The 117,984-nt window shown below is 60.2% G+C and overlaps 1 protein-coding gene across 19 annotated transcripts; it reads right to left on the bottom strand.

Annotated features, from left to right (window-relative positions):
* Positions 1-12,245: 12,245 nt before the first annotated feature.
* MEF2D (myocyte enhancer factor 2D) lies at positions 12,246-97,765 on the bottom strand. Of its 19 annotated transcripts, none has more exons than XM_063357464.1 (13): positions 97,141-97,291; positions 72,424-72,493; positions 51,737-52,146; positions 44,777-44,980; positions 36,456-36,593; positions 31,282-31,492; positions 27,368-27,424; positions 22,529-22,719; positions 22,160-22,180; positions 18,648-18,777; positions 14,637-14,764; positions 14,521-14,576; positions 12,249-12,680 (listed from the first exon to the last, which is right to left on the bottom strand). In XM_063357464.1, the coding sequence occupies exons 3-13, from the start codon at positions 51,788-51,790 to the stop codon at positions 12,350-12,352; spliced, it is 1,521 nt and encodes a 506-aa protein (XP_063213534.1). In that variant the 5' UTR covers positions 51,791-52,146; positions 72,424-72,493; positions 97,141-97,291; the 3' UTR covers positions 12,249-12,349. The 19 variants fall into 19 exon arrangements, with proteins under 19 accessions (XP_063213540.1, XP_063213539.1, XP_063213529.1 ...); XM_063357465.1 differs by having other exon boundaries at positions 14,521-14,561; XM_063357457.1 differs by lacking the exon at positions 97,141-97,291 and adding exons at positions 68,221-68,439; positions 97,627-97,765 and having other exon boundaries at positions 12,250-12,680; positions 14,521-14,764.
* Between the last annotated feature and the right edge of the window lie 20,219 nt (positions 97,766-117,984).

Here is a 117,984-nt window from a genome sequence, read left to right as displayed (position 1 = left end):
CTTGCGGACACCCTTCGGGGGGGGGGTGGTGGTGGTGGGGGGGGAATGTGCGCGCCCGCACACACCAGTGCAAAGGCACCAAGTGTCAACGGGCGCCGACTTTGCACGGGCTTGCCGGAAAAGGTGCCACCCCGGACGCCCTTCTACCGTCAAATACAGCCAAAATCGGGGTCTAAATACCCCCCGTCACCTCTCCTGCCCCCCCGGTTCCCTCTCCTGAGCTGAGGCCTCACCTCAAAAATCGAGAAATAACAGATAAGCCGGTGCCTTATTCTTCTACTATTATTTTGCTGCTTTTTTGACGGTACAAAGAACAGTTTCTGGCTGCAGGGAATGATTACGTGGGGAAACAGAGCGGAGGCCATGCCTCAAACATCAAGAAATGACAGATAAACCCGTGCTTTATTCTTTCACTGTTCTTTTTACTAATCCTTTATTATTCTTTTACTATTCTTTGACTATTTTTTTGGCTGTACAAAGATACGGGGAGCGATTATGTGGGGAAACTGCGACCTGGAGCTGGGAGATGCTTTAACCAAGGCTCCCCCGCTACGCCGGGAGGAACCAAACTTCGGCTTCCAGCCTCCGCTTTCACTGAAATTTAGAAATACGGGAGAGAAAAACTCCGCGTCCTTCCCCATCCGCCAACCGAATGATTCCCGGCGAAGGATTTTCTCTTTCTTTCCTCTCTTTTCCTCCGGCTGCCTCGTCCCCGGAGCGCAGAGACGCTTCCCAGCGCCTTCCGCGCGGAAAACACCTCCCGCACCGTCAATGCGATCCTCGCCCGAGTCCGGAACGTGCTTTTTGATATTTTTTGAGATATTTATGAAAGATTTTTGATAAATCCTGGGTATTTACAACCCCGGCTCCCGTGGGCTCTGGGAGGAGCGAGAGCCTTGCTGCGGTGGGGACCGGCTTCTACTGCAGGCGGCGTGGTCCTGCGAAAAGAAAAAAACAAAAAAACAAACGGAAATTTGATCAAAAATGGGGTTTTCCATTTTGTTGTCGATTTCGGGGCCGGCTGCCTGCGTTCAGCCCTGGGCGACGGTGTCGGTGCGAGGCCCGAGGAGCCTCCGAAGGGCGCAGAGCTTTGACCCCACTCTGCAAAGCACCTTCCCGGGATGGGGAAACTCCCGGGAGCAACGGGATCCCCTTGGCACCCCCAAATCCGGCTTGGCGAGCCCGGAGGGGCTGGAAAAGGGGCGATGCGGCAGGTCTTTGCCTCACGCATGGAGGGGGGGGTGATAAGTCTCCCAGCCACCCTTGGTAGCTCCTGCCGGGGTGGCCAAGGCGCGTTCCTGGATTTTGATTCCCCCCCCCCCAGGAATTGGGGAGGAATTTCCAAGGACTTGGGGAGCGCCCCGGGGGCCAGGCGGCGCGGGGGACACACGGCGGGACGTGGCAGTAGCCAGGCTGGGGGCCACAAACCGCCCCGAAGCGGTAGCCCCCGGGCTGACCCGGGGCCACGCACCCCCCGCAAACCCCCCCCTCGACCTCCGCGTCCCCCCCCCCCGTGAGTGACAGCTGTCAATCAGCGCCCGCTCTGGCGCCACCTGGCGGCCGCACCGGCGAACACCACCCCCCCCCCCGCGCACCCCCTTTAATTCGTAAAAACTTCATAAATTCGCATTTTGCGCATTAAAGGCAATAAGCCCTTAATGACACACACCCCCCCCCCCCGCCCCCGCCGGGGCGGCTGCAGGTGAAGGGGGTTTTGGGGTAGAAAGGGGATTTCTCCCTCCCCCCCATTATTTTGGGGTGGAAAAGTGATTTTTCGCTAGGAAGCAGCTCTTGACCCCGTTTGGTTGAAATCAGCGGTGAATCAGGTGAAATCAGCGGTGATCCAGCCCGGGGGGGGGTGGGTTGCACCGTGGGGGCCAAATCCTGCCCCGGGTCGACCCCATCGCCCCGACCCCCCGAAGCAGAGCCCCCCCACCCTGGAGCGGGGGGAGGGACGCGATGGGGTGCAGGCTCTGTCCCCCCCCCCCGCCCCGATCTGCCGCTGGAACCAGCTCCCACCAGTTCCCCCACCCAAGGAACGGCAGGGAGCATCCCCCGGGATATCCTGACCACGGCAGGCAGCCGGAGTGCGCCATGGGGACCCCAAACCCCGGGGTGGTCACGCTTCCCCGGCGTCCTGGCTGGAAGCCCGAGGGAAACCCCGTCTCCGGGCGGAGGGAGGCCCCGCTCCAATCTCAAGCCCACGTGGGGCTCGTCGGGGGATCAGGAGACGGGCCGAGACCCAGCGGGAAAAGCTTCAGGTGGGGAAGTTTGGTGAAAACACCAGGCTGTGCGGAGCGGTGACAGGCCGCAGGGACGGGATGCCATCCCGAGGGACCCGGACAGGCTGGAGACGTGGGTCCGTGTGAACCTCATGGGATTCAACCCAGGCCCCGGCGTGGGGGCAGCCCCAAACCCAAATCCCAAATCCGGGCTGGGTGGAAAATGGCTGGAGAGGAGCCCTGAAGAGAAGGGCTGCATCCCCAGCAGCGTGGGCAGGGGGGCGAGGGGGGGGATTCTGCCCCTCTGCTCCCCTCGGGGGAGACCCCCCTGCAGTGCTGCCTCCAGCTCCGGGGCCTCGGCACAGGAGAGACACGGAGCTGTGGGAGCGGGGCCGGAGGAGGCCCCGGAGCTGCTGGGAGGGCTGGAGCCCCTCTGCTGGGAGGACAGGCTGAGAGAGCTGGGGGGGGTCAGCCTGGAGAAGAGAAGGCTCCGCGGAGACCTTGGAGCCCCTTCCAGTCCCTCAAGGGGCTCCGGGAAAGCTGGGGAGGGACTCTGGAGCAGGGAGGGGAGCCACGGGACGTTGGGAATGGGTTGAAACCAAAAGAGGGGAGATTGAGATGAGATGTGGGAAGAAATTCCTTCTTCCGAGGGCGGTGAGCCCCTGGCGCAGGTTGCCCAGAGAAGCTGTGGCTGCCCCATCCCTGGAGGGGTTCAAGGCCGGGTTGGACGGGGCTTGGAGCCACCTGGGCTGGTGGGAGGTGTCCCTGCCCAGGGCAGGGGGTGGCACTGGGTGACCTTTAAGCTCCCTTCCCACCCAAACCATTCCATGATTCTGTGATTCCATGAACTGCGGTGCCTGACCTGTGAGGGTCGGTGGGACCCACAGCACGGGGTCTCTTGGGGTGTCCATCCCGGCCAAGGCAGCGAGCACCCCAGGGTCTGCAGGGAGCCACCTGAAACTATGGTGGGACCACCGTCTTCCGCAAGAGCATCCCAGGGCGGCCATCCCCCCGCATCAGGGCTGCCTCTGCCAAGCAAGGGGTGTCCACTGGTCCTCAGAGTGGTGGGACCCCTCGGGGACACGGGACAGGGATGGGAGACTGGGGACAACCAGGGGTAACCCCCTGCTCCGGTCTCCGTAGGGATGCCCCAGTCGTGTCCCACCATCCCGCCATGGTCGTGCATGTGGGTGACCTCGTGCCGATGCTGGGACGGCAGCGTCACCTCCAGGCACCGGGACCGGGTGACACCGGGAACATCCCCCACCTCACCGGGGCGGCTTCTGGCCGGAGCTTGAACCCTGGCCCCGGAGCGACTCCCCACAGCACCACGGGAAACAAAAAGCCAGAGGCGCAGAAAATTTCCAGAAACGTGGTTTTTTTGTTTTTTTTTTTCTTTTTAATAGTAAACCTCTTTACAACAAATATAGTGAAAGAGTTTCCAAACAAAACTCATAAGAATTTTTCATGGTAATTATTATTCTTATCATCATCATCATCATTTTTTTTTAATATCTTTTTTTTTTTCCTTTTTTTCTTACTGTGGAATATACAATAACGCGTCACCGTACGCCACACACACACGCGCGCACACAAAAAAAAAAAAAAAAAAAAGGAATATTGAAAAAAAACCAAACAAACCAAAACAACCCCAAAACCGCAACGGACGTCTCAACCACGTGCCGCAGTCCCTGGGAAGGAGCCACTGATTGTCGAGGGTGCAGGTGGGGAGCGGGGACGGGAGGGGACGGTGAGGACGACGGCGTCCCCGAGGCTTGGGGGGGTGGGGGGGGAGTCTCGGCCAGGCCAGGCCCAGCCCCGGGGGGGGGAAATATTCCAGAGAAAGATGGAATCAGTCAAAGGCGCCGGTGAAAACTCGGCGCCGATCCCAATCCCCCTTTTCCCCTCCCGAGGCCGCTGCGGTGGAGCCGGGGGTACAGCGGACGCCCCCGGCCCCCCCGGCGGGACCGACGTCACCGTCCCACCGCTTGGCCCCAACCTGCCACCCGCGGGCGCGGAGTCCCTTGAGGCGCACACGCGCGCACACGCGCGCACACAGACACACACACACGCGCGCGCGTGTGGAGGAGCATCAGGAAAAAAAAAAAAAAAGAGGTTAAAAATATATATATATATATATTTATAGATACACGGGTTTATCTTTTTTATTTTTTTTTTCTTTTTTTCCTTTTAAATTGCTTCTCAAAACAATAAATAAAACTACTCGGGGGGGGGGAGGCAGGGGGGGGAGTGCACGCTCTGTTTTCTTTCTACCTGTGCAGCATCCTCGGGGCGGTGGGGGCGGGGGAACGACGGTACTGGGGCTGGGGGGGGGGAAGAGCTGCGGAGGAACCCGACTAACCGGGGGGGGGGTGGTGGTGGTGGGGTGTTTTTTATATTTATATTTTTATTTTTTTTCTTTTAGTGCATCATTTAAAGGGTCTATTCGATTTTACACCGATTGTTGCGGACACCCCGGCGTACGCTAACACCCACCCAGCCACGGGGAGCCGGGGGGGGGAGTGAAGGGGATGGGGGACGAAGGAGGACCCAGAGACCATCGCGGGGGGGGGGGACAGGCACACACACACACCCACACACACCCACACAACACCTGCTTGCCAAGGGGGTGGCCAGCGGCACAGCCGCGATGGTCCCCGTCCCTTTAGGCCTCCCGTTTGCCCGCGAACCGCTTGGAAAAAGCCGCCGGGAGGAAGGGAGTCGGGGCCGGAGCTGGGTGACGGAGTCGGGGGGGGGGGGGGTCTCGAAGGGAGATGCTGGGATTCCCCCCCCACCACCACCACCAAGGATGTCCCAGCGCGTCCCCACCGGGGAAAAGATGCTCCGCTCCGCGTTAAAGCCCGGAGAGCGAGGAACCGCGTCGGCCTCTTGGTGGTGGGGGGAAAATCCCAGCTGAAGGGAAGAAATCCCTCATTTCGTTACCCCGGGGGGTAAAAGGCGGGGGGGTGAGTGGGGGGCAGCAGCCTCCCTCCGCCTCTCCCCACCTCCGCCTCTCCCCACGCCATGGGGTTGGGGACGCTCTAAAATTCCCAGGTTCCCAGTAAAACCATCCAAGACGACGCGGGGGGGGGTGCGAGGCGCGGCTCCCTCAGCCACACCACCCTCTTCTGGCTTAAAGAAAGCATCTTCCCCCCCAAAAAAACCCCCAAAAAAAGCAGGCATGGCGCTTAGCTGGAGCTCAAGAGGCATCAACTGGAAAATAAAAGGGGTTTTCCATCGGCTGGGGAGCGGGGACGACGCCGTCCCCCTCTTCCCGAGGTCGCCGATTCCCAGCGGGAGCGTAGCGGAGAGCCACGGCATCCCTGCCCGGCAGGTCCTTCCCTGTTTTCCAGGCTCAAAGATGTTGTTTTTTGTGGGTTTTTTTTTTTTTTGGGGGGGGGGTTGTTGCTGAGCCACGGGCTCCAGGGACCCTCCGCGGGGCTCAGAGCCATCGGGAAGCGGCTGCTCCCGGGGGCGGCAGGTCGCGGGAGATGGAAAAATTGGGGAGCGGGGAAGGACGGGGAGAAGGAAGAGGCAAGAGGGTGACACAAGAAATAGCTGTACAATTCGGCCGTGTCCGAAGTCAGGATTATTACAATATACTCTGACAAAAATATAATCTCATTTCATATCAATACAACCGGGGGGGGGGGGGAAGAGGGGAAAAAAAACCCCAAACAAACCAAAAAAACCCCCAAACCCCAGTTTTCTGTACTGTTACCATTGCGAACACACTGAAACTCGCTATTTACAGGTACAGTAGGCAGGTAAAATACTAAAAAGTGAAAGATCAGAGCGAGAGGAGGCGGAGAAGGGGGGGAAGGGGGGGGAGAGAAAATTTCCGGAGAAAAGGAAAAAAATAAAGGGGGAAAGGCCCTCTTACATCCCGAGCATGGCTTCTGGCTTCGGACGGGGAAAGGGGGACGGAGGTAGCGAAAACATAATCCACGGTTTGTGGGTCTGGGTGAGTTTTGTTCATGGGGGGGGGGGGGGGAATAAAAATAAAAAAAAATTAAAAAGAAGTGGGGAGGGGAAGAAGGAACGGCGGAGGAAAACGATGGGAAAATGGGAAAACGAAGAGCAAACCTCCGGCTGAAGGCCACGGCTACGACTCGCCCGCGGCCACGGGGGGGGGGGACACGAGTTTTCACCCCTTTGGGCGTTCAAAAAAACCCGAAACAACCCCAAACGGGGCCTTCAGCCGCAGGGACGGGAGGGGAAGGCAGGACACGGCCCCCGGGATGGCACGGACAAGGCAGAGCCGGGAAGATGCCGCCAACGGGGATGCTCGGCCCTGTCGGAAAACCGGCAGCGCGGCCTGGGGGGGGGACGGGACGGGACACACACAGCACCCCGAATCCCGGGCTGACAGCGGCCATTTGTGGCGTTTTCCCCAAAGCCGGTGACAAACTTTCCAATTCCCAACAAAAATGCTGGGGGGGAGCGAGGCGAGACGGAGGAAAAATGCAGGCGGTGGAATTTTCAAGGAAAATAAGGGAGTTTTTGTAAATTTTTTTTTTTTTTCGCCCTGGTTTTTTGCTGAGTTTTTTTTTTTTTCTTTTTGGGGGGGTGGGGGGGTGGGGGCGGGAAGTGGAAAAAGATGGGGGGAGAAAAAGAAACCTTTTTCTTTCTCCTCACCCCGCTCTCCCCCCCCCCGCGCGGCCCTTTGCCACCAGCTCTGCCTCTACCGCCTCCATCAGTCCCCAACGGGGGGGACGAGGGGACGAATTTCCCCCCCGCCACGACCCCAACCCCTTGCTGGGCTCAGGGGTGGCCCCCTTTCCCCCCCCCCCCCCCCCCCCCAACGCCGGCACCAAGACCCTCATCCAACCTTCCGACGCAGCCGGGCTCGTCGTCATCCCCCAAAATGGGGGTCACCGCGTCCCCTCGCACCCGAGCCGGTGTCCCCCGAGGAAGGGGGGTGCGGTGGGGGGGTGGGGGGCAAGACCATCCCCATCCATCCATCCATCCATCCATCATCATCCTCAACGCCCGCCTGATACACCCCCCCCCAGCCCCCCCCCATGATATTTTAGGGTCAAAGCATCATTTAGGGTCCTGCTCTGGTCCCCAAATTTCCTCCCGGGGTGGGCAAGTGACTTCTCGCCCCCCCCCCCCCTTGCCCGAGCCAGACCACCCCCCCCCGCCCCCGCCAGCCTTCATCCATCCTCATCCTCGCTGCGCCAGCCAGGGGGAAAACCCCCGTTATCCCAGCGGATTATCCTCACGCCCCCCACCCCAGCGCATGGATATACCCTTTATTCTGCATTTTCACCCACCCCCCCAACACAACGCCGCTCCCCCCGACAACACGGACCGAACCAACAACCCCCCCCCACCCCCCCCAAAAAAAAAAAAAAAAAAATCCAGCCAAATCCAGGGAAAGACCAGCCTTCCCGGCACGGGGTTGGGGGGGGCCCAGCCCCCCTCCCACCCCCCCCCCCCCAAACCAACCAACCAACCGAAAAAAGCGGCTGCCCCAGCGCTGGGGTCCCCCATGTCCTGGAAGGGGGGGGGGGGGAGGGGGAGAGAGAGGAGGGGGCTGATGGATAAGGGGGGGGTGGGGGGGGTGAGGGGGGGGGGGGGTCCACCCCCCCTGGCCTTTTTTTCCCCCCCCCCCCCCTCACCCCCTCCCCAGGGCTTACCTCAGGGTCCGGCCCGCGGCGGGGAGCCCCGGCCTGCGCCGTGTTCGGAGGGAGGATCCGCGAAAAGAGATTTCAAGGAGGTGTAAAAAAGATCAAAAGATCAGAAACAGGCTTTGGTTCAGCAACCACACTTTTAGAAAGGAATATCATCGTTTGCGAAACATCGTCAGTGCATACTTCTTATAGGAAAATATACACAATTGTATTTTCATTCTCCAAAAAAAGGAACAATTAAAAACAAAAGCAAACTAGCCCAAACACAATATATTAGCTGTTTTTTTTTTGTTGTTGTTGTTGTTTTTTTTTTCTTTTTTTTTTTTTTTTTTCCCCCCTTCTTCTTCTTGTCATCATCGTCCTTTCAAAATTCTTAACGCTACGCTTTGTTCAGGTTACACTTTTTTTGGCTTTTTTTTTTTTTTTTGTAAATTTTTTTTTTTTTCTTCTTCATGCATTTTACACCTTTATAGCCTTTGAGAATAAATAAGCTCCATTTTGCTTCCACATCTCTAAAAACTGCAGCATTTTAACTATTTGTCATTTAAATCGTGCAACTTTTTTTTTTTTTTTTTTTTTTTTTGCAACACCCCTTTTTAAAAAATGGAAAATAGAGAGAGATATATATATATATTTTAAAACTAAAACCCTATACAACGCAAGGATTCTGAATTTTTTTTTTAAAAAAAAAAAAAACAACAAAAAAAAAAGAAATTATACACAATTGTAACTGTCAACAGTACAGATGAGCACGAGAAATAAAATTAGATCAGAAACATATTTATAGAAGCACGAAGGAGGGTGTTGGTTTCTTAGATTGTCGTTCTTCTTGTTGTCTTTTGAAAATTAGGAGGAGTTTAGTGGATTATTACAGTCTGGGGGGGGGGCGGGAATAAAGAATAACGACCCGGACCAAGAAAAAAAAAAAAAAATAAAAAAATTAATAATAAAATAACCCCCAGCCCCCAGCAAAATAAAGACACACACACACACACCCCCCAACCCGCCCCCCCCCAAATCGCCCCCGACAAACCAACCCCCCCGAACGGTTTCCAGGCGTCGGTGAAGCCAATGCCGCGGCCCAACCGGGGCACGGGCGCGTTGCCCAACGAGCCCTACTTGCCCGTGGCACGAGCCCAGGGGATGCGTCGAGTCCCGTTGTCACCACGGATCCGCTCCGGCCCGGCCCGGTGCCAAACCCCCGGCGCTCTCCCCTCCAGGTGGATCTAACACCCGCATCTCTCCGTCACCCAAAGCAGTTTTGGGTTTTGTTGTTGTTGTTGTCGTTTTGCTGTTTTTTTGTTGTTGTCGTTCTGTTTTTGTTTGGTTTTTTTTTTTGGTTTTTGAACGTCTTGGTTTGTATTCGTGGGGTTTGGTTTTGTTGTTGGTTTTTGTTTTGTTTTTTTTTTTCCAGCTTCGAGGTCGAAGTGTCAGCGCGGGAGTCGGGGCGTGAAGTCCAGGAGCCAAATTAAAAAAAATCCAAAAAAACCCAAAAAAACAAAAAAAAAAACCAAAAAAACCCAAAAAACGGGGTTTCGGTGGTTGGGTTGGGGTTTTGGTTGGGTTTTTTTTTCCGCCCCCCTCGGGGTTGCTCTGTGCCGATGCTCCGGCCTCGAGTGCCGGGGCCGGGGGGGTGGGATGTCTTCACCGCCTGCTCCCCACCGGTGGCAGGGGGGGGTCTCCGGAGCAAGGCGCTCCCGCTCCCCAGCGGGGCAGAAACCGTTTGGTTGGGTTTATTTTCTTTCTTTCTTTCTTTCTTTCTTTCCTTCTTTTTCCCCCCCCCCCGCCTTTCCTGAAGAAAACCCCCTCGAAAAAATAATAAAAATAGAAAACGAGACCGATGAGACGTCGTTAATCCCGCCTAATTTCCAAAGCAAGGCCGTGCAAAGAGCTCAGGTGCGTGTCCCGTACGTCGGGGTGTGACGGGGCCGGGGGGGGGTGTGTGGGGGGGTGGTTCAGCGTGGATGAGGAGGTGTCCGCGGCGTCTCTCCCGCTTCCCGGCTGGACAAACGGAGGCGGAGGGAGGACGATCCGCTTCTGCCGATGATGCCGCAGCGGCGTTTGGGAGGTGAGATCCGAGCATCGCCCCCGCAGGCCGCGGGACCCGCCGGGTACGGCTCGGGGAAGGGGATATTTTTAAGGGGGGGGGGTGGGGGGTTTAACCGCACAAAACCTGCCAGGAGCCCTCCCCGGCGCCACGGGGCTCCCATCGCCCGGCCGAGGCCCTCGGGAGCGTGGGAAGAGGAGAAGGAATTACAAATTCATCAGTAAAAAAAATAAAATTTGGAAAAAGAAAAAAAAAATAATAAAAAATTTAAAAAATTTGATATTGGGAAGATTTCCACGGGGAAATTTTAACCCGTCCCGTCTCTCCCGGGGCATCCTTCCCGCAGGCAGGGATTTCGGGGTGAGGTGGGATGCCGGTACCCAGGTCAGGCCCAGGCTGAGCATCGCCCACCCGGCTCCCCCTGCCCGAGGGGGTCCCCGCATCCCTTTACGTCGCTGGGGAGAGGAGGAAAAGTCAGGATCGACGCCGGCTCGGAGGGGACGCGCCGGGCGACTCAACCACAACACTCTTTTTTAGCATCGCGGTGCCCGACCCGGCAGGATGCGGCCACATTGTCCCTCTTGGGACGTCGTTTCTCCCAGCTTTCACCCAATTTTTGGAGGGTGTCCTCTTCCTCCTCCAACCGCTCACTGCAAGTTGCCACTCCCCCCCCCGCCGCGTTTCATAATAATCATCAATTCGTTGACGATTCCCAATGGGAAAGGTTGGGGAAAACGTTTTTCCAATGAGAAACTTTGGGAAAAAATGCTTGGTTGGGTGAAGCTTATAAAAAAAAAACAAAACAAAAAACCACAAATTTGGATAACTTTTTATGCAATCCGCCCCGTTTCAGCAGGCTGAGCCGGGCACGGGATGCTCGGTGGAGGGCTCCGGGAGGGCGATAAATAGAAAACACCGCGACTTTTTGCTCCTCTTTCTCGGCATCCGGGCAGGTTTTGTGCCGGTTCGGGACCGCGACCCCAGGGGTGAGCGGGGGCCGGGGCTGTCCCCGGCGCGTGACAAGGGTGACGAGGCGGCAGGGTGGGCCGGGGACAGGGGACCGGCATCCCGGAGAAGAGCGCCTGCAGTGGGAAAGCCCATCCGTAAAACCTACGCCAGCCGGAAACGGTCCTTTCTTCCCCCAAAACCCTCAAGCCCTGAGCTGGCGGCTGCACTTCGGGGTCAGGTGCCTGGGAAACCGCCGGAGAAGCAGCAAAACAAGGAAAACCCTTGGTTTTCCCTTTTTCTTTCCACTAAAACACTCCATCGAGAACTTCGGCAGATTTTTTCCCCCCGCAGCTCACCCTCGCCTTTTCGAAACCTCCCGGCAAAATCCCGAAGGATAATGATTTCAGTTGCACCCTTCGGAAAAAAAAATAAATAATCACCTCTTCCTAATTTGTTCTCATGGAAAGCTCTGGCCCAGGCGGAACGGGGATGCATCCTGAAGATGCCCTTCCAAATTTCGTTCGGGAAAAGCCGCGTGTTTTTGGGGATTTTTTTTGGTTTGTTTTTTTTTTTTCCTTTAAAAGCAGCGATAAAGCGGCCTTTCCTCTTCAGCCAACCCTCCGCATTCGGGCGAGTTTGAACAGCGGCTTTAAAACGAAATAGCGAGAAACAGCCGAAGCTCCTTCCCCGGCCGCAAAGGATGCCGCCCGCATCGCCTGAACGCAAACAAGGATGAAGCCTTAAAAATCTGCCTCTCGTTCCCCCCGACACACCTCGACGGGCAGCACGAGCTGCCGACGGGCCGGCAATCACGTTTAATATCGATTAATATCCCCGCGCCGCCCCGGCGTGTTTTAGGAAAACCGGCTTAGTTAAAACCGTTGGTTTTTTTTTTTTTAGGAAAACCGGCGCCTGCCAAAGCCCTTCAACCTCTCCGAGAGCTGGCTCGTGCCCGAGCCGCCCCCCACCTGCCCCCCTGCAGACGGAGAGCCTATTTCGGGGTGCTCCGCGCCCCGTCTCCCCTGGGAGCCCGTCCTGCCGCAGACGCTCTTCTCTTGGGATACGCTCCAACCTGCCCGGGGGGGCAGAGGGGGGGGCACTGACTGCCGCCTGGTCCGCCCGCCCGCGGGGGTGAGAGCATCGCCAGGGACTGCTCTTTTTTGGGCGAAAACGCAGGTATCTAATATTTCTGTGCCCCCCACCCCCCCCCCCCCTCGCCTCATTCCCCCCCCCAGCCGAGGAGCGCCGTAAGTACTGCGTGCATCACCTGCTGCGCTAGAATGAATGCCTACAAAATCCTAAAGCTATTTCTCAGGCAGTTTATGATAATTCCCAACCCCCACCCCACCCCCCGCCCCTCCCCATATCCCATGCCCAAAACCCATTTTGCCTCCCCCCCCCCACCCCAGCCCTTCCCCCGGCCCTCCTCCCCCCCTTCCCGTCCCCTTCCCCGCTGCGAGCCGGCGGCGCTGCCCGGGACGGCGGGGACCCCGTTATGTCACCCAGGTATCCAACCGCATGCGCTTTACGGAGGGGCTCTCCCCCTCGGGCTCGCTGGTGGGTCGCAGGAGCCCCAGGGATGAGCCGAAATCGGGGCGGGCGGGATCGTCCCGCTCGCTGCTGCCTTCGTAGGAGCTGGTGTTGCTGCTGAGGCTGTCGACGGGCGAGCGGCCGGTGGGCTCGTGGCGGGGCTGGTGGGGGAAGGTGCTGAGCGGGGTGGCAGTGTTTCTTTCCCGGTTGGGCGAGACGGGCTCCGACTTGATGCTGATGTTGGGGTTGGTGTTGACAGTCAAAGTGGTGGTGTGGGACAAGTGGCTCCCTTGTCTGGGCGTGCAGAAGGGAGGAGGTTGGGAGGGGAGGAGGAGGAGGAGGAGGAGAGCAGGAGGGGAGGAAGGGGGGAGAAACAGATGGAGGAGGAGATAACGGGAAGGCTCTCGTTATTCATCTTTTTGGTGGTCTTTTACCCTCCAATCCACAGCACTCATAACCCGCGCACCCCATGGCTGAATGAATCCAGAATGCTGAATCTGGATCAGGCTGCGAATCTGGATTCGCAATTAGAATTACAAATTATTACGACTCCAGAATTCACAACCCGCGTGCTCCCCCACTGCCGAGCCAGGAGGAGACCCCCGCGCAGCCCTGCGGGCACCCCCAGCACCCCGACATCCAGCCCCGATCCCGCAGCAGTGACCCCAACGTGCAGAGCGGAGGGACACGGTGACACCCCCGTCCCATGGGCACCCCCAGGGCTCTGCCCCAGCGTCCCCCGTGGGCTGAGCAAACCCGGCGGGAGGGCTGGGATGGGCGGTTTTGCTCCAAGCCAAGAACCTCTTCAGCCTCTTTACTACAACCCAAAATTCACAGAATCATGGAATGGTTTGGGTGGGAAGGGAGCTTGACGACCATCCCGTCCCACCCCCTGCCCGGGGCAGGGACACCTCCCACCAGCCCAGGTGGCTCCAAGCCCCGGCCAACCTGGCCTTGAACCCCTCCAGGGATGGGGCAGCCACAGCTTCTCTGGGCAACCTGGGCCAGGGGCTCACCGCCCTCGGAAGAAGGAATTTCTTCCCCACATCTCATCTCAATCTCCCCTCTTTTGGTTTCAACCCATTCCCAACGTCCCGTGGCTCCCCTCCCTGCTCCAGAGTCCCTCCCCAGCTTTCCCGGAGCCCCTTTAGGTCCAGGTCTGTTCTCTGCACGCCCTGCAGAGAAACGCACTGAACACGCTGCTCAAAAGCCTGGTGCATCCATCCATCCCTCCATCCCTCCATCCCTCCATCCATCCATCCATCCATCCATCCATCCATCCCTCCTTCCCTCCCTCCCTCCATCCATCCATCCCTCCATCTATCCCTCCATCTATCCCTCCATCTATCCCTCCATCCACTCACCCAGCACTTCAGCCCGGGGATGCGGGAGTCTCACTCCTAACCTGGCTTTGGGGTAAAGTCACCGGATCCCCCTCTTCGATTCCTGCCTCTTTTTGTCCCCTGGTCTTAGTGTGATTGTGGGCAAGGTGCTTAAACCTTTATTTTGACTAAGATACTCTAAAAAAGCTCTGCGTGTGGACGCTTTATTCCAGACTAAAAGCAGATCCACCTCGGAAAACCTCTTCCAACGTGCAAGCGCGGATTTTTTTTTTTTTTCCCCTGGAATAAAGCAATCCATTTTCAATTTTAAAAGCTATCCTCTTCCTGCACTGGCGGGACCACTATTTCCAGAGGCTTCATTCTGCACTGACTGTCCCCTTTAATTCTGGTTCTTGCTTGGGTCTCGGCTCCCCCCACGCGAGGTGACGAGAGCGATCCTCCTGCTGCGGTCAGACAGCAAGAAGCAGCTCTCGGAGAGCATCACCTAACACCCCGCCGCCCTCAGCTCCTCTGGGGACTCCGGGGTCACTCCTACCACAGCGGTGGGGGCCAGGATTCCCCAAACCTCACGAGCTGGCTGGTCCGGCTCCTCCCGCAGCCGCCGGCAAGTCTGCCTCCTGAAGCGCGGCGTTAAACCCGCTGTGAGTGCGGTGGGAGGCTGCCCATAACCCAGCGGAGGAGTCACAAGCTCGGGTTCGGCAGGTTGGGCACCTTGGAGGAACTCCTCGTTTCCCTCTTTCCTTTTACAACATCATCCGAGCGGCCCGTGGCGGGGCGCCCCTTTCACTCACATTAAATTTCCTAGCGATACAGGAACCAGGTGCTGCTGCTGCTGCTGCTGCTGCTGCTGCTGCTGTTGCTGTTGCTGCTGCTGCTGCTGTTGCTGCTGTTGCTGTTGCTGCTGCTGTTGCTGCTGCTGCTGCTGCTGCTGCTGCTGCTGCTGCTGCTGCCAGGCGGAGATGTTGCCGAGGGACAGCCCCCCAGGTGAGCTGAAAGCCGGCAGCGAAGACAACTCAGCGCTCGTCAGCTGATAATCTGGAAAGGAAAGGAGCCCTTCGGTCATTTCAAGGTCAAACCCACTCCGCCAGAGCCCTGGGCACCTCGAGAAGATGGAGCCTCGCTCAAGAGACGCAAAACAGCCACAACTTCTAGAATTTCAGCCGCTGCTGCGAGCTGCGGGGGGAGCATCTGTCGTTCATTCAGAGGCCAGTCCAGCCCCAACCACGACAAGCTGGTCAGAGGACACGTCTCTCAGAATCACAGAATAGTCTGGGTTGGGAAGGACCTTTAAAGGTCATCTAGGCCGATCCCCCCATCATGGATCTTCCACCAGACCAGGGTGCTCAGAGCCCTGTCCAGCCTGACCCGGAGTGTTCCCAGGGATGGGGCATCTCCCACCTCTCTGGGCGACCTGGGCCAGTGTCTCCTCACCCTCAGTGTAACACATTTTTTCCTTAGATCTAGTCGTCTTCTAGCTTCAAAGCACGAGCGCCCACCTCCACACTATCCAACACCCACTGATGACCACTGCCCCCCCCCAAAAGCGAACAGACACACCCTTCCTTCATCCCCCAGGGTTAGGAAACCCCTGTGAGCTCCTGAAACCCACCCATGAGTGGTCCATCCCCACCCCTGCATGCGCCATCATCCTCACCTGGGCGTGGTCCGTCCCCTCCATCCCCACCCCTGCGTGGTCCATCCCCTCCCCTACATGGTCCATCCCCCCCACCCCTGCATGGTCCATCCCCTCCATCCCTACCCCTACATGGCCCATCCCCTCCATCCCCTCCCCTGCATGGTCCATCATCGCCATCCCTGCGTGGTCCATCCACCCCACCGCCGTGTGGTCCATCCCCTCCATTCCTACCCCTGCATGGTCCATCCCCTCCATCCCCATCCCTACATGGTCCATCCCCCCCACCCCTGCGTGGTCTCCGCCCCCCCCGCCTGTCCCGCCCCCACAGGCCAGCAGGGGGCGCTCTTCGCCCGCTACCGGGTTCGCGCAGGAGCCGCCGCTCCCGCTCCCACGGCCCGGTACCGGCCCCCCCCGTCCACGCTCCAGGACCCCCCCCAAGCCCCGGTACCTCCCCCTCCCTTTCCCCCTCGGTTGTGGAGGAGAGGGAGATGCTCTTCCCACCCACAACCCCGGGAGCATCCCAAAAATAGAATCACAGAACCATGGGATGGTTTGGGTGGGAAGGGACCTGGAAGACCATCCCGTCCCACCCCCTGCCCTGGGCAGGGACACCTCCCACCAGCCCAGGTGGCTCCAAGCCCCGTCCAACCCGGCCTTGAACCCCTCCAGGGATGGGGCAGCCACAGCTTCTCTGGGCAACCTGGGCCAGGGGCTCACCGCCCTCGGAAGAAGGAATTTCTTCCCCACATCTCATCTCAATCTCCCCTCTTTTGGTTTCAACCCATTCCCAACGTCCCGTGGCTCCCCTCCCTGCTCCAGAGTCCCTCCCCAGCTTTCCTGTAGGAAAACCCAGCCGAGCGTCCCAAAAACCAGGGGGGAAATTGTACAAATCCTGCGGCGACGCAGGACGGAGTGGGGGGAAAGCAGCTGCTCTTCCAGGAGATGGTCAAACCCTGGCTCAGCTGCTTCCCCAGCACCGCGTCTGCATCTGATACAGATTCCTACAGACCCTGCGCGGTTCTCCAAAACGCTCGCCCTCCCTCCCCGAGTCCCCTCCCTCCCTCCCCCCCCCCTTTTTTTTCTCGTTTTTGGGTGTCTTGTGGTTTTCAGCCTTCCCCACCCCGGCGGGGCCAAACTTGCCTGCAGCAGCAGCAGCAGCAGAACACAAAGAGGTGGCTGCGAAGGCGCTGAACCGCTGCCAAAGCCGCCGGGCTGATGGGAGGCACACCCTACCGAAAGTCCCAGGACCGGGGGTTCTTTGCTCTACGCAGCTCTTTACCCCCAGCACCAGCCATTCTGGTTTAGGAGCTCCCGACACCCCCTGGTTACGACAGCCGCCTCCGCAGCTCACGCCAAAGAGCTTGAACTGGAGCCATCCCATCTCTCGGAGCTGCAAACGGTCGGGTTTTTGATTTTAGGGGGCTGCGGAGCCGGCACGGGAAAGGGCACACAACCCTGGCCAGCGGGAAGAGCTCACCGCAGCCTCACGGGGTCCGAAATCGAGAGAATTCCCACCCAATTTATAGCTTAGCCCTGGAAAGAAGAAGCGGCAAGGCTTGGAGTTTGCGCCCTACAGCGATCTCCGCCGCGATAACCCCGGCAGTATCTTAGCAAACGCCCCAGCCACAGACACCGAAGGCGCCCGAGTGGGAACGCTTCTCTGCCTGCGGTCATCTGCAAGAGAAAAATAAATACAGAAAGCTGAAATTCAGCCCTCCCACCCCCCCCCGCCCCCCGCCACCTTCTCCGCCCTGAGCGGCGGCAGCACAGGGCTCAATTAAAACCTATTTTGGGGACTTTGGGCCGTGCACAGACTGGCTGGTGGACCACACGGCCGACGACTTCCACGCAGGGAGAGGAGCCTGCTCGTCACGCACAAACAAGCATCTCCGGGGCTACACCTACTAATTAGCAGAGGGAGTTCCCAACACGCCTATTCTGGGTCCTTCCAGACAAGCAGCTTTTGACATTTTCGCAAACTTTTCTCTGAGCAAATGCCAGAGCGAGTTACGCAGGAAACCAGCGAGTCCTTAAAGCCTCCGTGGAGGTTTGACAGGTCGCGGGTGAACAACCCCTTCGCTCAGGAAAGTTGCCTGGGGTGGGTCGAACGCCACCAGCCCGACTCCGATGTGCCTACGAGCAGGCTGGTTTGCATTCTTCCCCGACTTTTGGGGGCCTGACGCTCAATTTTCGTTAAGCCCCTATTACAACATCACCCGGAGCTCTCAAGAACCTGGAGATGGGTGTAGCTGTAATTAGCATCCACTTAAAAGCACCTTCATGCTGCCAGCCCCGTGCAATGCGCAAGAGCACGGCAGAATCAGGCCCTCACAGACCTTCTGGATGTGACAGTGACTTCTCGCTATTTAAGTTTCCCCACGATTTTAATCCTGGGAAACTCTTGGACACGACCATGTCTTGCGGCAGCGAGTTCCACAAGTGAGGCCGGAGCTGCTCAGGAGAGCCAGGCGCGAGCTCATAGAACCATGGAATGGCTTGGGGACCTGGAAGACCACCCAGTGCCACCCCCTGCCCTGGGCAGGGCCACCTCCCGCCAGCCCAGGTGGCTCCAAGCCCCGTCCAACCTGGCCTTGAACCCCTCCAGGGATGGGGCAGCCACAGCTTCTCTGGGCAACCTGGGCCAGGGGCTCACCGCCCTCGGAAGAAGGAATTTCTTCCCCACATCTCATCTCAATCTCCCCTCTTTTGGTTTCAACCCATTCCCAACGTCCCGTGGCTCCCCTCCCTGCTCCAGAGTCCCTCCCCAGCTTTCCCGGAGCCCCTTGAGGGACTGGAAGGGGCTCCAAGGTCTCCGCGGAGCCTTCTCTTCTCCAGGCTGACCCCCCCCAGCTCTCTCAGCCTGTCCCCACAGCAGAGGGGCTCCAGCCCTCCCAGCAGCTCCGGGGCCTCCTCCGGCCCCGCTCCCACAGCTCCGTGTCTCTCCCGTGCTGAGGACTCCAGAGCTGGACGCAGTGCTCCAGGTGGCGTCCCACCAGAGTGGAGTTGAGGGCTAGAGTCACCTCCCTCGCCCTGCTGGCCACGCTTCTTTTGAGATGGTTGGCTTTCTGGGCTGCCAGCGCGCGTTGCCTGCTCGTGTTGAGCTTCTCACCCCCCAGCGCCCCCAAGCCCTTCTCCTCAGGGCTGCTCTCCAGCCATTTTCTGCCCAGCCCGGATTTGTGCTTGGGGCCGCCCCCACTCCCGTGCAGGCCCCTGCATTTGGTTGAAGTCTCTCTCGCATTAAATCACCCCAGGGAAGCCCTGGCCCGGGCCGGGCGCTCTCACCTGTGTTGTAGGCCGTGGGCATGGCAGAGAAAGGCAGCCCCTGCGTCAGCAAACTGGGAGTAGCCACAGAAACGACCGGGGTGGTCAAAGAGTGAGTCGCTTGGGAGACACCTAACCGCTGCGTGTTCTGCTGGGGAAGCAAAGGGAGAGGGAGTTACAACCCAGACGCGTTTTACTCTGTCATCCTCGTGGGTTTTTGCCCCCAAAACCTCAGTCTGCGCCCCCCTGCCCCCCCACCCCGGCCATGCACCAGCCGAGGCTGCTCAAGGAGCCCGTGGGACTAAGCAGGACGGATCCTCCGGCCATTCCTCATTGCAACACAGCAAATGTGCAAACCACAGCGGTCACAGGCACGGAGGACCCTGGTGACGCTCATCTGCAGGTCACTTGGCCTTGGGTCGCCTTTCTGGGCTTCACCCACAAGAACCAGGAAAACCCCTGCGAGCACGGAGCGGGGATAACACAGGGGGACGCCTCGCTCGGTATTCCTTCTGACGTAAAAAAGAAGAGTCGCTGTTTTCCAGAGGACGCTCGTGAGGTTTGATGTGCTGCTCGTGGAGGGGGAAAGGTACCAAACCAAAGCAGCACCGACACCCTCCTCCTCCTCCTCCTCCTCCCCACAGCACCCACGGCCGAGAACGAGCCCCTCCGCCTCCAAGGCGAGCGGAAGATGCTGAGCATCGGCCTCGGGATTTTTAAAGGTCCTCTGGGCATGCTTAAACTGAAAATCCAGTGCTCAGCAACCTGCCGGCTCGGTGCCCTCATGAGGTTTGGGTGACTCAGGCGTTAGCAAGGTCCACTGTGGAAAAATCCTGCCCTTGGCCCGGTGCACGCCAGCCTCCCCCCGTGGTTTTCCAGGCGGTTACGTGGGCGGATCTACGGGTCAGATTCAGCCCTGTTTACAAGGCAGATAATCTGGGCTGTCTCTGCTGATCTGATTTAAATCAGACTCAAGAGGCTTCACTCTAATCTGAAGCGCCCCGGCACACGTCACCCCGTGAAGACTGGGGCAGCGCCCAGCTTAAAATCACGCCTGGCACGACGCTGGCTGCGTCCCCGGGGAGACGGCGGGAGCCTTCCCGGGGCTCCCAGCACCTTTTAGGGCCGGGCACGGGACCCCGCAACAGTTCCCGGCCGCGCAGGACCCTCCTGGGGTAATGCTGGAGGCTAAACCCCCTGCCCTCGCCGCCCCCGGAGGGTGACGGCACCCGGGCGCGCTGGATTTGCAGCGCCCTGCGCCCACATGTGCCACCCAGCCCGCAGGTCCCTCCCCGCCACCCAGGGAAGGCGATTACCGGGGCTCTTAATTGCTAAAGCCCCGGAGCTGCAGGAGCAGGTTTTCCTGGCATGCATCCTGCTGGCAGCCGCTCCTCGGCCGTGCCCAGCGCTAAGGACACGGCGGAGAAATGCCTCCGGGGTGGGCAGGATGGAGCCCCGTCCCCTTCCTCCGCACCCTGAGCCAGCCCAGCGGGATGAGAATCGCAACCGCGTCCCCTCCTGTAGCCCCGCACCGGGGCTCTGCGGCTTTCCCGGGATGAATCCGGCCGCGATGGAGGGCTGGGGGGGGGGGGGATGTTGGCCAAGCAGGGGTGTATCAGCCCCGGGAACAGGGCAGCATCCCACCCCCGTTACACCCCGCGGCGAGTGCGGGGACGTCAGCCCTGGCTGCGCCATAGGAAGCCCCCCCTGATTTCCACCCCCCGCCCCGATTCATGCAGGCAGGAGGTGCTGAGGTGCGCAAGCTGCTCCCCTCCGCCCCGTGCACCTTGCAAAAAACCCCTCCCGCTCGCAAACTGCCATGCCGGCCCCGTTACAAACACCATGCAGGCATGCTCCCGGGTGAGCCCGCTTGTCGCCGGAGGCTTGGTGACCACCTCCTGCTCTGCCCTTCGGGTCAGGGGCACGGAGAAAAATGCGGGGCCGCCTCCCTGAACCCACTAAAAGAGCAGCTCGGAGGCTGACGGTGCCAGGAGCGGGGGCCGGGGGTGGGGGGGGGCCGGGGCAGGGCTGAGCTGACTCACGCCACCGCCACCGCTGCCGCCGCCGCCCGGGGCTGTTTGGGGAGAGGTGGGAGTTGCCATTTCGCTCCGAAGGAGCTGGTGTGTCACTTGAGCAATACGGAGGGAGCGAATCCCGGGGGGCTGAAGGTCAGCGGGGCAGGGGGGGACGGATCCGCAGAGCAGCACCCCCCCCCGGCCCCATGCCCCGTGGGCCTTTGCCCACCCAGCTGTGCTGGCGTCCCTGTCTCGTGTGTGCGTCCCGTCCCCCCAACCCCGACTCCATCCTGGATGTTGTCACCTTCCGCCCCCCCCCTGCTGCCAGCCGGGCTCGGGCGAGGACTGCACTTCACTTCAGGCGAAAATCAGCCGGGTTGGCGTTAACAGGTTTAATTGTTAGTCTGAGCTAACCCGGCTGATTTTCGCCTAGAGCAAGCTGCTCCTCCAGCTCGGAGGCAGGCAATGCCCTGCGGCAGCGGGAACGGTGAGGAGCAGATGGGGAGGCGGGTGGTGACTGTTTTCACCCTGCCGACGGGGAAACTGAGGCACGGAGCTGCTGGGGAGGGGGGGGGCGGTGTGCCGTTAAGCAAAGGCGGCTTTTGGGGCAGGGAGAGCGGCGGAATTCAAGTCCGCCGAAGCCCCGGCCAATCCTTCCCCTGGCCAAAAGCGCCTCCTCGCAGGCTGCGAGAGGGATTGGCTTACTCCCGGGTTTTTGGAGAGCTTTTCCCTGGCTGCGTTAGCTGCATCCTACAGCGGCTCTCGCCCTTTCCTCGCTGCGCTGACCTGTCGCCCATCTGCCCTGCACCAGAATAGCAACAGAACGGGGTGAATCATTGCCACAAACAAGGTGGTGTTCACTTTGCTGGCGGGGGGAGGCGGGGGGGGAAGAGAAGGGAGAGAGAGAGAGGAAAAAAAAACAAAACAAAAAACAACAACGCCCCCAAAAAAGCGCCATAAAAATAAAACGGAAAACTGCTCCCGTGCACAAAGGAGGTTTAGGGAGTGCTCTGGCCAGCCAGTGGATTTACACAGGCTTTAAATAATATCCTTAATATGGGAAGAGCCTGATTTACTCCCCGTCTCTCAGGCGGTGGCGGTGGGCCAGCGCTCCCCGTGCTGCGAACTGCGGCTCCGGAGAAGCCCACGGCTCGCGGCGGTGCCCAGGCCGGCTCTGCGCGGCGCCGGCCCCCAAAGGGGCTGAGCCCCCCCGTCCCCGGGGAAACCAGCACCGCTTTTACGGCCTTAGTGGAGAAACAGGCCCTTTACAGCTCGTGTCAGCTCCTTCTTTTCCGTCGGGAACCCGATTTTCCTAAAAAGTGGGTTTTTCTCGGGATTGATTTTCGGTGGCAGGATGGGATATGACACCCGCGCTGGCAGCCGTCTTCCCAAGAGAGGGCAAAGGGGATGCCCCCGACGTGCCCCCCTACGCCTAGGCTGAGGGCAGGGTGCGGGGACCAAGGGGACAAGCGGCCCACGTCCCACCCCGCCGCGCCACACGCTCAGCAGGGCACTCACCAGAGCCAAGTGGTCCTCCGTCTGCCCGCCGGAGAACAGAGAGAAAACCGAGAGGCACCGTTAACTCCACCGCCCCGCCAACCGCCGCGCCGCCGCGCTCACCGGCACCGCGCCCTCGCCGACCGCCGGGCACGTACTGGGTTATACTGGTGCCCGGCGCGGGGCTTTGCACCGTGCTGTTTGCATCCAGCGCGGTGCAAAACGGGAAGCCAAGCCTTCCTCCTCGGGTCTCCCCCGCTGGCACGGCACCGCTGCCCGCACCGCCTCCGCTCCAGCGCAACGTCCACCCTGCAGCCAGGGGACGCGCCACCGCGACGTGCCACGTCCCCACCACCCCCGTCTCCTCGCAGACCTCGGCCGGGCACTCACCAAATGGTGCATGAGCCCCTTCCCACTCTGCGAGGTGATCACGCGTAAATCCGGCTTGCGGCTGTTGGTGGCGAGCTGCGTGCCGTGGGAGGGCGGCGGCGGGGACTTGGCCGGGATGATCTTGCCCAGGCTGCTGCCGTTGGAGACGGGCAGGAGACCCGGAGAGGCTCTGGCACTCACGTAGCCGTTTCCTGCAGGAAAATGGGTGACAGAGAGGAAGGTGAATGCACAGCGGTGAATGCATGGCCATGGTGAATGTGTGGCGATGGTGAACGCATGGTGATAGTGAACGCATGGAGACTGCATGGAGATGGTGAACACATGGAGAGGAGATGGTGAATGCATGGAGATAGTGAACGCATGGAGATGGTGAACGCATGGAGATGGTGAATGCATGGAGACAGTGAACGCATGGTGATGGTGAACACATGGAGATGGTGAACGCATGGAGATGGTGAACGCATGGAGATGGTGAACGCATGGAGATGGTGAATGCATGGAGACGGTGAACGCATGGTGATGGTGAACGCATGGAGATGGTGAACGCATGGAGATGGTGAACGCATGGAGATGGTGAATGCATGGTGATGGTGAACGCATGGAGATGGTGAACGCATGGAGATGGTGAATGCATGGAGATGGTGAATGCATGGTGATGGTGAACGCATGGTGATGGTGAATGCATGGTGATGGTGAAGGCATGGTGACGGTGAAGGCATGGTGATGGTGAATGCATGGTGATGGTGAACGCATGGAGATGGTGAATGCATGGAGATGGTGAACGCATGGAGATGGTGAACGCATGGTGATGGTGAATGCATGGCAACGGTGAACGCATGGAGATGGTGAACGCATGGAGATGGTGAATGCATGGTGATGGTGAATGCATGGTGATGGTGAAGGCATGGTGACGGTGAAGGCATGGCGATGGTGAATGCATGGTGACGGTGAAGGCATGGTGATGGTGAATGCATGGTGATGGTGAACGCATGGCGATGGTGAATGCATGGTGACGGTGAAGGCATGCATGGCAAGCAGTGCCGCAGCAGGGCTCCCCGGGTGCTCCTCCCCGGGAGAGCAGCACCGCATCCCCCCAGGCTCCCCCAAACCCACACCGGGCTCACCCGCAGCCCCGGGGTAGGTTCCTGCCCGCCGGCAGCGCGGTGCAGCCCCGAGCGTGCTCGGCAGCGCCGACAGCCGCAGGGACACCTGCAGCGGGTGCATCGTCCCCACCAACCCCGGCAAAGCCGCCCCGGGGCAGGCAGGGCAGAGGCAGGGCAGCGGCAAGGGACAGGCAGGGGACAGGCAGGGCAGGCAGCCGTCCCCAAGCTGCCAGTGCCGGGGGCAGCTCCGCAACCTGCAGGAACCCACCACCGTTACCGCAATAACAACCGATAAATATTACAGGCTTGATTTGCGGCAAGGCCTCTTTATGCCGCTCTGGCAGGGTACCGGGGCCCCGGCGAAGGGGGATAATTACTGTTATGTTCACTTTTAAGGTCTCTTTATGGTACCGGAGCAGCGAAAAGGGGCTGTGGCAGAGCAAGGACTCAGTTCACTGATCCCACTGCCCCTTTGAAGATCTGAGGTTCCCTCCTCCTCCTCCTCCTCCTCCTGCTGCCCCACTTAAGGATTTTATGTGCAAAGAGAAGGGGGGGGGGGAAGAAGAAAGGAAAGGAAGAAAAAAAATCTAAAAAGGAAAAGATTTGATGAACATCAGGAAAGGAATAAATTGGATCAGATTACTGTTCTGATGAGGGTGGGTTTTTTTTGCCTTTTTTTTTTTTTTTTGTTATGAATAGGCCCCAAAGATAGAAAGGCGTTTAGCAATCACCAGGATTCAGCCCTCATATTCATTGCACGTTAGACCGGGAAAAATAGGTCGCTGATTGCATTATTAATCACATCTACCATTGCGCTACATCTGCATTTCAGCAGGCGGCTGGTGGCAGTGACGCCGCAGCCGTGGCGCGTGCTCACCGGGGCCGAGCGCCAGCCGCTGCCTCTCCCAGAGCCATCCCAGGGCCGGACACGGCGGTGATGGGGCAAACCGGGCACGGGGGACGGCCACGCGCCCCCGGAGCCGCGGGTCTGATCCCACTGATGCTGAGGGAGATCCCCCACCGGGTCCCGGGAGCTCCCGTCAGCGATGCCCGTGGTGGCCGGGCTGCTGCAGGCTGGGCAGCCCCGTCCCACAACCCCTGTATCCGTGTCCCTGCCCGAGGGAGGGGACCGGCTTTCCTGTCCCCAGCGAGGTGTCTCCCAGTCCCGAATCACCCTTGAGCACCCGTGCACAAGGCACGTGGCCGGTGCATCAGGCCCCGGCTATCTCCGTGCACCCGGAATACTTGAAAGGCCACTGGCTTTTACATTTATGAAGGTGCGTAAAATTCCTCGGAGTGCGAAGAGAGGCAAAGCCAAATGGAATGTGAAACCCCTTGACGTCCTCCTTCCCAAGGTGGCACCGGCAGGGATGCAGACGTGGCTGTCACGGCAACTGGGGTGCACGTCGGGGTGGCCCTGGCGCTGGAGGGGAGCGGGTTTGGGGCCCAGCACCGTCACCCACCCCCGAAGAGGGTCCCCTGGCAGGGGACTTAGGGCGCTGCCAGCAGAGGGTCCCCCCAGCCTGGAGCTGGAGAGGGAAGGGCTGCCCTCCCATTAGGATTTTGGGATAACCCTCACCCCAAAAAAAGGGGGCCAAAAGCGGAGCGCTCCGGGCTTCCTCTGCACCACCCCGGTGGGAATTTGAGCCTGGCAGCGCCCCGTGGCCTCGCAAAGCCGGGGATGGCCAGAGCACGGCATCCCCCAGAGGGACCAAGGATGGTGAACGCCATGGCGGGGATGCAGGCAGGACGTGGGGATGCAGGCAGGAATCAGGGATGCAGGCAGGATGCGGGGATGCAGGTAGGATGGAGGGACACAGGCAGGATGCGGGGACGCAGGCAGGATGCAGGGATGCAGGCAGGATGCGGGGACGCGGGGATGCAGGCAGGACGTGGGGATGCAGGCAGGAATCGGGATGCAGGCAGGACGCGGGAATGCAGGCAGGATGCAGGGACGAGGGCAGGACGCGGGGATGCAGGCAGGACGCGGGAATGCAGGCAGGATGCGGGGATGCAGGCAGGATGGAGGGACATAGGCAGGACATGGGGATGCAGGCAGGACACAGGAATGCAGGCAGGATGCAGGGACGCGGGCAGGACGCGGGGATGCAGGCAGGATGTGGGAATGCAGGTAGGATGGAGGGGTGCAGGCAGGACTCGGGGACGCAGGCAGGATGTGGGGACGCAGCCCGCATCGCTGCAGGATGCAGCCAGAGGCAGCCGGTGGCTGATGACTCAGAGGCAGCAGGTGATCGCTCGGTGCTGCAGATTGCAAGGGGGGAGAAGGAGGAGGAGGAGGAGGAGGAGGAGGAGGAGGAGGAGGAGGAGGGAGAGATGTCCCAGGTATCCAAAAAACGCAGAGCCACGCTCCCTTCCCACAGCCGCGCAGGGAGCCCCGGGGACGGCGGGGGTCCAGGGACAGCGGGGGTCCGGGGCTGGCCGCGGCCGGGCTGTCCCTGCTCCTCGCTCCCGTTTCCTGGAGCGGCAGCAGGAACGCGGGGAATGCTCCGGTGACGTCAATGCTGACATTCACGGGCCCTGCCAAGCTCCTCGCCGCCGCGGCTGCTCCCAACAGCTGACGTGGGGGCGGCCTTGGGGAGAAAAGGGGCCGCGAAGGTGGTTGGGGCACGATGGCCCTTTCCCTCTGCCTTCGAAGGAGCAGTGAAGCTCCATGTGGGGGGCTCCGGGGAGACGCCGGCGCCCCAACTGCCCTGGCAGGGTTTGCTCCGGAGGCGCAGCCAGGGAGAAAGGCCCCTGGCACAGGGAAAAAGTTATTCCCGGGAGCGTCCATGGTGCAGGGGATGGGGACGGGCGGCCGCGGTGATGCCAAACCGCGCCTGGACCAGCCCCGTCCGCAAAACCATCGGGACCTGGCCTCCGATTTGGTTTTAACTGGGGGAACGCCGAATTCCACCCTCTTCCTCTGCGCTGTGGGCTGGAACCCCCGCCAGGCAAAAAGCCCCCGAGGCGGGTGACGAGCCGGGGGTCCCCGCTGCAAGGCTGCCTTCCCTGCTCCCCCTCGCCGGGGGGCATCCATCCCGCTCCGCCCCACGCCGCAGCCCGCAGCAGCGGGGCCGGTAGCAGCAGCTGCGTCCCAGCGGGACCCGGGGGGCCGCGGCTGGGTTTTGGGTTGTACCTACGCAAGCGCCGGCCCCGAAGCCCCCACCCTGCAGCCAGCGGAGGCCGACCGCGGGGAAGGAGGTATTATTAGCACATTTTATAGCCGGGAGCTAAGCCACAAGGCCTGAGCCTCGTTAGCACCGAGGCTCTCGCAGCGGAAAAAGACCTTAATGAGCTTTTTTCCTCGCAGTAAAGTTCCTTTACGGGGTCCGAGCGCAAGGAGGGAGCAGGTGTGAAGGGACTCACCCGAGGTCGGGGCGAGGAACTGGTTGTGGCGCGGGGAGTTAAACCCAGAGCCGCCCGAACCGTGGCCGCCTCAGTCATCCCAAAGATTTACAGCTCTCCCAAAGACCCCGGGGAGATGCTCTACCCCAGGACACGCAACCCCCCCGCCCGCCTCAGTCTCTGGGGTCTCCGCTGAAACCAGCAGCCCCCAGTAAAGGCGCTGGCCTGGAGCGAAATCTTCCCTAGAGCTTCTCCAGCCACTGACGGCACTGAACGGCAAAGCAAAATCCTGCCGAAAAGGGGAAACTGAGGCAAGGGGTGGCAAAAGGGGCCAAGGGCGGGGGTCGCGGCGCCCACACCACGTGCTGAAAGGCGGCAGCTCCTCACTTACCCACGGGGCTCGGGCAGGCTCCGTTCGTGTTGTTCAGGTCTCCCCCCAGCATCGCCCCTGCAAAGCAATTGGAAACACGGGGTCACCCTCCGCTCGGAAACAGGGCGGGCATCCCACCGTTCGGAGGGGAGGAAGAGGGGGAGCGGGAGGGAGGAAGGCAGAGGAAAACGAGCGGCGTCGCCTTCCCCGGGAGAAAATCCTGGGCAAAACGAGCAGCATTCCTGGTGATCAGGTTGGGGAACATTATCCAGGCAGATCCGTTTCCTTTGGGCGGGAGCCAGCCGGCACAGGAGCCCGCTCCAAAGGAGGCGGCTTGGAAAACACTGAGGCTATTTTCTTCCAAGCCCCTCTTTGGGGGGACACGGGGCCGGCGCTGCCGGGGAAGAGAGCCCCCAGCAGCACGACGTGAAACACTATCTCCCCTGTAATGTTCGCACCGAATGGAAACCATCCCCGCGCGCTGCCAGGACGCTGCTACGATTCGGCCTCCCGCGGTCCCAGCGCTTGGAAAGCGCCGCCGCTCCCCGCCGCGCCGGGAAAAACCATACCAGAGGCCTTTTTATCCCCAATAAACTGAACGTTTTTGCCTCGCCTGCAAAAAGATTTTCTTCTTTTTTTTTTTTTTTTTTTTTTTCCCCTGCCTTGTTATTATTTCTGAAAGCCACCTATTCACAGCCCCGGGCCGCCTGGCCACGCCGCGGGCGGCGATTTCGGCCAACAGCCGGCACGGAGGCTCCGGAGCCGTGACCGCAGTCATCCCGGAGCCCTGGGCAGGGGAATCAGGAGCCTCCGAGCCCAAACCCCACCTCTAACCACCGCCCAGCCCTTCGCACCCCAGATGGGGAAACCTGAGACAAAAACCTTTTTTTCCAGCCCCTGGCTCCCACATCCAGGCTCGCAGCGAGCCCCTGAAAGCGGGAGAAGTGCCGAGGCGCAGGGAAGAGCGTTTGCAGGATCGGGGGTGCGGGATCGGGGATGGCTGTGGTCCCCAAAAATAGTTTCCAGCTTGAAAAAGGGCAAGGTGACACCCCGTCCGTCCCCGTCCCCCCCCAAAACGTGGCAGCCACGGCACCACGGCATCCTCCCTTCAAGGGATGGGGATGCCAAGTGCCGGAGCAGGATTTGGGGGTTGTGCCCTGTGGCGGGACCCCACCTGCACCCCAGACCCCAGCAGCCACGCTGCCGAAGCGGGTTTACCCCCCTGGGTGAGTGATGCCCGCCCCGCTCCCGTAAATCCCCTTGGCCGCCCTTCTCCCGAGCCGACGGCATCGGCCGGAGCCGAGATACCGACCCAACGCTGCCGCGCGTCGGCTTTGGAAGCAGCGCGGCAGCCCTCTTGCTCTCAGCTCGAGCGCACTGCTAAACAAGAAAAATAAAATTTAAGGGGGGGAAAAAAAAAAGAAAAAAAAGGCAAAAAAAAAAAAAAAGCTCTTCTAACACGCAAGGGCCTGGCTCCCATAAACAGGATTTCTTCCGTGTCCCAGGCAGCGAGGGAATGAGACGCAGATGGCCGGACTTGGAACACCTCCGCGCTCGCAACCGCGAAATTATCCCCCTTCAAATGGAAGGGCGAGCGAGCTGGAGACGGGGAGCCTCCAGCCATCCTGCGTTACAGCGAAACCTCTTTTTTTTTCCTTTGTCGGCCGAGGGGCCGGCGAGAGGGCAGGGGAGAGCCCCGCAGCCGGAGCCACGGCTGCCCGTGCCCGAGGAAGGCTCTGCCGCCCAGCCGGGGTGAGACGGGACCAGTCCCAGAGCAGCGAGACCCCTTTCCCTCAGGCCTGGGGGGGGGTCTCGTCCTGCTATCCCAGTGCTTCCAGCCGTCCCTGAGACCGGTTCCGCCTTCGAACCACGGCTCCTATCGCATCCCGGCCCAGGCACCTCTTTCCGCTCGCACCCCAACCTTCTGGAGGCACCTCCCAGCCCTTCGCCCACCCCCCCACCGCCTCCCCCACAGCCCCTTTGCGAAGCCCCCCCCCGGAACTCGCACAGCCCCGGGGGGCCGCCGCCGAGTGCCCACCGCCCAGATGTCCCTGTCACCGGCTCTGCCATTTGCAGCCCGGGCGATTTTTACAGCCCATCTGTGACAACCGAAATAGCAGGCAGGGGCTTTCTGCACGCTATTATTATTTATGATCACACGGCGGGAGAGCCGGGCTACGGTCACACATCGTCGTCGTCGTCGTTGTCCCCCCCTCATCCCCCCCCCTCCCCGCCGCTGCAGGGGACGCGGGTGACAAGCTCCTCTCCCCCAACCTGCCCTCCGCCACCCATCGCCGGTCCCCGCTGGAAACGACTGCTCCCTCCGATCTGTCAGCAGATCCGCGTGAGTAATCGCTGGGCGACCAACTGCAACCAGCGCAGCCCGACTCAGAAAAGCCCTTTTTAGGCAGCAGTCCCGTGTCACCGGAGTGCCACCGGCGAGCGGGATGCCGGCAGCCACCCCCAAGCCTGGGAACGGTGCCGGGTGACTCATCTCCGTGCGCTGCCCGACCGCGAAACAGATCCCCGCGGGGATCCGGCTCTCGAAAAGACCTTGGTAAGGCGGGGGGGGTCACCCCCAGTTTGTGCCTTGGTCCCAAGGCATCCACCTCTGGCAGGAGGGCAGGAACAACACCCATGGGCAACGACCCTTCCAGGCTGCTCCTGCCACCCACGGACGCAGGGACACGTCCTGCCCCCGAGCAGGGGATGGAGGCAGCAGCGGTGTCCCCGGCCTGCCGGGAAGCTCTGCTAGGGCACGTGGAGGACAGGGAGGCCATTCGAGACAGCCAGCGTGGCTTCACCAAGGGCAAGTCCTGCCCGAGCAATCCAGTGGCCTTCTGTGGTGGAGTGACTACAGCGGGGGACAAGGGAAGAGCTACGGATGTCGCCTGTCTGGACTTCCGCAGGGCCTTTGGTTCCCCATAGCTTTAAACTAGAGCAGGGTAGGTTTAGATGAGACGTTAGGATGAAGTTCTTTACGCTGAGGGTGGTGAGACACTGGCCCAGGTTGCCCAGAGAGGCGGTGGAGGCCCCATCCCTGGAGACGTCCAAGGCCAGGCTGGATGGGGCTCTGAGCGACCTGATCTAGTTGAAGACGTCCCTGCTCACTGCAGGGGGGTTGGACTCGATGGCCTTTAGAGGTCCCTTCCAACCCACCACATTCCATGGTTCTATTCTATGGTTCTACGATCCTTCTCTCTAAATTAGAGAGATACTGATTTGATGGGTGGACGAGGAATTGGTTGGATGGTCACATGCAGAGGGTAGTGGTCCACGGCTCAGTGTCTGGGTGGAGATCAGTGACTAGTGGTGTCCCTCAGGGGTCCATACTGGGACCGGCACTGCCTCCAGCTCCGGGGCCTCGGCACAGGAGAGACACGGAGCTGTGGGAACGGGGCCGGAGGAGGCCCCGGAGATGCTGGGAGGGCTGGAGCCCCTCTGCTGGGAGGACAGGCTGAGAGAGCTGGGGGGGGTCAGCCTGGAGAAGAGAAGGCTCCGCGGAGACCTTGGAGCCCCTTCCAGTCCCTCAAGGGGCTCCGGGAAAGCTGGGGAGGGACTCTGGAGCAGGGAGGGGAGCCACGGGACGTTGGGAATGGGTTGAAACCAAAAGAGGGGAGATTGAGATGAGATGTGGGGAAGAAATTCCTTCTTCCGAGGGCGGTGAGCCCCTGGCCCAGGTTGCCCAGAGAAGCTGTGGCTGCCCCATCCCTGGAGGGGTTCAAGGCCAGGTTGGACGGGGCTTGGAGCCACCTGGGCTGGTGGGAGGTGTCCCTGCCAGCTGGAATTGAATGATCTTTCAAGGTCCCTTCCGACCACCCCAATCATTCTGTGCTTCTACGATTCTACGCCCCGTGCTCGGTGCTGCACGCCCAGCGAGGCTCTCGCGGGAGGACGAGGGGGTGGGAGGCGCAAAGGGTGCCGCCATCGCTCACCTGCGCTGGCCGGTCTCTGCGGCAGCCCTGGGGACACGGTGTTTCTCTGCAGCGCCGGCTGCTGCGGCGAGAGGAGCCGGGGGTCGGTCAGCGAGGAGGTCACCAGGGACTGGGTCACCAGCGAGCTGCCGGGGTTGCTGAACTGCAGCGTGTTTTGGTTGGTCACCGGCACCGTCACGGGCATGGCGAAGTTCGGCGCGGGCACTGCGGACTGAAGAGAGAGCAGGGGGTAAAGAGGAGCCGGCGCGGCCGGGCGAGGAGCAGGGGGGACCTTCCCGGCTCCACAGGCTCTCAGCAAGAGCGGGCCTGATCCTGCAGCACAGGATCGTCGCTGAAAAAAGGGGGGGACAGTTCGGGGACACCCCCCAAGCCCCCCGTTTCACTGCTGATCTGCACTGCTGTGCTCGCACCCTGCCCGTGCTGGCATCTTGGAGGGATGCGCCGGAGCCCACCAGGGAAGACCGGGAAAAGCGATGGGACACATCAAAGCTTTGCAACTGTCCTGGATGGAGCGACACAGGACTAATTGCTCTTCTAATGCTTGGGGAAACTGCACTTTCAGAAGACTCTAGTGTCTGAATCTGTGAAAATATTTACTTTAGAGCCAGCTCTGGGGTGCGGGTTTCAAGGTCTCGGTGTTTTTGAGCTCCCCAGGTGCGGGGACGAGGAGGAGCGAGACCCGGGCACTTGCCCCAAGCTGCCAACAGGGTTATTTCACACCGTTCTCTCTCCCTCTCTCTCCCCCTTGATGGCTGCCATCCTGGCAACTCCTTGCCCCGGTGCCGGAGCCCTGAGCCCTTCCCTTCCTCCCGAAGCCGTATTGGCTGTCCCTGCTGGGAGCACACGGCTTCCTACTGATGGAATGGGCTGGGTGTAGTCCTTGTGTATTTTATATTGGTATCGGGATCAAAATTGGTTCTTTAGTGTTGTTCATTATCAAGTCTTCTATTAAATCTGTTTATATTTCAACCCTCGGGTTTCCTTGTTTTTCCCGATTCCCTTTCCCGGGCGGGGAGGGGTCATCGGGTGAGAGAATAATTGTCTAAAGGACAATAAATTATTGTGGGTCTCTCAAACCGTAACAGCAACCAGCCGCTTCGGTCCCATTTTGAGGCCGTATTTATTCACCCCCCCGGGTTTGCGGGGCAGCCGGCAGAGAGGTGGCTGCAAACCATCCCCCCCCCGCCCCGAGCGCCACGGTGGGCAGCAGCACGGCATCTGCCCCCGCCAGCACCCAGAGCGGCCGAGCCGCCCTTCGTCCCACCGCGGAGGCCGAGCATCCCGCGGGGATTTTATCAGGCCGTTCCTCATCCAGCGGGATGGGAAGATCACCGCTTCGGGCTGGCCGAGCAGCCGGGAAAGGCTCGTTTTGTTCCGCACAGCCCCCGGGTGACACTGGGATCCATCCTGGCACCGGCGGGAGCGGCTGGGAAGCGGGAGGAGCTGACCCCAGGGAAGCGGGAGCATCGCTAAAGCCCTATCCTTGGCCGCAGGTCGAGGACCAGCTTCACCTACCAGCGTCCCCACCGGAGCCAGACTCGCCGCGATTATCCTGCCCGTCTGTCTTATGTCACCGATTTGCTCTTCGTTAACAGGAGCGGGCACCTGCTTAGAGGCTTTAGCAGGGGCTTTGCTAAAGTCCCGCTTTAATTTGCTGAGGGCTGGCGGGGTAGCGCCGACGGGACCACCACGGGGCCGGAGCTGGGACCCCGCGGGATGCACTGGCAGAGGGAGCCGAGCATCCCCCCATGGCAGCTGCCTGCGGGGGGGGGGATCCACTCCCCCAAATCTACTCCTAGATGGGCGATGTTCTTTTGGGGCAGGGGGGGAGGAGGGAGCGGGACGGTGCCCACCCAACGCCTCGCTGCTGGAAACCCTCCCCACCCGCCTCTCAAGGGCACCCCGTCCTTCAGAGCCGTCCCCTGGCTGCAGCCGAGCTCAGAGGACAGCGGCTCTGAGCCTGCGCCGCGGCACCGCCGCTCAAAGGCACCCGGCTCGGCGTTTCCCAGCCCTTCAAGGGCTACCGGGGGGAGCCGGAACGCAGAAACACCCCCCCCAGCTCCTTCTCCGCTTGGCCTTGCCAGGTTATTCTGCAACAGCTGCGAAACCGGGAGGAGGAGGAGGAGGAGGAAGGTTTCTCAGGCGCTGCACGAGCAGCGTTGTGTAATAAATCACTGCAAACGCGTCTGCCTGCCCGCACGTTCCTGGGAAGGGAAAGGAAAACCAATCCCCACCCCCCCCGAGGCTGCGCATCACATCGTAAGCAATGCCGCGATAAAGCCGGGAGGTGGATACACCAACCGGAGAGCCGAGTTTTGCTTTTAATCCGTTATCGCCCATCCCGTTGCACCTTCAAAGAAGCGTCGGGCTGACGCTGCCCCGGCGGGCAGCGAGATGCGCACCCAGGCCACCGGCTAAACCGTCCCAGGTGTCGTCCCCGCCCCAGGGAGGACACACGCCAGTCCAAAATCCCGGGGAGGGGGGTGGGGGGGGAGAAGATGCACACATCAGCCAAACCTCGACGATGCCCCCGCTCTCATGAAAAGCGATTCCAAACGCAGAAGCCTGCCTTTTAGCGAACAAGGCTGTTGTTAAGCTTCCCCGGCCGCCGGGACGGGTTAGTTGCCGTCACACGCAAACCCAACCCAGCCAGTTAAAAAGGGAAAAGCATCTTCTTCAACCTGCATCACTCAGGCCCTGGCTCGGGGTTTGGGGGGGGGGGTGTTGTTTAGTGGGGGAGCCGGATGCTATTCGCCCAGCGAATAACGCCCAGCACCTGAAATGCCACCAGCCCAAAGGACTGGGGGGTCGGGGGGGTGGGAAGCACGGGCCGTTCCTCTGGATGCTGCCCGCGGTGATGGGAGCCTGCGCGGAGCCCTCCCTTTGCAGCGGAAAAAAAAAAAACGGCAGACGCGAAGCGGTCCCTGCTTTTCCGAGGGCGTTTTGCACCAAGGATAAAGCTCTGCTGGCTTTCTGACCTATTTTACACCGGCAGCAGGGCTTGTGCGAGGCACTGGGGCCGGGGGGGGACACGAAACCATCCAGCCAGGGCTGTACCCCCACCCTGCACAAGCCCTGGCAGGGTGGAAACTTGCCCCCTCACCCCCGGCTAATTAAACCAGGGAGGAACCACTGGGAGGACGAGGCAGAGCCAAACCTCGCAGAGCTGCGACACCCCCATCCCGTTTTGTTTCACACACACACCCCCCTCCATCTCTCCCAGGGCTTGGGGTTCCCCCCCTCCCCGGGAGATGCCGGGGATGGGGATGCAGATGCGGGGGTCCCCGGGAGGCTCCCGGGGCTGCGCTCACCTGCTGAGTCAGCAAAACCGAGAAGCCTGGCTTTCGCGAGACCTAATTCTCAAGAAAAGCCAGAATTTTAACTCGGGGCGGGGCTTGCGGAGCACAGAAGGGCAGTTTTTTGGTTTTTTGTTTTGTTTTGTTTTTTGTTTTTTTTTTTTTGGGGTGGGGGGTGTGGGGTGGAGGGGAGGAATGCGTAATTTTGCAGTGCTGCAGCCAGCCCTGGAAAACGAGCCTCCTTCTTTCGGCTCCCGGCAGCATTAATTACGGCTGCAGCGACTCGGGGCTAATCCCTCTGAAGAAGCCTTGCCCGCGTCAACAGTCTCTGCTCCCTTGAACTAACGACTAATTTGAAACGCGTCCCCCTCCTCCTCCTCCTCCTCCTCCTCCTCCCCTCTCCTGACACAAATCCCTTCCAGCGCTGTCCTGATGCCACCCCGGTGCCCGGCTCCGGGGATCACGGGCTAAAACCTCCCTGGATTTCTGCCACCCGCCACCAGCTGCCCCGAGGGCTCGGTGGATTTGAGGGGGGAATTAAGGCGGAATAGCCCAAACCGGGCCGAGTCTCGCAGGGATGCGAGGGGGACGGCACCCGCCGCCAGCTGACACGAACGCTGGGGTCTCAACCCAGGCAAAAAGCCCTTTTTTGGGGGGAAAGGGGCAAAAAAGGAGGCCCTAATCCACTATATGCAGCAAAGGAGGGGAGAACAGCGATATCCTCCTGCATGGAGCCAAGGAGGCTCGGGAATGCCGGAGGGGTCGGCACCCACCGCCAACTGACATGAATGCTGGGGTCTCAACCCAGGCAAAAAGCCCTTTTTTGGGGAGAAAAGGGGCAAAAAAGGAGGCCCCAGTCCAGTATTTGCACCAAAGGAGGGGAGAACAGAGATATTCTCCTGCATGGAGCCAAGGAGGCTCGGGAATGCCGGAGGGGTTGGCACCCACCGCCAACTGACATGAATGCTGGGGTCTCAACCCAGGCAAAAAGCCCTTTTTTGGGGAGAAAAGGGGCAAAAAAGGAGGCCCCAGTCCAGTATTTGCACCAAAGGAGGGGAGAACAGAGATATTCTCCTGCATGGAGCCAAGGAGGCTCAGGAATGCCGGAGGGGTCGGCACCTGCTATCAGCTCGCATGAATGCTGGGGTCTTAACCCAGGCAAAAAGCCCTTTTTTGGGGAGAAAAGGGGCAAAAAAGGAGGCCCTAATCCACTATATGCAGCAAAGGAGGGGAGAACGGAGATATTTTCCTGTGCGGAGCCAAGGAGGCTCGGGAATGCCGGAGCTAATGGGAATGGTTTTCCCAAAGGTTGTCCCTGCTCCTCCGGGTGGGAAAGCGGAGGGACCCTCCGCGGCCCCTCCTGCATCTGGCCCATCAGTCCCAGGGTGCTCTTGGGGCTGGGGGCGGGGGGGGGGGGCTGCGCGCATCGGCTCCCAGGGCACGGCAGGGCTCCGAAGCAAAGCCATGCAAAATCCCACACGCTTCCCCCCCGGCACCCGGAGGCATCCGGGAAGGGGCAAGGCCCGGGGGCAGGGGGGGGCTGCAGACCACCAGCTACTCACTGCGAGCCGGTAACTCTGCATCATTTTATCAAATTCCTCATCAATCTTTTTATATTTCTCTTCCGTCTGCGGGGTCAACGCAAACACTTCATCCCCTTCCGGGCTCTCGCACTCCCTGTGCTTCTTGTTCAGCGCCTGTTACGTTGCGGTGGGGACGACGGGGGACGGGGACACGGGGACACGGGGAGGGGGTGTCGGGGAGGGAGCGAGGGACGAGGGCGGGGGGAAATCGAACAGAAGAAAAACAAAACAAAAAAAAAAAAAAAAAAAAAAGAACATATAATGAAGGTTTTCCGGCCAAGGGGCAGGTACTTACACCGTATCGCTTGAACAGGATATCCAGATCCTCGCTGCCTTTACGGTATTTATCCTCCATCAAGGGGCTCTGGTCTATGGAGTCATCGCCGTCGGGCTCCGGGCTGTCACAGCCGTTAAAACCTTTCTTTCTTAACGTCTGAAAACACAATCGGGACAGTTTGAGATCTGGGAGTGAGGACGGGGGAAAGCGGGCAGCTGCCGGAGCCGGGTAGGTCCCCCCGGGAACATCCCCCTATGGAGGAGGATTCGCTCAAATGAACACCTTCGCCCCAAGGTGTCGATGACCTCAATGGGGTGAAAAAGTCAGGATCCGGCCCTCGGGTTTCGACGCCGGGGTGTCTCCAATTAAGGAGGGGGGGGTGGGGATGGAGGGATGGATGGAGGGATGGATGGAGGGAGGGATGGAGGGAGGGAGGGATGGAGCCATGGAGGGATGGATGGAGGGATGGAGCCATGGAGGGATGGAGGGATGGATGGACAGAGGGAAGGATGGATGGAGGGATGGATGGCTGGACGCATGGAGGGATGGAGGGGTGAATGGAGGGAGGGATGGAGGGATGGAGCCATGGAGGGATGGATGGAGGGATGGAGCCATGGAGGGATGGAGGGATGGATGGACAGAGGGATGGAGGGATGGAGCCATGGAGGGATGGACGGAGGGATGGAGCCAGGGAGGGATGGAGGGATGGACGGAGGGATGGAGCCATGGAGGGATGGAGGGATGGAGGGATGGATGGACAGAGGGATGGAGGGATGTAGAGAAACTTCTTTGCTTTCAAAGGATCTCTTTACACCGGAGCTGAATTTGGCCCCGTACCAGCTCAGACGCATTCGTCACCTACAATTATTACTACAACAACAAGGAGGGGAAATAAACCTTAATGACCTCGGCTCTCCTGCTAAAAATAGGGAAAAACCTCCTTAAAAATAGGAAAACAAAAGAGTGTAATAATGCTTGGACCACAGCAAGAGCGTGGCACGAGAGGGACCGTGGCACGGCGAGCCCCGTGTGGGGTGACACAGGCAGGTGCCAATGACAACGCCCAGGCAGCAAACCCCGCACCACGACCCCGGGCAGGGCGTTAACGATGCGCCGCCTCCTCCCCCTTCGTTAACAGGAGCCTGGTAATCGCACGTTGGGGTTACGCGCAGGGGACGGCGAAAAAAAACCACCCCAAAGTTCCTCTTTGGCGCTCAGTAGCCAGTTTGCAGACCGCGTTCCACGGGCACATTTAATCATTCTATTTTCAAAATACCAAAAGCAATTAGGCGTTATTACGGAACCATCACTTGCTGCCAATTTCTGGGGTTTTTTTTTTCTTTTTCTTTTTTTTTTTTTTTTTTTTTTTTTTACAAGTCAAAGCTGCAGAATTTCCTGGAAGTCTCGGGCTCTTTTCATGCCAAATTCAGCAGGGGGAAAAAATTAAAAAAAAAAAAAAAAAAAGAGCCTTGACAATTCTCCTCTGTCTTCCTAAACACTAATAAATATCTCTATTTTGAGGCCAAAGCATATCCTGGAGGGGTGGGTTCTTCCATCTACCTGCGAGCTCCGGGAAACATGGAGCTTGTTGGGGAAGTTTTGCTGGAGCGGGTCAAGCAACAGGCAGCAAACCCATCCCCCAGCCTGTTTCCCACCCAAGCCGAAGCTTTTCGCAATATTTTCAATTAAAATTACTCCTTCGCGGTCGTTATCTTAAGGCTCGTTACTTAGATTTAAGCTGCAGAGGGGAAAAGTCCTCATCCACGTCCAGCTCCACCGGCGACGGATCCGGCTCTTGACCATGGTGGCACCTGAAGCCCCGTCTGGCGTTACCAATAATTCCTGCTACTAATTATCATTACCTAATTACCTAATAACAGTTCCTGGTATTCCTAATTCACGCTATTTATTGTCTCTTTATAGAGACGGGTAGTGGGAATCGGAGTCGTTGGCATGAATGGGAGGTTCCCAGGGCTTTTCCTGCAGGTTCCCGAGGATTTTTCCCTATTATTTTACTATTTTTGTCCATGTCCTTGTTTGTTTTTAGAATGGGCCAAAAAAAGGAACTGGTGCTGCCGGTGGGGAAGGAACGTCTTTGCTTTTTTTTTTTTTGGAAACTGCTTTTTGCGGATTTTTCTTTTTCCCAAACGCTTTTGTTTTCGCTGGTGCAGCCGAAAGATGGAAAGTTGAGCCTTTCTTTAAAAAAATAAAACCCAAAGTTTTTTCCACCTTCTCTTTCTCTTTCAGAGGCAAAATGGAAAAATAAAAAAGTTGTTCCATGAGCAGTGGAAAGGATGAAGCCGGGTTTCCTTCGGGTGCCGGCTGGGGAGATTCTCCGGTGTCTTATAGGGGGCTGTGCCCACCTCACAGCGGTTCCATTTGCCGGGGCGGTAACTGGGATCTCTCGCCTCTGCCCTCCCATCCGCGGTGGGGAACGGTGAGGGTCATCCCTCCCACCCCTGGAAGCTCCTCTCCTCTGCCAAAGGCCGCAGCGGCTTCGGGAGGTGGGAGGTGGGATGAGAAACCTCCATCCCCCGACACTGTGGGAGAAGGGAACCTCCCAACTGAATTTTCAAGAGCTGAGCCACGACAGCCTTCTCCTCTACACCATCCACAGCGACGAAGGGGCCCAGGAGGTTTGAATCATAGAACATAGATTGGGTTGGGTTGGAAGGGACCTTGAAGACCAGCCAGTGCCAGCCCCTGCCCTGGGCAGGGCCACCTCCCACCAGCCCAGGTGGCTCCAAGCCCCGGCCAACCTGGCCTTGAACCCCTCCAGGGATGGGGCAGCCACAGCTTCTCTGGGCAACCTGGGCCAGGGGCTCACCGCCCTCGGAAGAAGGAATTTCTTCCCCACATCTCATCTCAATCTCCCCTCTTTTGGTTTCAACCCATTCCCAACGTCCCGTGGCTCCCCTCCCTGCTCCAGAGTCCCTCCCCAGCTTTCCTGGAGCCCCTTGAGGGACTGGAAGGGGCTCCAAGGTCTCCGCGGAGCCTTCTCTTCTCCAGGCTGACCCCCCCCAGCTCTCTCAGCCTGTCCTCCCAGCAGAGGGGCTCCAGCCCTCCCAGCAGCTCCGGGGCCTCCTCCGGCCCCGCTCCCACAGCTCCGTGTCTCTCCTGTGCCGAGGCCCCGGAGCTGGAGGCAGCACTGCAGGGGGGTCTCCCCCGAGGGGAGCAGAGGGGCAGAATCCCCCCCCTCGCCCCCCTGCCCACGCTGCTGGGGATGCAGCCCAGGCTGGGGGGGGGGTCATGGGCTGCCAGCGCATGTTGCCGGCCCATGGCCAGCTTTCCACCCCCACCCAGCGCCCCCAAGCCCTTCTCTCAGGGCCGCTCCCCATCCCTCCATCCCCAGCCTGGGCTGGCACCGGGGGCTGCCCCCACCCCGGGGCAGGACCCTGCTCTTGGCCTGGTTGAACCCCATGAGGTTCACACAGACCCACGTCTCCAACCTGTCCGTGTCCCTCGGTCCCTCGGGATGGCATCCCATCCCTCCAGCGTGTCACCGCTCCACACACCTTCCAGCTTTAAGCAGTTTCCACCTCCCCCGGCTCTGCCCCGTATTTGCCGTAGGGAAGAGCAACGGGCAGATGCCACCGGCTGCAGCATTTTGCCGTTTTGAAGTCCGCATGAAATTGCCCTGGGGGTTGTTCCCACAATGAGGAAAAGCAGAGCGATGGGGTGAAGGCAGCTCTGTTCACCCGGGCCCAGAAAACCCCCTCAGAGCAGCTCACGGCACACCCCCCCCCCACCCCCCACATCTCCAGAAGCATTTCCGTGGGTCTAACGCACTTGGTGTCCCACGGAGCTCCAACTGCGTAGCTGCCGCCTCGCTCTCCTCCCTCTCCCCAGCCACTAACTTCATACGATTAGTCCAAACTTAATTATCTTTGAGACCCACACCTCCCCGCCGAGCTTGGCTGGCAGCACCCCGAGCTATGGTGGCCACAGTGCCACCGTCCCCGCTCCTGTCGGAAACCCACCCCCCTGGGAAGCATCGACCACGGAGGGTGGAAAAACCCTCCCCAGCAGCGTGCGACGGGATTATAACCCTTGGCACAGCGCGGGGCCGCCCCAGCCGCGGGCAGGGAGGGGACGAAGGGGACGGCGACGGGCTCCAGAGCTGGCACAGCAGAGGACGGGGACAACGGGACGCGCAGCACCGGCGGCGGTGGGTGACCGGGGCCCCGAGTCGCAGCAGGACGCGAGCCAAAGCAGCGCGGCTCGCAGCAATCTGCCGCTCAAAGAGAGGTTTGGGACAACAAAATGCCATTTCCAGCCATCCCGGCCTTGGCTGCTGGGGTTGGTTTTGGTTTTTTTTTTCTCATTTTTTTGACAGGGTGATGTAAAAGGGAAACAATCCCGCTGGAGCGAGAATCAAACCCAAAGATTCCCGTTTTCAGGACCTCTGCAAGGTCTTTTAGAAGAGCGCAGGGAAGGGCCAGCCGGCGCCACCTTCCCCCTCATTCCTCCTCATTCCCTTTTCCAGGGGAAAAAGAGAAGACGCACAGATGCGTGAAACCTTCTCGTCACTGGGTTGCATCCAGTGGAACGCGACTATTTTTCAGATCAAGTAGATTTAAAGCCACTTCCTTCAGAGCAGAAAATTTTCAAAGGAGAAAACCAGGGTGAGAACTTCACATGGCAAAAAAAAAAACAACCCAAAAAACCTGCTCATCGTTGTCCCGTCTCCCCGCCGTCTCCAGGTCCCCCCAACTTTATCGGGATTCCCCCCATGGCAGGACCCGCTGCAGGTCCCCGCTCTTCCAGGCCATGTTCCCATGATCCCAGCTGGGACGGGAGCAGGTTTCCAGCCCGAAGAGGGTGAGAGAGCAGCAGGAACCGCAGAACGCGCGAGAGGAAACGACGCCCGACCAGGATGTGGGCGACTTCCCTTAGAGGAGGGAGACGCAACCGCCCCGGGCTTTGGGGAAGTCTGGGGGAGGAGGAGGAGGATGAGGATGGGGATGAAGATGGGGATGGGGATGAGGATGAAGATGAGGATGGGGTTGGGGAGGAGGATGACGATGAGGATGAAGATGGGGATGGGGATGAAGATGGGGATGAGGTTGGGGATGAGGATGGGGTTGGGGATGAGGATGGGGATGAGGATGGGGATGAGGAAGGGGATGGGGTGGGGGATAGGGATGGAGATGGGGATGAGGACGAGGATGGGGATGTGGATGGGGATGAGGATGGGGTTGGGGTTGGGGATGGGGATGAGGATGAGGATAAGGATGAGGATGGGGATGGGGATGAGGTTGGGGATAGGGATGAGGAAGGGGATGGGGTGGGGGATAGGGATAGAGATGGGGATGAGGACGGGGATGGGGATGAGGATGGGGTTGGGGATGAGGATGAGGACAGGGATGAAGATGAGGATGGGGATGAGGACGGGGATAGGGATGGAGATGAGAATGAGGATGAGGATGAGGAGGATGAGAAGGAGGAGGACGGGGTTGGGGATAGGGATGAGGATGAGATGAGGATGGGGATGAGGACGGGGATAGGGATGGGGACAGGAATGGGGACAGGGATGAGGATGAGAATGAGGATGAGGAGGATAAGAAGGAGGAGGATGGGGATGAGGATGAGGATGAACCTGCCTCTGCACTTTGCCGCCTCCCCAGCATCCTGCAAAATGCCGGATTTTACACACCCTGGGGAACAACAACCCCAGGCAGGAGAATTAAGGAAAAGTCAGAGTCCCCCCTGCCCCCCCGGGACGTTCAGCCAAGGAAAGGCAAGAAATCGCTGTGTGGCTTTAACTGGCTGCGGAGCCTCCCCGTGCCCGGCGAGCTCTGCTCCCGTCCAAGTCCCTTATCAGAAACTGGCACGTCAGCCGGGCTGCGGGGAAACGAGAAGCGACAGCGAGGAGCAAAGCCGGCGTGATCCCAGCCCGGGCGCGCACGTGGCACCCAGCGTGCCTGTCTGGGGGCCTCAGCTGTCCCCCGCCTGATTAAGGAAACCCCCCTCTCTGCATTAAGAGAGATTTTCTCGGACTTAAAAGCTTGCAGCGACCGGGACTTTGCCGGGAACAGAGCGAGCCGCTGGGTTTGAGTGGCTGAATCCTGATCCCTGGGGTGTGCCCCCCCCCACACCCCCCCCTACCCCAGGGGATGGTCCCCGATGGGCAACCGGGGGGTTGAACCCCTCTTGAACCGGGGCTGGGTACACTCATCCCAGAGGATAAACTCATCCAGGGGGATAAATCCCTCAAGGACGTCCCCGGGCCACATGCGATGGGGTGCTCCCAGTAGTGCCCCCCCTGCGGGCCGCACCTCCCCAGGATCCAAAAAAAAAAAAAAAAAAAAAGGGCGGGGATTTTCATCTTTACTGTTGTTTTAAAACATAATTTGAACAGAGCAATTTGCCCCACCCGGAGGTGGTGGTACCAGCACCCCTGGCCCCAGGAGCCCCCCCGGCCCAGCTGGGAGAGGGGACCCCGGCTCGGCCAAGCCTCCGGAGCCACCTCTCGCTCCCCCTCCGCCAGGAAAATGGAATCAAGAGGCTTCTGCCTGGATTCACCCAGGTCCCGGTTGCTCCTCACACTTTCCCAGATGCTGCCAGAGCCACCCAGGGTCGCATCCCTGCGGCGGAAAAGGGGCCACGGGTGCTACAGGGGAGGCAGACGCATGCAGTGGCCCCTTAAAATCCACTTAAAATCCTATTTGGTAGCAAATTTGGTAGCCAAAAGGCCTGTGCCTTCACGGCTCTACAAACGCTTGATGCTGGGGAAGCTTTGAGGATGCCAAGATACCCTTGGAAGGGTCAAGTTCAACTGGGAGCCACCAAGAAAGATGAGAAACTGGGTCTGTGGGCGGCAGGGACAAAGCCTGGGTGCGGGGAGATGGCTGGGGGGAAAATGGAAATCAGCACCAGGAGCAGGAACAGTCTCCTGGAGAGGGGGATTTGGGAGAGAAAGCAGTAAAAATCTTCGAACAGCCCTAACCCTGCTCCAAGACGAGCCGAGGATGAGGAGGGATGCTCCAGCGGCCTCATCCCGGCGGGTTTCGCCCCCAGGCGGCTCTGCCGGCACGACGTGCCGAGCCCGGCGCGGTTGGGTTCTTTTTCTTGCCATCCACCAATATCCTTCCGCTCCCGATGTTCCTCTCCTCGGCTTTGGATGCGGATCCAGCTTTTCATGTGGTGCAAACACAGTTATTTCTTTGGGTGCCAAGGACTGCGTGTAACTTGTCGGCTTGGGAGTGTTTGCATCTTGGACCATAAGGGAACAGAGAACGCTGCCCAAAATGTTTACGGTATTTTTAGGCCAAGACAAATCTGTTCCGACGTTGCGAGCGCCGCAGTCTGAGCATCCCGGAGAGGCTGGGAGAGGCTGCGCTGACGAGCGCGACGGGGAAGCGCGCCTGCAAAACCCCGGCGTTTTCACGGCGGCCGGGCGCTACCTGGCTCAAACGGGCCAAAAAGGACATTTTTGAACCATTTCTAAGGCCCCCTACGCAACCCTGTGCTGGCAGAGCAGTCACCAAACCCCGGCGGGCGCTGCCGGTTCCTTGGCCACGGCTCAGCCCACTCCCACATCAGGACGTCGGTGGGAACTGGGCGGACAACGAGGTGAAACCTTCAAGTCCAAACCTCTCAAAGAGACACGTTTCACGAAGAAAAAAATGCAAAAAAGCCAAGATTTCGGAGGTAGGTTGGGTTGTTTTCCTTCTCCTTCATCAAATGGAAGCCTTAGTGCGCTGCCTGAGATGCAGCAGGTTGGAAGAGGAGAGGGGCCTTGGCGTTGGCAAGGTTTGGACACGGTGCCCTTGGCAGCGCTGGGGTTGGTCAGCCTGGACTCACCGTCCTTGGAGCCCCCCAAAATGCAGCCGGACAAGCCTTGAGCAAGGCCACCTCCCCCTGAGGTTGGCCGTGCTTTGAGCAGGGGTTGGACCAGAGGCACCCAAAGGTCCCTCCCAACCCGAATTACTCTGATTCAGCCGCTGGTGTCCTCCTAGAACCCCACTGCGCGCGTCTGAAACAACCCACAGGGGCGATGCCACCAGCTGCACCAAGGAACCAGCACAGGAGCCCCAGGAGATGCCTCCAAAACCATCCCGGGTTTGCCCGGACCACGGGAAAGCCCCACAAAGCAAACCCACACCTCAATTTTACGGCAGCAGCTCAACACGTAACTCAAGACAGCCTCAAACTCCACCACCCAGAATTGAGTATTTTTGTAGGCCGGACTAAAAAGATGCAAAATCATCCCGGTGTCAGAGATCTGCTCGCTCCCATCCCCACCCTGCACCGACCTCCTCCATCTGGCTGCGGTGCCGGACCCGGCCCTGGCTCCACCACAACGGCAAAGCCGGGGAGAGGACGGGAGGCCTCACCTCGATGATGTCCGCGTTGGTCCGGCTCTCGTGGGGCTCGTTGTACTCGGTGTACTTGAGCAGCACCTTGTCCATGTCGGTGCTGGCGTACTGGAACAGCTTGTTGGAGTGGTTGAAGATGATGAGGGCGATCTCGCAGTCGCACAGGACGCTCAGCTCGTAGGCCTTCTTCATCAAGCCGAACTTGCGCTTGGTGAAGGTCACCTGAAAGCAAGGAGGGACCTGGTCAGAAGCCGTACCCACGCCGCCACGGACCCAACACCTCCCGGAGAAAACTGGGATGACCGCCGGAGGGAGAGCAAAAGGAAGGGGAAGGCAGAGGGAATCTTCTGTCCTCAGTTTCCCCACGTGGACAACCGCCCCGAGCTCCCCTTTCCCAACCTCCCTCTTCCACCCGGTTCATATTGCTGCCTATTTTGGGATCCTCCGAAGGCAGACGCTCCGCAAGCACAAAGATGATTATCATCAGCGTTGGAAATCACATATTGCCAAATCGAGAGAAAATAAATTTCAGCAAAATCCCCAGCAGAGCTACCATCTGGCCGGGGGCTGCGGGTTGTTGGTTTGGTTTGGGGTTTTTTTTTGCGTTTTGTTTTTTGTCTGTTTTTTTTTTTTTTTTCTTTTAAAGTTGAATATCCAAGCGGCGCAGACCTCGTCCCCGCTCACCGCAGTAGCGCCGGAGCACCCGACCCCGGGTGCCACAGCGCCTCGGGGGCGAGGGGGGGCTCGGTCACCCCAAAGCCGCTCACGCCACTCGCCCACCCCATCCCTCTCCTGCTTCCCAGCACCCGCTTCTCTTGGGGGCTGCGTTACCCAAAGGCACCCCAAGCCCCTGCACCGGGGGGGGGGTGCTGCCACCTCCTTGCTGTCCCCATCGACCTCCTCGGGGCATTCTTCCGCATCGCCTGCCCGCCCGGGGTCACGGCGCCCTCGTCCCCTGCTCTCCTTGAGCTGTCGTTAGAGCTAACGAGGCGTCTTTCGCAGGACTGATCCACGCGAGCTGGCTGGGGGACGGAGCTGGGCGCGGGTTCCAAAACCGGCTCCAGACGCCGGGCAGAGGTTGGGGCCGCGTTTCCCAACCCACGCTCGGCTCTCGCTGCCGCGTTCCCAGCGGGACCCAGCTGGTGGGGAGGGAGGCGGTTTGGGGGCTCTCCATCCCGGCTGGAACGGCGCAGGCGATGCTTGGCCAACGCCTTCTTAGCAAATCAGACAAGAAAAGGAAAAAAGGCGGCAGGGAGGTCAGCGCTTTGCTTTAAGCATCGCTCTGAGGCGGGGGAAGCAGCAGCTGGAGATGAGCTGAGAGGTGCCCTCGGGTGCCGAGAGCGGCTCCCTCGCCCCGCGCGCAGGGGAGGGCTCGACCCCCCACTTAGGGCCTCAGCCGCGGCATCGATTTTGCAGCTGAAGAGCTCGAATTTGCAGCGTGGAGGGAGGAGAGCGAACCAGGCTGCTGCCTTCGCTCAACTCCAGTGAACGGCGTTACGGTCACTGTCCAAAGAGCTTAACCCGGAGCTTCTCCACCCACACCGGCACCGACGAGCGCCACCGCCACAACGCCACCGGCACGCACCCACCGGGGTCCGGCACCGAGCACCCCGAGAGACGGAGCATCTCCCAGAGGAGGGGCAGCCCCGAGCACACACGATGCAGGGAGCTGCCCCATCCCTCTCCGCCATCTCCCGGACATGATTAAGCAGTAACGAGATTCGGCTCTAATCGCCTCTGGAAAGTGCAGGGCTGGCACCCCGCGCCGCTGCTCCCCGCCACGTGCGCCCGCTCGCAGCACAGCTCACGTTGCCAGTGTCCGCCCCGGCTGCGGCACGCTGTCACGCAAATTAAACTAGGTGAGGGCCAGCACCGGTGTCATCGGCAATTCCTCCTCCCTGGTGGCATCCCAGGCCTCTCGGCCACCCAAAATCGCTGCTGCCGGGTGCTGGCCCGGGCTGCTCCCAGCGCCGAGACTGAGCCGCCGGCACCACACAGCAGCCATTGCCACACGGTGTGCCTTCAGGTGGGACCCAGCTGCGGCTTTGCTCCTGCCGCAGGACAGGCACTAATCACAGAACCATGGAATGGTTTGGGTGGGAAGGGACCTTGAAGACCATCCCGTCCCACCCCCTGCCCTGGGCAGGGACACCTCCCACCAGCCCAGGTTGCTCCAAGCCCCGTCCAACCTGGCCTTGAACCCCTCCAGGGATGGGGCAGCCACAGCTTCTCTGGGCAACCTGCGCCAGGGGCTCACCGCCCTCGGAAGAAGGAATTTCTTCCCCACATCTCATCTCAATCTCCCCTCTTTTGGTTTCAACCCATTCCCAACGTCCCGTGGCTCCCCTCCCTGCTCCAGAGTCCCTCCCCAGCTTTCCCGGAGCCCCTTGAGGGACTGGAAGGGGCTCCAAGGTCTCCGCGGAGCCTTCTCTTCTCCAGGCTGACCCCCCCCAGCTCTCTCAGCCTGTCCTCCCAGCAGAGGGGCTCCAGCCCTCCCAGCAGCTCCGGGGCCTCCTCCGGCCCCGCTCCCACAGCTCCGTGTCTAAAACCAACCCAGGGCTCCCCAGCGCCATGCCAGCAGCTTTTCTGGTCCCACGTCCCCATTAGAGACCGGCTGCTCCGCCATAGCTCTGGCAGCAGCCGCAGCCCAGCACGGCGCCCCTTGCTGTCCCCGTGCCTCGCCGTCCCCCGCCAAGACGGCCCCACTGCTCTGACTCACGCTGGAAGCCACCCGAGGAGCCCTCGAGAGGAAAACACACGGCGTCTCCGCCAAGACAGAGGGAACAGCCGAGGGCGGTTGTTTCTGCAGCCGCCGGTGCCAGGCACACGTCGCCAAAAAACACCTTGCCAGGTGCCACGAGCCCACTGGGCCACTGAGACCGGAGACAACGGGGTGAGGCCGAGGGGGCAACCCTTGGCCGTGAAGACTAGCAACGGGTGTCATTTGGGTATTGCCCTGGAGCAAGGAAGGAGAACGGGGGGGGTCACCTATCCCAGATCAACCACCGACCTGAGCAGAGCCAAGCAGAACCCAAGGCACCAACCCATCCCCCTGCGGACGAGGGGATATTCCCTCTGCAGACAGGGACGGGGCGCAGGAGCGTCCCTCTGTCTCGGCACCCCCGCTTCCAGCAGAGAAAAGCAAAGATTTGCCATTTAGCCGGCGCCGACGTGCAAAAGCATCAACAAACATGGCCCTGAGCATCTACCCACGACCCGGGACAGAAACCCCAAACCTTCCCCTGCCGCTGCGCACGAGCCTCATGCAGAAGAATTAACCTCATAAGTCTAAGAGGGTAATCAAATCTCATGCTTCAGGGCATAAGCCGATCACCAAAGGGGTCAGGAAGGAATTACTGCCCCACACTAGCAGGGGATTTTTGCCTTTCCCCTGATGCAGACCATATTGGCGGTTGCCAGAGTCAGGAGGCTGGCCCTGAAGGACTGATGGTCTGATCTGTTGTGGCAAATCCCCCCCAGTAATTCCTCTAATGACATTAGTGACTCTTACTTGCTCTCCTCCCCTGGTTTTGGCTTCTGCTTGTAATCCTGGTCTCCTCTGCGCGGGCTGCTGGTCCCTGCACCCAGGGGAGGCAGGACCCGGGGCGGGAGCGGGGACGGACTCGCCGATGCTCTCGGTTGGGTGCGAGACACGTGGGAAGAGCTTCACCCCCTGCCCCCAGCGAAGGCTTTGGAGAGCCCCAGCACGACCTTAACTCCACCTGTGGTTCCCAACACCTCGGCGGCCCCGAAACACCACTATTGATGGACTCCGCTTGCAGAGTGAGCGGAAAGGCAGGCGTCGAGAGCGGCTCTGCCTCCACCTCCTTGCACGACCATTGGTGAATCCCTCCTTCTCCAGCGCATCTAGGCCCTGCTCCCATTCCAGTCCCTCTCCTGACCCAGGCAGGTGCCGGCACACGCCGCGGCCAGTGTACACTCGCGGCCGGAGCTGCAAGACCTACATTTCCAGAAGCAGCACCGCGGTATGCGACCCCATGCATAATTCAGCAGCACTGGGCTGCTCAGCGCCTGGGAGAGCCGAGCCGTGCCCCCCATGCCGAGCCTTAGCGGGGGCTGCCACGGAGGCTGAGAGCAGCCCTGAGAGAAGGGTATGGGGGCGCTGGGGGGTGAGAAGCTCAACACACCCCGGCAACGTGCGCTGGCAGCCCAGAACCCCCCCCAGCCTGGGCTGCATCCCCAGTAGCGTGGGCAGGGGGGCGAGGGGGGGGATTCTGCCACTCTGCTCTCCTCGGGGGAGACCCCCCTGCAGTGCTGCCTCCAGCTCCGGGGCCTCGGCACAGGAGAGACACGGAGCTGTGGGAGCGGGGCTGGAGGAGGCCCCGGAGATGCTGGGAGGGCTGGAGCCCCTCTGCTGGGAGGACAGGCTGAGAGAGCTGGGGGGGGTCAGCCTGGAGAAGAGAAGGCTCCGCGGAGACCTTGGAGCCCCTTCCAGTCCCTCAAGGGGCTCCGGGAAAGCTGGGGAGGGACTCTGGAGCAGGGAGGGGAGCCACGGGACGTTGGGAATGGGTTGAAACCAAAAGAGGGGAGATTGAGATGAGATGTGGGGAAGAAATTCCTTCTTCCGAGGGCGGTGAGCCCCTGGCCCAGGTTGCCCAGAGAAGCTGTGGCTGCCCCATCCCTGGAGGGGTTCAAGGCCAGGTTGGACGGGGCTTGGAGCCACCTGGGCTGGTGGGAGGTGGCCCCGCCCAGGGCAGGGGGTGGGACGGGATGGTCTTCAAGGTCCCTTCCCACCCAAACCATTCCATGACTCCATGAGGATGCTGCCAGACCCAGAGTTTCAGCCAGCTTTAGCCCCACAGCGATGGCAGCCAGGCCTGAGGGGACACTTCTCATCTCCGACCCGCAACAACAGCAGGGGAGGAAGGGAAGGGGAATGAGATGAAGTAAGATGGGACACCGCTGAGCCCAGAAGCCAGACCCTGCCATTGCAGACGTGGGACAAAGCAGGAAGGTTATCAACCCTTTACGGAGGCGACAGATGGCCTGGCCCCGCGTTGCTTACACCGCGATGGTCGGACCCGATCAGGGACCCACTGCCCAGAGCAGCCGTTCGTACGAGACGTCCTCTCTTCTCGGCGCTTCCCTGCTTCCCAAAGAAAGGGAGCAGCGAGAAGACTCCTCTGCAAACCCTGCGCTGGCGACCGATTAAAGAGCTGCTGCTTCGCTGACACCCGACCAGAACAGGGCTGGGGTTTGGGAAAAGCAAAGGGATGCATGGGGAGCGATGCGCGGGGAGCGATGTGTGGGGAGCGATGCGTGGGGAGCAATGTGTGGGGAGCGATGCGTGGGGAGCAATGCTCCCGCAATGGGTTTCGGGAGAACCGTCCCGGACAGGGACAAAGGGCCACTAAGGGAAAACCAACGTCCCCCAGACGCCGGAGGTGGCCTTTGGGGACACCACCTGACATCTGAGCGGTGCGAAAACCCCGTCCCCTGGCCACACTGAGCACCTCCTGCTGCTAAATCCCACCCGGGCTCCGTTCGGCTGGGGAGACCTGGGCCAAGCTCTGTGTCTCCAGCCCCCCCCAGGCCAAGCCCAGCCCCAAAGAGCTGCTCAAGGTCCCCCCCAAAACACCTCCCACCGCCTCAGCTCCTGTCTTTGGCAGACAACCGCCTCTTTCCTTTCCCGAAGGCTTAGACAACGGGGCCAGGCTCCACCATCAACCTCCAGCGTCACCAAATATTTTCCGTTCATCCGAACTCCTAACGGGGCTCCAGGAGCTGCAAAGCTCTCCCCGGTGCAACGCTGCCCCGTAAAACACGCCCCAGCTCCTTTAACAACCCCCCAACGCCCCACTGCCTGCTAATCCCGCCATCCCACAGCGCCCGGAGCAAGCGGGACATTATCAAAAAACGTTTGCTGCCCAGCCCATCCCCCCCCCCCCGCCCCCAAATAATGCCATAATGAAGAAAACCTGCAATTTTCCATTGTTTCACCGCGCAGCAACAAACCAGTTCATCCCATTCTGTTATTCGCCGCTTTTTAAGCGTTAGGAATGTATACACATCCTTTTTTTTTTTTTTTCTTTTTTCTGGAATAAAAGCGATAGAGAAGAAGCGCAGCCGGCCCGGGCTGGGGCATCGGCAGCGATGGCTGGACTCAAGGCAGAGGCTTGGATCGGCTGAGCCAAATTCAAGGAGCACGGGAAGCCGCGGAGCAAAACGACCCACCTGAAAGTCTGGTGGTTACGGGGAAAATACATGGATGGAGTCATCACCTGGTCCGGCAAAGCCGCTCCGACTCAAGGAGCACATAAATTAGGGGAAAAATCGGGTTTTTTTTTTCTTTTCCCCTCTGAGATAAACGCGCTTATTTCTATTACACACGCCCAGGCGTGCGTTGTCTAGGGCTTGGCTTCAACAGAGCGCAAGGGGAAAAAAAAAAAAAAAAAACCAACAAAAAAACCCCAAACCCTGGACCCGTCTAAGTTTTCAATTGAGAAAAAAAGCAAAAAAAAAAAAAGCAAAAAAAAAGCGCATAATTTTTGGGTTGTTTTGCGTTCAGAAAAATGGATACTTGTTTGCGGCTGTTTTTGGTTGGAGAAACCTCACGGAAAATGTCAACTGAAATATATTTTCTGCATGACAGAAAGCAAAAAAAAAAAAGCAAAAAAAAAGAAAAAAAGAAAAAGGGGGAATGAGCTGGAGAAGACACTTTCTTCTGGAAAAGCGCTTAGATGGAAACGGCGCGAGGAGCTCCAAGGCGAGGAGCGACGCCCGGGTGGGGGCTGCAGCAAAATGGGGCCGTTTGCCTGGTTTTGGGCAACCGCCTGAATCCAACCCCCAGTGCTGAGTTTCACCCATCGGTTTATTTTATGGGGCGGGGGGGGTGGGGCGAGGAAAAGCCCCGGTTGGCCCGAAAATGGGATGGAAATGGGCCGGTTTTGAACAGAACCATTAAAATACCCGGACGGGAGGAAGGCGGGAGGAGGGAGGCGAAGGGAAAGCACCGACCTGTCGATTGCGCTCGTCCGTGATCCGCTGGATCTGGATCTTTTTTCTCCCCATCTTCTCGGGAAATCCTCACCGCACCCGGGGACGACTTCGCTTCAGGGGTGGGGGGAAAAAAAACAACCCCCTTTTAAAACGCTTTCATTAAAGAGCGTTGGGGGGGGGGGGGAGCCGAGAAGGGGGGGGGGGGGGGAGCGGGGGGAGCTTCTTTTGTTGTTTGTTTTTCCAGATGAGAAAAACAAAACAAAACGAAACGAAACAAAACAAATCCAAACAAAACCAAAAAAAGGCAAAATTAAAAAAAAAAAAAAAAAAAAAAGGGGGGAATTCTGCGCCGCTCCTTGCTCAGTTCATGGTATCCTCCTGCGCGGCCGGATCCAGCGGGGCTGAGCCGTCAGCGGCTGCTCAGAAACCTGCGGAAGGAGAGAGTGACAGGAGTGAGACCGTCTTGTCCCCAAACCCCATCCAGGATCCCGGCACTGTCCCCGCCGCCGTCCCCGCTCCTGCCCCCCCGGCCGTCCCCCCTGCTCCCATCCTCCCGCTCAGCTCTGGGGCCGGGAAAGCCGCAAAGCGATTCAGAATCGCAGAATAGTTTGGGTTGGAAAAGACTTTTAAAGGTCTCGTCCACGAGCAGGGACATCTTCAACTAGACCCAGTTGCTCCTGGTCCAACCTGGCCTTGATTGTTCCCAGGGATGGGGCATCCCCCACCACTCCGGGCAACTCACCAGCATCTCACCAGCCTCAGCGTAGAAAAAAAATAAATAAATCCCTATTTATCCAACCCGGTCTCGAAAAAAACCCAAGGATGGAGCCCAAAACCACCCGCGCCACAGGACACGTGTGTGGGCTGGGCTCGGCGATGCTCGTCGAGGAGGAGGAGGAGACGGCAGCGAGGAGCCCGTGAATCATTATTCCTCCGTGACGCTCCAGACTTTTCTTTTTTTTTTTTTTTTTTATTATTTCTTTTTTTTTCTCTTAATAAAGTCATGAGCAGTCGAGTGGCTGGCGATTAGCTCGGGCGATTTAAATCCGTCTCCAATTTCTGCATTAATCTTCAATTTGGAATTTTAAAATGTCTTTATTTGATTACTTAAGAAAAAAAAAAAAAACTCTAATCAGGCACAGAAACCTAATTCTTCTGGGCGAGGGGAAGAAGGACTCCGAAAGAAGCCGAGTCAGCCCGGGCTTCGGCTGGGCTCAAAACCAGCCCGATGACGGTTGTTTCCATCCATCTGGGATCGACTCGGGGGGATTATTTGTCCCGGGGGGCGAGGGGGGATAAAGCCGGCCAGTTCATTTTTCCGCGGGTGATTTTTATTCCTGGTTCCGTGGGCAGCGAAAGGCAGGGATAACCCTGCATTTCAGGCGAGGGTGCCCCGTGCCAACACCCGGGCAGAGGGAAAAGCCGGTCCCAAAATAGCTTCCTACCTGCCTCCGCTTGGCAGCCCCCAGCCCTCCCGTCTTGTTACAAAAAACATGGAGGGGGGGGGAGGAAAAGTGCCTTTTCCTCCCCTCCCATCACCCCAAATTCAACCGTGTCCAGCCCTGACCCAGCTCCTCCTGCTCCTCTCCCACCCCGGAGCACGCAGCGCCCACCCACGGACCCCCTGAAACCCCCCAGCGACCTTGGCCCTGTCCTTCAGCTCCGCATCGCACCGCGCTCCGACAGCAAACAAGCCCTGACGGTCTCACTCCCACACTTGTTTTTCGGGGTTCACTGAGTCGTTGTGAGTCACTCTATAATCTTTTTCTCTGCTTTTTTTTTTTTTTTTTTGGGTTTTTCTTTTTTTTTGGGTAAAATTATTCACCGCGCGTCGTGCGCCGGTTGGAGCAGCTGAGAGGGGAACAGCGAGACCTCCCCGCCCCCCCGCCATCCACAATTTGCCCTCCAGGGAAGACGAAAAAAGGGGAGCCCAGGAAAGAGACCAAAGAGACGAAGGGCAGCAAAAATCCCTTTTTTTTTTTTCCCCATAAATCCCAGCAGGAAGACTCTTTGCGAGGACAAACCATACAGGGATGGCATTTGCTGCTTGAATTGTTATTTCTCAAAATGGGTGAGCGTTTCCCCTCGCAGCAGCGAAGGGGAGGGACCATCCGGGTGTGAGCAGCACCGGTGCCGTGGGGGATGCTGAGCCGGTGCTGGGGGGATGCCCTTCGGCTGCAGCTCCCCATCCCTCTGCCGGCAGCCCCGAAAAGGCCGGTCCCAGAGCATCACCTGTCCCCAGGCATCACCTGTCCCCAGAGCACCGCCTGTCCCAGAGCACCACCTGTCCCCACAGCATCACCTGTCCCAGAGCATCACTGGTACTAGGGCATCGTTGATCCCAGAGCATCACTGGTCCCACAGCACCGCCTGTCCCCGGAGCATCACTGGTACCAGAGCATCACCAGTCACAGAGCATTACCGGTCCCACAGCATCACCTGTCCTCAGAGCATCACCAGTCCCAGAGCACCACTGGCCCCAGAGCAACGCCTGTCCCCAGAGCATCACTGGTACCAGAGCATCGTCTGTCCCCAGAACATCACTGGTACCAGAGCATCGCCTGTCCCAGAGCATCACTGGTACCAGAGCATCGCCTGTGCCCAGAGCATCACTGGTACCAGAGCATCACCGGTACCAGAGCATCGTCTGTCCCCAGAACATCACTGGTACCAGAGCACCGCCTGTGCCCAGAGCATCACTGGTACCAGAGCATCGCCTGTCCCAGAGCATCACTGGTCCCACAGCATCGCCTGTCCCCAGAGCATCACTGGTACCAGAGCATCACTGGTACCAGAGCATCGTCTGTCCCCAGAACATCACTGGTACCAGAGCACCACCTGTCCCAGAGCATCACTGGTCCCACAGCACCGCCTGTCCCCAGAGCATCACTGGTACCAGAGCATCACTGGTACCAGAGCACCGCTTGTCCCCAGAGCATCACTGGTATCAGAGCATCACCTGTCCCAGAGCATCGTTGCTCCCAGAGAATCGCCTGTGCTCAGAGCGTCACTGGTCCCAGAGCATCACCAGTCCCAGAGCATCATTGATCCCAGAGCATCACTGGCCCCAGAGCATCGCCTGTCCCAGAGCACTGTTGCTCCCACAGCACCACCTGTCCCCAGAGCATCACCTGTCCCTCGAGCATCACTGGTCCCAGAGCATGGTTCATCCCCGAGCATCACGGGTCCCAGAGCATCACGGGTCCCAGAGCATCGCCACTGGGGCTGGCACCGGTGAGCAGAGGATGCAGGCACCGGGCTGCCATGAGAGCATCCCTCAAAGGCCGCTGATACAGAAAAAGCCAAACCCAAGGATTTTTGCTCCACTGGGGGCCAAGGCGAGGCTTTCGTACGCACGGAGAAAATTTGGTCGAGGAGGAACTTTCCCCCGAGTCTGCTTTGCAGCTTTTCCCTTCAGAGCTGCCATGTCTTTACGCTGGCTGAAAAATATTCACCTTCCCCATCCTCAAAACCGCCAGCAGCAGGGCGAAGCAGCAACAGCTCCGCATCCGGACCCGAGGCAAGATGCTAATTCCTTCCTTGTGCTGCAGCTCTTGGACAGAGAAACCGTCTGAAAAGACAGCGGATTTACTGTCCAAACCAGAGAGGAACTCTCCAGAAGCAACAATAAACACTGGAGAACAACGGGCAGTAAATTTAAACCGAGTGAAAGGAAGCATATTTTAACGCAATTGGGTTGTGGGACTTCTTCACAGGATGCTATTGCGGCCAAAAGCTCCACGGCGTTCGAAAAAGACATGGGATGTTTGTAAGAACGAGGAGAAACCCCGGCGCTGCTCGTCCCTGCCCTGGGCTTCGCACGAGCCGGTGCTTCTTGCACGGGAGCAGCGGCATTCAAACCACATTCCCCTCCCTCTGCCGCAAATAAAACCCAGGTGTTTCGAGACAAATCACCTTTTTCAACCACCAGACAACGTTTCCTCCTCTGGAATCCCGACTCCTGGGGCCTCGGCACCCCCAGCTGGATGGGGACCATCCTCCCAGCCTCGGGGTCTGCTCATGGCGCTGGATACAGTTTCCCACAGGAAAAAAGGCGACTTAACAGCACTTTTTTTTGCGTGTCGTGGCAGGGAGAAGGGCAGCTGGCCGTGTGATGCTCTTGATCCCTCTCCTCTGCACGGGAAGGAAAACACCCCACGGCGAGCGCGGTCCTCGGATGGGATGAAAAAGAAGGATGGAGAAAAGCACGGAGCTGTTTGCTGCTCTCCAAACATCCCACGGAGGGGAGTTAAACCTCCTCCTTTTTCATGTTCCCAGGGTTGGAGCCGGGGTTTTGGGGCGGGTTTATTTGTTTTTAGGTTGGGGGTTATTTTCCAACATATTTTTAAACCCAGGTATTTTCACGTTTCCTGCCCAGGTGGCTGTTTCAGAAAGCCCGACCGCAAGGCTCGAGTTTCTGATCAGCATCTGCAAGGGCGAGAAACCTGGAGAGACTCCCCCCGGCTCCTGCCCACCGCGCCGGCGCCGCTCCTGCCTGCTCCCACCCGACACCCCAGCACCCACCCCGCACCCAGCCCGGCACCTCCGGAGCTCCCGCTCCTCCCCCAGCAAATGGCTCTGCCTCCCTAATTGCTCCCCCCTCCAAAGCATCAGGATCATCCACGACCCTTCTCCGTGATCAGGTGGAATATAAGCACCTAAACATATATATAGCCAAGCACCCGGAGCCCAGGGCTTGTAAAAGGAGTTAAACTTCTAAATAACTTTTAACTTGGGCGTTTTTATTCAATATAATATCCCCAGTCATTAAATCATCTTTTCTTCCTACTGTGACAGCAGCTTCTTTCTCCTTAGCCCGGTTTTCCAAGGAAAAAAGGCTCATGCCCTCCCGTGGTGCATGCGGGATGTGAAGGCACCCACTCCGCGTGGCGTCCGAGCCCACGGGACCTTTCCATCCCCTGCGGGATGAGAAGGCACCCACTCCGTGTGGTGTCCGAGCCCACGGGACCTTTCCATCCCCTGCGGGATGAGGCACCGATGTCCCCAAGCCGCGACACCCCAGCGAATCGCACCAACACCAGGGGATGGGTTAAGCCCAGCCCCTTACAAGACACTAGAGAATCTCCACAGCCCTGTAAGGCAGGGCTTGCCCAAAACGTGACCCGGCGCCACGCTAAACCAGGCTTGGGATGGCTCAAACATCAGAGGGTGCAGCCCGGGCACCCGCAAGCCTCCCCTGCAGGATGCCGCCATCCCCAGTGGTACCCGTCGCCACGGTGACCATCTCCACGCAACCACCGAGCATCTCGGCTGCCGGGGTCCGAGGGCACAGAAAGGCACCTACAAACCTGCCATAAAGCGAATCACGGGCGCTGCACCGAGCGACCGGCGCGGGCCAAAAACTCATCCCGTCCCTCTTCAGCGCCTGGAAACCTGGGCGAGGATCGGGAATGGGGAAATTCGGCATCGCCCCGGGGAAACGGCGAGAAGCGCTGGGACGGAGGCAGCCCGCATCCCTCCCTCCTGCCCTACACCCCCTCGCGCGCTCGCACAAGTATGACTATCACAGCAATTAACACACATGCCAATTAACTACGAGCAGGTGCTGGTTAACTCTGTGCTGAGTAATTCATACCCGGCTCCAAGTAAATTGCTTTAAATTGGAGAGACGGGTGAGGGAGCAGAGTTAGCATTTTGCAAATGGGGGGAAGAAAGAAAAAGCAAAGAGGAATCTCAGCTGGGAGATGTTTTTACAAAACAAGGAATTTGGGGGTGCTGAATCCACAGCTCCAAGCGCTGGGGAGGCAAGAGAGCTGACACCTCTTCCAAATCTTTACTTCCAGGGGTTTTTTTACCGACTACACGCATTTCCGCTCTATTTTACCTGTTTCTGCCCGGTTTCACCTTGGCGTCGCAGGAGCGGCAGGGTTCTTTGCACCACCCCGTAATCTGTCCCTTTTCTATGGAGCAGCCCCGTATTTCTCCCTGCGTGCCTAGGGGCCCATCCGCTTTCTGTGGCCGTCCGCTATTTTTAAGATCCTTTTCTTGCCTCCCTTTTTAGTTGCCCCCACGCTGAAGTCGGCCGCGCCGCGGCCGCTCCTCTGGAAGGCGACGATCTCAAGCCGTCCCTCCCTCCAAACCCCACCTTGCGAAGCCTTGTGCTCTCAGCACGACGGCACCCTGAACAAACCGACCGTCGGCTGCGCAGCTGCAAAGGCAAAGATCAAAAAGGTGAAGCCAAAAAGCTTTGGGAAGATAAATAAAGGCAAATAAACGCATCCTTTCCAAAAAAAAAGAAAAAAAAAAAGTTATTTTCCTTCCGAGCTCCGCACGGCCTCGCCTTTCCCGGCACCCGGCCCCTGCGCTCACGTGCAGCACCGCGTTCCCCGCTCCAGAAATACAGGGTAGAGCCAGCGTTACCAGTGATGGCAAAAATCGGTTGGCTTCATCATGGCACCGGTTCAAGTTTTCCCCATCTCCATCCCCCAAACTGGGGCCGCGGGGACGTCCTGGGCCGTGGGGAAAACTGCAAAAGCAGCTTCAAAGGACGGATGGAGGCTGGGGTGGGGGGAAAGGAAGGAAAAGGGAAAAGAAGAAAAACGCTCTCCTGCAAGATGCTGAAAGGACCGACGCGGGTCATCGTAGGGAGGAGATGAATGGGAGGATGTTTGGTACCGGCACAGAAAGTCCCAAATTGAAGGGAGAAAAGCGGGTGACGGCTCCGGAGGAGCACAGCCCGCTCTGCCCAGGCACCAAACACTCTCTCTGCGGGACAAACCCAGCCTTTACCCAGGATTTGCAGGAATTCTCCCAAAGGTGGGTTTATCCTGACTTGGCTCCATCAGGCCAAGGTGCCGGCTGAGGGTAACGGGTCCAAAAGCAGCGGCACGAGGGGTCCTCCCTGCCGGTCACCCTCCCCCGGGGAACCGGGCACCCAGTGGGGCTGAATTCACCCAGCCCAGTGGGACCACCATTTTGGGGGGGCTCAGGATTTATCCCCAAACAGAAATGACGGCAATAACGCGCTGCGTGGACACCTTCCCCCGCCTTGGAGCCTCCCTGGCCCAGGCTGCCCAGAGAAGCTGTGGCTGCCCCATCCCTGGAGGGGTTCAAGGCCAGGTTGGACGGGGCTTGGAGCCACCTGGGCTGGTGGGAGGTGTCCCTGCCCAGGGCAGGGGGGTGGCACTGGGTTGTCTTCAAGGTCACTTCCCACCCAAACCGTTCTGTGGTTCTAGGAAACGCTGCCGTGCTGCAGACCTGCCATGGGAAGTGGTTTACACCCGAGGGTGCACCGAGCCGCCACCGAGCCCTTTGCCTGCCCCACACCGGGGTAAGGGCACGGAGGGGGAAGGACCGAGCGGAGGGAGGAGGGATGACGCTCTGGAGGTGGCAACGATGCTTCCTTCGGAGGTGGTGAGAGCAGCCCCACACCCTGCTGCAGCGCTCCCCGCTGCAAACCCACGGGTTTCCCCAGGAAAAGGGGTTGAGTGGGGGCGGGACGTGGCCGCGCTGCCACGAGGAGCGTCCGGCAGCTCCCGCGCCGAGCTCCAGTCCCAGCTGAGAAACAGCCTTAAAAGCGATCGCAAACCGAACGGCAAACGGCAGCCGTGGGCTCCGAGCCCTGGCTCTGGGGTCTCGCACCGGCGCAAACCGACAGATCCCGCCCGCCGACGGGGCTGGATTTCCATCCCTGAAGGATGTGGATTTAGCTCAAGTCACCTCTTGAACCCGACTGTTTAACTGCAGCTCTTGCCTTCCTGTTTCCTTTCTCGCTGACGGCCGGGCCTGCCTTTTGTGACTTAATTGTCGGGAGTTTTTTTAACATATCCTCCACGCTGACACCAAGGACTTTTGAGTTTCCTTCTTGGTGGTTTCTGGATCTGCAGGACCCGCTTCCTTCTTCTCTGCAGATGGGACGGGGCGGGGGGGGGGGGAGGAAAAGAACCCTTCCCTAAAATCTGTATTCATGTTCGTGTTGCTCTTCCTGCCCTGCAAAGCCACCGGCGTGGTGCTCGCCGTCACCTCGCCAGTCAGTGACCGCTGCGGGACGGAGCCGGCTTTGCTGTGGGATGGGGGGGGACGGACGGCGCTGGCACCCCGGGGGGGGACACGGTGAAGGGGAGAGGGACCCGCGCAGGGACGTCCTGGGCATCGCAGCGGGCAGGGAGGGCAGCTGCCTGCGCTTCCCCAGCCCCTGAAGGACTCCGAGTCACCAGCTCAAGCATTGTTTAGCACCTCTTTATCTCCAAACCGAGATCAAAACCACACAAACATGCTAAAGTCTCCTCCAAAGCTTCTATTCTGGTTTCAGGATGATGCTATCTGGGTTCCTGTGTCGAGCCTCCAGATGCAGGCAGGGGGAGGGGAGAGGAAGGCGGCCGAAACGCGGCTCGGCAGCAGGACCAAACCCTCGCCGGGGCTGAATCCTGTTCGCCCAGCAGGTGTAAAAACCCAATGCCGGGCTGCCACCCCTCCTGAAATCAGAGAGCCCCCATTTCCCCAGGACCGGCAGCAAAACCAGCGGGCTCAAGTCCTCCCTGCGCAGGATCCGTCCCGCCGGCTGCAGGTAACAAACCTGGGGAGGCTCCGGAGAGCGGGAGCGAAGGCTGGATTCAAGCAGGCCCCCGAGGAATTTGAAGAAAAAAAAAAGACACATATATTCCTGACCCAGATTCAGGCGCTCTCTGGAGAAAAGCAGATGCCAAGCGCGCAGCCAGCTCTGCTGAGCTGTAACAAAACCACGCGCCGTGCCAAGACCGGCAGAGTCTGGGGGGGAAAAAAAAACGCACAGCCCTTAAACGATGGTGGAGAACTGGCATTTGCCCCTGCAAGGGGAGGCTGAAAGGAAGGATTTGGGGGAAATTGTTAAACCGGGGTTGATTTTCTCTTCCCCCACAGCTCGTGCACCCGCTGCGACCCAGACAACACCCACCAAAAAAGGGTGTCAGCCACCCAAGGGTGACAGCCCCCATGATGGCATAAGGACCGGAGGCACCACGTCAGCACTCAAACCAGGCACCCTGGTCCCCCGCAGCCCGAATCGCACCGTTTCATCCCGCACCGTGGCTGGCCAGGGATGCCATCGCATCCAGCACCCCCCGGAGCGCGTCCGTCAGGTGCTGCAGGTGACGGTGGGCACAACCGGTGACCTTCCCTGCGCCGCCGGAGCCAGCGGAGGGTGGAGGGGACACGGGGCTGGAGAGGAGAGGCTGGGGACACAGCTGGCAGGAGAAGAGAGCCCCGGGCAAGGTCACGGGCAAGTCCGCAGCCCCGCTCGACGCTGGCCAAAAGCCAACCAGGGAACCGTCCTCACCCTGCGCCACGGCGAGGACACGGCCTCCAGCAGGGACAAGCACACGGGGCGGGGGACAAGCGGGGACCCGCAGCGCCTCACGCCGCATGGTTTCACAGGGTGGCAACTGGTCCCTTCTCCCAGAGGGAGACACCGCAGGGATGGACTGGCCACATGGCGTTAAACTGGAGGGGACGGACAACCCCTTCTTAAAGTGACCTTTAAAGCACCCCGGGAACAGCAGGCTGCAAAAGGTGATGCAGCCGCCAGAAAAGTCCCGCGACGCTGAGCGGCGACCTTGGCGGTGGCATCCTCATGGAGGGGTCAGCCGTCACCCCGAGCCTGGCTGCGGTCTCCTGGGTGGCTCGGTGCCTTCCCCGGGTGCGCGCACCAAGGCTTGGGGACCCCAGCACCCCTCTACAGGCACAGCATCCCCTTTCCCAGCTGGGACCAACCACTTGCCCAGGGCAGGCCTGAGCCACCTGCAGCCCCGTGTGCCCTCCCTCCCCGTCTGCCCTCCATCCCCATCCGCCCTCATCTGCCCTCCATCCCCATCTCTCCTCCATCCCCATCCGCCCTCCATCCCCATCTGCTCTCTGTCCCCATCCGCCCCCATCTGCCCTCCATCCCCATTGACCTTCCATCCCCGTCCATCCTCCATCCCCATCTGTCCTCCATCCCCATCCAGCCTCCATCTGCCCTCATCCCCCCTCCATCTCCATCCCCCCTCCATCCCCTTCTGCCCTCCATCCCCATCCATCCTCCATCCCCATCCGTCCTCCATCCCCATCCGCTCTCCATCCCCACCCAGCCTCTATCCCCATCCAGCCTCTATCCCCATCCACTCTCCATCCCCATCCAGCCTCTATCCCCTTCTGCCCTCCATCCCCATCCATTCCCACCCACCCGCATCCACTCTCCATCCCCATCCAGCCTCTATCCCCTTCTGCCCTCCATCCCCATCCATTCCCACCCACCCGCATCCACTCTCCATCCCCATCCGTCCTCCATCCCCACCCAGTGTCCATCCCCATCCACCCTCCTTCCCCATCCATCCCCATCTGCGCTCCATCCCCATCCATTCCCACCCACCCGCATCCACTCTCCATCCCCATCAGTCCTCCATCCCCACCCAGTGTCCATCCCTGTCCACCCTCCTTCCCCATCCATCCCCATCTGCTCTCCATCCCCATCCAGCCTCCATCCCCATCCATCCCCACCCATCCCCATCCGTCCTCCATCCCCATCCACTCTCCATTCCCATCCATCCTCCATCCCCTTCTGCCCTCCATCCCCATCCACCCCCACCCACCCACATTCACTCTCCATCCCCATCCGTCCTCCACCCCCATCCGTCCTCCATCCCCATACATCCTCCCCTTCCACCTACCCTCCATCCCCATCCACCCTCCATCCCCAGGGAGGAGAACCGGACCACACGAAGCCGTTCCCCTTCCCTCCTGTCCCCTATCCATCACCAGCTCCAGAGCTGGAGACCGAGGGTAATTTTCCCCTCTGCACTAAGTAGGGTTTTCTAAATGAAGGGAAGCGAGAGCCCATTATCCGGCTCCGTCGCCCACCCCCTCGGCTCCCTGCAGGGCATGAAATAACCACCTGCCAGCTCCCCGTAGCCCCGCGCCGTGGCAATGATATCGCAGCTTCCCCTGTCACTATTGTCAGAGCAAAATTTAGATACCTGGTAATGAGGAGGTTTAATATGACAGATGAAGAGGTTGACTCATTAAAAAAAAAAAAAAAAAAAAAAAGAGCGAGAAGGAGAGAGAGCTGAATTCAGGGTCGGATCCTGCGCTCGGAAATCAGGAGGCTGTCAAAGTCATCCCCGTGCCGGTGGGGAGCTGAAGCAGTTCTCGACCCCAAACCAGACCCACGGCAGGGACTTTTGCCAGTGCTGATGCCACGGGGAGGAAAGGGGGGGTGGAGGAGGAGGACACAGACCCCAACATCTCCCCCCATTTCCTCGGGCGCCCCCCATCCCGAGGGTGCACCCCGGGGTGTGCCTGTCCCCCAGTGCAGCCCAGCAAGGTCCCTGCTGCCAGCGCCCTCGCTATGGTCGTCGAAGGATGTCCATGACTTGCAAGTCGCAAAACCCAACGCGCCAAAGCGGGGACAAAGCGCTGCCTTCAGCTCCCGCACGGGGGATGGGATCCCACCGCCGGGACACGGGAACGGGGTCCCCAGGGGTGGCTCAGCAGCGTGAAACCCTCCTGCAGGGAATTTAGGGGCTCTCCATGCAAGGGGACGGGATTTCCCCCAGAGCAGAGGGGACAGCTCTCTCCCCGCGGAGGGTTTTACCCAGGGGGAAACTCCATGAGACCCGACGGTTGCTCTGAGCCACCAGCGAGAGCAATGGAAACCCACGGCAGTCCCACGGGACACAGCCGAGAGCAAAACTGTCCCGGGGGAAATGCTCCTCTTCCCTCCCGGGCCAACGGGATGGGACTGGGGATGCGTCCTCCGCAGCCAGCCAGGGCCTCCTGCCGTCACCTCCCCTTCGCCCAAGGGCAGCGTGGCACAATTCTCCATCCCCACCCCAACAACATGGCCAGGGAACCTGTCCCCACCCGGGAAGGGCCACCCAAGAGCAGCTTTGCAGACCCTCCTGCACGCAAAGCACAGCACGGGCTCAGCCTGGGCACCAGGGGGGCTGAGGGGATGGAGACCCCCAGCGCCATCCCGGAGGTCGGCCCTCCATCACAATCCTCCATCACGATCCTCCCTCCATCATGATCCTCCCTCCATCACAATCCTCCATCACGATCCTCCCTCCATCATGATCCTCCCTCCATCACGATCCTCCATCACGATCCTCCCTCCATCATGATCCTCCCTCCATCACAATCCTCCATCACAATCCTCCCTCCATCATGATCCTCCCTCCATCACGATCCTCCATCACGATCCTCCATCACGATCCTCCCTCCATCACGATCCTCCCTCCATCACGATCCTCCATCACGATCCTTCCTCCATCATGATCTTCCCTCCATCACAATCCTCCCTCCATCACAATCCTCCCCCCCGGCACACAACCCCAGCAGCACCGTTCCCGAAGGCTCAGCCCTTCCCCAAGGGCCACCAAGATCCTTCAAACCAGCTGCCCAAAACCACTTCTATTTTTTTTTCCCCACCCCCCGGCGCTGGTGAGTAATAGCAGCAACGCCAAAAGTCACGGGGCTGTTGCTTTTATTTGCATCTCCTGGCCACCAACTGCATCCATGCCCAAAGTAGCCATCACCTCCGCCGGCTCCAAAGACGCAAAGGCCACGTAGAAGCAGATGTTGCTCCTGCCTTGCCCCATCCCACGCTCTCAGCCAGGGTTTACACATCCCAAGCTCCCAGGCAGGGAGGAGTAACCGGGCTCCCCAGGGGCTGCAGAGTCCATCTGGGGTGCGGAGGAGCTGGTGAAGCTGGTGATGCCAGGAGCTCCCCATCATTGGGAAGGGGATGGTGGTCGGCAGCTCCACTTGACCATGAGAAGAAGGATAAGAGCCCATCAGCTTAATTGGCCATCGACATGGCAACATTGAACACTGGGAGGGTGACACCGGAGCAGAGCTCACCGGAGAGTCCCTTGGAGAGATGAATGGGCAAGATCTGGCCAAAACCACCAGGAACGGGCAGGACCAGGCTCCTGCCCCCACCCCAGTGCTCAGACTCAACCATTGCAGCTCCCACCAGAGGTGCTTCCAACCTGGAAACAAAACCACAAAAACCAACATCGTGGCCATCTGCTTTTCTCAGAGGTGGATCTGCCCATCCATCTGACCACGTCCCCGCCACCTCCACCCCAAAAAAAGACTTTGCTCCATAGCCATGCTGCCATCCAACAGCTGAAAGCTGACCACCAGACACCGCTAATTTTTTTAAGAAAGCAAACAAAGGTCCACAAACAGCATTAATTATTTGAGACCATGATTTGCAAGCACAGATCAAGGCCCCGGGCACAAGGAACCGAGCAGAAAGATGGGTCCCTTGGCCCCAAGAGCTACAGCCCAAGTGCCGTGAGAGGAGAAGGAGCCACTGAAGCCCACCGAGGGGCACGGACCGGGCTCCGGTCAGCACCGAACCCGAACCGAACTCGCTCTGAGCGAGCAGGAGGAACCGGGATGAGATGCCACGGAGCAAAAACGCGTTTAACTTCCTTTTCTCCTGCACTGCCTTGAAAACACGGCGGCTCCAACCTGGCACCCAAATAACGTTGCATCAGCCACCACGTTGGCTGCTGGCACCGGGGACCCGGAGCCCAGGCACGGCACGGCTGGAGCACCCCGGGGACCGTGGGGCACCCAGATTTGGGGCGGGGGGCACAAACCAGCTCAAGGCGCCTTGTTCCCGGCGTGACTCGCGGCTGCTGGGACTGGGGGATGCCCAGGGGGGTGGATCCTCACCCTGCATTCCCGCCGGCCAGCCAAGGCGGGTGGGTGCGGATCCGGCCCCGGCTCGTCAGGCGGCCGAAATCCAGCCGGGCAGCTGTCGCTCAGCTGTCGCCGCTCGCTCACAAGACCCACATTCTACACCAAGGCGCGCAAATCCTCGCCTCCCCGCTCCCCGGCACCGGCCGGGCCACCCAAACCACGCCAACCCCACGGCCAGCACCGGACAGACCCGCCGGGTGACGGCTCCCAATTAGCAGGGAGAGACGGACTCATCCAGCCCCCATCCTCCAGGAACGGTGGGGAAAATCATTCCGTTTTAAAAGTGGGGGTTTTTTAAACCCACCCAAAGCTTGTGTTTTAGCGGTATTTAGGTGTTGGGGAGTCCTGACCAGTCGAACGCTTCTCTACGGCTGTGCCAAAAGCCCCGTGCCAGAGGGGTGGCGATTTCGGCCAGCCCTGGGGTTTTGCGGGGAGGGGGTGATGCCCACCTGGGGCGTCCCCAGCAAACCGGGGGGGGTGGGGGACGGACCATGCTCAGGAGAGCAACGGGGATGCCCAGCCTCTGCGGGAAATGCCAAAATTTGGCACTTTCCAGAAGCGTGGCTGCATCCCAGGTGTCTGGCAGCCTCCAAACGCCCGTGCTGGAGCATCCCAAAGGGTTTGGTGGCGGGTCCCAGCACGGATTGCAGAGGGATGGCAGGCAAGGCGCTGGGATGCTCCTGCGGCATAGAGGAGACGGACCCCGAGGGCAGGCGAGAGCCCGGGGACCATCATGAGTGCACGGATAAACACCAGTCACGAATCCTCTTGAAACAAGGAAAAAATTGGGGAAAAAACCCCAAATAAGGCGTTTGGTTGTGGTTTTTTTCCTGCACGTTTGCAAAGAGGGCGAGAGAGAACGCGTGGTTTTCAGAAGGGGGGAGTTTGCGGGCAGAAATGAAAATATCTCAGCCCAAATTTTTGGCTCAAGGGTGGGGACGTAAAAATAAAGAAATAAAAATAAAGAAATAAAAACAAAGAAATAAAAATAAAGAAATAAAATAGCTGCCCAAATCAAGTTTTTGCCCAAAAGAGATGCCAGAGGAGGAAGAGGAGGAGGAGGAAAGGGCTTTGCAGCCATCGGGGCTCCCACCGCTGACCTTTGGTTTCAAAAGCAGAAGCCCGGGACAAGCCCTGCGGCCCCAACCCCTGTCCCCAAACGGGGCCGACGGGGTCCCCGAGTCGAGCAGAGGGGACAACCCCCTTCGCCCACCCCCAGCGACGGCTGAAGGGTTGGGTTTAGCCCAAAGAGTGAAATTTATCCTCCGGCCCTGTTGCGTCTAAGTCGCCCACGAGCATCGGAGCTGGGGCAGCGCACACGAGCCACATCTTGGGAGAGAAACACCGAAAGCGCTTCGGAGGGATGCCGTCCCCCTTCCTCCACGTTTTGCACCTTAATTTTCACAGAAGTGGACATGAGGATTATCAGCATTATGAATTCTAACCCCAAGTAGGATCTGGGCAGCCCCACAGCAGTAACAGCACAAAAAAGAAAAAAGAAAAACAAACAGACAAACAAACAAAAAAATCAAGTCGGAAAAAAGCTTTTTCTAGGCTGGGCCAAGCCCAGCGCCGGTGCCAGCCCCGCCACATCCATCCCTCGCGCGGGCCGGGCCGGGCCAGGCCGGGTTGGTCTCTAGAGGAAACCAAAATTTTCTGAAAGAGTTCAGAGAGGAGAAGGGGCAGGAGGGAGAGCCCCAGCGCGATGGTGGTACCCGGCTCAGAGCCGCCAGCTCCCCCCACGCCGGGAAAGGCGACGGCCCCGAGCAGGAAGGCGTTAAAAATCGCCGGTACCAACCTCGGAGGAACCACAATAAATAACCTCCCCCCCCACCCCCGCCGAGTAAATACGGTCCCCGCTCGCCTTCCTGTTTGCTTTCGCAGATCCGGGCTGGGACGGCCACCTCCGACCCCCAGCTCCGTCCCGGCACCGCGGTGGCCGTGTCACCCTCCAACCCGTGTCCGTCCCCGGCATCGTCCCCGCCGCGGGGGACAGCAGGCGCGAGCTTCCCCAACGGGACGGATTTTATCCGGCCAGGCACCAATCCTGCTGCATTTTCCTCGCTCGTCTAGGATTCTTTTTATTGTAAGAGGAGGAAATCCCGGCTCGGCGAGCCAGGTCCCCACCTCCGTGCCTCAGTTTCCCCCTCTCGCCACGCTGCTGATCCTCCCAACATGGGAATGCCCCCCTCCTCCCTCCCTCCCTCCCCACGCAGAGCAAAACCAACGGGTCCTGATTTACGGGCACTTTTGTGCTTTGCCACAAACACAAAGCAGGGAGTAGGGGGGGGGGAATAAAAGAGAATTAGAGGCACACTCACATCGAAGATCTGTGTCAGGAGCAAAAAAGGGGGGTTTGGGGCAAACAACCCCCCCCCACTCCCCTGCCCCGGCAGAGCAGCGGCAGCCGCGGAGGCTGACAATAGATAAGGGCTCTAAATTCGGCGCTGGGCTCTGTAAGGCGATCGGGGTGGTGGGGGTGTGCCGGGCTGTTTATTTGGCTCCAAACTCCAGCACCGACACTGCAGCGTCACCCGTGTTTTAAAAAAAAAAAAAAAAAAAAAAGGAAGGAACGAAAAGAGGGGAGAGAAAAAAAAAATTTTTTTTTAAAAAAAAGCGCACGCGTACGTTCAACAGTAACAACAAAATAAATAGAAAAAAAAAATCAAGAGAAAAAGAGCCTGGGGGTTGGGGCTGGGGGGGGGAAATAAAAAGGAAACCCAGTTGGGCTGGCAAGGTTTAAAGCGACGCCTGTTTTAAAAAAAGAAGTTGCTAATTTTAACTCTCCAGTGGAAAGAGTGAGAGGTACTTACAGGAGCCGGGGTGGCTGCGTCCTTCTCCAGGGCTGCTGCGCGCTGGCGGCCGGGAGGAAGCGCGCGGGGATGGAACCGCTGTCCCCTGGCCACGGCCACCCCGAGCAGCCGTCACCGTCACCGTCACCGCCGGCCGGCCCCCGAGTCCCCCAAAACCCTCTTCGGGGCGTTCGGTGGCCTCTCAAGGGCAGATGCGGCGGCAGGAGGTGGTGGTTAAGCCTACGGAGGGGGAAGGGAGAGGCCGGAGCCGTTCGCTTGCCAACAGCTGCCGAAAGCAGCCCCCGGGCTCGCTTCTTCCGCCACCCCGAGCCCGGGGACACGCCACCGTGGGGATTGACCCTGGGGAGGACGAGCCCCGCCGCGGGGTCGGCACGGTTAGATGACGTTTCTGACCAAGTCGGCTGTTCCCCCCCCACACCCCCCGGCAAGGAAAAAGGGCTTTGAAGATATTTTCTCCCCCCCGCCCCCCCCCCCCCCAACTTCTCCCCAACCTCAGTGGCAAAATAGCGGATGAGCTCAGAAAACCAAGGCGCAGGCAGGGCGGTGACCACGAAAAGGCCACCCGGCTCGGCGGGGTGTTCAGAGGTGACCTCCAGCAGCACGATCGCCTTTCAGCAGCCGCATGGGGCGGCACAAAACCACGGCTTCACCCGCCCCAGGGTCCCCCCAAGTGGGAAAGGGGCAAGAAGTGGGGGTTTTGGGCCCGTTTTTGCCAGCTCTCCCTGGAAATAAGGAGGGTGGTGATGGTCACAAACAGCTCACATACAGAGCATGGGGGGAACCCAGGCGCTGCAAACTCCGGTCTCCACCAGAGAGGAGGCCCCGGAGCTGCTGGGAGGGCTGGAGCCCCTCTGCTGGGAGGACAGGCTGAGAGAGCTGGGGGGGGTCAGCCTGGAGAAGAGAAGGCTCCGCGGAGACCTTGGAGCCCCTTCCAGTCCCTCAAGGGGCTCCGGGAAAGCTGGGGAGGGACTCTGGAGCAGGGAGGGGAGCCACGGGACGTTGGGAATGGGTTGAAACCAAAAGAGGGGAGATTGAGATGAGATGTGGGGAAGAAATTCCTTCTTCCGAGGGCGGTGAGCCCCTGGCCCAGGTTGCCCAGAGAAGCTGTGGCTGCCCCATCCCTGGAGGGGTTCAAGGCCGGGTTGGACGGGGCTTGGAGCCACCTGGGCTGGTGGGAGGTGTCCCTGCCCAGGGCAGGGGGTGGGACGGGATGGTCTTCCAGGTCCCTTCCCACCCAAACCATTCCATGGTTCTATGATTAAACCTCCAAGAGAAGCTGATGCAAGGCCTCAGACAGCAGAGGAGCAGACCTGGCGACCCAAGGGCTCTTCCCAAGCAGCTGGAAATGAGCCTCGGGCTGCAAAACATCTCACCAAGAGAGAGAAACAGGCTGGCAGAGACCCGGCAGCGTGTGCCTGCGGTGACGGCCACGTGATTTACCGAGCATGGCTGCAGAGAGATGATACGAGCGTCTTCAGGACATGAAAGAGTCGATTCAATTAAGGTCACAGGCCCTAGAAGAGTTTTCTGCAGCAGATGCGGTTGGGCAGAGAGAGGTTTTCCTGGTGCGCCTCAAACGGGGCCGGCCTCAGGAAGACAAAATGCCTATTGATCGCGGGCAGCGATGCTGCACGTCGCAGGACGCGAGGACGCGGCTTCGTCGGGATTCAATCGCCCGATGCTGGTCGTCGCACGCTTCCGAGGCAGGGTCGATATCGCTCTTCTAATTGCTCGGCTCCCATCGCTCGCAGAGCGAAGGCGACAAGTTTCAAAGCAGCCCCCAGAGATGCTTTTTCCGAAATCCTCCTCCCAACTTGATGCCCGGCTCCTCGGAGCGAGTAATTATGCAGCTGCAAAAATCGCTCAACTGCTCCTCCCCTGCTCAAATCTCTGTGCCCGCACGGGTCTTTGCACAAGGACAAAAAAAAAATAAAAAAAGAATTTTTGTCAACCTGAAAAATAAGGACCCAGTGCAACTGGTCAATATGGAGTCGGTGGGGCTGAGCATCCAGTCTCCAGCAGCGATTTGGGGAGAACATGTTTAATTACAGAGAGATCCTGCCACCGCTCGGCGGGGGAGGTACCTGGTGCCTCAGGACGGCGATGCTCATGGAGGGTCCTGCCCTCCACTCCCACCCCCGCGATCCCCCGCACCCCGCAGCAGACAGCCCCGTCCTTCCGACGCTCCGTTTCATCATTCACCGCACACGCCGCCACTGGTATTTACTTGTACCCGAAGTGAGCGGAACGGAGCCGGTCCCATCCCAGCAGCCGGCATTCAGCCAAACGGCAGCAGGATGGACCCAACCGAGCCCACCCGGCCCCGCTCTCCTCCAGCACAAACCGAGCACCACCGAGACACAGTGCGGCCCTTCCACCGCTCCCACCCCGACACGGGCCCATGGAGCTGCTCTTGGTTTCCATCAGCATAACCAACCGCAGGGTGAATTAGTTGCGGGGGTTCAGCCTGGAGAAGAGAAGGCTCCGCGGAGACCTTGGAGCCCCTTCCAGTCCCTCAAGGGGCTCCGGGAAAGCTGGGGAGGGACTCTGGAGCAGGGAGGGGAGCCACGGGACGTTGGGAATGGGTTGAAACCAAAAGAGGGGAGATTGAGATGAGATGTGGGGAAGAAATTCTTGGCTGTGAGGGCGGTGAGCCCCTGGTCCAGGTTGCCCAGAGAAGCTGTGGCTGCCCCATCCCTGGAGGGGTTCAAGGCCAGGCTGGACGGGGCTTGGAGCCACCTGGGCTGGTGGGAGGTGTCCCTGCCCAGGGCAGGGGGTGGCATGAGATGATCTTCAAGGTGGCCTTTAAGCTCCCTTCCCACCCAAACCATTCTATGATTCTATGAAGCCCTTGGTTCTGACCTTGCGGAGGAACCGGCGAACGCTCTCCCCATCTCCCAGCACCAAGCCTCCAAATAAATTACCTGCCTCCTCTCCGGCACTAAAAAGCCATCTCCAGCCAGCAAAACTGCTCGCTAAGCAGCGCCCAGAGTCCCCTCCTTACAGGAGCTGGGGTCAGATTATTTTTAAAATCTTTCCTTTTATTGATTTCAATATCAGGTACAGAAGATACATTACACGAAACCGTAGAGCCCTCATAAAATGGGGCCCGCGGCGTTGTCTCTACCACAACCTCACTGCAGACACGGGAGACGCAAACATTTACTGTAACAGCAATAAACAGGCAAAGAAGGTCGAGAAGGGTGAAAACCCGGGCGCGGGGCCCTCTCCCAATGGCACCTTATTTCTGGGGAACACAAGGGAGAAAATAACAGTGGGTTTGGCCACAAGCCTCGTCCATCCATGGAGAAACCAGAGCAGAGAAACCTTCCTTTGCACCAATGCCCCTATTTTGCCCCAAAATCAGTGCCGCGGCCGCAGCCAGGACCCGGCAGAGCTGCGCCAGGCGGTGAAGCGAAGGGGATGACGGGTGTTGGAGAACCGTGGTGGCACCCACTGTTGGGTGCCAGGCTGCAGGACCTCGAGCGGGTGCCACCTCCCTGCCCCACACCAGCTTTGGGGACTCTGGTGTCCGGTTCCACTCACCGGGACCCCCTCGCGCCACCAGCAAGAGAGGGGTGCGCAGCTGGGCAGGGTGCTCCCTGCCGCCCCCCCAGCACCAGGACCCACTGCTCCTCCTGCCACCGCAGCAGAGCTGTAGGGTCAGATCCTGCACCAATTTGGGAGTCTGAGCCCCTGAGCTACATCCAGATGGGGTGACCTCCATGGGGGTGATCTTCATGGGGACAACCTCTATGGGGACAGCCTCCACGGGGACAAACTCTAATAGGGATGACCTCCATGGAGGTGACTTCCACGAGGACAACCATGGAGGTGATCTCCGTGGGGGTGATCTCCACAGGGACAACCTCTATAGGGATGATCTCCATGGGGGTGACCTCCACAGGTATGAACTCTATAGGGATGACCTCCATGGAGGTGACTTCCACAACCTCTATAGGGATGACCTCCATGGGGATGACCTTCATGGGGACGACCTCCATGGAGGTGATCTCCATGGGGATGAACTCCGTTTGGTTGACCTCCATGGGGCTGATCTCCATGGGGATGACCTCCAAGGGATGACCTCCCTGGGGGCCCCCTCCTCACCCCCAGCCTGGACTGGGGGAGACGCACAGCCCATGGGAAGCGAACTCAAGGGGGAGGGCAGTGAGAGCCCCAGGGTTGGGATTTCCCCCCTACCTGCTACGCAGACTCCTGCATCTTCTGCTCCTGCCAGAGGATGAGCTGTGGCCACCGCTCCTCAATCAAACTGCAAAAAAAAAGCGAGCAGCCATCAGTCTGAGGGGACGGAAGCAAGGCCAGGGCTCCCCGCACACCCCATCCAAGCACAGCCGGCCAGAGGGGACAATGAGGGGCTCCCGGTTGCCCCCACAGCAGCACTGGCTGAGGGGACAGGAGCTGGAGGGGTCCCCTCCTGCACCACCCTGACCCTGAGCGTCACTGTGAGGGCTGCAAAGGCCGGGTGGGACCGTTCTGGGCTCCTGCAAGGCAACCATGAGCCCGGAGGCTACGAAATGCAGAGAGCATCCTGGTGCCTGGAGGTGGAGCTGGGATACAGGAACCTGTGGGACGGCAAAAGAAAGGGGGGAAAGCGGAGCAAGAGAGACAGGTATAAAGAGATTGGGGGAAAAGATCATAGGGTTGGAAGGGACCTTTAAAGGCCATCTAGTCCAACCCCTGTGCCCTGGGCAGGGACATCTTCCACCAGACCAGGCTGCTCAAAGCCCCGGCCAACCTGGCCTGGAATGTTCCCAGGGATGGAGCATCTCCCACTTCTCCGGACAACCTGGGCCAGGGTCTCCCCACCCTCAGCATAAACCATTTCTTGCTTAGATCTAGTCGAAATTTACCCTCAAGAAACTAAAAAGAGCTCAGGAATGAAAAACAAAAACAACCGTAAACCAAAAATTATCATGAACAAGGGACAAGATGCAGCCCGGCAGCGAGTCGTTCCAGGTTTGAAGAGACCTTGGTGACCTCGGTGAAGACCCTCGCAGGCATCCCATGGGGAAAATCCCCAACCTGCGCGCTCGGATGCCTTCTCCCGGGGAGCGCAGCCCAGAGCTGCCCTCGCCTAGGATGAAACTCCGCAGCCCAGAAGGAAACGCGGCTGCTGAATTCATCTCGCTCGCCCCTCAAAGATGGGAGGCGACCCAGGCGGCAAACCTCTGCCGTTTCAGCCAGCCTTGGGCTGGTCACTCATCTACAGGTGGCTGTCACCATCCGGCATGTGACGGCGCCTGCCCCGCTGAACAAAAGGGAAACTGAGGCACAGGGGCCAGCGCCCGGCTCTCCGAATGCACTGCGAGCTCCTGTTCCCGAAGCCGAGCTGCAGCCTCACCCCTGGCGCCTGCAGCAGAGCGAGGAATTGTGCTCGGCTTTCCGGCGTCCTCGTCCTCCGCCTCAACCACAAAACCAGCCTTCCTCCCCCCCGGCTGCCTCCCCTCCCACGGCCAACTCATTTCCTGACATTACAAAATTCAGGCTGAACAAAACTGGAGCGAGGAGCGCGTGGCTCCGGCCGGGGCTGCACCTTCCCTGAGGAGCCACGCAAAGGGGACGCCCCCCCAAAAAAACGGGGTACAAGCAGCTTTCCAGCCTCCCCCCAGGGCACCAAACCTCGCGCCACGCGAGCTGGGGTCCTGCGGACGGACCGGCCGCAGGGATTCCCAGCATGGGGACAGACGGACGCGCCTGGCTCTGTCACCTCCACGATGGGAGAGCAGCGGGAGAAGGATCCAGCTACTGCCCTGCTTGCACCCCTTAATGCCCAGACCAACCCGTTGCCCCCCCCCGCCAAGGACCACCCCTTTATTCCCCTTAATAAAAAAGAGCATCCCACGTGGGGACAAGGACACCGTGCAAGTGCCACCCTCCCAGCCGGGACAAAGGACGGCACTACCTGCACTTCCACTTTCTGCCTTATTTCAGACGCCAACTCGGGGGTCAGGGGCTGCTTCTCTGCAAACGAGCCCCCCCCCGCACCGCACCAGGACCCCACGGGCTGTCCTTAGTGCAAACCCTGCTGTTCCCACAGGGACCGGTGCCGGCTCCGAGGGGTGGAGATGTCAGCACGAGCGGGACCACTGCACCCCTGCCACGGTGTTTAACGCAAAGGGTCTCTCGACACCACCCCCCCGGCGCGGGGTAGGAGCAGCCCTTGCTGGTCTCTGCACGGCAGCGCCTTGCGGGGCTGCTGGCAGAGCGCCACGCACCCTGCCACCGCCCTGGCGTGGGGCCCGGGGACCATGGTGGGCTGGGTGGAGGATGTGTGAAGATGCGGCTCAGGTCTGTGCCCGGGGCTGGCTCTGCTCTGGGCGACCGAATCCCCGCCTGCCTCAGGGGGACGTGGGGCCACCGTCACCATCCCATTGGGATGCAACGGGGGGACACGGCGGCCAAGGAAGACCTCACGGAGTTGTCCTCCCCGCCTCGGTGGGGGATGCCGGTAGACAAGCCAGGAGCATCCCCGTGGGATGCAGGATCTCTGCTCACATCCCACCTGAACCCGGAGCCACGTGCCCGCGGTGCCAGTCCGCACGCCACCGTCACGGGACAGCCGGTAGAGCCACACCAGGCACCGACAGCAAAAATATCCATATATATACTGGTTATTCAGAGTAGCCTACATCCCCGGCTCCCAGATGCTCTCCATCACCCCCAGCTGCTACGACGATGACGGCGGGACACCACCATGCAGCCCTCGGCCTTAGCCCCAGATCGTGAAGACTCACGGCAATGCCGAGTTTTGCCATGCTTTGCCGAGACACTCCAGCAGCCACGGCGAGGTGGGAAACCTGGGCAGGGGGGCAGGATGGCTCTCAGGGTATTTAGCCCGGATTCTGGGGGATTTCGAGGGATCACAGTCTGACCCACTGCGGCACGGTGAGACCAGGACGGTGCCACCAGCACCCCCAAGGGACCCTGTGCAGCCCCCAGTTCTCACCGCCATGGCACCACCTGCCTTCAAAGCATTTTTTTTTTTTTTAGAGAGAAATGCTGCCCAGGAAAAGGGAAAAGTATCATGTTTTCAAAACGCTCTGTTATTTTAAAAGCGGAGCCGGGGGGGAATCACCACACAGGGGAGGGATGGAGGCAGCAAAGGCAAGTGAATTCCCCTTTCTAAATGAAAAAAAGGAGGGGAGGAAAAGGGGGGGAAAGAGAAGACAATCTTTTTGTCCAGTTTTCGGACAGAAATGCTGAGCAGACGCTAAAATCGTTCCTGTTTGAAGCTTCGGTTTCGCCCAGCGACAAACCAAAACGCCTCGGGGTGGGATCTGCCCCCGAGAGCAGCAGAAAAACCCTGAAGCCGGGGCGGGGGGGGGGGGCGGGGAGGGACACACACAGAATCTCCTGGGATGCCCCGTTTTTTAACTGCTGTGGTCGGGCTGGTGGAGCTGCTCCAACCTGCCCGGAAAGATCCCGGAGGATGTGCTGGGATGGCTCCCGGTGACTATCCTGGATGTGGGCTCAGCTGGTGCTTGGCAGCCCCTGTGCCACAGCAGCCTTTGCTAATATCCCCAAATATATATATATTCCCATATATATTTTTTTTCCCATATATTTTTTTCCCCACATATATTTTTTTCCCCATATATTTTTTCCCCATATGTATTTTTTTCCCATATATTTTTTCCCCATATATCTTTTTCCCATACACACACATATTTTTCCCCACATATACAGGTTTTTTCCAATTATATATATATATTTTTTTTTTCTTCCCATATATATATATAAAACCCCTCAAATATACATACCCTCGTCTAGATATTCCCCAAATATATACAACCCCATATATATATATGGGGTTGTATGTATGTGTATATATATATCTATACACCCTGCCGACTACATCATACATAGACGTAATACCCCCAAATAAATAATCCCCCTGAGCCGGCGGAGGAAGGGTCTCAACCAAACCCCATCCTGGCCGCGCGCAGAAGGCTGGAAGACGCCAAATCACTCAACCGAGCTCCCGGCCCCGTTATTAGATCAATCACCAGCTAATTAAGCCGCCGGCGCGAGCTAGGCGAAGGGAAGCCTGGCCGCTGCCGGCTGGATTCGGGGTGCCGGTGACCCCAGGGCATCCCGCAGATGCCATGGGGACATTGGAACAGCCGGGGGGAAAGTCGAGGGGAGCAGGGGAGAGGGAGGAGGGGAAAATCATCTGCTCTGGGGCTCCTCCGGGCCGAAGCGGAGCCGAAGGGGCCAAGAGGGAGGCGCAGATTGCGGAGGGGAAGAGCGGCCGACCGCAATCTCTCCTTCCCCTTTTTTTCACGTTTCCTCTAGCAACGGGCTCGGGGCCACAAACATTTGGATGCCAAACCCAAACTTCCCCCCGCCGGGCTCCCAACCCCACTCACCGGGTGTACGTGGACACCCCCCCCCCCAAACTGGGATGACCCCCAGACCCCACTTCCCGGGGCTCTGCCACGTCAGTCTCGGGGGGTCCTGGCAACCAGCATTAGCCAAAATTAGCGGCATTAGCCACAAGGAACCGCAGCTACCAACCACCCATCGTGCCAGATCCTGCACCCATGTCCCACCACCGGCACAGTGACAAAGGGAGCCAGGAGGGAGAAATCCACCTCCAGCGGCAGGAGATGTTCGGCTGCCCGGCATGACGGCGCAGGGACGAGAGATGGCACAAGAGCGATGGCACAAGCCAGCCGTGCCGAGGACACATCCACCCTGTGCACAAGGTGCCACCATCACCGCTGCTCCTCCAACACCTGCATGGGGATGGCTTGAAGGTGCCCCCAGCCCCAGGCAGGGTGGGAATCGCCATGGGGGGCTCGCTTCCCCGCTCCTCCAGGGCACCTTGTCCCCACGGAGGGTCCCAGCACCCTGCCCAAATCCGGCCCCTGGCTGGGTGTCGGGTGGCCGCCCTCCATCCCTGCCGAGCCGTGCTCCAGGAAAGGTCAGGGCAGCCGAGCGCGGGGCACAGCCGTCACCGCAGGTGTTGCGACAGCGGCCACCGGCCCTGCCGGGACATGGGGGACATGGAGGGGGTGACAGGAGGTGGGGGGGACACACACACGGTGCGCGTGTGCGACCGTTGGAGCCACCGAGTTTCGGTCTCGCCGGCTGAGTTCCCCCTTGGGCAGCGGAGATGCAGAAGTGAAACCTCCAGCTGTATGGACGCGGGGGCGGCCGGGAGGCGCAGGAGGGACGGGGACCGGCACGGGTTTCGGAGCAAAGCCACGCACCGTGCCACGCCGGTGACCAAGGGACGGCGGGGGGACCAGGGGAAGCGTGGGAGGAGGGACGGGCGCGGGGGTCTCCGCTGCAGCACCCACCCTGCTTCTGCCCTCTCTGCGCAGCTGGGCCACCTGTCCCCTTGTGCCCAGCACATCTGGCAGGAGCAGATATACCCCTCAGCACACAGGTGTCCACATCTGGGCAGGCTCCGGTTTGCGTGTCCCCAATCCAAGAGCTCGTCCCGGGGCTGGCACCGCCGCAGGATGTCCCCGCGCATCAGCCGAGCGCCGGGGGATCCTACTGCCTCGCAGCACCGTGGGGAAACTGAGGCACGGAGAGGGGAAGCAAAGAGCAGAGCTGGGAACACAAACGCCCCCCAGGCCAAAGCCTGATTACCTGCCCTGAGCAAGCCCCTCACCTCCCTCCCTGTCCCATCCCGCTCACCCACCGGCACCAGGAGGACCCCGAGCCTAAACCAACGCCAAAACACCCGAGGACATCACGGGGGCTCCCAGGGATGCCAAGATGTGGGTGCTGCCCCAAGCACCCAGCTCTTGCCCTGTCCCCGGTGATGGAGGCCATGCTACGGGCCACATTGCCACCTGCTGGCACTGGTCCTGGGGCCCGATGGCACCAGTTAGCCCAGTATGGCCACGGGTACAACCGGCCCCTGCCACGTTTGACACGAGCAGCCGCTGCTTGCTTTCCTTCACTAATTTTATGCGATTTCGTGGCAGCCCAGGACAGCGCATGCGCAAACCCATCGTGGAGGTGCCAAGAGGGGGCGTGGGTGCCCCCACCCTTCTCGTGTCCCCTGGCACCCACCGGGGCATCGCACAAAAGGCCCCGGTACCGCTCCAGGGATACAGGAGGCTTTCCAGCAGCAGTAACAGCTACTCTGGATTTGCAATTCCTGCTCCTCCTGGCATTTGCAAGGCAGAGGTAAAGCAGAGAAAGCACCAACAGCCGTTTTGCCCCCCCAAATCCTCCTGACAACCCCCCCCCAAACACACACCTGTCCTGCCTCTCCCCAGACACCACGGATCCCATTCTGGCTCTCCTTTCTGCAGCACGGCGGGGACGGATCCTCTGCCACCGCTTTGCAGCCGCTTCGCATCCCGGCGCAACCCCCAGCGAGGCACAGCTGGGGTGGGGGGGGACACACGAACCCCGCCATTTCTCACCCACGCTCCACAGCCACTGACCGACACAGATGACAAGGAAGAAAATCAACCCCGAGTTCGGTTCCTCGCCTCCCGCCAACGGCCCTGGCCAGGGCGGCGGGTGCCCGGAGCAGGCGGGTGATGCCGGAAGGGATTCCATCGTCAGCCCCATCCCGGCGCGCTGGGCACAGCTCCATGCACGCATGGGTGCGCTTGGGCACGTATCCGCGTGGGTCCGTGGCCCACAATGCTGGGCTTGCATGTTTATGGCAACGACATGGACCCACGCTAAGGGCTCACGGAGCTGCCACGCGTGTGCCCGGCATGGCAACGCACGCAGGGTGCCACCGAGCCGGTGCCATCTCCCATCACCCCCTATTTGGCAACAATTCCCACCTTGGGAAGACCCCCCAGGGGAGTTTGCCCAGGGTGATGAAGCACTTGCCGACTCCCCGAGTGCCCCAGTGCCTGCCAGCGTCGAGGCCGGCCACCGGCACAGCCCGGCGGGCCCAAACTCCAGGGCCATCGGGTGAGGTGTGGTGAGCCGGGGCTGTACGCCGGAATGGGAGAAAAATCGCCATAATTAAGAGTAAAACCCAGGCCCCTCACCGCCCCGTCGCCTGAGTCAGCACCCGCTGGCCGCGGGGACGTTTGGCATGGCCGCGGCCTCCCGGGGTGGCCGCCCGGCCTCTCCCCATGGAAACCAAACAAACACCTTCGCCTGAGTCCAAACCCTCCGTCTGCTCGCGGTGGCAGGTCCCAAGTCACCTCCCGGCTGCCATGAGGTGACGCCTTGGGCTGGCAGAGGGGCTGCCCCCCCCCAAAAAAAAAAACCTCGACCGGGAAGGGGGGGACCAGGCAAAACTGCGCGTGTCCCCCGCTGCTGTCCCCAACCCCGGGGAAGGGCGACAGCCACCGCGCCGGAAAATCCCACCTCCTTTGCTGGAAGCCGAGACCTTATTTTAAACCTTCTTCTGAGGGCAATTTGCGAAGAAGAAAGAAAAAGGCCTTCCTTGTGCTGAGGGGGAGGCCTGGGCCCCGCGGTCGGGCGCGGGCCGCCGGGGAGATTTGCGTTTAATTCCGGGTTGTGCTACGGACCCTCCTGTGTGTCCCGAGCTCGGCCAGGGCTGCTGCGGCCCCCCCAGGCACCGGCACCTTCCCACACCCCCCTCGCCTCGCCCCCTCCCCAGCACCCACCATCGCCCCCACACTAAATCCCCCCGTGGGGCCGGGCCCAGCAGGAGCAAGGGCCGCTCAGCCCCGAGAAGGAAAAAAGGGGGTTTTGCCTCCCCAACCCTCGTGCAAAACCCACAAGTCCTCATGCAAACCCCCCCCAAAACCCTCGTGCAACCCCCCCAAACTCTCGTGCGACCCCCCCCGCAAACCCTGGCGCAAAACCCTTGGGAAAAGCGGGAGCCGCATCCCAGCTGCTCAGGAGCTGCTCAGCCCCGAGAACGAAAAAAAGGGGTTTTGTCCCCCCAACCCTCGTGCAAAACCCACAAGTCCTCGTGCAACCCCCCCCTAAAACCCTCGCGCAAACCCCCCCCAAACCCTGGTGCGAACCCCCCCTAAACCCTGGTGCAAAACCCTTGGGAAAAGCGGGAGCCGCGTCCCGACGGAGCAAGCCTCTGCCACCCGGCAGCCTCCCAAAACCCCAGAGGGGGGGAAAAAAACCCTAAACTGGAGAATAAAATCAGCCCTGGGAGAAATAAATGAATACATAATAACAAATATGTAGTAAAATCAGCCCTGAGAAGAATAAATAAATAAATAATATATAATAATCAATAGATAATAATCAATATACCAAAAAAACAGCCCTGAGAATAATAAATGAATATATAATAAGAAATATATAGTAAAATCAGCCCTGAGAATAATAAACAAACATATAATAGCAAATATATAATAATAAAATAATCAATATACCAAAAAATCAGCCCCGAGAATAATAAATGAATATGTAATAATACATACATAATAATAAATATCTATAATAAAATCAGCCCCGAGAATAAAGTCCACCAAATCTACAGGTTCAGGCCCCCAGACCCCTTGCACCCCCAGCGAATCTCCACGGGGAGGGTGCCTACTCCCCAAACTTCGAATACGCGTTTTTAGAGATCCTTTTTTTTTTTTTTTAATTTAAAAAAAAAAATTTAATTTAAAAAAAAAAAAAAAAGAAAAAGAAAGATTAAAATATTTCTCTCCAGCGAGGTGCAGAGAAACGCTTGCACATTCGGTGCCGTCGTCAGCAACTCCTACACCACCCCCCACGTACGGCGCTGCGAGGGGAAAGCAGAAGGGGGATTTTATAGGCACCTACAGAGACAAAAAACAAAAAAAAACCAGAAATCTCTGTGTAATTTGGGTAACCGCTCCACCGAGCGGCACCAACCCGTAGGAAACTGCCCTGCCACTCCCCGACCGACCCGTGGCCGGTGCGAGCATCACCTCCCTCTGATGGCTCAGCCCCGATAAACCCTTGGAAAAAAAAATCCCAATTACCAACCCCAGAATGAACATGCCGGCACCGGGGGAAATGCCAAAAAAAAAAAAAAGAGAGAAAAAGAGGGGATTTTAAGTCTTGCAACGGCCACAAAAACTCTTGGTGCTGCAAAAGGGCTTTTTCCCCCTTAAACCCCCAGCCCCGCTGTCCTGTCACGTCCAGCGAAAATCGCAGCGTTCGGATGCGAAAGGGAGGGGAGAGAAGCCGGTCTCTGGCCCCGGAGCCAATTAAAACAAATGGAAAGTGTTTTGCTTTTTAATCTCCCTCATTTTTTTTTTTTTTTTTTTTTTTTTTTTTTTAGCTAATCCCCTCGTTGGAAAGGGAAGATGGGCTCGGCGGCGGCACGCTGCACATGCGGAGCTCTGGCCAGGAGGGCAACCGGAGCCCTTGCTCTCTCCATCCCAGTCCTTTTTGGTCGTATTTATCCCGATTTTTTCTCTGAATTGCTGTACAGCGCTGGAGAAACAATAGCAGAGCTTTGGGAAACTTTTCAACGGGGGATTTTGACGTATGTCTTGCTCTCCTTTACGAAGAGGGGAGTTTTCTCTTTTAAAAATACTCTTTTCGCTTTGAGGTTTTTTCCCCCACTTTGCACGGGAGGGTTCAGAGGGAGGAAAACCCTCCCCAGCCCCAGCAGACCCCTCTGCTTTGCCCCCTTTTGGGAGAAAATCGGGGTCCTCTTCCCCACCTGGCTGAAGATCATGGAATCGCTGAGGTTGGAAAAGCCCTTTGAGACCACTGAGATGCTGAAAAAGGGAGCCCCGCTCCTGGGAAATTCATAAAAAGGGCACGTTTTTGAAGTGGAAAGGACCGCAAAACACCCGGGAACAGGGTTTGGTTCCTTCTCCAGCCTTGGCAGGACCCTGGATGGGACGGAGAAGGGGAAAACAAGACCCGGGAGAAGCCAGGGGGTGGGGGTCTCCTCGCCCCCGCCGCCATCCAGCACAGCGGGGCAGGATGGGTTTGAACCTCTTCACCCATTTTTACCGTTCCCTCGAGGAAGGGGAGAGCTGGAGCGGGGAGGAGGCGGCCGTCGGATGCCGTGCCCAGAGCCCATAAATTACAGCGGGGAAAAGAGTCGCATTTGCCCTATTTCTTATCTGCTTGGAAACTGCACCGCTTTCCCAGCTGCAGCGGCGAGCTCCGTTCCCAAGAATTTCAGCAAAGCCATGACCTCTTTCCAGGATCGTGCAGTATATGGTGGCGGGGAGCCAGGGCTAATTATAGGCACAGGAAAAAGGGGAGAGAAACGCTTGGAAAAGCTCTACCTTCCCCGCAGCACGGCCCCGGCCGGCAGCACCCCCAAAGGCAAGGTGAAAGCGAAGCCGGCGCTTCCCAGACATCGCTATTCCCCTTTTTCTGGAAGGATAAAAACCAGCATCCATCACGGCTCATTCCCCCATTCCTCTGTGCTCCGGCGCGGAGGGGAAGCCCCACGGAGGGAAGCGGGACCCGGCACAAGTGCCGCGCCGGCTGCAGAAATAAATGTGAGAAGCAAAGTCATAGAATCACAGGCATTTAAGTCGCTCAGTCCTATGTTGGGAATCTCAGTGTTCCATGCGGAGACTCCGTCTCCCACCCCCCAGCGATGCCACCGGCCCCTCACTGTGCCCTCGTGCCCCATCGGCTGACGAAACACTCGCCCCGCAGAAACGCCCCGCAGCCTGAAGGCAAATAAACGGGCATTAAACTTGGAACCACCAGCAAAGCCTGCGGAGCAAAGCACGAGCAATTACGGAGCCCGGTTCATTCTCGCAATGCCGGAGGAGTCACCTCCCCTCTCCCGACCCCTCTGGCTCTGGGACGTAGGAGCGGGCGAGGAGACGTCCACGTCCCGCGAGACCTTCCAGCCAGGAGGAGGGAAGCACTAAAACAGGCAGCAATTTTCTTACCCACCACCCTCCTCTTCAGAGCCACGTTTCTACACCACAACGAAAACCAGGGAAGATAAAAATCCCACGTTGTTATTTCTTTTTGAGGCGGGGGGGTGGGAAATAAGCTGAGGTACCCTCTCTGTTGCCGCAATGGTTTTCATTTTCCACCAAATAAAACCGAGCCTCAGCTCCGGCTGCTCGCTTGTCCCCCCGCGCGCTCGCTTCCTCGTTCGCCGGCGCATGTGGGAGCGTGGGGGTGTGCGGTTTTTGGTTTGCTTTTCGCAATCACTCCGCGGACCGGCACCTGATGCCGAGCGGCTCGCGGGGGGCCGGCGTGCTCAGCCCCCGCGCCGCGGCCCAGCGGCACGCACTCGCCACCCCCCGCGGCTTCCGAAAAAGGGGGTGCAGAGCTCTTCCCGTCACCCCGAGAAGGACGGGATGATGGGGAGGATGCCCAAGCGAAGGGGAGCAGCTCCAGCCTCCCAGCGGGAAACCGGCCGCTCGCTAAGGGAAGGAATCTGCGGCGGCACGCCGGCTCCGGCCGATGCCCTTTTTAAGGCTCCCGTGGCAGCGGGAAGGGGTTTAAGCGCGCACCGAGCTCACCCCCCTCCATCCGGGGTCGCCTCCCGCGAGCTCACCCAATAACCCCGGCTAAAACCTTGCCCTTGGCAACCGGGACGCTCAAAAAAGCTCCTAAGGAGGACCCAACCTCAGCAAAACCAGCTCTACTTCACATTACACACCCCCCCGTCCCCCGTCCCCAGCACCGACACCCCAGAAGCCAAACAGCAACGACGTCCCCCGCGCTCCACACCAAAGACACCGGGATGGCGGAGTTGTGTTGGGTTTTTTTTTGCACTCACTCGTATTTTTCCCGCAACCACCGACACCAGAAACTTTCTCCCTCTGAGAAAAGGGCAACGCCGCTCTCGCCCCGTCGCGGGACTCCGGGAGCTGGGGATTTACTAACCCAGCCCCAAAAGTGGGAATGTCCCGGGAGAGATGAACCGGGCAAGCGGGGATGGCGCTGAAGCTGCAGGAGGTGGTGGGAGCGGGAGGGAGCCGCAGGCACCCATCCCACCCCAGCCGGGCACCCATCCCACGCCAGCCGGGCACCCGGCACGTCCCGGCGCAGCACGTGGCGCCGGCGGGGACGCCGCAGCCCCGGCTCTGCGGGCGACGCCGCCACGCGCAGCTCTAAGCCCTAACGGGATAACAAGCTCACAATGAGATCCTAATGAAGGATTAGCGAAATACAGTTTAAAGAGATTAAGGCTGGGTGCAGCACTGAAAGTTTTTATTTATTTAATTTTTTTTTTTTAATTTTTTTCCCCTCTCGAGGGCCCGGCAGAGGCGAGACCCCGGATTTCAACATTCGCCGCCGGCTCCGGCGATTCGGGCTGGTTTTTCCGACGCAGCCGTGCAAAGAGGGGCCGGGGCTGCAAAAAAAACAAAAAAGGATGGAGGAACACCAGGGACAAAAAAAAAAAAAAAAAAAAAAAAAAAAAGAAAATAAAATTGCTCGTGGCGCCTGAAAGCCCTGCCCCAGGCGCTTTAAAAGCGAGCCAGAGGCTTCCTTCATCTCTCCCCTCCCACACCAGTCCCTTCCCATCTGCATCCCAGCTGCGCCCGAGCGATGCTCTCGGTCCCCTTCATAATGACTGTTGATGTTATCCGGCCGAGCCGGAGCTTTCCAAGGAGCCCCAGGGAAGCAGGTACTCAACTCTCATTCACGGAAAGTTATTAATATTAATTTCTTGGCTCTACACAAACAGAGCGAGAAGTCAGCCCCGGCCTCGGAGAGCTCGGCGCGACTGCCAGCCCCACACGCGCTCCGAAAGGTCAGGAGTCTGGTTCCCCCCCCAAAAATCAAACGCCGATGGTTTAAAATAGAAAGCAACACATCTGGGGTTGCTTTTGCGGGGGGGGGGGGAGCTTTTTTTTTTGGGTCACTCGGATTTTTCCCGCAACCACCGACACCAGAAACTTTTCCCTTCCCAGAAAGGGCAACGGCGCGTCTCATCCCATCACGGGACTCCAGGAGCCGGGGATTCGCTAAAGCAGCGCCAAGAGCAGGGAACGCCCCGGGGGCGATGGGGCAAGAGGGGCTGGCCCTGAGCGGGGCAGGGATGGGCTCGGTCATCCTGAATTTCAGCCGAACCGGCCAAAAACGGGCGACGAAAGGGAGGTGGGGAGGGGATCTGAGAAACATCCCTGTCGAGAGACTCCAAAACAAATCAAATGAAGATGTTTGGAGCGGATCCAGATGTTTACTGGTGACGCAGATGGAGGTATAAATAATTATCCGGTAGGAATTTTGTTCACAGGCAGCTCCCCCTTATCTAATCAGATCTCCGCGCGACGCGGCCCCGGCCTCCCACCCCCACCTCTGCTTAAAAAGTCTTGAGAAAACCAGATGAAAAAAAAAAACAACAACAAAAAAAACTCGCTAGGAGCACCAATTTAATCCCATTAATCACTGGACATTGGGCCCAGGGCTGCCAGGACTCAGCCCTCACCCACGCACGGCTCTAGGAGGGGGGATTTTTCCTGGGGGTGGGTGCGGAGCCGGACTCTCACACCCTGTCCTGAGCGTGGTGGCATCTGGGGGGACAGGAGCCGGCTGCGGCATCGGCTGGTGGCTCTCGCCCGGAAAAAAAACCATCTGCTTCAAATACCGCCCCCGGCGAACAAAACACCTCCCTTGTCCGGCTGCGCGTTACCGACCGGCGGCTTCAGAGCCCGGACGCTGCAATTACCTAAAAATAAATGGACCACAAACCCCGAGACGCCGAAGGGCAGAGGGGGACGAAGGCGGCAGCCTCGCCAGCGCCCAGCCTGGCAAAGCGGAGGGACCGCAGCCACCGGCGCCGGTGGCGGCATCACCGGGAAGCTCAAGTTCGCGTGCGACGGCACAAACAGGTAGAGAAAAGGCTTTAACGGCTCCAAAAAGAAAAAAAAAAAAGCCCACCTGAGCTCTTTTCCCAGCCATTGGCATCACACCTAACCCAGCGCCGCGGGTGCCGGCACCGAGCAGCTCCGCCGCCCCCCCGCCCCCGCCGGCAGTGCCGATGGTTTTCCAAAAATTAAACCAACCCGACCCACCGTAGGCGAAGCCGCCGAGGGTTTCGCAGAGGCCGGAGACGAGCCGTGTTGGAAACTTACTGCAGAAAAATTGGCCGCTCGGCTCCGGCTCCTTGTCCCTACTGGTGGGAAAGTCTATAAATCTCTAATAAAGAAAAAAAAAAAAAAAATATCCCCTCCCATTTTATTCCTTCTCTCTCTCCCCCCCTCTCCAGCACCAAAGGATTGCGAAACCGAGAGGGCAGCCGGGGCTTGGATCTGCAGCATTTCTGAGTTCCTACGGAGTCTGGGCTCCCTGCCACCAGCAACAGCGGCTCTGGGGGTGTGGAAAAAGGGAGGGGAAAAAAAAAAAAAAAAAAAGAGAGGAGAGGAGAAAAAAAAAAATTAGCCAAAAAAAAAAAAAAAAGTCCTGTTTATTTTGGGGGATGAGAGAGAAAACTTGCAATGCACAAAGCTGGGGGGGGTGGGAGTGTGGGGAGCGCGGCTCTGGCGCTCCTGCAAGCACCGCGCACTTTGTGATGGAGAGGAGTTTGGGTTCAAAAGCCTGGATTTCGGAGCTCGCAGGGGATGCTCTTTCCTGGGGGGCACACAGGCCACGAGCGATCCCCGGCACAGGGGGGTTGAGGCACCCCCCCGGGGAGCACCCATGGGTGCTAACAGGGGCTCTGCCGCGTCCCCAAGCTCACGGTAAAGGGAATTACAGAAGACAGGCTGGAAGAAAAGCCCGCTCCAGCCGTGACCCAGATTCCCCTCCAGCCTGATCCCTCACTGAAGTCATAATCCTTGGAGGGCTTCTGGTCTTTTTTTTCTTTTTTGGTCTTTTTTTTTTCTTTTTTTTTTTTTTTTTTAAATACATCCCTGCGCGTTGCCATGGCAACGAGGGTGATGCTATAATTTCAGCATTATAGACTTCAGCGCGAGAACAGGAGGGAGAAGAAGGCTGAAATACGGACGAGCTGCACTGCTAACGGATTTGGGGAAAAAGAATTATAAAAAGAAAAAAAAAAAAAAGAACTAACCAAGGCGGCACCTCGGCTTCCTCGGCAAAGCTGGAGAGCCGGGGTTCAGCTCCTGCCCCGCGCCAGGGTTTGGGCATCGTTTGGGCCCTGGCCACGGATGCTCCAGACCCCGCAGGGCTTTGGGGGACGGAGACTGTCACCCTGCCAGGACAAAGTGACAAGTCACAGAATGGTTTGGGTGGGAGGGGACCTTGAAGACCGTCCTGCCCCCTTCCCTGCCCTGGGCAGGGACACCTCCCACCAGCCCAGGTGGCTCCAAGCCCCGTCCAACCTGGCCTTGAACCCCTCCAGGGATGGGGCAGCCACAGCTTCTCTGGGCAACCTGGGCCAGGGGCTCACCGCCCTCAGAGCCAAGAATTCCTTCCTCACATCTCATCTCAGTCTCCCCTCTTCCAGTTTGAAGCCATTCCCCCTTGCCCTATCGCTCCGCGCCCTGGTGAAAAACCCCTCTCCATTTTTCTCTCCCAAACCCCCAGGGTGGCCCTCGCAGCACCCCACGCAGCCCCGAGCAGGATCGCCCCGTTTCGGTGCCCACCACGGCTCAGCGCCCACCCGGCGGCAAAACCAATCAACTCGGCAACGAAAAATTGCTGGGAGCTGCAGAAACAAATACCCGGGAACACATCCCATGCCCAACAGAGCCACCCGGCCCTTTTTTTAACCATTATTTTCCACCCCCTTTCCTTACCGCCCCGGCTCTGCCCAGGTCAGGTCCTGGTGGCATCCCAGCGGGATGTGGGAGTCCCCAGGGCTCCCCCTCTGGCTCCCGATGGGAGAAAAAAATCACGTTTTTGCAAGCCCATGAGATACCTCTGGGCGCTCTTAGTGTCACGCTGTCACGGTTTGGCCCCGTCGGCGAGTTTTTAGACTGGAAGGCAACCGGTGACCCCACAGGAGGGATGAACCAGGACCGGAGCTGGACCCCAAAAGAGCTTCATCCCCCCACAACATCCCAGGAGCCTCCAGCCCTCCTGCACCACAGGAAAACTCCACCAGCAGAAGCTAAACCAGTTTTAACCCCGTTTCCATCTCCCTCCTCATCGCCCGGCACCAACCCGGCACCCGCCGCACCGAAAAATTTCCGAAAGCCGCCCAAATACAAACCAGCTCGTAGACAAACACCTCTGCCCAAACCCAACCCAACGGCCCGTGACCCCCCCCTCCCCTGCCGCCACGAGGGAGACGGGCTCCCGGGGTCCCAAAGGAAGCCAGAAAACCCCGGGGGACATCTCGCCCCCACGCCACGCTCGCCCACGCGGCCTTCCAGCTCCGGTCCGGTGCACGGCACCTGGCACAGCATCCTGCGCCCTTCGGCTTCTCTCTCCTCCCCGACGGCAAAATCTGGGTGGCTGGTGTCAGGGCGGGGGGGACACACAGGAATCACCATGGATGGAGCCACGGTGCCTGGACACAGCTGGGAAAGGCGGCTTAAAGTGGGGATCCTCGGAAGGCGGCGTGATGTTGGGACAAAAGTGTCTCCCGAGCCCCTCAATGCTTGGAAAAAGAAGAAAAAAAAAATCATTGCAAAAATGGGAAATTCAAAGTGGGTGCTGCGCTGGGCAGGTCCCAGCCATGGGACCCTCCTCGGTGCAACGTCCCACCTCTCCCAGGCTGGGAGAAAAAGGAGGGGAAAATAATAATAAAAAATTCAGAACATCGTGTTTCAGTCCCCAAAGGGGAGCCAACCCCCCCTCAAGCCCCAGCGCCCGACCCGGCAGCCCTTGAGCCCTCAGGGTTGCTTTTCGCTCCGTAAATTTAGCCTGGGAGGTTATTTATCTTCGAGAAGCTAAAAACAAAGCTGCATTTGCATAATAAAAAGACCCCGATCGCTCGCTGGGTGCGTGTGCGGCATGGCGGCGGTCCATGTGTAGCATGGCGGGGAGAAGGCATGCAAAGCAGCCTTCCTCCCGCGCCAAGCTGAAGGTCACCCGAGCGGATGCCGAGCGCGCGGTGGCCGGTCCTCCGGGCGGGAAAACACGAGGCAACAACATCTTTCCCTTACGGAAAAACCCGACCTCCCCACTTCCAGCTCCTCCGGCCGGAGCAAAGGCAGGCGTGAAATTCTGCTTCCCAAAGCTGGCGTCCGGCCTCAAGCCTCGACGGTGACGGTTTGATGGTTGGACTTGACGATCTGGAAGGTCCCTTCCAACCCAGACAATTAACAGGGTTGGTTTTTTCCCCCCCCAAAAACTCTCTTGATTTTCAACCAAAGCCAGTCTCAGCGATTCCTCTCCCGGCTCCGGAGCACGGCAGTGTCCCCCGTGGGGATGAACCTGACCTTTGGCGGGGTGCGGCGAGATGCCCCACTCCCTCCGAGGAGGGAGAGGTGGGTCCCAAGGTGGCTCCTGTCACCCTTGGGGACCCCGGGCCCACACCCCGCCGCGACCCCCGCCCTCCCGTGGCTGGGAGGCTCAGTAGCCCCACGCTCCCCCCGTCCCGCACCCGCCGCCGCGCCGGGCCCAAGCCCCAACCCGCCACCGACCGCCTTGTTTTGGGGCAAAATCCCTCGGCGCCGCCCAACTCCCCGACTCCTCCTTATCTCGGCACCGCGCCGAAACCCCCTTTGCCCCGCCGCCCCCACCCCTACCGAAAACCCAAAGGAGCACCCCAAAAAGCCCCGACGCCGCCCCGAAAAGCTCGCCTCCCCCACCACCCCCCCCCGCACCCAGCCAGGGAGGGGATTGATGGAGGGAGCAAGAAGCAGCCGAGCAGCCACCAGCTGCCGCGGGAAGAGGCTTGGCCGCCTTCGCCGCCGCCGTCCCGCTCCAACCATTTGTTCTTGCTTCTATTTTCGAAAGCGCCGAGGCTCGGCGCTCCCCGGCTCCCAACCTCCCCACCGCCCGGCGAGGCGACAGCTTTCCGCGGAGCGGGGAGCGCCGGCTCCGCTCCCCGTCTTGGCAGCCGCCATCCGCGCGGGGCCGGGGATATTTTTGACACCAGCGAAGTCGAGAGGCGCGAGTTTTTTTCCCCCCGGCGGCTCGGTGCCGGCGCGTGGGAAGGGGCGGCCGTGCCGAGTCAGGGAAGGTTGAGGATGGATTCGGGATTGATCCCTGCGCCTGAAAAGTGGGAGACGGGGGTATATGGAGTCCTTTATAAGCGAGATGTCCATCGCTGGGAAAGGGAAGAGGATGGAGAGAAGCCTGGCTGCAGCCCAATCCATTCCCACACCGGTCCATGCACCCCAGGGAGAGCCCGGAATACGCACATGGGAATACCAGCCTGAAAGCTAAGCCCCCCCCGCCCCCAGGCCGTGCAACCCAACTCTTCCACCCCGCTTCCCAGTTATCGAAATAAATTCGCCACTACGGCAGGGTTTTCCTAAGGGCACGTGGTTTATCCCCAGGGATAACCGCGCCCGGAGGCACCTCCTCGCCTCCGCGTCACCTCCCCGGTGGCGCGAGGGGATGCTGGGCAGGCGCCACACGCCAAACTCATGGGCCCAAATTTCTTTACTGTTTTTGGGGGGCCTGGAAAGAAAAGAATAAAATAAAATAAAAAATTAAAAAAAAGAAAATTTCTCAACCGGCGCGAGCGCCACATGCCGGGCTCCGCATCCCCCAAGTCAAAGCTTTAAAGGGCAAAATTCCAGAGCTCCGGCAACGCCGGGTTTTTCAGCCACTCCGCCCCAGCCGAGCGGCACCAGGGTGTCCCCCCGGCCGGGACACAGGGCCCCGCACCCCAGGGACAGTCCCCGACCGCTTGCGCTCCGTGAGACGGGTTGTCCCTCCCAAGGCTGGAAGCCGACGGGGAGCCCGCAGGGACCAGCTCCGCAGGGACATAAATCACGACGTTTAGCCAATATAGCAGATATTTAGCCACCATTCAGACCCCCACCTACGGTTACGTGGCCCCTCTCCGCTGCCGGATCGCCTCAAAAGAGGGGAAAAAACCCACTGATTTCTCTGCAGCCCGGAGGTTTGCAGAAGGTCCTCTCCCATGGGTGCCACCACGGAGCAGGAGCACCCGCGTCGCTCCCAGGAGATGCCCTCGGCGCAGACACCGCGGCCCGGGACAGGAGGGGACCGAACTGGTGAAAAATAAAAAAAAAAAAAAAAAAAAGGAGTCTGGATGGTCAAAATAACTCATCCGCGGTTTTTTGGGGTTTTGTTTTTTTTTTTAAATCCATTTTTTTCTTCCCTGTCAGTGGAAACTCCTGCTACGGCACCGCGTCTCAAGGTTACCGCTCGGGGTGGGGAAGGATTTCAGGTTTTACAACCAAAAAATTCCAGAGAGAAACCCAGAAATGTTGCCAGTTTTTCACTAAACAGAAGCCCTTCGTCCAATTTCTTTAATTTATTTCAGGGTTTGGGGTTTTTTTCCCCCCCCAGCAAAAACCCCGTTTTTTCAGCCCCCAAAATTTTGACCGCTTCGATAGAAAACTCCCGCCGACGCCGCGAACGTTCTCCGTTCCCATTTGCTTTTGGGAGGCGAACCGAACAAACCAAATCCCACCCCACATATTTCCCCCACCTGCACGGCATGGGATGCGCTCCTGGGGGTTTGTTTCTGCGGCCCCTAGCAATTTTTCCCTGAAGTCTTCCAATAATCGGAAAGGAAAAAAAAAAAATCTCCTTTTTTCTTAAAAAAAAAAAAAAAAAAAAAAAGCTGCTCTCCAAAAGGGTTGGAGAAAAGTCACACTGTTCCAAAAGGCGCTTTTCATTTAAAAAAGGAAGGTGAAAACTTTCAACCAGGGCTATTTATAACCTTCAGTAACACCTTCCACCCCGCAAGCTCCGCTGTGTCCCCCCGGGCAGGGAACACCCTGCCACGGCCCCCGGCACCGCGGGGCGCAGGACCCCAACCCCGCAAACGACCCCCCTTTCGGGGGAGGATGAGGAGGAGGAGGAAGAGGAGGAGGAGGAGGAGGAGGAATCCCTTTGCTGCCTGATGAGCCTACGAGAGGTGACACCTTTGCAGGCGGGCTCAGGTCGGGGAATCCCAAAAATCTCTTTACTAATTTTTTTTTAGGGTTGCGGGGGGGGCGGGGGGAGGAATTAAAATAATTAAAATAATTTAAAAAAAAAAAAATTAAAAATTTTTAAAAATAAAATAAAAAAATAAAAATCAGGAGCTGGGGTTTTCCTTCCGAAAAAAGGCCGGTGCGGCAGCGGGAGGTCGCCCTCCCCGCAGCACCCGGACACCCCCCCCCGGCCGGGGGGCGACGGGAGGCGCCTCCTCCTAGAAGCGGTTTTGGGTTTTTTCGCCGGCAGCTTGCTGGAAGCTGTTTGAAGTTCTGGAAAGAGAAATAATTCCTCCTCCTCTTCCTCCCTGCCCAGAAATAGGTCATTTAATTACCACCTTTCCCACCCCAAAACAACACTGACTCAGGGCAGGAGGTGGGAGAGCTTCACCCCACGTGGCTCGTGGCCCGCAGCGGCCCGAAGCCACCACGGGATGGCTTTGACCTTGAGACGTCCGCGCCGGCAGGACCCCGGCATCAGGGCAACGGCAGGGCGGGTGGCAAAGACTCAGCTCCCCAACTTCTGGATTTCAATTAGCGCCGGTTAATTAAAGGAAGGAGGGTCGGGAGGCGGGTGGTGCTGAGCCCCTCCGCGCAGGGCGGCCATCTGCCGGCTCCGGGAAAACCGACGGCTAATTGCACGGTGTGAAATAATAGGTGTCCTGCTCGGCACGGGGTGAAACGCGCGGCTCCGGCGCGGTCCGGGAGGGGACACCGCGGTGGCTCCTGGGTGGTGGCCGGAGCCTGACACATCCCGGCGCGGGCATCATCCTGCTCTACCAGCTCGTCCTCACCAAAGCGCCTGCCCCGGCACCGCTCCGGCCGGTTTGGGCTTCGCTTTCGGCACCGGTTGCCCGTTCCCGCCGGGGACTGGGGCTGTTAAAAGCCCTTTGGGCGCCACGGCAGCACCCGGCATCGGGAAGGGGCCCCGGCGGCTGCTCTGGCATCCCGGCGCTCAACCGCAGCCTGGACATCTCACCGCGACCGGACACCGCCGCCTGCACCTCGGCTCATCCATCCATCCCTCCCGCCCCGCTTTTCCATAGCTCGGGAAAACTGGGGGGTGGCTGCCGCATCCTCCCGGCCTCGGCACAAACCACGCGAAAACAGGCCGAGCTTCTTCCCCCCCCCACCCCCACCCCCCCCCAAAAAACCGCTCCCCCCGCGCAGCCCACGGCCCCCATAAACTCCCACCGTTCACGAGAAACCAAACGTACAGCCCACCCCTCCCAAAGAAACGGCTCCGAATTGATTTCCCGCGTATTTAACAAGCCCTCGCTCCACGTGGGTGCTTTTTTTATTATTATTATCATTATTATTTATTTTTTTTAAAGGCTGCCTCGTCCGTTTTTTCAAGCGGTGGGAAGCTGGCAGCGGGGAGGCACCGGGAGCGAGGGAAAAGGCCGGGGAAAAAAAAAAAAAGAAAAAAAAAAAAAAGAAAAAAAATTGAAGACAAACCACCAGCAGCAAAGCGAAGTGGAGTGCGAGATGAAAACGCGAGAGATGCGGGGAGGCAGAGCTGCCGGCAGGCAGACGGCTCGATCCATCTTGAAAGCAAAAGCAAACTGCTGCTCAAACGCGGCGGAGGGAGAAACCTCCGGCTCTGCCGAGGCTCTCCGACCAAACAAAAAAAAAAAAAAAAAAAAAAGGCTTAACCAAATTTCGGCTTTTTATCGAAAGCTTCGCTAATTAGAGACGGGGAGGGGGGAAAAAGGGAAGAAAGGTAAAATTTAAAAAAAACGAACTGAGGTGCAGCGGATGGTAAATGTAAATACCGTCTCGGGGCGGCGAGGGGTGGATGCATCCCGCGGTCCTGCCGGCACAGGGAGGGCGAGTGTGGCCGGGGGCAGCCGGCACCCAGCACGGCCGCGGGTTTCTGCGCCTCCCCAGCCCTACTCCTCCTCCTCCTCCTCCTCCTCCTCCTGCTCTGACTCACTCGCTGCTTGCTCCCTGCGCCAGGCTGGGCGGCAGAGCCGTACCTTCCCGGGGGCAGGACTGTCACTTGCAATCGAGTCACCTCTGAACTCCGGACGGCTCAGCCTCTAGGAACTGCCAAAAGAGCTATAAAAATAAGAGGGGGAAAAAAAAAAAAAAAAAAAAAAAAAAAAAAAGAGTCCCTGGCTCGAGGAGTTCGCCCTCCCGACGGACGGGACGGGACGGCTACGGGGTGAGGCAGAGGGGGGGTATTTTTAGTTCTGGTTTGCAGATGGGGAAGTCCGGCACGGCGTCTACGCGGCTCGCCACGGTCCCGCTCCGGCCACCTCCCTGGGTATTAATGGGATTTAACGGGATGCTTCCCGCTCCCTTCCCGAGCCTCGGGCACCGCCTGGCCAGGGCTCGCACCGCCAGGGCTCTGCACGGCGTCTCCACCGGCGCTGGGCATCACCCCGGTGCCGGCAGCACACGGCCCTCTGTCCCCTTCCCCTCCGTTCCCAAAGAATCCGTCAAACTGTGGGGACGCCACGCAGCATCCCATGGCGGGTCCCTCCCGACATGCTCCGAGCAATGCCGGCCTGACAGCGGGAAGCGCTCTGGCTTGGCAAAAAAAGAGCAAAAAGCCACTTCTACCCCTCACCATCAATGTTTTTTTTAGGTTTAAATGACTCGCCCGGGGTGACAGCGGCAAAGCCCGTAACTGAGCCCCCTCCTTCTGCTCCAAGCCCTCCCGGACCATCGGGATGAGCGGGGTGGCATCACCCCCCACTTCATCCTTCATCCTTCCTCGGGGGCCTGCACCGGCCTCGCCGCCTCCCTGCCTGCCGGCGACTCCCGGCACGTGCCGGCACTGCGGCGGCCGGGTCCCGCTCCCGGACTTTTCAGCCGCGACACTTCGGGCTTTGTCCTCCTTCGCGCGAAGCCGCCGTCAGGCTGCCCTGGCAGCACGGCGGGCCCTGGGAGTGGATGTGGTTTATGACCATATTTAGGCTCCTTTACGTTGCCAGAGTCGCAGTTAAAGGGCTGCGGCATTAAATGAGAATCAGACCCCACTTGTTTCACTTGGCAGCCTGGGAAAAATCCACCCCGGGCGACTCCAGCACCATCCGCGCCTCCACCCTGCCCGCTCGGGGTCGGGATAAAATAGCAACAGCCTTTTCCAGCTCCGCGGCTGCGCTTCCCAAGCAGAGCCGAGTGAGGAGGGGGAGGATTAAATACATTAAACACCCCCCTCTCCCTTCCCGAGAGCAACACCGACGTGTGGGGAAGCAAAGGGACTTGCCCAAGGTCACCCGCTGATGGAGCCGGCACTGCCCAAGGTCCCCGGAGCCCCCCGGCAGCACCGAGCGCACGCAGGGACGCGACCGCCCCCGGCACGAGGAGCCCTCGAGATGGTTTGCGCCAGAGCAGGAGCGGCAGCCCCGAGCCACCGGCCGCCGGAGCTCCTGTCCCTTCAGCCACCAGCACGTTAAATCCCTGCCGCGGCGCGGGCGCCGGCGCTCTCCCACCGCGCTGGCAACACCGGCGAAACCCGAGCGGCGGGGGGACATCGGCCACCTGCTCCCGGCCCAGCGCAAGTGCGGATGCCTGGGCCTGGCAGAGCCGTGACAACTGCAGGGGCTGAAGGGCAATGCCGGGGGGGGAGGAAAGAAGAAGCCATGAGGCCCTTCCAGAGGTCTGTGACCTTCAGGAGCCCCCGGGCAACAATGCCGAGGGCAGGGCAGGCACCTGGAGCTCTCCCGGGACACGGGCAGCACCAGCGCTCCCCGTGTCGGGGCCACCGGCACCGAATTTTCCCAGGGAAGGAAAGAAAATCCCCAGAATAAACCTTACCTACACCCAAAATCCACAGCCCCTCGCCTGGATGAGGGGACGCGGCAGCTGCACCATCCGGGGACAGCCCCGTCCCCGTCCCCAGCGAGGTTTCGGGGTGTCTGTCCTGGGACACCCACCTCAGCAGAGCACGAAAATCCCCGCTGGGGCCAGACGCGGCAAGGGAAGGGGCTTCGGAGGGGCAGGATCAGGCCTCCCCCAGCGCGGGGAGGGGGGGGCCGCCGAAGCGCTGAGCACCAGCTGTGCTCCACTTACCAGTGTCGTCCCCCTGCCCAGAGCCCTGCCTGCAAGGAGTAGGGGAGGGGGGGCGAGTCACCAGCCAAAAACGCCTGGCAGCTCCCGACAGCCGGGGAGGATGAGGAGGGGGGGACACGCCATGGGGTGCCACAGGGCGAACAGCCATGGGGAGCGGGAGGAGGGGGGGTAGACACACGTGCGTCTCATAAGTAAGAGGCGGGGGGGGGGGGGATAAAAAAATTAAAATCCCCTCTACCAAAGCCAAGGGGGCGAGCTGTCGGGAAGGAGATAAGCCGCCGGCAAACGGGCCTTAGGGATGCTCCGTGCCGGGACGCCCCGTGCCCCACATCCCTCGCCCAGCCCAGGGAACGCTCAACGTCCCGGGGAGGCCACGGTGGCGGAACCGGGGGGGGCTTTACCCCCACCACCACCACCACCACCAACGACAACCCTCGCCATGAGGGCAGCTCGCTGCGGCCGCTGTCAGATGGCAGCCGCCGTGCCGCGTCCGTGTCCCCACCGCTGCCACCGGGCCCGGAGGAACAAACAATCACAGCTGTCAGCTCCGGAGCCGGCACCCGGCCAAGGCATCGAAGCTCCAGGACTCGATTTACCGCCGGCTCGCCCAAAAGCTGCTCTTGCCACTCAAACCACAGCCCCCCCCCCCCGGCCACCCACCCACCCACCCAGCCAACACCGCCGGTGGCCCCCTCCGACCCGGTGGTGAATTCAGCAACCCCCCCACCTCCCCCCAAGCACCCTTCGCATCACCCCCCCAAAGCTGCCCGGCCCCACGGCTCCCGCTGGTCCTGCCAAGGCCGCCGCGGGGTGGCTGCGATGTGGCGGCTGCGCTCGGGGACTGTCCCCGTGGGGGTCCCGCGGGGTTGCGACCCACCCCAGGGTGGGGTGAGCACCCGCCGGTGCCCCCCCCCCCCCCACCACCACCACCACCTCCCCCCCATCAGCAGCACCCGGCGGGCAGAGGGACCTGCGTCGCACCCGCATCCCACGCGTGTGTGTGTGTGTGTGTGTGTGTGTGTGCCGTCCCCCCCCCTCCCCATCCCGCCCCTCTCACCTGTCCCCCCCCGCAGCGCCCGAGGCCGAGGCGACACTTCTTCCCTTTCCTCCCTTCTCCCTCCTTCACCTCTGCACCATTTTGGTGACGGTTTGTTTTGAAGCGGCGGCGGCGGCGGCGGGGGGGCGGCGGGGGGAGGATGTGCCGCTCTCCGCCCCCGCCGGCTGCGCGCTCCGGCCGCGCTCCGCCGCCCATCCCCGCCGCCTCGGGGCGGCACCGCGCAGCGGGGCGAGGCGGGGGGGGGGGGGCTACCAGGGACCCCCCCCATACACACGCACACACACACCCCCCCGAAAACACACACAGACCGAGCTCCTCGCCCTCCCGCGGCGCCGCTCTCGGAAGTAACGCCCGAATCGCGAAATAAAAAAAAAAAAAAAAAATTAAAAAAAAAATTGCAAATACCGGTTAAAAAGCGCTAAAGAGGCGCGAGCGCGGGGGAAGAGGGGGGTCGCGGAGGGGCGGGGGGGGGGAACGACGACCCACCTCAGCGGGGCGCGGAGCCCGGCCGCCTCCCGGGGCTGCGGCGCGGAGCGACCATGGCCGGGGCCGGCCCAGCCCAGCGTCAGGACGCGGCGCGGCGCAGGGCGCGGGCGGCGGCGCGGGCAGCCAATGGCCGCCGCGGCGGGGAGGAAGCGGAGCGGGGCCGGGGCAGAGCCGGGACGGGGGCGGGGGGGGAAGAGAGAGAGCCCGGGGAGGGCAGAGCCGGAGGAGGGGGCAGAGCTTTGGGGGACGCGGGGGAGAGAGCCGGGGGGGCGCCAGAGCCGGGGACGGGGGGGGGGGCAGAGCTCGGGGGAGGGGGCAGAGCTTTTGGGGACGGGGGGGAGAGAGCCGGGGGGGGCGCCAGAGCCCGGGGGGGAGCAGAGCCGGGGGGGTTGGGGGGGAGAAAGCCGGCGGGGGGAGAGCGGGGCAGGGCCAGGGGCAGGGGCAGAGCCGGGACGGAGGGCCAGAGCCGGGGGGGGGGGGAGAGAGCCGTGGGGAGGGGGCAGAACTGGGGGGGACGGGGGGGAGAGAGCCGGGGGGGCGTCAGAGCCCGGGTTGGGGGGGGGCAGAGCCTGGGGGGACAGGGGGGAGAGAGCCGGGGGGAGGGTTCAGACCTGGGTGGGATGGGGGGGAAGAGCCGGGGGGGGGGAAAGCCGGGGGGGGGGTGAGAGCCGGGCCCAGGGCGGGGGGACACACACAGGGCCAGGGCCAGAGCCAGAGTGGGGGGGGGGCGGAGCTGGGGGGGACGGGGGGGAGAAAGCCGGGGGGGGAGAGCTGGCGGGGGGGAGCACAGAGCTGGGGGGCTTGGGGGTCAGAGCCGGGATGGGGGGGGGAAAACTGGGGGGGGTTGGGGGGGGAGAGAGCCGGGCTGAGGGGGAAGCCAGGGCCGGGGGGACCAGAGCTGTCGGGGGGGCTCTGGGGGGGAGAGAGCCGGGCTGGGAGGGGGGGAAACTGGGGTGGGGGGGGTCAGAGCCGGGGACTGGGGTCGGGGGAGAGCCGGGGCCGGGGGGGCAGAGATGGGGGGACTCAGCGGGAGAGAGCCAGGCTGGGGGGGCAGAGCTGGGCTGGGAGGGGGGAGGCTGGGGGGGGGGGGTGGGTGGAGGGAAATGGGGATTTGGTGGGGAGGGGGGGAACAAGGCTGGGGCTAGGGGGGGGAGGCAGAGCCGGGTTTGGGGGGGTCAGAGCCGGCGGGAGAGCCAGGGGGCAGCGAGCCCAGGGAAAAGCTGGCGCTATGGGAGGGGGGGAAGAGCCGCGACCCCCCACCCCTGCCCACAGGGTCTGGCTCCCGCCAGCACGTCCCCACTCATGTGGGTGCCATCCCGTGTCCCCCAGCCCCCCCGGGCAGCCCACCCCCCGCAGCCACCCTGGGGTGATGGGGCGGGGGGTTGCCCAGCGCTCCCATGGGGGGGACGAGGCGTGGGGCAGTGGGGTTGGGGGGGTTTGGGTGTCGCCATCCCAGCCCTGAACCCCGGGGCTGGACCTGGTGCGTGTCCCTAAAAGCCACCTCGGGGCACGTGCGTCCCCCCTCACCCCGGTGGGAGGGGGTGCAGTGGGGGCGCTGGATCCCTCCGACGGGGCTTGGAGCAACCTGGGCTGGTGGGAGGCGTCCCTGCCCGTGGCTGGCGGGGGGACGTGGAACGAGATGGTCTTCACGGTCCCTTCCACCCCAAACCATTCCACGATGCCGTGATGTGGCGCTCGGAGGTGGTCTTGCTTCCACGTCCGGTGCCGGCAGGGACCCCTCCTGGGCACAACGCAGCCCAAATTGCCCCAATATGGGCCATGGGGCTGCTGTCACCTCCGGCATCTCCAGGACGTGGGTGCGAAGCCGGCCCTGCCCCAGCCCTTCCCCGCACCGAGTCCTCGGGGCCACACGCCACCGGCACCCACTGGCCACGGCAAAGGGTTTCCCGCGCTCCGGGCCTGGCTCCAAGCCGGGGCATTCCCTTCCCTTCCCACTCCTGTAACTTCAACCCGGATAAACCGCTCTGTGGTTACCCTCAAAAAATCCAACCCATTGAAGGACGGCTCCCAGTGGGCGCCGGGGCCGTGGATTGGGGCAGGACAGGGATTTTTAGGGGGTTGGGGAGCCGGTGCCGCGCGGCCGCAGCGTCGGGGCAGCGCTGGGTGCCGGTGGCCTCAGGGATGGGGATGCGGAGCTGTGTCTGGTTCTCCCAATGGATGAGTTTAGCGCCGGCCGGAGATGTGCCGTATGGCACGGCGGGGGCTCCCGCGTGCCACGGAAAACAGTAAAAATGAAAATCAAGGTGGCGTGGGACTGAACCCGGCGGAACCGAGCCCATGCCAGGGGTCGGACCCCCCCCAGGGGGTGTTTCATGGGCCCCCACGCGGGCAGCGCAGAGCCGGCACGAGCCTAGCGGGAGGACGGGGAGGGTGAGCGCTGACTCTGTCGAGGCCACTGTCCCGGCACGAGGGGGCTGGGGACCGGTGACGGGGATGTCCCAGCCCCGATGGGTCACATCCAGCTGGAGCACTGAGAATCGGGGGGCGCCGGGGAGTTGCTGGGGGTGGGGGAGCGGAGCCAGCCATCGCGTTTTTACCAAAACCGCGCCGTTAACCGTCACCCTTAACCATTAACGCAGGCCCACCTGCGCCGGCCTCCCGTGGCACAAAGTGCTTGCACAGACCCCCCCAAAAAACCCCGTGACCTCCCCAAAAAAATGCCTGGGGTGATGTGGGAGGCTGGGCTGCGCTCCCACTGGGGCTCTTCAGCACGGACGGCGCTTCCTCAAGCCCCTTCCCGGGGCCGGTGACGGGTTCCCCGGGGCCGGTGATTCAACCGGTGCGTTGGAAAGGAGGCGGTGAATTCTCCGAGGTGCGCGGCGAGCGCGCGGCAGGGGGGGAAAGCCGGGGGGGCGAGCGGCCCCGCAGCCCCCAGCTGGGGAGGGGGGTCCCGCTGTGGGGGTCCCTGTGGGGACAGCGGGTGCTCGGGGCCGGGATGGTGGCGCGGGCACAGCCGACCGCTCCGGGATGGGCATTTTTGCGGCCAGAGCACGACCCCTGCACTTTTCCCCGCATTAATTTGGGACAAATTAATCAAAGACACAAATATCTGCGTTAAGGTGCTCAACGGAGAGGCCGGATCCGACCCGAGCATCACCGGTGGCACCAGCACCTCCGCCGTCGCCGCCCCTCTGACTCGGTGACACAGTTCCCTGCTGGCTCCTTCCCCCTCCACGATACGTATTTCTGGTGGACTTTCCCGTGTGTTTGGCTTTTTGGGGCTGTTTGTTGTCAGTTAGTTATTTTATTATATTTATTGTTAGAAATGGGGCTATTTTTAGCACCCTGTTGGTTTAGATAGAGAGGGGATTAGTCATCTCACCGAGAGCTGTTTGCAGTCTCTCCTCAAGGATTCTCTGGGGTTTGTTTTCCAATCAACTGAGATCATGTAGCCAAAGAAATAAAAAATAAAAATAGTCGTAATAACGCGCAGCAGCCGAGCTCCGGTGCCTCTCCGCGAGCCACGGGGTGGAAAAGAAGGGAGGATCCAACCCGGGATATTTATGAGACGAAGACGAGAACAGTACTATGAGCCTCAAAGTATTTTGGAAAGTCAGTTTGAGTGGTATTTTTTTTTTTTTTTTTTTTCTTTTTTCTCTTGGGAACCAAATGCTGAGTAACTCCCTTCCCACACCGGGCTGATGGCTCCGTACTGGAGCCTCCCGACAGTGGAAATTGCTTTCCCTTGCCCTGTGCCAGCGGGTAGGAGGCAGCGCTCCTGGGTCTTCCAAGATACGCAGCCACCTACACCCTCAGGCGATTAAAAAAAAAACCAAAACACCACCACCCAAGACACCCAAAAACCTAAAGTGGGAAAAATATTTGCTCCTTTCCCGCCCCGAGCGGCCGGAGGACGGGAAAGGAGCCGGTTGAGGGCTGGTTTCAAAGCCAAGAGCAGCGTCCCGTGCCGCGGAGCAGCATCTCTACCCTCCGTGCCGTGATTTTCGGTCTCTCTCCACCACCGTTCCTCCCTCCAGCCCAGCGGGAGCGGAGCTCCCACACCGGTTTTTGGGAGACCAGTTTGGCTCTTACAAAGACCGGAGTGGGATGCCGGGAGGAATCGTTGCCCGCGGCTCGTCTCATGGCTCGCTGGCGTGGAAGCGCCGCCGCCAGCTCGTCCCCGGCAACGCCAGCGCCCTCGGGATGCCGCAGAGCGAGGGGGACACGGGTGTCCTGCCACCCCCACGGCAGCTGGACCCTGACCCCGGGGGTGGGTGGCGATGCCATCGGCGGGGCCGCTTTGGGGGACAGGGGAGCAAACACCAACTGGGGAGGGGAGATGCACTCGCAAGGGCGTGGAGCGACAGGATGAGGGGTGACGGTTTTCAACTGAAAAAGGGGAGATTTAGGTGAGATACTGGGAAGAAATTCCTTCTTCCGAGGGCGGTGAGCCCCTGGCCCAGGTTGCCCAGAGAAGCTGTGGCTGCCCCATCCCTGGAGGGGTTCAAGGCCGGGTTGGACGGGGCTTGGAGCCACCTGGGCTGGTGGGAGGTGTCCCTGCCCAGGGCAGGGGGGGGGGACAAGATGGTTTTTAAGCTCCCTTCCCACCCAAACTATTCCACATTTCTACGGTTCATGGGGACAATCCCCCGAGCCGAGGGACAGCCCCGGTGACCCCCGCCAGCCCCCGTGGCACCGCCACCCCGCTGCCCGCGGGGCGCACCCTGCACCCCTGGCCCGCGGGGAGGACGCGGGTGGCACATGTGCGGTGCCGAGCCGGGGCAGCGGCCCGGGGGGGGGGGGACGGATGGACGGACACGACACCATGCGGGCGGGAAGGAAGCGTCGCCTTCACGTGGCCCACCCCGAGCCCCCTACCCCCACCCCCCCACCCCCCCACCCCGGAGGCGGATTATTTGCCCTGGCAGCTGGTGGAGGCCGCGGTGTTTGCTGGAAGGGGGGGACGGGGGACCGCGGCGGGGGGGAGAGGTGGGGGGGGATCGCTGCGCGGAGCGAAGCCGCCAGGCGATGTCCCATGGGACGGCTGCCAGGCTGGGTGCTGGGTCCTACCCCGGCCACGCGCCCCCTCGGCCCACCCCTGCACCCTGCAACGGGCCCTTCCTCCCTACCCACCCCCCCCCGCCCCCAACACCCCCCCCCCCTCCTCTTCCTCTCCAAGTCTAAATTCTCCCACAGCGTCCATTGACGTCCTGCCTGCGTCACCGTCTCCAGCACGACCAGACAGCACGTGGGAGAGGCAGGTTTAAAGCGGCAGGGCCCTGCCAGGCCTCCAGCTGCGCGGGGAGGGGGGCACGGGGTGCTGACCCCCCCCTGCACCCCCCCCCTACACCCCCACTGAACCCCCCACCCAAACCCCACCGAGGTCCTGCCGCAGCCGGGAGGAGGCGTCTCCCGCTGCCACCCCAGGGTGACGTGGGGGGGAGGGGGGGGGCAGCACGGGTTGGGGCGAGACGAGGCTTTTTCTCCCCCGTGGCAGGGCTTGAGCCTGAAAACACGCCGCTTCCAGGGCCCTGCCTGCCGTCCCCCCTCCCTTCCTCCCCGCCGCCCTCCAAACCCACCCCCAACGCCGAGCGGGAGCAGCTGGCGTTAGACGCGGAAGCTCCAGAAGCCGGAGCCAGATTCCCGGGCGTTTTATCCCGGCTGCCAGTCCCCGCGCTTTTACATCTGGGCTTCGACTGTGCCCAAATTACGGAGCAGCTCGGCTGGGTCCTAAGGGCTGGGAACGGGGTTTTTACGCGGGGCAAGCGCCAGACCTCTGGGCGCGGGGTGCAGCGAGTTTTGCAGGGGCTCAGGTGCCTGCCCTGCAGCCCACTCATCATTCCTGCTCCTGGACATCGCTTTCCCACCGCGGGACGTCAACTTCCCACGGACTCAGGGCTGCGGGGTGGGTTGGGAGAGCAACCCCCCCCCCCCCGGCCCCAAAACATCCCCGCTTCCTCTCTCCGTCCACGCCGCAACCCTGGGGGCTATTTTCGTCCCTTCCCTTCTATTTATTGTGCCAAAGCCGTGTGCGGTTGGAGGAGGCTGCGGCGTTTGCTTTATGATTGTTTCCTTCCCGCCCATAACCTTTTGCCTTAAACCGGGATTCGCCCTGATCCTCGACCCGAGGCCGGGACGCCTGGGCAGGGTGCCACCGGCGCTGGCACCGCAAGGCTTGGGGACACACACACACACACACAGGCGCACACACAGATTCCTGGCTGTGACCCTGATTTTGATGCAAAGCTGAGCACAAATGCGCTGCCCTTCATCTCCCCGGGGGCTTTCGCAGGGCACAGGCTCGCGGTCCCGAAAAGCCTCCCCTGGAGCATCCCCAGCCCCTGCTCGGTGCCGCGCTCGCAGCCGGACCTGGGAAATGCTCTGCTTTCCCGAGGCAGCCGGATGGGTGAGGGGGAACCCTCGCGGCGAGCCCTCAAACGGGAGCCACCAGGAGAAAGGGGAAAAAAAGAAATTTAATAAAAAAAAAAAAAAAAAAAGAATTTGCAGAAGGCGGCCACCCTCGGCCACCCTCAGCGTCCTGCCCGAAGTCCCACACACCGTCTGCGGCCGAGAGAGGAACTGAGTCACGGCCACCCCGTTGGTGGGGGCCAGGCGGTGACAGCCCTGCGTGAGTGTCCCCAAGGCCAGCACCCGACCTGCCGCGGGGACGGCTCGTTCTCATCCTCTCCGACACCATGCTCGGAGCACCGAGGCAAAGGAAGGGGACCCGCTCCAGAGTCGGGCTACCGGGGCTGGCTGGAGGCTTGGACCCGCTTGGAGACCACAGGGCCACCAGCCTTGATGAATGGGAAGGGGGGTAGGATCCCACTGCTGTCCCAAAGCATCGGTCACTGGGCAGGACCGTTTGCTGGCCTCCCCCGGCACACTGCTGCCTTCGCCCCTGTGCAGTACGGCAGCGGTGTGGGAGCTGCACACCAGGAATTACACTCCTTGGGGTAACGGTCGGGGCCAAACCCTGATGGGAAACGTCCAAAAGCTGCTTCTGCAGGCAGCAAACCCAGCCGGGGCTCGGCTCAGCACAAACCGGTGGCAACTTTGCTGGTCTGCACTGGGGGGGTTCCAACAGCAGCAGCTGGGGCAGAGTGGGCACAGCGAGAGCACCGAGGGCCGGGGGGCGAGGGGGGGATTCTGCCCCTCTGCTCCCCTCGGGGGAGACCCCCCTGCAGTGCTGCCTCCAGCTCCGGGGCCTCGGCACAGGAGAGACACGGAGCTGTGGGAGCGGGGCCGGAGGAGGCCCCGGAGATGCTGGGAGGGCTGGAGCCCCTCTGCTGGGAGGACAGGCTGAGAGAGCTGGGGGGGGTCAGCCTGGAGAAGAGAAGGCTCCGCGGAGACCTTGGAGCCCCTTCCAGGCCCTCAAGGGGCTCCGGGAAAGCTGGGGAGGGACTCTGGAGCAGGGAGGGGAGCCACGGGACGTTGGGAATGGGTTGAAACCAAAAGAGGGGAGATTGAGATGAGATGTGGGGAAGGAATTCCTTCTTCCGAGGGCGGTGAGCCCCTGGGCCAGGTTGCCCAGAGAAGCTGTGGCTGCCCCATCCCTGGAGGGGTTCAAGGCCAGGTTGGACGGGGCTTGGAGCCACCTGGGCTGGTGGGAGGTGTCCCTGCCCAGGGCAGGGGGTGGGACGGGATGGTCTTCAAGGTCCCTTCCCACCCAAACCATTCCATGGTTCTATGCTCCCCCATCTCCTACTGCCGGGGGGGTTTATCAGCGAAGGGAGGTGTCTTTTAGCCCCCCGCCGAGGGTTCAGCCCAGCGCGCAGCTCATCAGCCAACCGAGGCTGTGAAAAAGTCCGCCTCGGAAGAAAAAAGCCGCGGAGCATCTTGCAATTTCAAATTAACGACATCTCTCCTTTTTCCTTCCAAAGCAGAAGACCACAGCCACGCTCTCCCTTTGCCGGCGCAGCAGCCAGCGGGGTCCCGGCAACCTCCCCGGGGGAGCGCATCTCCTTCGCGTGTAGGAGGAGCTGCCGCTTGGGAGCAGCCCGATTTCAAGGAACTCCCCAAAAGTTACAAGCCTTAATGCCTCGCTGAATCAGAGGGCGAGATCCAGAGCGGCTCCGTGCCCTGCAGCTTGGAGGAAGCGAAGAGCTGGGTTTCTGCAGCCGGGACCTCTTTGCTCTCCGCCACCAGCTCCGTTCCCCCTCCCGCAGCCCTCCCTGCGCGCACTCCTGGCCCTAACGAAAGGGCCCCCGGCACCTTCCCCATCGCCCAACCTGCACAAACGGAGCCCAGCGCGCGCACACACCCCAAAAAAAACAAAACAAAAACCAAAAAAACCCTCTCCTGGGTGAGGTCCTTATCACCCGTGAGTCAAAGCAGCCTCCCAGCGCCGTGGGTCCGACCCATCTTGGCCCCAGCGCCGATGGCAGGTGCCCAGGGCTCGGCGTGGCAGACTCGGCCGCCAATTCCAGGGTTTTGCACCACCCAAAAAAAAAAAAGCTGGAGCCCTCCCGGCCGTGGCCCTGGGGTTTGGGACCCCCCCCCCCCCGCCCCGGCCCTGGCACGGCAGCGGCCGCGCTGCCCTGGCTGCTGCTCACTTGATCCCGTCTCCTCCCTGCCTAATCCCCACTCCCCTCCCGGTATCCTCTGCTCCACTTTAATGCCAAACCTTGGCTGGCGGCCACTCGGCTCCAGAGGACGCCTTTTTTTTTTTTTCTTTTTTTTTTCTCCCCCCTCCCCGGTTATGCAATGCGTGCCGAGCCTTTTGCCCGGCGCTGCCAGGGAGTTTTTGGGGAGGCCGAGCTGGGAGCCCCCCTCTAGAGAGCAGGGCTGATCCTGGGGTGCCCCAAACGGGGACGGAGAGGCGGCGAGGCTGGCTGCCTCCCTCCCCCTGCCCCCAGGGCTGCCATCCATCCCCAACCCCTTCCCCTTCTCCTCTTCCCAGCCATCCCACCGGGTCCAGCCCTGCTCCCTTTCCCCGGGAGCTTACAGCAAGGGAGAAGAGCTTGCGGCAAGCTCGCGGTGCACCTGGCACAGCATCCCGGCGAACCCTGCCGTCTCCCAGCCGGAATAATTAATTACACTCCGAGTGGTGGTTGCAGCCCCGTTTCACCTCGCCGTGCCCCGGGACCGCTGACACCGGGTCCCATTTTGCTTCTCCCCGCGGGACACAAGAAGCACAAGCCCCCCCACACAAGGGACAGTGTGGCACGGGCACGGTGCCACATCCCTGCGCCCCGAGGGACCCTCCCCAGCCCCGGGTCTCCCCTTGGAGGCCTCTCCCGCGAGCGGAGGCCGGAGCAGAGCCGTCACCTTCCAGGCGCTGGGTTTATCTGCCCCACCGCAGACCCGCTCTCACGCTGGAGAGCTTTGAAGATAAGCGCGGGCTTGGGAGAGCGGGAATTTAAGGCTCAGGCTGCCGCGTCCGGGGACGCTATTCCTGGGCTGCCATACACGGAGCCACCTGGACCATGGGCTGGGTGGTCGACGGTGCCGCCGGCTTATTTTGGGGTAGGTCTTGGGTGCTGGCGTGGAGGACAAGCCTCCAAGCGGGTGCCCAAATGGGTCCCTTCCTGGCCGCAGCCTGGGACCCCCCCAGCCGAGGCTGCCGTGCCCTTCCGAAAGCCACCGTGACATAAAAAGCGGCCAAGGACCCTTTTCCAGGGAATAAAGCTTCCCCAAACCCGGCAGCTTTGGAGGGCATCCCGGCTACCCATCACCGGACCCCCGCTCCCGATATCCATCACCGTCCCCGTGCCCGGCCGGCACCCACCGAGCCGTCAGGGGGACGGTTGGGACACAGAGGACATTCTGTTCCCTTCTCTCCCCTTAAATTATCCTGCCACATCCAGTAGATCTCGGCGCTATTTTTAGGCCTTGCTTGTTTAATTATTGAGAAAGATTTTGAAGGATCTCTCGAAGGCGGGGAGACGAGCACCCGCGGGTGCTCACCAGATTTCTCATCCCGCTGCTGCCGGCGGAGGCTGCTCGGCCCCGAAGCGCCGGGCAGAGAGCGGGGACAAAGCCACCAACGTCCCCCTTTTGCCGCAGCCACCGTTGTCCCCCTCGGCCACACGAATCCTCCGACACCAGCTCCGGCCTGGCCTTCCTTTTCCCGTGGGAATGGCCGTGGGGGTGGGCTTTGAAACCGGTGGGCGAGCAACCCTGCTGCCGTCGGCAGGGCGGGAGGAAAAGCAGCTCAGGGGCTGAGACGGGGACAAAATCTGGTCCCCAGAATGACGCTTTGCCAGCGGAAGGCACCATTAGAGCTGGGAACCGCTGGGTCCCAGCTAGGAAAAACCAGCGCAAATCCCAGCACCCCTTCCACCAGGAGCGGATGCGGCCCACAATTCACCATTTTCAACTAAAACGGCTACTTTTCTTGCTGAAAAATGACCTTATTCTCAGCTCGCCGAGTGGAATGGCAATGGCAGGAGATTTTTATTAGTTTTTTTTTTTTTTAAGCCGGTGCCTTTCATGTTTCCGCTTACAAAAAGCCAAACAGAGGAGGGCCTTTATTTGAGATTAAAGGGTTACGGTCAAACTTGAAGTCTGCTGAGATTTCAGCAAAATAATACGTGATGAAGGAAGAGCCGGATGCTCAGGCGGCATCAACTGCCGTGGCTTTTATTATCTGCGGTTTTGCAACACCTTTCCCTACCTGCCGGCAACCTGCCCCCGGGGACTTCAAGGAAAACATTGATTTCCCCCAGCTGCTGGGCTCCGCCAGCTGGGATTAACGCCCACCAGCTGAGGATATGGGCTGTTCAGGGTATCCAGGATGCTGCCCATGTTTCCTAAGGAAACAAGATTTTAAATATATACATACATATATATAAAAAAATCATGTATTTGGTCTGTTCATCCTCCCCCTCTCAAGCATATGGGGTACAAAGGTAAAGATAATCACTTTAATAGCGCAGATACCGAGGTGCTACAGGTTGTATGGAATAATTATCCGCCACGAGAGACCCCGTGCTCCGGGGAAGGTACGGCGGGGTGACCCCCGACTCTGTCCTAGCCATCGGCCACGTCGCAGGGCGGGTGGCCCGAACGGAGCGTCTTTGGGGCCGGACCCCACAACCTCCCCCCCCACACACACACCCCCCCTGCATCCAGCCCCCCGAGCCGTGCCCCCCCACCCCACGTCTGCCTCTCCCCGGGGAGGTCCCCGAGTGATGCCGCTCTGCCGGGACGCTCCAAAAAAAGTGGCCCAAACTGATCGCTGCAATTAATTGTGGTGCGATGGAGGGGCTGGGATGGGCATCCCGAGGCAGAGCTGCTCCGGGGGCTGGAGCCGGGCTGAGCTGCTCCTCCTGGGCGAGAGGGGGGGGCGAGTTGTCAGCCCCTGCTCCTTAACACCCTGACAAGCTTATAACTATTTCATTTGTTACACTGTGAACCTTTTTAAATTAATGAACATAAGGTTGTCACGGTTGCTGTGGCGACGACACGTTGCCGGGGCAACGGCAGCGATGCAGAGCCTGCGGAGTGTAATCAGGGGTCAGGCTAACGATGGAGCCGGGATGCATGGGGGGGGGGACAGCGGGAAGGGGCAGCGAGCCCCACTGCTCCCACCACCCCCGCGCTGCTCCCCGAGACCCCCCCACCCTCAAAACCAGCGCCGACGGGGGGGAAAACCACCATCGCAGCCCTTCCCGGTCGCCGCCGCCCTGAACCCGGGCACGGAAAACTGCCTCGGCATCCTCCACCTCCGCACGGCCCGAGGATGCACGCGCTCCGAGCGAGCCCGACCCCTCTAACGGGACAGACGGACGACTCGCAGACCCCATCCCACGGTCACACCGCCTCCCCTTCCCAATATTCCCATCCTTCCCATCCTTCCCATCCTTCCCATTCCCCACGGGGCTCTCCAGGTCTCCAGTGCCCACCCGGCAGCGGGCGTCCGTCCACGCCAAGGGTGGCCGAAGCACAAGAGACGCGGCCACAGGGCAAAACTGCACCTCTGGGTCCCCTCCCAGAGGGACACCAGGACACCGGGGTGGTTTGGGGACAGCTCGCCCTGCCTCGCCCGTCCCACCAGGCAGGCGCTGGGGACAGGGACACCTCGTCCCACCGAGCCCTGCCCCGGCATCTCTCCACCCCGGCAGTTCGGAGACTGCGTGTGACCCACAGCAGCGGAGATTTTTGCAGCCATGAAACGCTTTAAATGCATTTCCTCCCCCCCCACCTACCCCACCCCCCCACCGCAGCAACGTGCTGGGAAAGGATGGGGAGGGAGGGGGCAACGGAACACCTCTGCGAAAATCTCGCTGAAGGCGAAGGGCTTGGGGGCGCTGGGGGGTGAGAAGCTCAACATGCCTCGGCAACGTGCGCTGGCAGCCCAGAACCCCCGCCAGCCTGGGCTGCATCCCCAGCAGCGTGGGCAGGGGGGCGAGGGGGGGGATTCTGCCCCTCTGCTCCCCTCGGGGGAGACCCCCCTGCAGTGCTGCCTCCAGCTCCGGGGCCTCGGCACAGGAGAGACACGGAGCTGTGGGAGCGGGGCCGGAGGAGGCCCCGGAGCTGCTGGGAGGGCTGGAGCCCCTCTGCTGGGAGGACAGGCTGAGAGAGCTGGGGGGGGTCAGCCTGGAGAAGAGAAGGCTCCGCGGAGACCTTGGAGCCCCTTCCAGTCCCTCAAGGGGCTCCGGGAAAGCTGGGGAGGGACTCTGGAGCAGGGAGGGGAGCCACGGGACGTTGGGAATGGGTTGAAACCAAAAGAGGGGAGATTGAGATGAGATGTGGGGAAGAAATTCCTTCTTCCGAGGGCGGTGAGCCCCTGGCGCAGGTTGCCCAGAGAAGCTGTGGCTGCCCCATCCCTGGAGGGGTTCAAGGCCAGGTTGGACGGGGCTTGGAGCCACCTGGGCTGGTGGGAGGTGGCCCTGCCCAGGGCAGGGGGGGGGATGAGACGATCTTCCAGGTCCCTTCCCACCCAAACCATTCTGTGATTCTATGAAATTCGGAGCAGGAAAACGCCTTCGCAGGGTCTCCAGGCAAGTGGACTTCGAACTCCTCCTCCTCAATCCAAAAGGATCTCCAGCCCCTCTCACTCCTCACGCTGCAGCTCGGCAGCCCCCCGCGCACTGTGCCGCATGGGTGCCACCGTGCACGTGCCACCCCCGTCCGGGGACCCCGTGGGCGCTGCACCCACAGGGACAGCGGTGGGTCGGGGGGTGGAGGGAGGCTGGAACCGGGCAAGGCGACGGGGTGAAGCAGCTGGGACAAGGGGACGGGGAGCGGGATGGGAACCGTCCCCTCCCAGCGCAGGCTGCAGTGGCCGCCCTCCGCTCGGGGCAAAGCGACCAGCCCTTCTCCGCACTGCCGTCTCCCCGCGACCAGACCTGCAGGGTGTGAGCGGGGGAAAAAAATGGGGTGGGGAAGGCAAGTTTCGGGGCTGGGGATTTCTCTGCCTCCTGGGAAGGGACGTCGGGGCTCGTCCCGGGGCCGTGGGCACGCAGGGGGGCAGCTCTGTCCCCAGCAGCCCCCGCTGACACCCCCGAGGTCCCTGCAGCGTCGCAGGGCGGCGCGTGGCCTTCTTCCCCGCCACATCTGGCCCAACATCTGTTTGCACCCAGACACCCCGGAGAGCCCCGCGGTGGGAAACCGGGCGGGGGGGGGGGGGGGCTGGTACGAACCACAAACACCAGCTCCCCTTCCAGCCCCGAGAGATGCACAACGTAAAGTAAAATATGTTTCTCAGACCAAAAAAAAATGTATTTTAATGTATTTTTATATATCTATTACGACTTTTGTAGGGTTTTTTTTTATATGTGTATATATAAAAAAATACGCATATTCCAAAATCCTCCCCAAAACCAGCTCAAACCTTAATTTTCTCATCCAGCTCCTGAAGGCACCGTCGTGCCGGGCTGCTGGAAGGAGGAATGACCCATCAGGGACCGGCACCGCCATTCCCCGCGCTGGGGCCCGTGCTGCAGCCCGGCGGGGGGCTGCCGAGGACGCGGGCGTCCCCGAGCCCCGCTCTCGGCGCTGAGGTTTCGTAAGCGCGCACGTGCGCCATGCCGTACCGCAGAGCAGCTTTCCGAGCCCTTCCAGCTCTTGCCGCCTGTCTAAATATTTCTATTTTCCCCCCAATACGTTTCTCATCAGAATTGGAAAGGGGGAGGGGGAAAAAAAAAAAAAAAAGATAAAAAAAAAAATCGTGACAACATTGAAATCCATGTTCGGGTTTGAACAAAAGCAGCATCTGATGATCCGAGGGACGGACCCGCGCCCCGCTCTCGGGGCTCCGCGGGGTCGCAGCATCCCATAAAGCCCTTTTCCCGTCCTACTGATGGGGGTGACGCACGCGAGGGCCCGGGGGACGATTTCCCTCCCTATCTGCCGTGGAAATCCACCGCCAGCCACGGAAGAGGGGCCAGAGCGGAGCCTGGTCTGCTGGTGTCCCAGATAACGCTGTCACCCCACACAAACCAGGCTCGGCCCGGCAAGGCCAGAGGGGGAAGGGGAAATGTCAGAGCCTCCCCCCGCCCCCCCCCCCGCTGTGCAAAGTGGGACTGGGGACCCCCAGGAGGGACGAGTGTCCGGGGGGACCTGCCCCGGCTGCCCCCGGCTCTGCTTTCCATCACTCACAACCGGCCGCGGGGGCTGCGGCAAAACCTCAGCGGGGCAAATCGGGGGTGGGGGGGGAAGTAAATTAAAAACTTTAAGTAAAATAAAATAAAATGAAATAAAATAAAATGAAATAAAATAAAAAGGAAGGGAAGGGAAGGGAAGGGAAGGGAAGGGAAGGGAAGGGAAGGGAAGGGAAGGGAAGGGAAGGGAAGGGAAGGGAGAGGAGAAAAAAGAAAAAGAAAAGAAAAGAAAAGAAAAGAAAAGAAAAGAAAAGAAAAGAAAAGAAAAGAAAAGAAAAGAAAAGAAAAGAAAGAAAAGAGAAAAAGGAAAGGAAAGGAAAGGAAAGGAAAGGAAAGGAAAGGAAAGGAAAGGAAAGGAAAGGAAAGGAAAGGAAAGGAAAGGAAAGGAAAGGAAAGGAAAGGAGAAAAGAAAAATAGTAATAAAAAATAAAATAATAAAAAATAAAATAATAGAAATAAAACAATAAAAATAAAATAATTTAAAAACAAAAATTAAAGTAAAAAAGAAAATAAAAATGAAAACATCTCCATGACTAGCAAGGGTGCTTGGGTCAACCTGGGGCTTGTTTTCCCGCACGTCGCCTCCGAGGCTGGGTGGTTTGTGGTGGGGAAAGGCATGGAAGCCGGTTTCCCCGCAGCCCGGCGTGAAGTGAGCGGCTGGGGCTGAGCCCCATCGCTGCCAGGGTGCAGAGCAGCATCACCCGGGGACTGGGCATCACCCAGGGACTGGGCATCACCCGGGGACTGAGAATCACCCGGGGACTGAGCATCACCTGGGGACTGGGCATCACCCAGGGACTGGGCATCACCTGGGGACTGAGCATCACCCAGGGACTGGGCATCACCTGGGGACTGAGAATCACCCAGGGGCCGAGCATCACCCGGGGACTGGGCATCACCTGGGGACTGAAAATCATCCAAGGACTGAGAATCACCCAGGGACTGAGAATCACGCAGGGGCCGAGCATCACCCAGGGACCGGGCATCACCCGGGGACTGAGAATCACCCGGGGGCTGCGTGTGAGGTCCCTTGCTCCCACTCCAGCGTCCCAGCACCGACGCTGCCGCCTCTCCTAGGGGGGCTGTGTGAGTCCCCCCCCCGCGAACCCAGCTTGGCTTATCTTTCCAAGAGGGTCATTTCCAGAGGCCAAAACACGACCCGGCGGCCAAACCGCAGCTTCCCCTTCCAGCAGCAACCGAGTCAGCATCATGTGCCTGGGGTGATGCTCTGCTCCCTCCCTCCGCTTTCCTTTTTTATGTGCAAGAATTTTTTCTTTTTTTTTTTTTTTAAAAAAAAAAAAGGCAAGGAAGGAAAAAGGAAAAAAAAAAAGGCATAAGGAGCCTGGCCTCACGGAGCCCTGTGAATTCAAGCCTGGGCCAGCTTCAGAGAGGAAAAGACCAGCAAAATCTGCTCCAGCAGCAGCCGAAGCTAATTAAATGGCAAATGCGTCCGTTCCCGAAGGACTCGGTGCTTCCCAGAGGCCCCTGACCCCCCGCCACCACCTCGGGCTGCAGCGATGCCGCTCTTGGTGCCCCTCTCACGGCGGCTCCGCGCCCCAAAACCTGGGGGAGAGCTGGGTGCTGCCGGCACCCCGCTTCGCACGGCCGTCCCGGCGCTCCCCCCTCGGCCAGGGGGCGCTGGGTGCCACGGGGGACATCCCGGGGGGTGCTCACCCCACGCTCCCCCCTCCCTAGGTCGCGCTCCCTTCCCTGGCCTAACACCCAGGTCGGACACACAGAAAGCACCCACCAGCTCTTAACATCTCCGGGCAGCAGGGACTAATCCCGTTTTCCGGATTAAGGCAGACTTTCGCCACGTGACGGGTTGGAAATAGCGCCCGAGTCCCGCTCTGACCCACGGCCAGCCCCCCCCGCCCCGCCCCAGCTCCCTCGCCGGGGATGGGACCCCCCCCCCTTTTATTGCGTTATCCCCAATCCCGGGGTTTCATTCCCCCCGTTCCCCGGGCTCAGGGCTCCGTTCTCCCGATCCATCCCAGGGACAACCTCCCGCCTCCCTCCCCGCTCCCTTGTTCCCGGTCTCTCCCCGCTCAGCGGGCGCCCGCTGCCCACCCGCCTCCGCTCCCTAATCCCTCCTAATCCTCATTCCTGCCTCCGCCGCGGAAAGCCTTATCGAGCTCCCGCGTCTAACTCGGGAGCAGGGAGAACTCGCTATCTCCCACCCCAATCTCTTCCACACTCTATTTTCTTCCCGCCCGGAGTTGATTTCCCTCACCTAATTGCCCGGAAAGCTCTTTTCCCTTCCTCTAATCAGTCTGGAGCAGACTTTCTCCAGATAATTGTGCCGAGACCTGATCACCCTTCTCATCTCCCTCTCTCCAACACTCCCAATTTCTTCACTAAACTCATCTGCCGGAGCTGCGTTCCTTGGTCTAATTATTTCAAGGCTCCGTTGAGTTACTTAATTGCTTGCTCGTCTGGCGCCCGTATCTGAAAGCTCCCAGAGCATCTGGGACGGGACTCGGGTCTGAGTTATCCTGGTGTAACCGCGTTTCCCGTGAATAAACCAGCTCCGGGTGCGCAACGGTGTGAGCCCGGAGCAAATCCCGCTTTAAAAAAAAAAAAAAAAAAAAAAAAAAAATAGAAATTCTCCGAGACGAAGACCTGGCTGCTTCCCTCGGCTGGAGGAGCAGGACCTCCCGGGCCGGAGGAGACGCTTCGCTGCAGCCCGCCATGGGCTGCCCGGGGCTCGCGCTTGGCCACAGCCAACAAGGATCTCATTTTTAGGCCAAGCTGGGAATTCACCTGCGCTAACGTCAAGCCGAAAATAGGCCATTAAACTCGGCCGGGTGCTGGAGGAGCCAGCTGGGACCATTTTTCTCCCATCCCCATCCCCAATCCCATGGTAGCATCCACAGGGGTTGGTTTTCCCGGCTCCGCTCCCCTACTCTCGTTATCGCCCAGCCCCGTCCGCTTTCCCGGGGCTAATTGATCCACTGTTTTGTTTTCTTATCAAATCGCTCTTGGCCTCTGATGCTCCTTTAATCAATTCCCAGCCCTATCTTGCGCCCGGGGCCGCCGGGAGACCTTTCTCTGCAGCCGCCGCTGTCTCTAATCGCTGGGGGACTTTACCTAATTGGTGTAAAACCTGATTTCTTTCTCTAATCGCTCCCAGGCCCTGATTCACTTATCTAATCACTCCAAAGCCCAGGCCTTGCACACCTCCTCTCCGGAGCTCCGGCGTATCCTCCTCCCTGGGTTTTCCCCCCCCGCCCCGACCCTGTCCCCGTCCCCGTCCCCGCCGCCGTCCCCCCCGCAGGTGGCCGGGCTCTCCTGACTCCCTAATCCCGCGGCTGCTTGAGCTCTTTAACTAATCCAGCCAAGATTTGGCCCCCGCGCTCTGCTGCTCCCCTGACCCACTGCCGGCAGGAGCAAACCCACCGCCGGGGGGGCCGTTTTCTCCATCTCACCCCCCCCATGCACCCCGCCGAAGTTAGATTTTTTTTCCCTACTTTCCTCCCCCCCCCACCTCCGACAGCCCCCTGGGAAGGGCGACACGGTCCCCTGGGGGTGCCATGGCCACCCCGGTGATGAAGGTACAGGCGATGAAGGTGATGGAGGTGTCTTGCAGCCCCCCCTGCCCCGCCGCAAGGATGTCTGTCCCCCCCCCTCACCAAAGGAATCTCCCCTCTCCGCCGGGACGGGGTGCGCCGGCTCAACCAGTTCCCACCCGGCTGCACCCACTGGGCCGGGCGCGGGGAGGGGACGGCGATGGGACGGAGGCACCCCCGGGCTTGTGTGTCGTGTGTCCCCCCCCCACGGTGATGGGGTTTGCGCCCCCATCCCCAAAGGGCCGCGCTGTGGCCGCGGCGGCGGGCGCGCAGCTCGCCCCAAGCCCTGGCCTTCCTCCCGGTGAGTCACGTCCGCTGATTCAAGCCAAAGAAGTTGTCGTGGGACGGCGTTGGCGGGGCGGGGGGGGGAAAATATTCCTGAGCACCAGCCTGGGAGGATCCCAAGGCAGAGGACGGGGTGGCAGGCACAGAGCAGAGGGCAGATTTATTAATTTACACACACACGCGCGCGCGCGCGCACCCCAGAGTTTCACAGCGGGAGAGGGGGTCCCGGGCCGGGGCGGCTGCAGCGTCACCGAACCCTGCGCCACGCGGGCCAGGGATGGCCAAATCCTGCCTCGAGGCTCCAGCAAGACCCTTCCGAGAACGGGGCAGACCCCAGACCCACCCTGACCTCTTGCCTGTTGCTCCAGTTGCTTCCAGTCCCCTCTGGTACCCTCCAGTCGCCTCCGGTACCCTCCAGTCCCCTCTGGTACCCTCCAGTCACCTCCAGTCCCCTCCAGTCCCCTCTGGTACCCTCCAGTCACCTCCAGTCCCTTCTGGTACCCTCCAGTCCCCTCTGGTACCCTCCAGTCCCCTCCAGTCCCCTCTGATCCCCTCCGGTCCCCTTCGGCCGGCGGTTTCAGCCCCAGAGCTCATTTTTTCCCTTGGAGCATCCGTGCTGAGCAAAAGCTTCCCCTTCCCATGGCCGGGGGGGGCCGTGGCCCCCCAGCCCACGCTGGCTCAGCACCACAAGGTTGCTCCTTCCTCGCGGGGTGACTCACGGCTGGCTCCCGTTTCTGCTCAGCCCCACAGCCGGGAGGTGTTTTTGGGGGCAGAAAATGCCGCCTCCCCCACCCCAGCCCCACATCCCGGGAGTCGGAGGCGGCTTCAAGCCCCAGCTCCATCCTCTTATTGCTCCAGTTTTCCCGGCTCCCGAGGCTGGGGCTGGAGCTGCCCCCGGAGATGCTGTGATGGAGACGGTACGTCAAGGAGGGTACGGGGCTACGTGGGGCTGGACCCAAAGGAAATGGGAATTGGGTCCCACCTGGGAGCTACAGCAAAGGTGCACAAGCCCTGGGGCCCGATCCTTGCTCTATCCATTTGGGAAAGGGAACAGGGCGGTGCATCACTGCGCTTTGGGATTTTTCAGACCCTCATCAGAGCAAAGTGGGGTTTTCCCCCCGCCTGAGGCTTTTATCCCCCCTTGAGATGGCTCCAGATGCCACCAAAGCTCCCCCCCTGCTCGGAGGATGGAGGATGCAGGCGGATACCCAGCCCCTTCCCGGGTCCCTGCCCTCCGCGCGGGGCCGGGAGCACGTTCCCAGAACCCAGCAGTGGGAATCTGGTGTGTTTATTTGCAATCCAGCGCTGACCCCGGGACTGGGAGGAGAATGAGTCAGCTTCCAGTTCAGGGCAGGATTCCTCCTCGGGCCTCTCCTCTCGGTTAAAGCAAGCGCCATTTGGAGATGCGGCGATTAAATCATGTTCATTGAATTGGCGCTTCTAAACCGGCGACGGGCTGCAAGCTTTCCGCACCGACACTTCTCAGGGTGGAAAACGCCCGAGCCCCCAAACCCCCGGGTTGCGGGAATAACTACGGAAGTGCCGGGGTCCGCAGGCTGCGGGAGGTCGGTGCCCGCGTCCCCCGAGGAGCTCGGTTCGGAGAATCGCAGGATGGTGGAGGTTGGAAGGGACCCTCCAGATCATCGCGTCCAACCATCAACCTGACGCTGCCCAAACCCCCACTGACCCACGTCCCTCAGCACCGCGTCTGCCCGGCTTTTAAACCCCTCCAGGGATGGCGACTCCACCACTGCCCTGGGCAGCCTCTTCCAATGCTTGACAGCCCTTTTGGTGAAGAAATTTTTCCTAATATCCATCCTAAACCTCCCCTGGGGCAACTTGAGGGCATTCCTTTTCTCTTATTGCCTGTTCCTTGGGGGAAGAGCCCGACCCCCCCCCGGCTACCCCCTCCTTTCAGGGAGCTGTAGAGAGCGAGGTCTCCCCTCAGCCCCCTTTTCTCCAGGCTGAACACCCCCAGCTCCCTCAGCCGCTCC

This window comes from Chroicocephalus ridibundus, chromosome 21 (genome assembly GCF_963924245.1).
Source record: "Chroicocephalus ridibundus chromosome 21, bChrRid1.1, whole genome shotgun sequence".
In the NCBI taxonomy this organism is placed as follows: domain Eukaryota; kingdom Metazoa; phylum Chordata; class Aves; order Charadriiformes; family Laridae; genus Chroicocephalus; species Chroicocephalus ridibundus.
Note: the sequence above shows the minus strand (reverse complement) of the source record. Positions and strands in the feature narration are given on the sequence as shown.

Coding starts and splice junctions, on each gene's coding strand:
- MEF2D (XM_063357469.1), bottom strand. CDS start 51,790: ATGGGGAGAAAAAAGATCCAGATCCAGCGGATCACGGACGAGCGCAAT. Junction 36,275..36,455: donor TCCTGTTCAAGCGATACGGT/GTAAGTACCTGC, acceptor GCAACGTAACAG/GCGCTGAACAAGAAGCACAG. Junction 22,720..27,367: donor AGCCTGCCCGAGCCCCGTGG/GTAAGTGAGGAG, acceptor ATTTTCCTGCAG/GAAACGGCTACGTGAGTGCC.